The sequence below is a fragment of the Hippoglossus stenolepis genome, chromosome 20, assembly GCF_022539355.2.
Source record: "Hippoglossus stenolepis isolate QCI-W04-F060 chromosome 20, HSTE1.2, whole genome shotgun sequence".
NCBI lineage: Eukaryota > Metazoa > Chordata > Actinopteri > Pleuronectiformes > Pleuronectidae > Hippoglossus > Hippoglossus stenolepis.
Genome location: NC_061502.1, coordinates 10814665 through 10939487, shown reverse-complemented (window position 1 = coordinate 10939487; position 124823 = coordinate 10814665). Strand labels below are relative to the sequence as shown.

Genomic DNA, 124823 nt, shown 5'->3' with positions numbered 1-124823 from the left:
GCTTGTTGTGGGGTTGAAGCTGAGGTATAGGAGTGCACGTACAGACTGGAACACTACACCTGGGCTCAAATAGCCTCTCGGGGCCTGAGACGCTGTCTGTCTGGAACAAAGGGTTGAGATAATCAAGAAGCCTGTAATCTCCTTGTGCGGATACAGACTCTTTCTCACTAACAAGACGACTCACAAAAATTTGCTCAGGAGTGTAAATGATTGTTTTTGACTCGCTGTCAGTATAATTGACCTGTGTTTTCTCACCGTGTGTGGAGGAGTCCTAATTGGCCTCCGGTAATTTGTCATCTTAATCCAATTTGAGAACCACTCATTACACTGCCTCACTCAAAGCAAATAATTATTAAATAGATCAGTTGGTTTAATTAAGTCATTAAAAGTTCCCATGCTGTTTTATAATGAGGTCACCAATTATCTTTACGACTAGAGCCCCCTGGATTCCTTAGATCAGATGTTTGCATTTCTTTACTTGTTTCAGTTAGATAGATCGATATAATAGAGAATTGTCTGATTGTTTCAAGTTTTTAAGTAAGTTTTGGTTGAGTTTCATAGGAATAAAGGCAAAGTCAAAACAATTCTTAGGCCTAGTTAATAGTTACAAGATTAGGTAGAATTTAGAGTACAAACCTTCGCGAGGGCCCAACAGTGTGTGCCTGGTGTTTTCTTTCATCAAGATCTGTCAATTATTTCTTGGGCTTATCTCATAATGTTAAAGAAAGTGACAAATTATATCTGAATCTTCCCCTTTTGTCTGAGTCCACACTAAAAGGTTGTGAGTTCTCTTTTTTCCCCAAAGTCTTGTGGAAATATTCCTGATGACCATCATACTAAGTAACCACCAAACAAAACCTAGAAAAACATAACTTTCTTGGCTGAGTTAAGCGCAGATGACACGACTACCGGTAGGTTAAAGCCAAAGTTTTCCGCTTGCTGGATGCGCAATAAGATGAGCACGAAGTAGCTAAAGAGACAGACACCTTCAGGAGTTGGTGGAGACAAAACTTGAGCTAAAAGGAGGATAAATATCAGACTTATTCAACAGACGGACAGAAACACAACTCCAAAGCGAGCACTGAACTGTTTGCTATCAAACTTGCAACATCAGCTCAATACCCTTTTAGGCAATGGCTAAGAAAAATGATTAAGTGTTAAAAAATAAATTCAAACCAAAACCAGTGACCTATAATCCAGCTAAGACCCCCTTTCTTCATAAACACTGCAGCTTCTTACAAAATCTGCAAGCAAGGGGCTTTTCCCTAAATTAAATTTCCACATCGTGGTTTAAAAGCTATTTTCAGCTTCTGGATATGTTTAATATGTGTCCAGGAGCTGGTCCAAGTGTTCCTCCGACCCGATAAATCTGCCTCAATACTCCAGGGGTGTAATTGTGTGGTCAAGGCTAAATCCTTGTGGGTCTGCACTGCACCTTATCCCTCCAACAAAAACAGTCTGATTCAGCTCTTATTTCCGCACCATTAAAAATGTGTCATTGCTCGTGAGATGTTTCCGAGGAAATTGGTTGGTCGAGGAAAATTCTCACTTTGCAAAGTGTCAGAAACGAGGGAATTTTGTCATCACATCGTCTAAGTCGACATCCAAATGCATCAATTACTGCTTTTTCAACCTCCGGCATCTATTTATTTACTCTGTCTCTGCACTGCGGCGTTTTCTTCTTTGACAGTTTCATGCTTAAAGTCAATCTTTGCTGAGGTGCGATGTACCGAGACACTCCCACACAAAGACGCGGCCTGAGATGCAGTCTGGGACTCTCGCCAGTTCACCTTTCCGAGGTTCCAGTCAGCCAATCCTGCTTGAGCGTGCAGCTCGGCTCAGTCATGGTGAGAAGTGCCTCTCTGTGGTGTCACGTCTGTTATATTTCTGGAACAGAATAACACCTACATTTGGGAACATCAGAAGAAAAAGAACCTGTCGGGAAGACTAGAGATAGCATTTCAGTGAATGCATCTCAGGAGGAAAGCACTTGCATTGCATAGCATTACCCTAAAGCTGCTACTTATTTAAACTCCCATCATGACCTAATTCTGGCTCCAGGGCTGCGGCCACTGGTACAGTATGGTCTTCATGCCTCCGCGGCAGAGATAGCGCTTGATTTCATGCCTGTCAAGTAATTTTGTCATGCAAATGAGACGATCTGGGCATGAAATTAATAAAACAGTAAACTCCAGGGACAGCTGTTGGGCAGAACTGGAGTATACAAACCACACAAAGAACTTTTTGTTTTTCCTTTTCTGTGGAACAAAACTGTTTCTCGAATAAAAAAAAAAAAAAAGGAACGCTTCATGGCACTAAATTCATTATAATGGTCTCCAGAGCAGCAAAAAAAAACTAATCAAAAACCACCTTGATTACCCGCAGCATGTTAGAAAATGTATGGCCCCTTTGGCAGCTTTTCAGTCAAGAGGCGTTGTGGCTTTCAGCGGCAATAAGCCTCCATAAAGCTGGAGCTCATGCATGAAAATCTCAGGCTCAACAAAGTCGTTCATTACATGCCACTTCGGGCTATCTGGCTTGAGAGGGACACGGGGATCAGCGAGTGGGGGGGGTGTACACTGACGCTCACATGCACAAACCCATGACCCCCCGTGCTCATGTCTTCACACGTACACAAATCTGTGGGAGCCTGGACCCGAGCCCCAACTGTTTACACAAGTCCTTCTTGTTGAGTGTGCACATGCAGAACAAAGGCATCGGAGCAAAATTGACAAGAGGCTCATTCGAAGGGAGGAGGGGAAACACAAGATTCATGTCGTGTTCCAAAGATTAGAGGAATAGTTCTACATCTACATGTTATATCTATCTATAAACTACAGCCAGTGTCCTGTTCACTTAGAGACTGGAAACAGAGGGAAGCCTGGGTTTGGTTCATCTGTACAAAACTAAGTTGAAAATAACAAGAATGGAAATTGTCGTTTTATTTATTAATTTTTTACAGTTTTGCTGTTGTACTATCCTGTTTGCAAATACTTATATTAAGGGCCTTCTCATCTCATATTATATAATTATATTCCATATCTCAACTAATCTAATATTATTTTATCTCCTCTTATCTCATCTGTTATTTCATCTAATCTCATATCTCATTTAATCTCCTTGTATCTCATACCTCATCTAATCTCATACCTAATTTTATCTCTCATTTTATCTCATCTTATCAATTCTCATTTCGTCTCCTCTCATCTCACCTTTTGTTTATAAACCGATATGGTTTTGATGATCAGTGGCTGTAGCTTCATATTTAATGTAAAATCATTAATCTTCTCGCCAAAGTGTCTCAGAAAACCTCTCAAAGTCTTTACCAAAAAGTCAAAATATTCCTGGATATCTGTTAATGATGTTTCTGCCATCGCAGAGGAAACTAAAACAAAACTTGGGGAGCAGTGTGACATGGGGGATATACAAAGATAATCTGTTCAGACATTTTGTCAAAACCCCTCAACGCCGGGAAGAAGCTCATTAGTAACTCAAGGTGCTTTAGTCCCACAGTATCACTGATGGAGGAGATTGCTGGCTCAGTGGATCTAAGAGACTCCACTGCAGATAATCTCTGAGATCTTTCCATGGTTCAGTGAGCACTTTAACACATAGTGTGCTGATAACAGATTTCTCCTGTGCTCGGGTGACAGAAACGAAAAAACAAAGATCCATTGATAGAATTTAAAGCAGAACATGTCCACTCTCCTGATGGATTATTTATTTCCCGTACATTTGTACAAACAAATTAGCACTAACAACGACCCACTCAGGGTATCAGGTTCATCCAAAACCCGTTACAAAGGTACAGTTTGTTCCATTAGATTACAGGATTACTGACACACGATCAAGTCAACAGATCAAAGCAAACGGAGACAGAGGCCAACGTGTTGTGTTGGGAGGGAATGATGTTCGAGCAACACACATCAGCATCATTATCATCATTTCAGAGGTTGATATAAGACGTATCTGTTCTGTCTGCACTGCTGCTGCAAACATGTCAAGCTCTGATCAGATTGTATTACAGCAGATGGAGGAGCATCTCAAACCGTGAAACTCATTTTCCTAGTGCCTGGTCTGTGCATGAAAATAGCTGACTCGAATCTCATGTGCTTACATTTCAAATGCCCCCCCCCCCTAAATGTCCTTGTTATGAAAATTAGCATATGTCCGATGTTATATCCAATTATACAGCAAATACCAACATAGACTTATTACTTCCTGGCTGGAGCTCAACTATTAAAAAGGCAAAGCTCAGGATTTTGCAAGACATCCTTACTGGAAACCATCATGACTTCAGTCGCTCTAGTGCAATTTTATAGTCATCATGATCATTATATAGAACATACGATTTTCGTCATTCTGTAGAAATATGCGCCTCCCAAAATAATTGGTACTACTCGCTAAATCAATCTTGCATTGTGTATATAGTGTACAGTTTGAATAATAAGGCATCTTTTTAAAAGCACAAAACATTTAGATTAAGATCCGGGACAAATAATACTCACTGGAAGCATCATACAAAAAGTCTGTATGCAGGAGACATACGGTTAAATATGATATTGACTTGAAGATAGAAACCACCGAAGCAAACAATCAAAGAAAATGGAGAAATATATAAAGTAACAGGTAACAATAAAACTGATGAGGCTTAAAATGGACTGGACCGAGCTTGAGATTTAGTGTAAAAACTGCAGTTATTGTATTTAAAGTCACGCTGGCCAAAAGGTTTTAAAACAGAGAGGTTGCTGTATAGCTGCCATTTAGCATAGAGCCATAAACCTATATATGTACTAACTAAAGTCAAACTCCCTAAATGCATCAAGAGTTTCACTACTATCTAACATGGCCGACATGTTGGACTGATAGTGTTGTACAGGCTGTTTTGTGTTCAGGAGCCACTAGCAGAGCGAGAACCGGCGAGAATTAATGTTCATCTTCGTGACGCCGATGAGTCTCAGCGGGGCCGAGAGGCCGAGGCCCGGGGTCACCGGGCATTCGAACAGCAGGTCGGACAGCTCGTCCTGCTCCTCCATGCCGAAGGTGGCGTCGTTGAGCATCCTGCGGTGCAGGTGGCACGTCTGCTCGATCTTCAGCTTGTTGATGTCGTTGCGGAGCCGCATGAGCTGCCTGGCCAGCTGCTGGTCCTGCAAACGCATGTCAGTCTGCAGAAGAAAGAGGACAGAGAGGACGGGGGCACAATGACTCAAACATGTAATCAAACTAATTTATTGATTGGTCAATAAATAAACTAGAATAATAGAATGAAAATATTAGTGTGACAGATGCTAAATAATCTAAAATAGTCTAATTTATTTACTTTTTCCACAGCTTTCAATTGTCATGTAAATAGATAAGTTATCATCTTAATAATTTGGTCACTTGATAGCCGGTGATAACAACTCTGTCTATGGGGGAGTTCATGAGATGTGGAAGATCTTATTATAAGAGTTTTGTCAAGCTGATGTTTTCAAGATTTTAAACACTTCATTTGAACATTTGTTGTTATGTTTGATGATTAACAAATAATATTTATAGATTTTGACCAGCAGCACCTCTGAAGCTTGAATATTTTGAATGAACAAGATATAATGATTTTAAGAGCTTTTAGTTTTTATTTGTGCAAATCAGTGTGTATTGGTTTTTGGGGGGTTGTGATTTAATGTTCACAAATAAAAGTCCAAATTCTCCTATTTTCAGTTGCATGATATGTCGTTGGATCCTATATTTTGAGATGTGGATTAGTGAAGCAGCATTCTTCTGCACTTCTATATATACATATGCTTAACTGTTTTAATTATTGGTAATGTCCCCAAAACAGATTGAACACGATCTAAACGTTTTCGATTCACTGGAGGTCCTTGGCCTCTGTCCTTATTGTCTGACAAAATCTAAAAAGAAAACTCACAGTGGGGAATCCACAAACAACGTTCTCTCGGTTGTATCTCTTCCGTGCCCACTGTGTATGCGCAGACATTTTGGATGATCACAATCATCTCTCTTGTCCAGTGTCTTTGTGCAGAATGTTTGCGGCCACACACTGTGTGAATACGAGTCGGCCTCCTCTGCCAGTGCCTCTTTGCGTGCTCGGTCCAAGCTTCTGAAGCGCGGGCGAATGTGCAAACTAATTGAGCAGAGTAAAATGATTAGACTTGCGGAAACTTGTGTAAGAAACATCTGATGCTGCTGCCTGAGACCCAATCAATCTCTTTCACACATTTGAATGGGGCTCTTCTGGAGAGTAATTGGAAATTATGTGGATTGTTAAAGTCTAATTAGTTAAGTAGCAGGACGTTAGCGCAGGTTTCTCTCGGGCCCGTAACCGCAAAAACACACATTTGAATAATAGAATCTCAACAATGCGTCGGCCAAGATGTCTCACAAAAGCACATTAACGGAAAAAACATGAATGCCACAACACGGATCCAAACTACACACAACGGAAACACAATCACAATGGAAGTGAGTGAGAATGTATGTGGACCATGATGAGTTACTTGCCACAGTATATGGTGTGATCTTCCTTTTTGGATGCACCAATCACACCTCAAATAGACAAGCATGTCATTTTAAGCAGCGAGAAATAACTCTGCTCATTTCATGGTCAACATTCATTCTCACTCACTTCTGTTGTGGTTATGTTTTCCATTAATGCTCTTGTGTGAAACGTCTTGACCACAATACAACAATACTCTCCACAATATGCAAAGGCATTTATTTATATATATATATATGTGTGTGTGCACATGTGTGTTGTTTATGTATAGGAATGTCTCACCAGTTCTCTCCTGAGCCAACTGAGAGCCTCGTCAATATTCCCAAATCCTTTCAGAACACCGGAAGGCGGCTTGCACTGAATCACGTCAGGGTTCACCGCGCCCTCCTTGGGTGCAGCTGGTTTCCCTTCAGCTTCCTTCAGAATCGGGTTCTGCCCGGTTCCCGACTCTTTGAATCTGTCCGCCTCCAGCTGGGCTTTCCACTCCAGGTACGAAGGTCTCCTGGTCTCCAGTCTCAGCTTCTCCGTCAAGGCCTTCAGGGTCAGGAGATGGTCGTCTGCTGGCTGATCCTCATCGTCCCCACACTCCGAGACACCAACCCCGTCCACCGTGATCTGAGGTGGCGTGGGGACGTCCATCGTGAATGTGCCGAATAAAAGTTTCTCAAAAATGTGTCAAATTAAGAAAATAAAAATAGCTGGACTTTTTTTTCCTTCTTGCATCTGCTCTTTGTTCTTCAGAGGATTTTCAGCGGATCCATTGGTGTTTCAGAGGCAGATAATATTAGGAGCTGCAGGGGAGAGAAGAAGCAAATTATGAAACATTTGCTGACGATACCACTGAGAACCATCTTCAAATGATGAGCAGCAAACGTGACACGACGTCTGACAAAGCTACACCTCAGCTTTTGGCATGACAGGCTCAGTCACTGAATGACGATTATAACATTTTGTGATTCTGATCAGGATTGAGCATCTGGCTTCGCACGTGTCGAACATTAAAGGAGCAGCACTCGGAGGACACACCTCCGTTTCCATAGCTACAGCACAGGCACTGTCAATGAATCAGCAATTTCCAACATCCTGTCCTCAGGGATTATTGCCTGAGCCAACCTGAAGTGACATACGACAGGCAGTGGGACGTGACGGCTGGTAGTTTTGCTCTCTAACACAAACCTTTGTGTTAAAGCTCAGAAGTAGCACTGATTCACAGAATTATTCAATAACGTAGTTACTTTGACTCTTTTTGAACGTAGACTGTAAAGATGGACGACAGGCCTGCTTCCCGAAAAGTGAAGCCAAACTGTCTCTATCGCCACCTGAAATACAGGTCAAAAACCCTGCCTCATCCATGTAAGTGTATGGGACATGGACCAAACTAAAAAGTCAGAGTACACGTCAAATAAAGTTTTATCAAGATCAATATTGATAACACATGCAGATGTTGTGCAGGTATAATTTGTACAGTATATTCCATCTTTATTTAGCGTGTTAGCGTTCTTATCGTATAAGTACTGGACACAAGCTACACCTGAGGCTGATCATGGGACTATCCTTAGTTTTGCATGAATCGTCATGAACAAAGTGGAAATTTTGATCTGTCAAAGTCAGTGGATGACCACATGTTTTCTACATCCGTCCTATAAGAAGAAATTTAAGTTTGTGCAAAATTTCAAGGGAATATGTCCAATAGCTATAAAACGTTAACTACAAAACCGTAAAGAAAAGGCTGGCTGCTATAGCACGGCTTAAAAGTTATGTGACATTACAGTTTAACAAGGACCTGCGCTAAATCTTTAATGCAGCCTCTTAAATGATCTAGCAAACACACACTTACAGGCCAACAGAGCAGCCCCTCTGCCAAGCGTCTCCTTACAAACTCTTACAGCACTCAATAAGTGGTTAGCGCTCACTTATTCCATAATGGGTACAGCAGAGCCGCAGTGAAGTCATTGCCCTTGTATCTAATGATAGGCTTTGGCTGTTTTTGCAAGGTAAAATCAAAATAGACCTCATGTGCAGAGTAGCTGACTCATGAACGTGCAGGAGTGGATCCTCAGTGAGAGACCATATTGTGACAGGACACAGAGAAGGGAAATCCATGCATCCTTTTGAAGAGTCTGTATAGATCATGCATGTACAGCAAGGAAGTCCTTTGAATTGTAAAAAAAAAATAAAGGAGCCGCAGAGTTCAGAGGATTAAAAAGGTGGAAAGTGTGTGTAAGCAAATATCACATCATGATTTATGGTCCCTGTTATGAATAAATAAAGGGTTTAAGGTCTATTCAAAAGTGTCTGGGTTCAAGCAGCCACTTTTGAATAGACCAGCAGGAACTCTTCATCAAGCAAAGCCAAAATGTACTTCCTGAATATCAAATTCAGCCTGGGACAAGCAGAAACACTGAAGTGGTGAAAAGAAAAATGTATCCCAATAATCCAAATATCCAATAACTGGCATCCACAGCTTAGAGCATCACCTACACACACACAGTGGTTTCAAAGCTGCAGAGATTGAACATCCAGTTGTAGAGTTGTTGCACCAATGACATTTATTTTTGCCGTGTTGGAAATAAAAGTCACCAAAAAACCTCATCTGGCCGAAGAGCTTAGGAAGCCTGGCGCTCCGATCTGGAAAATGCAGGAATGTCTGCATAACAGACATGATCGCAGAGTAACGGATCGGCCTCTGGTGTGTGTGTGTATCTCTAAAATCTATAACATAACCCTGCGTGTGAGTCACTCCCATTCAGAAGTGCTGAGTTTCTCTCTGCCGGGGTCGATGCACAGTAACGTGAGAGAATATGAGCATCTTCCATAGAAATCATTGGCAGGATCAGAGGTTATAGCTCAAAGAGATGAATGGCCTACATTAACACAAAAGCTTTTCATACAGATATAAGCACCAAATTACCGTGGCATATTGGATTCCTGCATTATGGCAACAGAAACTTAATAACACAGTGTTTAGTTCACAGCGTACCACCTTTACGGGCTGAACCAATCACAACAGAGGGGGGGGACACAGAAAAAACATGTTGGGTATCTGTATCAACAGGTACTTTTTTTCTGATTGTAGAAAAGCAGGGATGAATTTAAATTAAACAAACACAAAATCACACAGATCTATGATACAGTATCATGTAACGTAATTCTTTCCGTCTTTGTTTCATTTCTTATTAGTATAATACAACCAGAAATCTTATGTCTGCTCAGTTTTGATGGAGCGGCTGTGGATCAGGAGATAGAGCTGGTTGTCCACTAACCAGAAGGTCAGTGGTTCGATCCCTGGATCCTTGTGCCGAAGTGACAAGACACTGTGCACCTAATTGCCCCTGACAGTGTGTGACAGAGAAAGGGCTGCACATAGATGCACTATGTCAATGTGAGTGTAAATGGGTGAGTGGTGAGAACTAGGTGGTAGTCATACATAACACAGGCACATTGTATAAAGAAAATAAAGCTCAGTCAGTTTTCAGTTTTCATTATTTATATAGATTTAAATATAACTTTAAATATTCATATGGACTAGTTATAAATTATTATAATAATAACTTTATTTATATGGAACTTTTCACTTTGCAACTTTGTTTTGAAATGTTCTATATAAATAAAGTTATTATTATAATAATTTATAACTAGTCCATATGAATATTTAGTTATATTTAAATCTATATAAATAATATGTCATATATACATAACAAATGCTTCTGTCATAACAACAATAAAAGATCAATTTAATATATTTTTATGATAATAATTTGACCTCATAAAGTTGTGACCACGTTTATTTATGAATGGATAATTTCATGCAGCACATTCACGTTGCCCCACATTTGGTCCTCACATATCCGACTCAAATAATTTGCGTTTGATTTAATTGAATTTACTCAATTAAATTAGGTGATGATACTTTGGGATATCGTATAATACACAAGTCCACGTTCACTTCAGCCTCCTCTGGTTTCCCTGCTGCAAGGTGAGAAAACAAAGCGGCACCGCGTGAAATACACGGAACACAAACTGCGTAAAGGCTCACTTACCTCGAGAAGAGTGTCTCAGTGGAAACATGTGCTCAGCCTCCCTGGATGAGTGCAGATAGTCTCCAGCTCTGAGCCTGACTAACCAGGGCTGCGCTGCTCCACGGTCCACTTGTTTTTGAGCAGGAGGAGGAGGGAGGAGGGGCGGGGATGGAGGTTGCGTCAGGTCGTGGTTGCTTGGAGACGCCCCAGGAATCTCTATCAAGACTCATGAATATCACTGCAAGTGCGCCACCACAGTCTGACGAGCAGCAGGCGGCAGTTTCCCATTTTTAAACCATCACTTATTTCCTTTCACGCAACAATACAACCAATTCAACTTTGTGTTGCTTGAAACATTTAATATCACTGGACAGAAAGTAGAAAACATGAAAAATTCAGAATATGAAAAGTGACGGACAAAGTTTTCATTACATGTTTCCCTCATGAAAACGACCATATAACAAAGAGCTCCTCGAAACTGAGAAAATACAAATACTAATTTTACACGTTGACTTTTAATCTTATAAATACAAAATTATATACTAAATAAACAGTTATATAAATAGAGCATGGTAGCTTCTCTTGATGGTTTGTATTAGTGCTGATTGTCTGCTCAGTGTAATACGGCCCTGGAACACACCAGGAATTAAGAGTATTCACTCCTATAAATAGGCCTAAAGAAAGCAATATCTTTTGAATGTGCTAGATTACACACAACCATTATGCCGATTATTCAACTATAATATATTTTCTGTAGGGTTAAGGACATTTTCCAACTAAAAATGCATATAAATAATTGTAATAACAGACATAAACTTGCAGGAAGTTACAAAAATAACCCATTTTGTGTGATTGTCAGATTTTTTCCAAAATAAGTCCACGTATAGTATGATTGACATATCGCTTGATGGTAAATTACTGAGTCTCAGAGAGAAACGAAAGTTAATGGAATAAATTTTGTTCCACAAATGTAACCACAAAAAATAAATAGATCTATAATTACACATGGGCACTACAAAATATGGCAAAGCGCTGAAATGTGAAACGTATTGAGACAATGTTTTTCCCAGTTTCACTGTCTGTACTTCTCATATTGGGTCTTTGTGTTTATTGGACAAGATGCAGGGATCGTGTGTGTGTGTGTGTGTGTGTGTGTGTGTGTGTGTGTGTGTGTGTGTGTGTGTGTGTGTGTGTGTGTGTGTGTGTGTGTGTGTTGTGGCTCTGCGGACTTTGTGTTTCTCAGATAAACTGAACTACAGCCAGTGACACACATCTTCAAATAAAACAAAAGTCTAAAAAGTGCAACTACAATTAAAACACATTTTCTGTACAACCACTTTCAATTACATATTTCCTACATGATGACAATTTTAAGACGAATAAAAAGCGGAAATATATTATCATGTATGTTGTCATATAGTACTTTTAACACTTTGCAGTTTCTTCCCTTCTATGTTTGGTTGTTTTTGTTGATAATGGTCCTCATTTAACAGACGTGGCGGCCGACTATGAGAACGACTACCTCTGGGCTAAATTACTTTCATAAAGTCAGTTCCTCTATGTCGTCATCGAATGAGGGGATGGCACGGATGGCAGGTCGGCTATCAGCTACATGTAGGATGCTTAAAGAGGACGCAGGAGGAGTGGAAGACCCTGAGTTGAAGCTGTGGAGTCTTTCCTTTCTTGAATGTACCCCATTGGTAGTTGGAGGACTACTAAGGACCCCCATTCTATTGGAGGCGCTCACACCGTCACCAGCGGGTGTGGCTATTGCTCCAAAGAGCTGCTGCATCAGACTAGACTTTCTATCCTTGCCCGTCCCTTTTTCTGTGTCCTTCTCTTTTTCTGTCTCCACCCCTCTGAGACTAAAAACACCTATTGCCTCTAAAGCAGAGTCCCTGTCCTCTCTGGATGGAGGTGGAGGGAAACCAAAAGACCCGCGGGAAGTTGAGAGCCCGAAAGATGGCGCGTAGGCTCCGAACGCCAAATCGTCACTGGAGATTTGAGGGCGTAGTGCTCTCCTCCCCACCCCTGTTGTCGCTGCTCCACCCTCTATACCTGCTATTCTCCTTCCACCTACTCCGCTTCCATCCCCAGCACCCAAACTGGCCGACTCCTCTGGTGCCGTGAGGCTGAAAATCGAAGAGTTATGGTTCCTCTGCTCAGGAGGACGAGGAGAAAAGTGGTCGCTTGAACTTTTGTTGGTCTCGGAAAGACTCGACTCAGCAAACATGGAGTCCTGGCCGCCCTGGTTTTGACGATCTATATCGCGCATCTTGGCCAGCAGCTGCTCTTTTTTCTCACGTGCTTCCTCTGCTGTATGCTGATTGGCCAGAACCTCTTGGTTCCACCTCTCCACCTCCTCCTGGACATGACCACGCTTCCTGTTGTTCTCATTCTCCTTCTGGTTCAACAGTGAACTTGTCTTCTTTCTGTCTTCTTCCTCAGATTCTTTCTCACCGCCTGTGAAGATAGTTGGTTATGAATTTAAATTAAAGTCATTTTCAGACAATAAGTACATGTTCTGTGTGGATACTCTTGTCTTTACCGTCTCTTAATCTCTTCGCCTTCTCTTCATGCGCATTCATCTCCTGCTTGAGTTGCTGCTTGTCTTGCTCTTTCTCCCTGTCTCTTTCCTTTTCCTTGTCACTCGTCTTCTGTCGCTCCCGGTTTTGATTCCTGTCTTCGGTCTTTGCCTGTCTGTCCCCTCCACCAAGCTCCTGTTGACAGAAAGCGTTACAACAGGTGAATGACAGACTGTGTGCTGTATCAAAAGATGAAATGTGGATGGTGAGAGAGGTGAGGAGGAGACACTCTGCCTTGAGTGATAGGTATTCATCAGGTCCCTGCTCACTGTAATCATTGGCATCGGTGATGGCAGGGGGGGGTGTGGGGAAACCCAGACTGGACACCATATCTTGAGTCTGCACTGCCTTGCTGCTGTTCCTGCTGGGGACTAGATGTGAAATAAAATCAGAATATATACCAGGGTAAACTTTGTTGTTAATGAGCACCGAACAACCAACCAGCACCAAAACAGAATAACGGGGATTATAATCACAGCTAAGTGTTACCTTTCCGCTTTGTGCAGCTGTCAGCATCTGTTCTACGTGAGGATTTCACCATGCGGTTGGCATAAATGTTTGTGGCGTCTAGTTCTCTCTCCTTCTCCTGATGAGAATGTAAAAATAAACAAAATGTAAATTTCATACGTGGACCATCTTGCTTTTTATGCACAATCCTAAAACATTTTGTTTCAGTTATTATTTTCAGTGTATTTCTGTGTATATGCACCTTAAGTCTGTTGGTCAGTCTCTCCAGCTCCTCCTGCAGGGTCCTGATCTCCTCCTGGGCACTGATGGTCTTCTTCCTCTCTGCAGCCAACTGCCTCTGGTAACTGCTGTTGCTCAGCTCCATGCTGCGCTCCAGCTCCTTCAGATACACACAGATTATAAAATGCAAAAAAGAGTCAAATCTCTAAACTGCACCTCAAGAAGGCATGGGAGAGCTCGTATTCAGAAATGAAGACGATTGATGGTTTTTCAAATTCAATCACAGCTGCTTTATAAGAAGTTATAGCCTGTAAATGTGTATTAATTGAATATCAACAAATAACCAGGTAAATAAATTAACGGAATAATGCATTTACCTTAATCTTGCGATCTGCCTCCTGGGCTCGTGTCTTTTCTTCCTCCAGCTTGCGGCTCAACTCGTCCCTGGCTCCTAACTCTCGCTGGTCGACCAGCTTCTTTAGCCGGATGATGGTCGCCTGACTTCTCTGCAGCTGCTCCTCGCTTTCTTTCAGCCTCCGCTCAGCCGCACGTTCGCGCTCTTGAGTGCGCCTGAGTCGTTCGCGCAGCACCTGGGTCTCGTTGGAGTGGCGCGACAACAACTGGGAAATCTCGCTTTCTGTGTCATCGTAGCGCTGCAGGGCTTTCTCTTGACGAAACTGAAGCTGCAGAGCAAAAAAGAAGACATTCTATCTTAGGATGCAACAGGTGTTGAAGACGAAGGAAAAAAGGAAACAAATACGATCTCATTCACTCAACCCCAATCAATCTAGAGAATCAGGCCTACCTGTCTGAGGATTCGGTTTTCTTTCCGCAGCTCATCAGTGCGCTGCTGCAGCTCAGCAAGAGTGTTGCGCAATTCATTGATCTTTAGCAGGCGGGCCGAAAGCATCCGCTTGGTCACAAGATCCAGGTCTTTTGGGGTTGTGGACTCGTTGCTTTGTGATCGCACTCCCTTCCGATGCTGCTGTGTCAGGGGTTGGCGACCTAAACGCTGTGGACGGGACAAACCCTTGCGCCCCACACCACCTATGAGACAGAAACACATGATGGAGAAATTAGATAAAAGTAAAGCAATAAAAACTGCTAATAAACATCTTATCCTCATTCATACAGAAGCCACAGAGTTAAATCTGCTGTACACTGTCATCCACTGGACAGTAAAGCAGTTAGTAATAAGTTTCATTGATTGATCATCCATACTTGATCACTTGCTCACTTTACCAACCTGTTTTGTAGAGGGGGCTGACAGAAATCCTCTTTGCCCGCACCCCTTTTTGAGGAGTAGGGGATGGTGGCGTCCGGGATCGGGAATGTGGTGAGAGCGAACGCTCTGAAGGAGACTCATTCTCATAGTCCTCTGAGTAAAAGGAGCCACTACTTCTCCGACCCTCACCATCTGATACCTGGTCCCGATCAGGATCTGAACGCCAGGTTCTAGTTTTGGATCTACTCTCAGCACAGGAATCGTTTTCATCCTTATCCTCGATATTATCCCGGGAATTGCTTTTGTGTTTTTGGATGGATGATGCTCGGGAATCTTTACTTCTACTCCGGAGGGACTGGCGACTTCCATCCTTGTTGTCTTCATATCGGTCAGTGGCATTTTCAGACTCCATGTTGTCACTTTGAGAGAAAAGGCAGTGTTCAATTTAAACACAAAAAGCGGGAAAGAAACAAATCAGACTTTAAGTCATATTAGGATTTTCAAGTTACAAGTTAACATTAACAAAGGCCTACTTTTACAAGATTTAACAGACTTAAATGAAAAATCAACTGTTAATATAAGCTCACTATTTGCATTGCATAACTGCTGCATAACTAAGCTGCAAATCCTCAAAATTCATCCTGAACTGTAATAAGAAGTTTGGCCAGTTGGTTTCTCTCGGGTTGTCTTCCTTGTGCGTCTTGGTCACTAAGCGACAATACAAATGAGGTGGAATTTTCCATGAGGCTGAATGATGTATTATATCACTATTCCACACGACCGTTGCTACGAAAGCAATACCAGCCTGCCCCTGTCTACCTGGTGACTTATTAAACAGACAGATTAGCATTACTGACTGCAGTAAAATGAGCTACAATACTACTAAAATTGACACAAATATATATTATCGTCCACTAAAAACATCTCCACTTTTTACTGTTAGATATCAAATAACCTCATTTATTTTAAAGAATAAATATGTTATTCAAACCTAATACTGGGGAGAGAGTATGCTCCTTAGTGTTTGTTTGATTTAACAGGATGTAAAGGTCATCCATTGATCTGGCCCCTTCATCAACTCGGACAATAATAGAATCACTTGATGGGCAAGTTGCCATGGCAACATCCACCCCACACATCTTCAGCAGCACCATAAATGGACAAGAGCATCATTATAGGTCAAGAAGGGAAGAAAGGTTGCACACCTGAAAACAAACCAATTTCTTGAACACAATGTTAAATTTAGTTGTATATCTTTTTTAAATGAGTTTATTTTTACATGAAGACTTAAGATCCTGACAGGAAAATGGTTCTTCTGCTGTTTTCCCTCTATAATTGATAAATATTAATATCATCTTAAATTATCTGTGGTTTGAATTGAATTGAATGAATATTTTAGCATCCTTATAAGTCAAGGAGGGCAGACAGGTCGTACACCTGAAAACAACCCTCCTATTTCTTAATTTCTATTTTTGAATTTTGTTGTATATCATTTTGAAATTAGAGTTTCTTTTACATGTATGATTAAAGACCAGGAACATGGTTCATCTGTAATTCTTCCACCTCTGTAATCACAGGGAATACACACACCCACACAAGACACAGAAAAAGCTCACCCACACATTAAGACTTTGATTTTAGATGATAAAAACCACGACTGATGATTAAAAAAAAGTGTGATCAATGTGTATAGACATTTTATTCTCATTAGGAACTCAAGCAGAAGCAGAAGAAAAGGAGGATAGATGTTAAATCTCACCACTTACATCACACCCCAGTCGCCTCTGTCTTCTAAACCATATTTGATCGTCTCCAGGCTGCTGTTGTGTTCTGGTGGCTGCTCGCAGTCTCTCTACGGTGAAAACAAATGCACAAACAGCTGCTGGTTACCAGAGGCTTACTACAGCGGAAGTGGCAGCTATACTTGACCGGCTCTCTCTGACACGGACAGATTGGATTAAAGAAGGCCGTGTGCTGCTGACAGGTGCTGTGCCACTGTCAAATAAGAGCATCAACACAACAGCACCTGAAGGCACCATCGGGCCCGTTACTCATAAACAGCACGATCAGACATGGGTAAACAAAACCAGAATTTTTTTTTAAAAAACAATGGGAGAGGATTGCAGGAGCATTTCAGTGTTAGCAAACATCACCATTTAAGTATTTCCACCAAGCTAACGGTGCTAGGTGAGCTACCTAACACTGCTAGCATCAACAGGTGGGATGGGGTTTAGCTCTACGGCTCACGATATGCTGCCGCCGACACGTACACGTTAACGCGACACGTTCAAACGAACAATTCAAGCGTTTGCAGGGTTTCCGGTCAACTTTAGCCTCCACTGGCTAATGTTAGCCACATAGCTTGGACTGTTAGCACGCTAACTAGCATGAACTTTAGCGAGCTCTGCAGTGGTTACATAAGAAGCAGATGCGTCTCCCCTTATCGTTTGGAAGAGAACCGTCATGTTGGTCATTTTGAAAAACGCACCGACCTGTAAATATCCCCAGTGAGACAGGAGGAAGTCTGTGGGTCAGAAACCGGTTTGTCTGTTCTCACTCCACGTCTGTAGGTTTGCTTCAATCCAGCGACTGACGCCGTACCATGGCAACCGCAGAGCTGCAGTTACACTACACCACCAGAGGGGCGCTCTAATCTCGCCCGCAAACACAGCTTCTATATATATATAACTAATACATTCTAATAATACAGTATTATACATTCTATCAGTTATTATGTAGTATATATATTATTATTTACATAATATACAATATAACACTTCAATATATAGAACTATTACATTCTACTATTATAGATACTATCAAGTTATTATGTAGTATATATATTACTATTATTAGTTACATATACAACATAACACTTCCATATATAGACTTAATACATTCCAATGATATACTATCAAGTTATTATGTGTTATATATATTATTATTATTATTTACATGTATATGCAATCCAACACTTCCATATATAGACCTGATACATTCTAGAAATATTATAGATACTATAAATTGATCATGTAGTATATATAGCTATTATATATTATATTAATGCAGTCTGTTCATACATATCGGTGGGTGGGTTAATTTATGTCACTCTCTCTCTTCTCTTGTGCATTTCTCAGACAAAAGGGTAGACTCCCACATCCCATGTTTGAACAACACAAGTGTAGTGTTGTGAATATATTAGTTATGTTGCCATGGTTCTGATGATAAGAATATTCTAAGCTCCAAGATGTTTTTCAGGTCCAAATCATAAACTGTATATAAAGAGGTCCAAGTGAAAGTGTTGGAGACATGATACAGCAGATAGGCAAATAGTGCCCTCTAGAGGACAGAGAAGAGGGTGATTCATTTAATGAGCCACAACAGTGATATTTTTGATTCTTGATTTGCATGGCACGACAACAACTCTGCATTTAAGGCCACCTGAAGTCGTTGTTGTTGAGGAGTCTCAATCTGTCTTCCCATTTAAATAGTCCAGTGCACTTTACTGTTAACATTCCTTGTCTTGGAAAACCTGCTTGTGTTTGACTTTCCCAAGGTTTGGCTGCACAGTTGAGTTTCTGTTCACAAAATGTCAAACACTTCTTTGTGTTTCCATCGAGGAAAATAAGTCTGCCTCAATAGCAGCTATAATAACCATAATAATAATTATGATTATTATATTAGTATTATTGTTGTTGTCATTATTAGTATTATTTGTAGTAGTAGTAGTCCTTTACACAAAAGGTCAAACAAATAAAATAAGAAAACAATTGATATTAAAGATGAAAATTGATTCTGACACTGTAGTTTGATACAAATACATAAATGGATGGAGTACTATGTCATCAACTAGCCCACACAGTGCCTGGTGTTTGAAATTGATGTTATGAAACATATACTCTCTTAGTATGATGATATGGTTTCTTACTTGTGCTGTGCAGCGCATATTGAAATATGGTTTTGTTTCCCACACAAATGACCCAAACAAACACATACATGCCATTTCTCTTATTGGGAGCAATAGGAGAAAAAAAGTACAAAATCACATACAAATTGAAAATCCATGACAATGACCTCTCCCAATGCTGCACAAAATTAATAAAAGATTGTGTTTGCAAAGAAAACGAGGATTGACATCATATAGGAGCTAAAATGTGGTTACAATATCACTCTCTTTCACTAAATCTGGGCCTTTTTATGGTTTTGGCCTACAGACAACATGTTTGTTGAGATTACTTTTTAAGGCTATATTTGATGACAGGAGAAATATTTTACAGGCCTTAGTTTGTGGGACCTATTGATGATATAGACAAGATTTGAACACAATCTGTACCATGACCTCCATCAATGCTGCACATCATCTAAATTAGGATAATATTTTAATCTGCATCTTAATCTCCATCTGGCTCCAAATCTGTACCAAAATGTGCACAGCAATCAACACTCACTGGATCACATAGCCAGATTTGTTATCTATATGATTGCAATAGTTTATGTAAAATGAGAAAATGATCAAAAACACATTAAATATTTGCAGAACTTGCACAAGACCACAAACACATGCTTCAATTCTCAATTCCTGAGATATGCTGCAAATGAAAATCTAATTCCACTGGACAGGAAACGACATGATCTGACTAGAAACTATAAGAACTACATTCCCCTCCTCACCCTGGTGCGCCCGCCTGAAAGTTTACCTGTGACAAGTTAATACTTTAGGAGGTAATAATATGGAGTCTGCACTTCCTGATTTTCACAATAAAAGCACGACGATATAATTTATGTAAAAAAAACAAAAGACAAAACAAAATAATACTCAATGTGTCCATTATCTGCGTGGATAAGCGCCCAACTGTGAACAATGAAGTGCCATGTTGACGCCACGTTGTTTGTTATTGTGAAAAGTAGTGAGCGGAAGTCCAGTGTTGTGTGTGTGTGTGCACAGTGAGCGTCAGTCTGGAGCTGCAGCAGCTGAGCGCCTTGTTTCCTACGCGGTCATGGTTCGGTCTGACTGTTGCAGACGCGTGTTTCCTCTCATCTGATGCGCAGCCTCTTCGCTCAAAGTCTCCAGCTTCAGTCCAGGGAACAAACGGAGGTCGCTGCCGCCTGCGGTCACATCGCCGAGGAACTGCATGACATATATTTGGGATTAAAATGGTCATCAAGGTTTACATCGCGTCCTCGAGTGGCTCTGTGGCGGTGAGTGCCCGTTGCGATCACTTCAGATGCGTGTGCTCCTTCAGCCTGTTGCATTTCAATGACAGGGTTGTGTTTAATATTCCACCTGGGGTTGCAGCCACCTCACCTGCACTACCTTTAAAAATACAGCAGCAAATAGCAAATCCTCGTAAAACCTTCCTTCTCCAATATGTGGAGAGCAAAGTACAGTGTTTGGTGTGAGAAGTCTCATTTACACTCCCCCAGGATGGAGACTAATGTATGTATATATCATCTATAACTTCATAAATCACAATAGAAACAAGCTTAGTCAAATTAGACGCAGTTTAAGCAAAAATCACAACTGTATTTGGAGCAGATTTGTGCTATATTGAACATGTTTTAGAGTAAGAAAACCCATGTGTTATTGTATTTAGTGTTCACTTTTACACTGGGACTGTCATCAGGAGCAGAAAGAGGACTAAATCCCTGGCTTTGGTCTTGAGGGATGTTCCAGTCAACTTGTTCAACCTCTGAGTAACGCAGCAAGTTTAAATCTCAACACACAAGTCTGATTTGTGTCAGTATCCCTGAATGGAGGCGACATACTTCTTTGATGCTTAAATTATCAAAAGACTATTTGATCAATTTAAAAGTTGCTATACCACAAGATCTACGTGAGGAAACTCAGGAGAAAGTGTGTTGACGTTTGCATGAATCAGATATGGGAACATTCTCTGGTGTCAGCTTCTCATACGTGTGGATCTGGTGCTTTTTCGTGTATTTATATCATGAATTAAATATGTTTGAGGTTTTGGAAAAAAAGACATTTAACAAGATAATTTTAGCTTCAAAGGCACTGCAATTTCTACCTGTCACTATTTTCTACATTTCACAGACTTAAAGAGTAATGGCTTCATTAAAAAAAAAAAATCCTTCAGCTCCATAGTTGCAGTGCAGAGCAACATCCACATTCCACAGAGAGGGCCCAGCTGATAGTGAGTTTGAGCAGAAAATCATCAAACAACACTCACGCTCGGATGCTCAGAGTCTTAGGTAATGGGACAAATGAGTAATATATTTATTTTATCATTTCGTTGGAAAAGGGCAGCGCAATCTTTGAACGTTTAGGGAAGAGTTATTTTTAAACCTATGACACATGCATTTAAAACATAGACACACACACACACACACACACACACATTCATACACGCTTGAAGAGCTTCACCATTTAGGTCAGTTATGTGAGTGTTGAGCTCATGTGAATGTAATTCACTGTGAATTGAGTTACAATAGATTGAATCAAGAAGAGTGGTGAGGCTGGATCCCTCAGCTGATTCAAACTGATGTGAGAAAAAAAAACACATTCACTGTGTGGGACGTAGAGATGGAGGAGGATAAAGCTGAATAAAGTGAGAGGGAATCTGGAAAACAAAATGAAAGATGTGTGAGCGGAAAAAAAGCAGACTCGAGGGAAAAGCATCAACAATGGAAAGACAATGGCGTCCCCATAAAATGAGCAGTGCACATATTTACAACGAGCGGATTAGTGGGGCGGAAATGATCAACACAGAATGAATGGAAGTGCAAATTAGGTTATCCCCCCCACTCCTCACTAGATGTGTGTCGGGTTCAGCCTCATCAGGTTTTACATTTTGTAATTCCTGTTGTCCTAATTTCTAATGTCCGGTTGTAATGATTATGATTAAACAGTCACAGCCATGTTTTTTTCACATAAATGGTGAAATTTCAGCATTATTGTTGTCGGCTGTTGTTCAACTGTAATTGATCCGTTTGGGTTTATTTGATATTGATTATCGCAAGTCCTCCCTTGCTGTCTGTCTCTTTCTGCCTGTGACTAAAGGATTACGTTCTCCCTCAACCTTAAACTAATCCCTGCATTTCAGAAAGGGCCCTCAAATAATCTACTCCCATATACTGTAATTTTTGTGTGTGTATGTCTTTAATCCAAGGTGCACGTACACACTCACGCCCACACAACAATCTGTACCATTCCCTCGATACACACACACACACACACACACTCACAACTTTTTCATTATTTAGAGCCATGCAGCCTTTCAGCTCAGAGGAAGACGCAGGTGATCACAAGCAATGTGCATTACACTATAGACTCACACTTTAAACTAATGGATCCTTATAAAGTTTTAACATCTGACACACATTTTTCTCTTCACAGACGCTCAGTATTCTTGCAGTAATTGATTAACTTTACTTGTGAGCCACAAAATGAAGCGGTTTGAAGGCCACGCACACAGAGAATCACAGTTTGAGAAACTCGTCTTGGTGTGTGTGTGTGTGTGTGTGTGTGTGTGTGTGTGTGTGTGTGTGTGTGTGTGTGTGTGTGTGTGTGTGTGTGTGTGTGTGTGTGTGTGTGTGTGTGTGCGTGCGTGCGTGTGTGTCCTTAACTGTCTGTCCAGAACAATCCCTTATTGTCTTAAAAGGTTAAACAATGGCTCCACTGGGGGTGATCAGGATCCGTAAACTAAAGGGCACACTGCAGACGCATCTATATAAATCCTTTGCACATAGGAAAGACCTAATTCTGTATTTTTCATCTCATACATCAAAGAAGACAATCAGAATTAAACAGTTTTCAGGATGCTGGATAATACACAACAAAATAAAAGCCCTTGTTTATATCGATTCACACTGTAACAGGGATGGATCCAAGCTTTTCGAAGTACACAATGTGCGCGTACACCATGTTTCTAAATATATTCAATGATGTGTGACGGATGTTGGACATGCAACTTGAACTGTGGATTTAGCGTGGGAGATTCTCTGCCTTTCTAAAATTATCCATGGATGGTTTTTCCACAGAATTCATAAACACTATCACACAATATTATTCTTGCACTCACGCACTCTCTCTCTCTCTCTCTCACCCACACACACACACACACACACACACACACACACACACACACACACACACACACACACACACACACACACACACACACACACACACACACACACACAGAACCATGTTATCCCAGAGTACATCAGGACAGCACCACAGCTGGGAGCTGTTACATCCATCTCATAGACTATAACTGGGAAAGTTGACTCTTCCTTTTGTCTGTTTGCTTCCGCTGGCTTTGTCATTTCTCTCAATTCTTTCAAATTTACATCTCTATCCTCCCTCCCCTGCCGTCATCCATCTTCTCCTTTCATTCCCTTTGTCGACCGCCGCAGGTGAAAAAGTATCAGCAGTCCGTCGTTGGTTTCCTGGAGGCCAACCGCATCAGCTTCCAGGAAATAGACATCACCATGCTGGAGGAGCGAAGGCTCTGGATGTACCGCAACATACCCCGGGACAAGCAGCCAGAGAAAGGCAACCCGCTGCCTCCGCAGATCTTCAGTGATGACTGCTACTGTGGGGTACGATGGGGCCATTCGATAATGTTTAGAATAGAGAGTGTTGAGATTTTGAAGATAACTATTTACAGATTTTATTATCCCACACTAAAATGCATTTTATATATATCATACCCATGGATTAAAAACATGTTAATTGCTTTTCCAATCTCATAGCATGTGCTTTATATAGATGATGGTTAAATTTAGAAAAAAAATGACAGAAAATGGTTCACATTAGTGGACGTTAGCACAAGGCTAAGCTATCTCTGTGCTGGTGAATGAGTTCGATCAGTCGGAGGTTGCCAGTTCCTGTCCTCTACCGGGATTGCACGCTCCCCTGTAATCCCGTCGTAATCCAGTTTCATGGACGAGGCAGATTATCTGCTCGGCCTGCCGTCCCTCTCACTGGCCAAGGTAATCCACCATTACTCTGCAATGTCATGGTCACTGAATTATATGCAAAGCAGCAGTGGCAGCATATGGAGCATTTAGCAGAGTTGTTTACGTCCACTTTTCAAACTTGTAGAGATTAGGTTACACTCAACATCCTTTTTTTTTTTTCTTCCTCCTCCCTCAGGACTACGAAGACTTCTTCCAAGCGAAGGAGAACAACACTGTGTTTTCATTCCTTGGCCTCAGTTCCAAACCCTCAGTGAAAGTGAGTGAACGTGCACACACAAAAACACACGCACACACACTGTCACTGTGCTGTGAGTCATACATCCCCCCCACCCAACTTCCTCAATAAACACTGCCCCCATCTTTCCACAATGCTGGGTCAGCAGCTCCAGATTCTGCACGATTTCTCTGAACTAAGCGGTTGATTGATGATATTAACGCTGTTTCATGCACATCAGCTTGTTGTGGGGAGAAAAAGAGAAGTCAGTATATCTTAATTCAGCAGCCTTGTCTCCTCACGTCAGTCTGTTTAACAAACATCATGATGTATCTGCTGAGATGAGAATCCTCTTAATCATACTTCCTGTGCAATCTCAGATGTTCCAGGGAAAATAGGGCCTCGTCTACTCTACTGTGGAAATTCTTTTGAACTGAGTTTTTCCCCTCCGTAACAAAAAAAATAATGTTCCAGATGAGAACTCAAAAATGACTACAAACACTTGAACAAGCATCCCGGGCCAGTAGGTGGCGGTAAAGTCTACATCCACGACCTCAAGAACGCGAGCATGCTCAGTGAGCAGTGAAAAAAACAGTATATAGCCGCCATTGTTATTGTTGTTTTACACATACGGAGGAATACACAGAAACTGGAGTTTTTTGAAAATCTGCACTTTAGAAGGCATTGACAAAAATCTCAGTTTTAGTGACTTAAAACGCTGTTTGCGTGCGGACGAGACCGAATGCCGGATGCAAAATATCCGTATCAGCGTGGACAGGACCCAAAAGTATCTATAGCTGGAACTACAGTGCTGCTTTTGGGAAAAATACAGGGGGCTTTTTGATGAAGCAACTGTCAAACAGTGAAGAAGCTTGCAGGAGCGTTTATTAGATTTTCCAACAGTCACATCCTGTCTCTCCCTATTTCTTCTCGAGGTCCATTAGATAACTCAGTTAGAGAAGATAAGATTATGTGTTAACCAGCAGCATAGCTGGAAATGTTCCTGAGTGTGATGTTTAGCAGGGATGCTCTGATCTTGCTATATCATATATTACCTTTGGTCTTAAAGAATCTTTGAGGACTTAAAGTTTGATTTCATGAAATGCAGATACAGTAATTCCATTTTAACTGTTGTGCTCTTTTTCCCCCTCAATGTTTCCAGGATTCAGAGTCATAGATCCAACTGCTGGTGGTGTCACGTCCAGGTGACCTTCAAAGATGAGGACACAAACCGCATCGCTCCCTGTGTTGCATCACGTCCTTCGCCGTGATCCTCTTGATACGACGCCAGCATTTTGCCAAACCTCACCACCCCCTGGGATCTTTTCCTCCCTGTATGACCCCTCCTGACTTTAAAAAACTGTCTAAACAACATTCCACCATCAGTGAAGTCCCAGAGACGTGTCTGACTCCCAAGATGCCACTAAGACTTTACCACAGAAGAAGAGTAACCTTAGGATGGAGGCGTTTGTGTGTCCTACTCGTCTTTAACGTACTGTCATGGTAAAATGCAGTAGCATGAATTCGGTGCAAACTAGACGACAACGCAGCAGTTCTTCAATGATCAGGTGCAGCAGTGCAGCACGAGCCACCTGAACACACTCCTGTATTGTGTGTGCATGCCTTAATGTGTGTGTGTGTGTGTGTGTGTGTGTGTGTGTGTGTGTGTGTGTGTGTGTGTGTGTGTGTGTGTGTGTGTGTGTGTGTGTGTGTGTGTGTGTGTGTGTGTGTGTTTTTCTGTCTCCATCAGCAGCTGTTAATGAAGGCTGTGTTAAGTGAGGGAGCTGAGATGTAGCACTTCATGCAACCTGAAACAACCCGAGGCCGAGCATCTATATCTCTGTGTGTGTGTGTGTGTGTGTGTGTGTGTGTGTGTGTGTGTGTGTGTGTGTGTGTGTGTGTGTGTGTGTGTGTGTGTGTGTGTGTGTGTGTGTGTGTGTGTGTGTGTCAGGATGCCTCCCCAGAGGTGACAGTGACACTGCAGCTTAACACAAAGCAGATGAGACCATCCTTTAATTCTGATTATACATCATACCGTTGCCAGCGTCTATGTTGACTGTGTAGTTACTGCCATCAAATAAACACACAACTTGTTTTTTTATCATTCCACTGCCGGCTTGATTAAAGTACGCTGGCCGAGACGTATTACACAAACAAAAGCACATATGCAAAAGCCACAACACAACTGCAAAAGCCGCACAACGATCACTGTATTTTGTTTTAGCAAACATGACTCACACAGGGGTAAACAGCACGTTCGTAGGGATTAATTTTAGCTGCAGATTATCACACATTTGGGGTCTATTACTGAGCGTTCTCGGCAACAGAATGGTGATTGTGGGATTGACTGAAAATAAAAGACAGTGCCCAGGTTTCTGATAATGAAGGAACATGTCACTCAGAGCAACAGTGCGGCTCACTAATCCATATCAGGCTTTGAAAAACGCAGACAGGGATTTGTTGATAACATGAAAAATATGTTGTTGCAATGTCTTCAGGCTCCAATCCAAACAACTATAGACTAAGTGTAATAGATTACTCCAAGTGTTGCGATGGAGGAACTAAGAGGTTGTTGTTGCTTTGAGGTCATTGAGAGGCAAAGCTCCCAGCCTCTGATCTCCTCTTCTGCGCCTCCACTTCTCTCTCCAGATATTTCCGATGTCTGAGTAGATCGATGCAGAAACATGAGCAAACTAGCACCCTCCCTCCAGCCCTGTCCTCTGTATCCTGTGTCTTTCTTTAATGTCAACACGTAGCGTTGTCTCCTCATGGCTCTCTCCCCTATTAAATCGTCATGGTCGGGTGCTGTTGGGTGCAAACAAGCAGAAAAAACACTCCCACAAACCATTTCTCCTGAATGTTGTGCCATCTGAAAAAGCAGGATATGCCCTTTTTAATTAACTCCAAGTCAAACGGGACATCACATTGTTGCCGTCGATCCTGACAGCATTCCTATTTTTTACTATTGCCAGATCATGACTTGAATTTCTTGCAGTTTTTGTGAGGCGATATTAACATCTGTCACACCTCTGTCTGCGACTGTGGCATTTCTTTTTGTTTCATGAGAGCATCACACTCACTGACACCTCACCGTGTGGGTTATTTTGCACAACAAAGCCAATTAAAATACTTTTGAGTATTATTTGCCTCAGTATTTTTTTTTATGTGCGTCTAATTGTTTACACAGTGTTATTTCTTTGCATGTTTGATTAGTCCGTCTAAACTGCTGCAAAATTAAAAGCTACATCCTGTCGATCTAAGAGGTGGAGATCATGTGTCATTAGCTCACTGCAGAAGGCTGACTTTCGCGACAAGTGATGCGGACACGAGCCAACAGCAAGGTGGCCCTGAAGTGCTAATCACTACAACAAATGGGAAAATGACCACAGCAATTCAAAACACGACAGCAGCAAACCACAAAACACAAGAACAAATCACAAAATACAGTGGATTTATTCAGCGAATATTCAGGCCAAGACTTCGGACTACTTTCTTTAATCGCATGAGTTGAAAGTTTCTCCGCACAAAACACCAACAGCGATAGTTTTTAAAGGTGTTTTGGGTCCAGACGACATTTTGGCTAATCTATATTAACAACTATCTGCATATAAGTGCGGTTAAATTAAAACGCTGTTAGCCGGTGCATTTTTGTCAATGTGTTCCACTTCTATTGCTCTCGACACGGACCGTTTACCTGCAGGCAACCAAAGCCTGCTCTAATGTGATTGGTCAAACTAGAAACAGAAACCAAAAACCCTCTGGACTTAAAAATCTTGTCCCTCGCATTCAGATTCTGCAAATTCACATCACGAATCTGTTTAAAGAGAATACAAGACTGAAGATAAGTGTGCATAGTGATAGCTGCACCAAAATAATTTCTGATAATCATAAATGTCAAATCATAGAAAGCAGCATTCCCTTCCTGTTAAAATGACGGACAGTAAATTCGTCTAATCGGTGACGACCCTTGGTAACGAACAGCAGGTACTGTCCTTTTCTCTCAGGGGTCAATGTCGCTGTGTTTTGTGATTTCATTTGCTTTGTGATTTGCGATGGTGTTTTCCCATTTGTTGTTGGGATTTGCGCTTCAGGAATGGTTGACAATAAAAAAAAAATGAAAAAAAGGAAGAACTACAAAACTACTACAAAGAGGAGAGTTTCATCTATACCTGTTTACACTTGCAATTAAACATGTGAGACAGTTATCTTGTTTGCGACATGATCGTCTTGCGGCCCTTGCCCTGTGGTGTAATGTCATTTCCCATCAGACAATCATGCATATCTTTGTGTCTGTAATGATTTACCCAGACATCAATATGTGTTTAACCCACTGTCCTCTCCAAACCTCAGTGATCTGTTCTACTATGTCTCTTTTCAGTGTTAGAGCCTCTGTTGTTTATAAGAGGCGGGTGGCTCGAGTAAGGTTTTAAAAGCAGATTTCTGTCTGACTGAACTGTAAAGCTGGAAAAAAAGATAAGTTTCAATTAGCATCATAAGTGTAACTTAAAGTGTTGATAGACTGGTCCCGAAAGGATTTAGTTTATCGTTCGAGTTAGCAGGTATGCATGTGGGTAACGTTTATACTATGGACAGTGTTTATCATGTTAATATCACCATGCTAATTATTTTAGAAAAGACAACCTCATTCAATTTTTAAATGGGAGTCATGCTCTTAAAGGTTCAGTGTGTAGGATTTAGTGCTCTCTAGTGGTAAAGTTGCATATCGCAGCCAACTGAGTATATATAGACTGTATATAGAAATACAGTCTGAGTCCAGAAAGTGAAGCCAGTGCAGAAGTGTCTGAAAACTGTATTTGAGTCAAAATAGACACTAAACCACAGTATGCAACGGGGCATGGATACCGTGTGACTTTTAGGCTCCTCCCCTTCCTCCTCCAAATATGGTTACTTCTTGTTTCAAAACAGCCAAAATGGTGTTGGCCAAAATACAAAACTTGAGTTCACCAACCAATGGGGGGGACGTCACAGTGGGTTGCCGCTTGGTAAAAACACAAAAGGCCTCCGTACAAGATCGAGATATTAAAGGCTCGTTCTAAGGTAACACAAACCTGATTCCTATAGCTTCAGGTGATTATACACAAATGGAAACATCACTATAACATATCATATTACATTCAGTTTTTGCTCATAGAACACCCTAAATCCTAAACACTAGTCTGTTAAAATAAAGATATTTATATGTGGTTGATTAAAATATATAATCATTATAATTAAAAATATATATAAGGCCTAATTGTCAGTTAATTAAAAAGAAAACAAAGTACTTCAGTCAGATGTGCATATATAAATCAGTGAGTATCAAAGAAAAACGAGGATTTGCTGTTTTCAAAGGTAATGTGACGCACACGGCATCAAGGGAAGTGTGCGTCACATTACCTTTGAAAACAGCAAAGTGTTTTTGTGAGGAAGTGGTGATGTGCATCTGGGGCATGTTAAGGAAAGTCATCAAACAGGCAAACAGATGGCCAAACCGGGCAACTCAAATTGCTGAATAGACAAGTCAGTTATGCAACATCATGGAGCCCGGAAATTTCCAAGTCATCAGACATAATTTTTTTTCCGAACAATCAAAAGAATTAACCAAGCTGACTTTAATCCACTTTTTTCATTGTTGTTGTTTATTTGACAGAGATAGTGTTTATTGATAAAATATATATCTTTTAAAGTCATGTGCATAACTTTATTAGTTCACCAATTCCACAGTAAAATGCATTGGTAAAACACCATATATTGTTATCAGCTGGTAAACAGTTGTTAACAGGTGATAAAGGATACCAATAGATTCCGAGAAAAGATGAAAACATTACTTTATATCTTTTATTTTGCATTCGATTGCTCCACGTTTCCTTTTCTCTCAGCATCAACCGCGGCTCCAAAGATGCAGAAGAAGTAACATAAGCAAATTCTGGTGGCTCCCATCAGAAAACTATGTATCTTGAGACCCCTGACAAGAACTGAAGGAATACAAAAAAAAAACTACCTCACTGTTGCTCAGAGCTTTGCAAGGGGAAGTCATGCTTCATTCCCACTGCCACTGAAACAAGGTGTGGCACAAGAGCTGGATGTGTCAGTTTGTGAGACAAGAGATCAATGTCACTCTGATGAGCACAAAACTGTCAACTCAGTTTTTTAAGGTAAGAACATTAAAGTTATTTTAAATTATGATATTTTAGTGGTTTGGGTCAATAATTAATAATAATTTTAATCTTGAAATTTGGTGCATCTTTATAGGATAGGATCTTATTCCTGATGGAAATTATTGACAATAAAGGCCTGGATTACTTTGCAGGACACTAAGTAATTCTTAACTTTACATATAAAGCAAAGGGATCACATTGTGAGAACTAAATGTAAGATTTACATTAATCAGGAGGACCATTTAAGGGCACGCTAGAATTTAATTTTGTTTAATTCTAATGCTTTTTCAGTGTCAAGTCATCTCCATTGTTTTGCAAACCAAAGCTCATATTAACAGTACAATGCAATGTACTGTAATGTGGAGATCATTGTGCCTTGATAATTTTTTCAGATTGGAACTACAAAAGTGAGGCGGAATTCTGTGAATCCAAAATCTGTTATCAGCTTGTTTATATGTATTGTATTAAGACTATAACTTTTCCGAATTAAAAAAAATGAGGAAATGGCCGTGCTGCAAAGCCAACATACAAAGGTACAAAATAATAACCAGAAGTGGGTGAGTGGGTTGGGGGGGGGGCAGCGTTAGGAGTCAGTGGTCAAGTTCACCTCTTGCCATTCGCTCATAACAACTCCCCTTTTGATCCGTGTTACCCTTTTTGTTTTGCTGCAGCTTATCTTCTGCCTCGTCCTTAAATCACGATTATTATTAAACCATTATATGAAAGCTATTGCCTGTGTTATGTTAAACGTGGGAGTGTCTTCCTGATGAATATGTCTCCAAATGTAGATACTGTGTAAAAACTAAATGAAATCTCCTTCTGATCCTCCGCCTTTAATGATTGATCAAAATGTCAACAAGCATCCAGTTTGCAGTCCAAGTCCAGGCAGTTCCCTCTTTACTCAATTACTGGAAGTGTACATGGGGACTTCTATCCTCTGGAAGTTTCAAATGTGATTTATTTTTGAATTGTGAGTTCGTTTGTAAGAGCTGCCAACACTGGTTATATATATATTTTTTTTTTAAGGTAAGGCTTGCTACTTAATTAAGTTAAAAGAAAAAGTTATGATTTTGCTATACTAAAAAAAGTTATGCAATACGACACACATTTAACAATCCTTTTTTTTTTTTTTTCTATTCTGCCATGACAGCATTTGATCTACTCCGAAGACACAAAATGGTCTTCATTTCCACTGACAAGCTCCATTTTGTTCTTTATTTGTCCAGCGGTAAGTCTTTATGTCATTAATCTGTTGTCGGGTTGTTTGGTGGGTTGCGTACCTTCAAAACCACGAGATAAACAGAAGTGAAAGCCGGAGAATCTGTATGAGATGATTTTTTTCTCTCTGATCATTGTGTAAAACGTTGATGTTGAACGATTGTGAGTCACTTGTTTCGTGCCATCTTGAAAATGCAATTGTGGATCTCACAGGGGCTCCTCCTGATAAATATGACAGATTACAGCACTGGCTGTTATGTAGGATATTTAGAGCATAATACTACTTAAAATGTCAGTGACTGTCTCTGTCTGTATTTCTACTGTAGCTCTCCTGAGTCTTCTGCCACTTTCAGGTCAGTCAGTTTAACTTTGTCACGCCTTAAAACCCTCGTCATATTGTTTAGATGTTTATATTTCTGCACCACGATAGAATAAAATTGCCTTTTTCTTGTTTTTAAACTCGTGATGAGGCAGCTTCTGGTTTTTTGTGCTTTCATATTTCCGATTTCCAGAATGTGGTCAAATTAGGCTGGTCGGGCCCACACGCTGCTCTGGCAGACTGGAGGTCCTCCACCAAGACAAATGGGGAACAGTGTGCGACGATCACTGGAGCATTATCAATGCCCTCGTGGTCTGTCGAGAGTTAGATTGTGGGACGGCTCTTGAGGCCAAAAAAGGCGCCTTCTTCGGACAGGGGAAGGAGGAAATTTGGTTGGATGATGTGCAGTGCGTCGGCCATGAGAGTTCCATCCTAACATGCAACCACAGGCAACTCGGAGAAAGTAACTGTGGCCACAATGAAGACGTTGGGATTGTCTGCTCAGGTGAGACTAAGTCCATTCGTGCATCTCAGTAATGTTTGCTTCACTTGACCCACTTTTACTTTATCAAACAAAACACTTAAAATTTACAAAAGCAATAGTTGGACGGTTGCTTTCACGTGAAAAGCTGAAAAGACTGAAGACTCTCGTGTCTGTCTTGTGTCTTTTTGTACAAACTAAAACACAAACAAAATATTGTGTAAGTATGGAAGACCAATGCTGCCAGTGAAAGAAAACAAAAGATTCTAAATCAAAACTAAGAGATTAAAAGAAATTATGGAATCTTTGCATTTTATTTACATTTTCTGACCACATTGTTTCGCAGATAATGTGAGGGTGTTGAATGGAAGCAATCGTTGTAATGGCAGAGTGGAGGTCCACCATGACGGACACTGGAGTCGAGTGTGCAGCAGTGACTGGGGCGAGAACGAAGCTGACACTCTGTGCAAAGAGATAAACTGCGGAGTTCCTGTCACTCCATCTGTAGTGCCACATTTTGAAGAGGCACATGACAGGAGTGGCATCAAAACCTCCTGTTTCGGAAATGAGAGCACTATTGCACAGTGCAAACTTCAAGAACTAGAGGGGGCCTGTGAAGATGCTACTGTTTTATGTTCAGGTAAGTTATCCTTGTGTTCAGACTATTCATCCACCAGACCAAGACAAACAACGGACAACCCACACACACATTCATATGTATAGGGATATTTGGAGCTGCCAATTCTGACCTGCATGCCTTTGGACTGCGGGAGGGAATCGGTGGCACAACGAAAAACTTCTGTGGTGAAATCTAACATTCTGACTCCCCCCCCACACCTAACAGACAGTAAACCAATTCGACTGATGAATGGGACTCATAGGTGCTCTGGTCGAGTGGAAGTCTACAATGAAGGACAGTGGGGAACAGTTTGCGATGACAGATGGGGGATAGACGAGGCCTTCGTTGTATGCCGAGAGATGGGCTGTGGGAATCCCCTCGGGGTCAAGTACAAGGCGTTCTACGGGAGTGGCCAGGATCCGATATGGATGGATGATGTCGAGTGCACCGGTCTTGAGAAGTCGCTCTCTGAGTGCACTCACAAACAATTTGGAGAAAATGACTGCTCCCACATTGAAGATGCTGGTGTTGAATGCTTAGGTAACACACTATGCTTTTCTTAGATCAGTCAAAACACAGGTGACACCCCAATTTTGAATGATAAAGGGAAATAATAGGTTGTACCTCCCGTGCCTTAAATTGATACTGAAATGGAAATCCTACAGATATTCCATTATTTACAAAGTCCAAAGCCATTGTTGGAAAATGTGAATGCTAGTTTTCCTATGCCAAGATGTATGCATGTAAACATATACAGCAGTAATATAATGTCTAAACTAAACAGTAGTCTGTTCTCTTTGCCACAAAGCCTATGATCCCAAAGAGCAAATGAAAATGTGCCATTGCTTAAACAACATTTTTTCCCCTAACATTTCAAATATAATACCTCTTCTTTTAACAACTTACTTTCTAGAGAAACTCAGATTGGTCAATGGGATGGACCAATGCTCCGGCCGAGTGGAGGTCTTCCACAGTGGCCGATGGGGGCCAATTTGTAATAATAACTGGGGCGTCAGAGAAGCTACGATGGTGTGCAAGGAACTTCAGTGTGGAGCTCCCAAGAAATCCCAAGAAGACAATTTTGGTCAGAGTGGAATGACAGGGTTCACAAGTTCATGCTCTGGAAATGTGAGCTCTATCGCCCAGTGCGACCTTCGTGAGTCGGGGACATGTGATGGTGTTTCTCTTTCATGCGCAGGTAAGACACAAGAAATAGATATATGTGGCAGCACTGCACTAGAATAGCAAAGGTCGCATGGTAATTGAAAGATTGGAAAATGTGCATTAAATTTGGCAATATTCGAGATATCAGGTTTAGAAAACACTTCTGTCATCTCTTGATACTACAAGTATGGCAAAATATTTATGTGAGAAATTTTAAATTGTTGTGCTGCAAACGCCCAATACTTTTAGCAAGGTAAACCACAATATTTAATATGTGAGTTGAAGTTGTGAATATTTCTAACATGAGCGGACCCGTCCACAGGTAATGGACAATACAGGCTTGTCAATGGCAGTAACCGATGCTCTGGCAGAGTTGAGATTCTGCAAAATGGCGCGTGGGGAACAGTGTGCGATGACGAGTGGGACCTCAGAAATGCTCAGGTGGTGTGCAGAGCCATGGACTGTGGAACAGCTCTGACCGCCAAAACTAGTGCCTACTTTGGTCCAGGCCATGGAGAAATCTGGCTGGATGATGTCAAGTGTATTGGGAATGAGACGTCCCTTTTCCACTGTCAACATGCCAGCGTAGGAGAAAATAACTGTGGCCATGAGGAAGATGCTGGTGTGATTTGTTCAGGTATCATCTTGGTTATTATTCCACTGTGTTGTTCACACAGTTACTTCCTTTCACACAGTGGCCTGGATTTATCTGTCCCCTCTTAAACCTCAGATGAATATTTTGTTTATTATTGTTAAGGATTCAACAGCTATATCACATGTATTTCCATTACAGTGTTTCCATCAGAATATCTCATCCAGTGTGCATCAACATTGCTTTCCAATGTGTCCAAATACCAACTGACTAATTGCTGATTCTCTCTGCATTGCTTCACAGCTACCATTAGACTGATCAATGGGACTGACCAGTGCTCAGGCAGGGTGGAGTTCAGCCATGGTGAACATTGGGCTCCAGCATATAACCTTAACTGGGGAATGAATGAAGCTACAGTGGTGTGCAGAGAGATGAATTGTGGAGATCCTGTCAGGGCCACGGGGTCATTTGGTCAAGGCGCCGATATGAGAGGGTATAAGATCAGCTGTGGTGGTCAAGAGACCTCTATCACACAGTGCTCGCAGAGAGAATATGTCAGGACGACCCACGAACGCATTGAAGAGGCAGCTGTCCAATGTACAGGTGAGACTTGAAGTGGAACTGAAAATTATGTTTTGGGTAAACAGAGAATGGAGCAATGTTACAAACTATATTTTATTACCTGCAGTCATTACATTGGGCCAATCAAATTACAGAACTCACATCGACGTAGACACAGCAATGCAGACAAACGTCCAAAAAACTAGAGCCAAACAAAAGTGTCCATAATCCCAACACCATCATGGCAGAAAAGTTTATAAAGCTTGAATTTCTTCTTTTAAGTTACGACTTAAGTCAAGATAAATAGCAAGCATATGTACAGCATGATACATATTTTTGCCTAAATGAATTGTAATTTCAGTTAGACCTTCAAACACCTAGAGTTGGATTGAATGCACATTAATATGAAAACTCTCCTTTCCAGGCAGTGTCAAATTGACCGGTGGGACCACTCGTTGTGTTGGAAAAGTGGAATTTTACTACAAAGGCCAGTGGGGGACTGTGTGTGGTGAGTCTTGGGACTTGCTTGATGCTGCCGTGGTGTGCAGGCAGCTGAACTGTGGTGGGGTTCATAAGATTTCCACCATCACTGAATATGGACACAGCACTGGACACACCTGGACCGATCAAATTGGATGCAATGGACAGGAGTCTACCCTGAATCAGTGCTCACAAACCCCATTAACGCTCAAACCCTGCAACATCACCTCAGTTGCCAGTGTTGTATGCACAGGTGAGACTAAGCATTTGCAATAAAATGACCTGAATCACTCTTCAAGGACCTGACATGTTTTACAGAGCTCTCAGTATGACATTTAGTTTCCTTTTCTGACTTCATAACTGTTGAGTCCATCATGAAGTGCAAAAGAAAAAAAAAAGACTCAATATGTTTGACTTCACAGGAAGTTTGGAGGTCCGGTTGACCAACGCCAAGGACCAGTGCTCTGGCAGGGTAGAGGTCCGTCATGGGGCTGAGTGGCAAACCGTGTGCGACGCAGACTGGACCCTGAATAAAGCCGAGGTGGTGTGTGAGCTGCTGGAGTGCGGACGTGCCGTGAACATACACGGTGCTGCCCATTTTGGCCAAGGCAAAGGACCAGTCGTGGAGGCCAGCGATGTGTGTTTTGACAATGTGACATCTCTTCGGCAGTGCTCAAACAATGGTTTCAGAGCAGCAACATGTGGGCATGAGCATGATGCTGGCGCTATTTGTGCAGGTAGGTGTTCAAAATCAGTTGGACAATTGATCCCAGGTAAAAGCAAGGGAGCGGGAAATTATTTTATTTAATTTTTTCAATAAATGTGCCACTCACACAAATCCATAAGTTGAATTTGAAACTAGAGCCAAGAGGCGGTTGTAGTGGGACAGTGTGTAATATGCATTTACATTGAGTTTCTTTATGTGTATGGATGCACTCACATAAAAATAGGTTTCAAATCTAAATATTTAGTCAGAATTGTATGTAAAGTATGTCTCCAGGATTTTCTTGTCTCTCCATTTCTGTTTTCATATGCAGCACTGCTTCGTCTGGTCGGTGGCATGGGTGAATGCTCGGGTCGAGTAGAGATTCTCTATAAAGGCCAATGGGGAACAGTGTGTGATGATGAATGGGAACTGGCCAATGCCGATGTGGTGTGTCGACAGCTTGGCTGCGGTCACGCAATTTCTGGTCCAGGAAGTGCTCACTTCGGTAGAGGCTCTGGTCCAATATGGCTGGATAACGTGGAGTGTACAGGCACAGAGACGGCTCTGACACACTGTACACATCTTGGGTTTGGAGAAAATAACTGTGGGCACGGTGAAGATGCTGGTGTCATATGTTTAGGTAAGAGGGTCATTGTAAAGGTGCTTTGGCTGTGGCCATAGACTCTATATAAAAGTGCACAACTTGAAAGCACCCAAAAGTGAAGCCTAAACATCTCAGTTACCCCCTGGTGGTTGGCTGCAGTATAGGTCATAAACCCTGCCTCGTCCTTGTTACCATAAAAGAAATTCAAAACTCATGCCAAACTTTGTTTTTCCAAAGACGGTTTCTGTCATTTTACGTAGTTCTTATCTCACTGATGTATGATCAATTGTGCATGTTTCTGGTATGTTTGGTTTAATTAGTTATTTGAGGATATAAAAACAGGGTGAAATATCATGATTGGCAGCTGAGAGTGACTCTCGATTGGTTGACCACATGTATAGACGGGACCTTTCTACCGCTGCTCCATCCCCTGATCACCACTGTGCAGACTCTCTCTCCAAATGTCGTCACCACTGCAAGATATTTTGGCTTCATTATTGTACAGTGGGAGGAAGTGGAGATACACGGCATTCATATTTATATCCAGTCATTTGTTATGACACACCAAACTAATTACAATTTATTATCAATTTCAGGAGCTCTACAGAAACCCCAAATCTCCATAAGTCCTGTGTCAGAGGTAAACTGGGGTGACAGAGTCGAAATCACCTGCACGGTGGTAACAGAACACATGGGTGGGACATTCATCCTGAAGATGATTCAAGGATCGTTTAAAATGGAAAGATTCTCCGAAAATGAAGCGGCAACCTTTGCCTTCCCCGCGGTGGACTTCAGCCAGAAGGGGTCATACTTCTGTGAATATCAGAAGAAACTGGCCTCTCAAGTCATCTATTATCCTCAAGGAAATACTGCAGAGCTCTCTGTTACCGGTCAGTCATTTTTCCCTCTGAACATTATTGTGTGAAGTAGGGCTGTCAGTTTTTTTCAGTTTCAGCGAATTGGACATAGCGTCCTCCATTTTCACTGCAAAACAATGTAACATTACTGGTTTACTTTACTGACAGCTCAAGATGGCATTCAACAGGTATAGCTGACAATGATCGCCCTCTGCTGGATCAGGAGACAAACTGCTTCAGACATTTCGATTCGCTTATAGACTGAATATTTTAAATTCGAACGGCTCATTGCAGGCTGAATACTAACTCCCCCCGCCCCGCCCAGAATAAAAAGTGACAGCCCTATAGTGTGATATGTGTGTAGTGTGAGATTGTAAAATTGTGTCTCTGTTCTTTAGTGAAACTGGAGACACCTTCCATCTCGCTGACTTCCCCTCATGCGATGGTGATCTACAGCCCTGTCAAAATATCGGTCAACCGAGGCAGCGACTTCTCCATCACTTGCTCTATTCATTCCAAATATCCCGAAGGTGTCTTCTCCCTGGAAAAGTCCAACGGGAATACCACTGAGATGAAGCCAGCATTTGGCCACTCTGTCTTCTACCTGGCATACTTTGAATTTCCCGCAATAGATTTTATAAACCAAGGAGACTATAGCTGTGTCTACTCTGTTAACCTCTCGTCTATGTCCTTCATTTCCACGCCATCAAAGTCCATTCAAGTTACTGTTCTTGGTAAGAATTGATTAGTGTTTAAACAGCAACTGGAGCCACGTTTCTCCCTAGCTATCACTACTAAATGATCCATTCCTGCCTACAGCATCTTCATCATCATCGGTTGTCACAGGAGTTGTGGTCAGTCTAGTGGTGTTGCTAATTCTGCTGGTTATAGGCTACCTGGTCTGGAGAAGGAGATGGCGCGGAGCTGGTAAGAGGCAAACTTTTATATCACAAAACTACTGCAATGCCACCTTTGTTTTGATGTGTGTATACCTTGTTTAAAGCTGCAACAATCAATGTTTGCAATCCCAAAAATGGAAAAAAGTGACCTGATGTCAAATACCATGATTAGTTTAATTCAGTTGAGCTCTGTGGAGCTTTTACTGTGGCTGTTTCTACTGTATAGACATGGATGACATGACAGCTCCCAAAATTGAAGTCAAAACATCTTGATTGCCCCCTGGTGGTTGGTTGCAGTATAAATCATGAACATCGCCTCCACCATGTTAGCAGATGGGACACGGCACAAGTCGATACACCAATGTTTTTTTCCCCTGATAGATGGTTTATGTATGCCCCTGTATTTGTGTTTCTGATAAGTTTGGTTTTAATGGCTTAGTTGATGCTATCAAATGGGCCCAAAAAATCTATACATTCTGTCTTTAATTCATGTCAAACCAGATTGACAGCCTGTGTCATGTTACACTCACTTTTCAGGTACCATGGTTCAGTTTAGTAACAGGTTTGGTGGAGCGATAAAACAAGATGCAGAAGACAGAAGCAACGGAGCACTCAGTGGCAGGTGAGGAAAGTGCCAAAACATACACAGTCGGCTACATTTTATTTGAGATCTAACAACCATTGCGACCCTCCCTGTCTCTGCCAGGGGCCACAATACCCTGGTGAATGATGAACCTGCTGCACGCGCTCACAGCTCGGAGGACAAGAGTGTGGATGTGGATTTTGATAACTCTGTGGAAAGAGTCCCTGAAGACCTGGCTGGGAGAGTGTGTTACGAGCTTGAACCACTCGTTAGCTCATTATAACAAAATGACTCGAGGGGAAAACCTGCGCCGTGTGGTTTCGATAGATTTGAACACGCAACGTCGTTCTAAAAAAAGCAGTGTTACTCTGTGCAGGTTACACTTCTGTTGCACCTGTAACCAGAGCTAACAGTGATGTTACAGTGTACTGATACACTCTGGGGTACACGTCTACATCACAGCTGCAAAATTTAGATTTTGAAGTGTTAGCACTCAGAAAAAAAACAATCAGCTGGTGTTATGTTGCTCTTACAGCCAGACCATAGGAACATTAAGGACCTGGGTTAATTGTGTTTTTAATCCTCTTTTTATGTTAACAAATGATTTAGAAATGTACCAACTTCATATTTCCTCAAATACATGCTTTCTTCTTCAAATGTAGTTTCCCTATAATACATATTTTCATCCTCTTGAGGCGATTTTAATTTTTCCGGTAGATGCTGCCAATCACAAACCAGTTTCATGTCTTTTTCACTGCATGGAAATTCTCCCTCTGTATTATTATTTGTTTTGGTGTAAATGCTGATCAATAAATGTATATTTCATACAACACTTTCTCCTTTTCATTTGCCGAGTTTTTGATCCAGGTCACACACGACGATTACATCGTCCTGGATAGGAGCGAAGAATGTGTTTATTATTTTTCACCCTAAGGTATAGGGTGAAATATTGTAAACATTCCAAAATATTTGGATATTCCAAATATCCAAAAGCTACAACTTAAAGTATACATCTTCTCAGAATAATGTAAGAACAATTAAGACACTATAACAATATTCTTCATACATTTATTTTGAAAAAATGTCCTCCCTTTTTTAAATTCCTGTTTTGTGTAGTGCACTGTTGTTGTTGTTGTTGTTTGTTTGTTTATGTCCTGTCAATTCTAAAATAAAAATTGTTGATCGCAAAAAAAGGGTCCCAATAAGTCCTGACAGTGTAACAGTGAGCCAGTATGAACAATTTTATCATCCACATGCGTTTTCCTCATGTTCTGAAATGCCAGTCACTATAAAGGTTTATGTAGTGGAGAGAGAAGATAATTTATTTGCGACACTAAAGAAGAACAAACAGGATATCGTCATGTCAAGTACAAAGTGCACTAAATTACTTTCCACCACTTGTATGTGAATGTCTGTAATTTCACAATCGTTGCAGTTGGACAAGCTGCGACTGGAATGGTAGGTCAGACGAGTGGGTGTGCCCAATGCAGGTAAGACAGGTAAGGTGTCCCAACCTGCTTACCTTGTCTGCTGCTGCAGCAACAAACCAGCAGCACATACCTCCACTTGAACATTCTCCGTCTCCTCTTCTCGCTGCACCTCTCTCTGACTGTGTCTCTTTACAAACCCGTTGTGTCGACATTAAGGTGTTACCGTTCTTAGCAGATATGCCTGTCAAATTGTTTTTTACCAGCGTGAGCAGCAACTTGGAGGTACAGTAACTTGCTTCCTTCTTTTACTTGAGGCCATATACTTGAGACATTAAGCAAAATCTCATGAGGCATGTTGAACATCATATTCTTTGTTAATCCGTGTGCACCTTTTGTTTCTGCTCATTGTGAACAGTTGTTATTGCTCGACAGCACTTGGTTTGAATGTGTATGCCAAGGTGATATGCATGAATTTAACACTGATCGAAAAACTGTTTTCTCCAGATAAAGAAACATCAGCAGAAAATCGAAATGATCTTGGACTCCCTGAAGATCCCTTATGAAAATGTTGACATTTCTCAAAAAGAGGAAAATAAGGTGGAAATGAGGAGGATTGCAGGGAACCCGGTCGCACTGCCACCTCAAATATGCAACGGTGACATCTACTGTGGAGTAAGTCTCCAACAATAACCATCATTCACACGCTTTACTTTTTACGGAAAAAACAACCTGTGGTAGTCAAGGCGTAGACACGGAGAGAGAATAATTATTTACAGTATATTATGCGACCCACAGGCTCGCACACACACACACACACACACACACACACACACACACACACACACACACACACACACACACACACACACACACACACACTGTCACAGCCTAACTATAACCACTAGGCCTTCATCTAATACTAAGCCTTATCATCACCTTAACTCAACTAACTAACTAACTAAATCGCTAACTAACTAACTTTAGCACTGTGTTCTGACGTACAATCAGCATTTGGCTCAGACTTTGCTGCTACGGAAAAGTTGCTCTGGGTTTTCTTTTAGCGCCACCTAGAGGTTGACTGTTCTTGTTCAAAGACAAATACCTTGATAGTTATTTAATGGACTGAGCCAACACTCAGTACAGACCTTCATCAACTTTCCTGAAGAATGAATTTAAATATCTTTTCAGATCAAACTATTCTTCTCACTCTATTTTATCACCAAATAGCTTGAATAATAAAACATTCCCATCAGCTTCTGCTACATTTTGTTTAAATTATATATATATATATATATAATATGTGCATGTGAATTATTACATCAAATGCCTGTACGAGCCTCGACACAGGACACAAGCTGTTAGGAGATTGTAAACCATGCACAGCAGGCACTCTCTATAACATATTAGAAAATATCTAGAGATTAATTATTTCTCTCTTTTCTTCTCTCTCTGTCCCACCCACTTGTTCTTTCTCTCAGGACTTCAAGGCTTTTGAAGAAGCAGTGGAGAGTGAAGAACTACATAAATTTCTTAAAGTGTGACGGATATGGGATCAACCACATCACCTTGCACACCGAAATATCTACCGATCAATTTGAAGAAACATAAAATATGACCCATAAAGTCATATATTCACATTTATATGAGGACAGATGTTGTGTTTGGTCTGAACTATGAGTTCAAGAATATGTAAATGAAAAATGCATTTTTAATTTGGGTGATTAAATTAAATCTCGGAATCTGCCTTTGTCTGTTCTTATTTTTGTGAAAGTTTGGTGTCTATCTACATGTTTAACAGAGAGGAGGTCAGCACAACCTTTAAAATGTTATATTCTAGACTTGTAACACAGTCATGTAAATACATTACCTCAGAAATAATAAGGTCAGTAACAGACTCAACATGGAGCTTGATTATCAGAACAAGAATATTGCAACACACACATATGAAAGGTTTCTCTAAACAATGTAATCTCATGAAACGGTTCTTATGATATGATATGAAAAGTAATGCACATATTCTCGCGTATAATCCTGCGAAAATGTTCAGCATTACAAACAATCAGTGTGCATGGGAAAACCTGAGTTCATATTCTTGGAGGAAAATGTCATATTTTAAGAAAGTTTTTGAATTAAAAAAGGTTCTGATGATTTATGGTGATTTTCGGACTAAAATAAAATAAAATATAATACCGGTGTAGAAATGTCCTAACTTGGTGCTTGCTAGGAGTGGTTTGAAGCAATCTACCCATCTGTTAAAGTTCAAATTCAACGTTTTTTAATTAGTCATACTATGATGATTACAATAATAAGCATTTATCAAAGTACATAAAAAAGCACAAGTACTTTAGGTGAAATACAGCATTGTGGTTATTTCTATTTATTTGTTTTGTAAATGTATTGTGTGCCAGTGTTGTTGTCCTTTGTATGTTTGTGTTTTAAGATCTAAAGTAAAAATTGTTGATGACAAAAAAATACACAAAAACACATCGACCGTCCGAGACAATCCTGTATCAGTTACAGTTTCACATGTATATTGATAGATTAAAAAAAAGGTTAATAGTGGGTAGCACTATTAAGCTCTTATAGTCTGTTGTCGTGAAATAAATTAAGTGAATAAAGTTAGTTTCATCCCTATAAAGCCAAATATTGCAGCACTATTGTACACTTTAGATGTTCATAAATTACCCAAAATTGTGTGCATGTTTGAAAAAATAATGGGGGGAGGTTAACAAAAAATATTTTGCCTGTAAGCAAAAGACAGATTGTGAAGTGTGAGTCTTGTGTGTGATCGACCTCACTTCACACACAGTTTATCAACCAAACTCTGCACAACCACGCAAACGGTATCAGGCAGCGCGCCGGACGCCACCAGGGGCCTGCTGCCGATAAAGCCATGTCGCGCACCGATGACGTCCTCTTTACACCGCTGCCCGAGAGGAGGATCGGGTGCGTTTCCTCCGTCCGCGGCTCAATCTGCCGGATTAATCAAACATCTCAGTGTATAAAGTCATCGCGGTGACACGTGCGACATGAATAATGACTCTCCTCTCATCTCTGTTCTTCATTGCAGAACTTTCAGTCCCCCATCCATCGAAATTCTACAATGGCCGAGGAAGGGTGAGCATGACGCCAATGTCCGCCATAATGTTTTAATGCGAACCAGATACTCGGCAGGAAAACGTGTAAACCGTAACTTACGTTGTCTTTGGACGGCTCGATTTGTTTGTGATAAGTTTCAGTTATTTATCCGTGAACCCGCGCAACTTCATCTCACGTGAGCTAAGCGGTTAGCCGAGCTGCCGGCTGATTGTTGTAGCTAGCATCTTAGTGCACATGTGAGCGGTTCCATCTTTCACACACACATGTACACAGTCTAATGCTGTGGAGTTAAGCTCTTGTTAGCTTGTTCTGCTCGTAAACATCAAGAGAAGTGGCCTCAAATACATAATTTCACTCGCAAAGTCAACGTTAGCTAAAGTTTAAAAAGACTCGGAGGGGAAAGTATCTGATGGTTCCCGGCATGTCTGATCTTAAACACTGAATGGGCCGGTTTCCTGTTTGATTCAACTGTGAATGTAGCACAAGTAAAGTTTAGATGCATGCTTTTGCAATTTGATGATGATATAAAAGTGCATCGTGTAGATTCTTGCTAAAGTGATGTCAGGTGTAGCAGGTCACTTGTTTGAAAACATGTCCTAATGTAACTGTCACACTCAAGATGCCCGCTTCATTAAATCTGACTTGTAATTGTGTTTATCACTGTCTGCTAATCCTTATTGTGTTTTGACTTGTGTGATTATGAGTGTTTGGGTGTTTTTTGCATCATTGCCTGGTCCTGTATTGCCCAAAGTCAATGTGAGTGTAATTGCAGGTTACCGAGGGAGTTTGAGGTACCTGGAGGTAGTGACCTTGCAGGGAAAGGGTAAAATATATTCAAAAATATGTATTTTGGCTAATTGGGATGGTGGGAATCATTTAAAACCATTGAATGTTCTGTATTGATAAGAGGCCCAGTTGTGGTCTGAAATGTTGTTTAGTGTTGCTTTATTTACAGATGTAAAGCAAGAATGAAACCTCTTCCATAAGAATACAAGTTTAAATTTGAAAGTTAATTCCAAACCTGTCCTCTAAATGAGCTTTCTGTCGCTTGAATGATGACTTTACATTCTTTGTCGGATACCCCTTCACTCTTCAATGAGTGAGATCCCCAGTCTGACGCGCTGGAAGCTCAAATGGAATACGCTTGAATTCACGGTGCCATTTTCTGCCAAATAAGCTGATTTATCTTTGTCCTCAACCCTTTTTCCATAGCGTTGCTGCTGGAGGTGTGATGGATGTTAACACCGCTCTCCCTGAAGTGCTTAAGACCGCACTAATCCACGATGGCCTCGCCCGTGGTATCCGTGAAGCCGCCAAGGCTCTGGATAAGTACGTATTTTAACGTTATTTCACTTGATAAACACTTTCTCATTGATGGGGTGGATCACTGATGATATTTTGGCTCCCTCTACTGAACTCCATGTAGAAGACTGCCATTGTTACCCAATTTTCGTGCCTTAACATTCTTTTTCCCAAAAACAAAAATGTTGTATAGCCCTTGAATTAATGAGTGTTGTCCCGCAGGCGTCAGGCCCATCTGTGCGTCCTTGCAGCAAACTGCGACGAGCCCATGTACGTCAAGCTGGTGGAGGCCCTCTGCGCTGAGCATCAGATCAACCTGATCAAGGTAACCAGCTTCCTGAATCTGGGCATTGCACCAGTCTGTGTTAACAAAAATCCTTAGACACGACATAATATTTTCGAATAGTTGTGGGGTTGAAGGTGTCGTGCAATGTGCTGCTGTATCGCTGAGGATAATTTGGCTCCCTCTTCTGAAAACCATGAGGAGATTGCCACTGTTACCAATTTCGGTCTTAGATGCAGCCAACAGTCCTCGCATGGCTACCTTCTAATTTCACTGAAACAAACTGAATAGGAAAGCATTGCACTATATTTATCCTATCACAATTGTGATTATTGAGCCTTATGTTAATGTTTCAAAAAATATGGTTCACCTATTACTTTTCCCAGGTTATCAACATTTTAACTGTCTGAAACGACGTTAAGCAGAAGTTCAAATTGTCATTTGTCTGAATTTTAGGTTGATGACAACAAGAAGCTCGGCGAGTGGGTTGGTCTATGCAAGATCGACCGTGAGGGCAAACCCCGCAAGGTGGTGGGCTGCAGCTGCGTCGTGGTCAAGGTAAATTTAGCTCTTTTTTAAAAGTTTTCCATACTTTTTTTTTTTATATGTAACAAGTCCAAACTTGCTGTTCAATAGATTAGACCTTCTTTGCCAGACAAGTCCAGCTGCTGTGCCTTGTGCCATGCAGCTGTTTTTAACTCCTGGCTAAATGACAGCCTGGGTACGAGCCCCTTCATCTCTCTGTGGTGTCTGGGGTCCCTGAAAATGGCTACATGCATAACATGGTAGCGCTTGCCATTATTTATTACTAGGGCATCCTGTGACTAACCTTTTATAATCCACATAACATTGCTTTGGAGTGTACTTCTAGAAGGTAATTGAGGAAAACATCAATCAATTTTAATGGTTCAGTCATTAAAACATGCTGTGGTACTGACGCACGATGCAACAAGTTTCAAATTAAAGAACATGAGAACATCCAGTTTGAGGATAATTGTGTTTATACAATGTACTGGCTAGCATCAGTGTTTCAATGTGAATCAGTCTGACACCAATGTTGCGTTAGAATATGTTTTTACATTCAAATGTGTTTCAAAGATGTGAGGAAGTTGTGTGCACGGTTGAAACAATCCATTCTTTGTGTCTGTCTTCAGGACTATGGCAAGGAGTCTCAAGCCAAGGATGTGATTGAGGAATACTTCAAAGCCAAGAAATGAGCCGTTAATAAACGTTTGAAACGAAGCTGTTGTCTCGGTGTCCTTTTTATAAATCATTTTACATATTAAAGTGACCACTAAGACGTTGGTCAAACTAAAGTAATTGACTGAGGTCTTAATTCTGTTCAGATAGAGATCCCATCACAAGTGGTCGGTGCCAAGTTGGTTTGTTCACACCTAAATGTGTCTCCTGGTATGACTTGTGTATCGGATCTCGTCTCCGCTTGATGCTTAAAACATGTATTTGATTCAAAGCCGTCATTTACACCATTACACCTGCTGTTCTCCAAGTTACTGCTGGAGGTGTACATGACGCTGTTTAAAGTTGAATTTGAATGTTGGGGCTTACGTACACTTTGATGAAACTAGTATGGAAGTATTTTTTGGTTTTTGTTTGAAGATGTCACCGGTTAATTCAAATGTTTTGGATTTGGCTTCAACTCTGTTTACCCCCAAGACTCTGAAAGTGTTTTGTCTGCACACTGTCAGTCAAGTTTCAGAAGATTTTACTGTAGAATTTCTGAGAACTAAAAGTAAATTAGGCTACATTTTCATTATGGCACTCATTACATGCTCATATTATTTTTTTAAATCCTTGTGTGATGACACAGATTGCACCTCACTCTTATTCATAGTGACCCCCCCACTGTCTGTATGGAAGTAATGGCAAAGTTGGCTACATTTTCATTATAGCACTCATTACTTACATTGTTAGTCTTTATTTAAAAAATATCGTAAAGAGGTGACACAGATATTTCACCTCACTCTTGTTCATGGAGACCCCCACTGTCATGTTTCAGAACATTTGACTAGAATCAGAAAAAATTAAAACAAAGTTGGCTACTTTTCATTATGGCACTAGTAACTTGCTCATAGTAAATATATATTTTTAATCCTTGAGAGGTGACAGATATTTCACCTCACTCTTGTTCATGGAGACCCCGCTGTCACTCATGTTTCATAAGTTTTACTGTAGAACCTCTGAAAAAATGAGCGAAGTTGGTTACTTATAACTTGTTAATATCAAATATGTATATATTTTTAAATCCTTGAAACTGACAGAAAAAGGAGCGGCTCGCTTCCGGACTGGGTGTGTTTCATGCAGGTGGAGAGACTGGATTTTTCTGCGGGATCTCACAAAAACACGATTGTGTGTTTACAGTAATCAGAAAAACGCACTGGATTCAGCATTATGCAGTACTGCATGCGTGTAATCGGTGTTAGATTTCATTAGGGAAGACAAGATGCATATAGGTCATTTGGATAACGTTTCTCCTTTATATCTACATACATAGACATTTGTGAATAAAGAAAAGACATTCAAACACATTAAGGCACAACACATCATTACGCACATTCTCAGTTTCTCAAAAAAGAAGGAAAAATTACAAAAAATCCAGAGGCAAAAAAAAAAAAAAACAAGACCCCAAAACATAAAATTTATTTTCCATGACAAAAGCATCCACCACTGCCCTTTAAGTTTTAAAGTTAATAATTTACACAAGTTTTCTTGCACAGACTGCATTGTTGTGTTGTGATTATACCACCAGGAAAAAAAAAAAATCACAAAGCAGTTATCCCTGCACACAAACTGCTGCCTGTATAGAGACGCCCTCATCGAGTGAGGATGGTTTAACCCCAGGTGGCCACGACAGTCCTGAAACTAGCCTGGGTTGTCAGGAACAAGCCAAACATCCTCCCAGGCCAGGGGAGGTCTTCAGCCTGTGCACACGGAGGTCCGTCCTCAGCTTCAGGGCCGGAGGAGGGGTTCCAGCTGAGACTTCTCTTAACCCCACTGTCCTCTCATTAACCTCCGTTCTCCTCTGCTTTGCTTCTTAAGACCGTTCAGAGTTTGTAAATCCAGATGTTCAAAAAAAAACAAAAAAATCACAACAGTTGCAGTGTATTGTTTGTTCTTAAATAGTTATACAAAAGAAGGGGGGGGAAGGGGGGGTTGCTGCCTGGCTGACCAATGTCCATGATGACATTGCTTGAGTCCATATTGCTTATAATAGCTACAGGTACTCAAACTCCAGTGCTTGGTGTAACGCCAGCAGGTCAGAGTGACTGGATATCCTCCAGAAAGGCATGTTGTGCTGCGGAGAGACACACACACACACACACGTCATTAAAAACCAGCAGCACCGTCGTTACAATTCAACGCACACCACCACCTGATATCATGCAAGCTACACTACAGTAGCTTGTAGCTGCTTGCTTTGCAGAAGCACTGCAGACAAAATCCATGCAATCCTAAAGGCGTAAAGGAACGGCTCGGCATTTGTCAGAAAAACGCTCATTCGCTTTCCTGCTAGTCGTCCAACTCTGTGCAAGAAAGCGATTAAGAGTATTTCCAGGAATGTCAAACTATTCCTTTAACAGTCCCAGCACCCAACATTATGAATGAAACACAAAGCTGGAGAAGAAATAGGATTTATATTCAACATCTCCCAGTATATCACTGCTTGTAATCTGCTTTCTTGTGATATAACTTTTCACCCACATGAACTACAATACCCAGACTCCACACACAGCTGGATTACAACCAGCGTGATAGCTCTAAACCAATGAGATTGCTCAGAGCTTAATCGCTGTGTACATTTGGGCGTCCATTCATTTTTGGCTTCAATCAAGCATGACGACAATCAAACTGATTTTAGAAACACAGAATGCAAATTGATTCATTTAGATTTTCTTTTCTCGTAAATCTTCCGGTGCAAAATGTACAGTTTAAGCCAGGATTCAATCTCACATTTTCACTTTTAACACTTGCGATCAAAAGTTTTCCGAAAGAAAGTAAACGATCAAACAACAAAACTGCTACAGCAAAGAAAGGCAGGCTTCGTCCAATCAGAGCTCACACTGTGAGGAGAAGGCGGAGGGGGGTTCACGGTGAGGTTGCGGGTCCATTACCTTTTTGGCCGCCTGCTCCTCTTCCACACCGTCCCCAATAACAACATACACTACTTTCCTGCCAAACCTTTGCATTATGCGTTCAAAGCAACTCTCTTTTCCTGCAAAAAAACAAATAAACAAGGGGGGAGGAAGGAGGGGGGGGGGTCACATGGTCAGAGGGGTCAGAGTTCAGGAAGTGGTTTGTTTACCTGGCTGGCTGCATGCTCTTCGTCCTTCCCATCGCCAATCACAACATATGTAATGTTAGTGCCAAAGCGGGAGACTATACGCTCAAAACAGCTCTCTTTGCCTGGAGACAAACAAATGGCTTTCACAGGTTTTTTTTTCTTTTTTTCTCTTTGTTGTTTGGATGGAAATGAAACACAGGAAGAGGCAGAGCTGCGTGCAACACATGAAAAAAACACAACAACACCAGTTTCCCACAACACATCGATCACTTTGATTACTCCTGACTGTGCTGCATCCCCAGTTTCATCCCAGGTAAATATAATCAGCCTGGTTGCCATGACAACACGAGGAGAGGATGGGCCTGTGAGTGATGTCAGTGACCTTCCCTCCCCCCCAACACAAATACACATGATATCGAATGCAGATAAAGTAACTCCATATGCAAAGTGATGCTTCCAGGAATGTGAGGGATACGGCATCTGTGTCTTAAACCCCAGGTGGTTGTCATGGCAACCACAGCGCTACGTCTGTTTGAATCAAGGCAGCGTGCGGTTGAATTGGGTGTAACATAAGTGTTTAAACACATACACACACACACACACACACACACACTTGGCTTGAGTTTTTCTTCCCTAAATGTTTTGGCTCTGTACAGCCCCTGATCCAAAGTTGTTTTGTTTCCTGTGTTCAGACTTGATGCTCAGTTATAATATAATTTAACGCTGGCCGCAACTGCGGTACATTGGCGTAACCGGCTGAGGTTCGGACTCACAGAGTGCGTTCGGAACGTGGGCGTCCGGCCTTCACGGCCCCATGGGTGTCAAAGAGTTGTTCAAGGACAGATCAGGATTATGTGAGGTGAGCACGGATATAATGTTGAGGTTTGAGTGCGAGCTACAATAATTAAATCTGGGATCAGACGAAGCAGATTCAAAATGGCCTCAAACCCTGAGTGCTCATTTGCAAGGTCGACAACAGCAGTATTTTTATATTCATGCATTAATTCCACTTATTTTGTCCAATCACTACTTTATTAAAACGAGTGCAGTGTCTGTTCTAAACCTCCGTCTTTCTAATGCTCTGTTCTCTTGTCCTGTGTTGATGCTCCTGAGCTACTTCAGAATTATTCCTTGTCATTAGTAAGTCGTCCTCAAACTGTTCTACAATATACCTTTTATTGTTTGTGTGCAGAGTGAAGTCAGAAAATTTAGTGTTCATCCTACCTGGTTTATCTGCGATGAAGATTTTATAGTCAAAAGTCAATTTTTTTTATTACTTTATTACATGTGTTCGAGCAATACGATATAAATAAATCATTGTGAATTTTCCTAAACTCAAATCTGAAAATCTACACTGCATAGTCTAAGTGTGGTCAAAGATTTGCTTTCCCCTTTCTTCACACACACACACACACACACACACACACACACACACACACACACACACACACACACACACACACACACACGTACTATAACTCGAAACATCCCCGACCAACCGCTCAGTGAACCTGAGCCAAACTAAAGCCATAAGTTAAATATCTGGACGGGGAACAGGATATCAGTCACACATGGAGTAGATGAAGAAACATCAAAATAATGCATAACCAACAAAACACATATGACTTTAGAAGCGTTAACATATCATACAATCAAATATATACACACAGTTACAATCTAATTAGCTCCTTTCCACATTATAACTCTATTATTTTCACTGATGGATGGAATGTATATTTATACATTCGATTATTGGTTTATGATTGATGGTGTGGTTGTGCGTTATAGTCTTACCTATTTTGGTTGCGCTGTAAATATTCTCGATAGGGAAAACAGATCCCAGACTATATAAGAGAACTTTAGCCAGAGCTGGTATGAGCTGCGTCGTGGTCACCAACACGTTTACACAGTTACTCCTGCGGGACAGAGATGAACAGAGGGAACGGACCGCGTAAAGAAAAGGATAGATAACGGATAAATGGATCATTAATCAATGTCCGGTGCTGATGGATAGCTTCACACTCTCTGTACAGTTGCACAGTTGAAAGAATACAGCAAATGCAACACGAAGTGGCACCTGGAGCTGATGATGGACAAGGACTTGAGTGCGTGGGTGAGCCAGGAGTCGGTCAGAGCCTCCACCTCCGCTCTGAGCTGCAGCCAGGCGTCTCTCTTGGCGGGGCCGAGCAGCCCTGAAACACAGCACAGACTCATTTAGTCCCTGGAGCAACACGAATGAAAGCACACAAAGCAGAACAGAAGAGCTCAGGACATTATCAACAGTTATGTCCTCACCTGTCCTATAACTGGAATACACTAGGGTAAGACCTACATGAAGACTTTGTGATGAGAGTCAATTGACTTTGGTGTTTTCTATCACACAGTTTCATTGTGCCTTCAAATTCCTGCAGTCAATTTAAAGTTTCCACGAAGAATTACTCCCATTTTAGTACAAATAAATCACTTGAGGAAACAAAAAATACATATTGATTTAAAAAAAATTCATGAAATTGGTCGAATTAAACCTTAAATATTTGGTTATTTTGGGTCAAAAGCAGCTTTGTTGCACAGACACATTGTTTATTGTTACTACAAAGTTTACCTTCCCCATTAATAGGTACATTTGTATGTATATAATGTACATACTATGTATTTGATATTATGAATTGTGTTATAACCAGGGTTTTATCTGGGCTCCTAAAAAGTCTAAAATTCAACTATCTGAATTTTAGGCCTTAGAAAGTCTTAAATACGTTAAAATATTACGCCTTGAATAGGAGGCTGTAAATTATATTCATTTAACGCTACTTCTGTCATACTTAGATTAGTCTTTGTGTTGTAGTTCTTTCTCAATGATACAGATATTAGCACGCTGTAATAAAACTACAAACTAGACCAACGTGGAACTGATAGCACCTCGGTCAGAAGTGTCTCAGTACTCTCAGCTGGTCTGTGGGAAAGACTATAGACACCTACTGTTTGAGAGATAATGTGATGTTTAGCTGTTTATTCTCGACTCTGCTATACTTCACTTTATCTTCAATTATGGGGAAGTGTAAGTAATTCTGGGACTCTGGGATATTTCTTCATATCGGTAGTGCTTGACAGATTTCATTCATTTTGGTCTTTAAACTTAACTTAACCTGCAGAAACCCTGTTAACCAAAGCAGCTGTAGTGAGCATCAACTGAATAAAAACGCATATATTCGGCACTCGCTCTCTTTTATCAGCCGCTACATAAACAAACATGGTATCCAGTGAACTCCCGTCTGACTGGCTTACCCCCCACATTGTTTTTGTACGAGCTATACATCTCTTTGACCCGTCGGTAGCGGAAGGCCAGTTTCCTCATCCAGTCGACCCCGCCGCGGACGCCCGTAGCCAGGCACAGGTTAGCGCTGGTTGCAGCTGCATGGAAGCCATCAGTTGCAAAACTGTAAGTACTGTCAATAATAATGATATGTTTTATTTGAAAAATCTGCTCTGATAGAACCAAAAAGATCAAATTGTAATTTTTTTATGATTCAGTATTATAAAACCACAACTTCTGAATGCATTCCACTTTGAAGGCTACAGTAAAATATTCACATTTTAATTGAATTAATTGATTTAATATTACTTTAACAAAAATAAGACTTGCAAATAATAAAAAACAGAGAAATAAAGTCATTTGTAAGTTTATAATAATAATAATACATTGCATTTATATAGCGGTTTTCAAAGTTCTCAATGACGCTTTACATAGTGAAGGATAATATAAGGAAACAATCAATATACTCTTTAAAACAGTATATGAGGTATACTAAGAAAAATAAAAAAACTATAAATAAACATTATCAGCTGTTCATATTGTATAAAGATTCTCACCCTAAGTCCTGGCCATTGTCATCTGATGACACATCATCAATATGTACCTGATCACATTCCTGTTTACACAAACAAGACACAAATTAAACATATGATGGATGGATTTATTGATCAGTTGAGCACATATAATAATAATAATGATGATAATAATAACGTACTTAAATGTAAATATAAACAGTACCAAGTTTTTCTTTGAATAAAATGTTTTATATAAATAATATTGCCATTGCCATTACAGTATGTGGGTGTTACCACATTCACACCACTAGAGGGCAGCAGTAGTGTTTCACTGAATGACAGCGTGTTTTAAGGAACTGGTGTTGTTGTTGTTTGTGGCAAAATTGAACCATTTAAGCCTTGAGTTTTTCTAAATGTGTGTTTTCGTGTGTGTCTGCTGACGTCTGCTCTCTCACCTCCAGGTCATTGAAGAATAAGTGTGTGTCGGCCAAGTTGAAGATCATCTCTTCCATCCTCAAACCCAACGTGACAGCCATGGGAGGGTCCTGTCCGAGGAAGAAGATATCATCAGCATGACGTTACCGTGACAACCATTTATCACCATATCTTTTGACCCTCTTCCATCCAGACTTAATTGTTTTCTTAAATACGAAAATAACATCAAAATCATTTTGGGTCTTCCCAATTCAACTTCCCGATCCTTGTGTGCCCCCCCTCACTTGCAGAGTTGGTACGCTCCACTCATCACAGCAGATGCTGACAGACAGGTTGCACTTGTTCTGTCCCATCAACATTCCTCATGCTTGGTAGGGGGTTGTGTTTGTGGGGGAGTGTCTGTCTTCATTTGTGTGTATTGCAGAAAGTAGGTACCCTCCAAGGGACTGATATGTGGTATGTGAATGGTTAGTGTGTGTGTGTGTGTGTGTGTGTGTGTGTGTGTGTGTGTGTGTGTGTGTGCGTGTGTTTGGGAGAACGTGGCCTATTCTGCCAGCCCCGGGGCTCAGCTGCAAAAACCATCATCTGTGATAGGTCAGCGAGGGTCGACAGCTCGCCCCGCGATTCGCTGACGCAGTCAGACGACCAGAATAGAAAGACACTAACAGGAAGGAGAGTGAAAGTGAGTGAAGAGGGCACACACACACACACACACAGACAGACACACACACAGAAAGAGAGGGGGAGAAAGAGATGATCGGCATTCCTGAGTGTGAGAAAGTGCCAAAAAAAAGTGATTGCTCCATAAAGTTGAAAGCTGTGAAGTGCGTACGGCTCTCCACAAGTTAACAGCCGCTAATAGTGACAGGAGCAATTGTGACTGTAGTTCATTCCCTGCTTTTTCTGTCAGTCACACAGACAAGAGGCACTTAGCTTTGTCTCTCAGGTAATGATTACGCTGGCTGCCGGCCAGAGGAGAGTTACGGACAAATCCACGTTTGTCAAAACACTTGCAGCTGAAATGTGTTCGTTCCCTCAGCACGGTTGAATTTGGCCGCGCTCGGGGCTCCAGAAAGGCTGAGGTGGCTTTTAACTGCAACACTTTGCCAGACAAGTTAAATCAATCAGGGAGAGTTGAAAATATTACTTTGGTCTGGCGAGGGTCGCCCTGAAAAACAATTCCTCTCTCCACCTCAGCTATTATCAGCCGAGCTCTGGAAACTCGACACTTCGCGATGAAGTGAACATTATCGCGAATGGTTATAACAACTCCGGTAGTTTGTGTCTCTAGAAAATACGTCCATATGTGTATTCACGAAGAACATCTCGTAGAAGAGACATGTCCTCAGATAGCTCCTCGTGGTTGCTATGTCAACAGTGTAAACACTATTTTTGGAGAGGTGTGAACAGACACAGCTGCTACTCCACTTCTTCAGGGCAGCGGCAGCAAATGAGGTGAAAAAAATGCTCCAACATATATTTTAAGGAATGAAAACAACTTATTTATAATTAGTTTGCAAGTAAAAAGAAACGCACAACTTATGGCGTATAGTACTACACACACACACACACACACACACACACACACACACACACACACACACACACACACACACACACACACACTCACACAGAGTTGTGTCGACATGTCTTCAGGGGTCAAAGCTTATCCTAACCTAACACTAAACCTAAACTTAACCTAAACCTAATCTCAACCTAACCTTAAAACATGTCTTCACCTACGTTATAAGGACCATTACCTGACACACACACACACACACACACACACACACACACACACACACACACACACACACACACACACACACACACACACACACACACACACACAGTTTTACAACACACCAGGGCCTTTATAAAACCCATTAAATCCGAATAGCCAAACATTAAATTCCCCAAGTGCAAAGTAACTCAGTTGTGCATCAGTGTCCACAAGCCCTTTCTGTGAAAAAGCCTATGTTCCGATGGTGCTATTGTGTGTGTGTGTGTGTGTGTGTGTGCTGGGCCAGTTTTCATTCCTCTGCCAAAACAACATGTCAGAACGGACGCAAAAGCCCGCACAGGCAGAATGGTGGCGATGCCGGGGCCCACAGGAAACGACGTCACCCAATAAAAATCTGAAGCGCCGGCCACAGACGATGATCCCAGATCAGCGCCAAGAGCCATTAAAATAAAGGAAACTATAAACAGTGTTGATGTTATGAGCGAAGGTGAGACCAGCTAATAAGTCCAAAGTGAAGTTTGAAATAAAAACCAGTCCAGGTAGAAAAATGTGCACGTTAAAATGGGATTGACTTAAGGGAAGCATGATCGAAATATTAATGGACTTAATAATTCTGTTCTTAATAAGTAGTACATTTTAAGACTCATTAATTTTATGATGTATGTGGTCATCGTCATGAATTGATCATAACCTTCCCGAAGTAGGTGATGTAATGTTAATAATGTACCAAGGAAAAGGAAGCTTTTTGTGAGGGGTGATTTATAAAAGCCTGAATAACAGGAAGAGTTTAAAACAAAATAAAAAGAGGTGCGTGTTTGTGTGTTTGTGTGTGCGGGGTGGGGGTGGGGGGGTTAAAATCTGCCCGCTCTGATTGGATCTTTGGACCAATTCCCCTGTTTACTTACTTAAAAATATAATGCATCGTAAAATGTAGTGGAGTAGAAATTACAGATATTTGCTGATATATGCACTGGAGTAAAAGTGACAAGTACCTTAAAAAACATCTACTTAAGTACTGATACATGAAAAATGTATCTAAATACAGTAATGAAGTAAATGTGCTCTCATAATAATGGTATTTGAACTCGTAAACATGAGTTCTATTCGATCCTGTAGAAATTACTGTATTATTAATGTACTCTGTTTAAAATCATATTTAGTTCATTGGTGGATGATCTTGTTTCGGTATCTTAAGGAAACTTTTATAAATATGACTGAGGTTACAAAAAAAACATCTGAAAAATGTGAACAGGACGTGGAAATACTTCTTAAAGCCCTGAGTAATGTTTGCACCTCTTCCTGCAGGCGAGCGATATGCAGCCTGTGAGGCAAAGCCTGGGGCTAAAAACAGTCCACAGGTCACTCTCTGCAGGAGTGATTGTGAGGCTCATAGCTGTGAGCTCATGGCAATAACTGGAGGCGAGCAAGACGAGTGCATCAGCAATATTCTCATCTGCTCCCCTCTTGTCTTGTTTGGACTTTGGCAGCTGGACAGACAGAGAGCTGTTTAAAGAACGAAATTAAACCCAAACTGTAAAAGTGAAAGGAGAGAACGCCTGCCCCCTTCACTCCTAATTCCCGGTGAGAAATATGCCCTCGTCTCAAAATGCTCTCTTGGGCCGGTCAGTAACAGGATGATGCATCACCTCTCCCAGCGCCAGCAGAGCGGCAGTTACGGCCTTTTGGGCTTTTGAAAACTGGATGCTTTACTTATAAAACAACGGTTTTGCCACTCGGATAAAGATTCATCAAGCTTCATTTAATCCCCATTATACCAGTAACCTGGGATTCAACGTCTGACAGGAAGATGGATCGACGGATTGGAGACGGCGTTGGGTAGATTCCACAGTAAACACAGACAGACGGCGAAGGCACGCTGATGATCTTACCTTTCCATATTTCTGTGCGTAGGAGCCGGTGAGCAGAGAGTGGAAGACAATGATGGTCTCGTCCAGATCCCACACAAACACCCTCTTAGAGAGCAAAAACAAGAAAAGCAGACGCATTAAAGGAGGCTTTTTTTCTGAAATGATACATCCATATGCACATGTGAGTTCTAGAGGACAGTGACATGGGTGGTCCCGCTCTTTATCAGCCTCTCCCCTCTTGTATTTTGAGACTTAGTGAGCAGAGGGGACGAGGACCAGAGGGAATACCACATATCCACCGAGAATGAATGGAATAGTTGGTCAGTAATGTAAGTGACGCTCTGTCAGCGGGTGTTGTTTTACCTCCAGGTCACTATCAGGGGGAGGGGACGGATTGTTCTTGCGGCCCCTGCCCCGGGACTTGGACCCCCCACTCCGGCAGGCCCGGTCGTCCAGCTCTTTGATGGGCGTCGAGGGGCTCTGCACCGTCTCAAAGTCCCCTGAGAGGGAACGCAAACACATACGGGACATTTAAAAACATTTAAAATTTACAAATCTGTCTTGGGGCATGCGAGCGGTCACAAACTATACTTGGATTCGCTGCATTAAAGCGACAGTAATGATGTGGTCTGTGCTGCTGATCCCGCAGGTGCTCGGGAGTTGTATCCACTTCAGGAAAAAGCAATAACTCAGACTTTGTACACTAATAAGCCATCTTGTCAGGTTGAATAACTCAAGGTAATTGGCAGCACAGATCAACGTAAAGACAGACAAGAGAGAGCACGAACAAAGGCCCTACCGCTGTTCTGAGTGATTCACGTGCACATGTGCGGATTTAACGGAGGAAGCGAAAGACAGAACTGTGCGGTAATTCACAAAAAGTGAGGTAATCCGACGCTTCTCGCAAAAGATACCGTACCTACGAAATTCTGCCAGAGCACACACACACACACACACACACACACACACACACACACACACACACACACACACACACACACACACACACACACACACACACACACACCCTCGTACTAATGCCATATGCTCCCACTGCTGTGTGGTAACTAGAACCAGACTCTAAGCTTCAGCTCTCATATTGTTATGTCTCAATCAGGGAAAGAGGGAGGTGGAGAAACGGGGAGGGAGGTGGGCTAAAGACACAGAAAGACACAGGGAGCATGTGAGCGACCAAAAGAGAGAGATACCGGGCGTAAAACAAAAAAAAAATACCCCAAAAAAAAAGAGAGAGAAAGAGAAAAAGTGAGAAAGGCAGAGAGAGGCAGAGCGCCAGTGACAGGAAGAATGATAAGCTCCTTTAATCAGGCTTCCTGAATTACAGCCAAGACAAACCAAAGAAAAATGTGAAAAAATATGAAGCCATATTTCTGCACATATGGGTGCACTTTAGCTCTTTATTATTTTCTCTTTTCTCCACTTTCTCCGACTTGTCTATAAAAGTGCAATATTTAACATAACTGGGCTCTAATCAAAAACCTCTCCGGCTAATGTAAACACACGCCGATTCTCCAATTAGCGAGCGTGATGCCAGGTAACTATGGCTACGGCCTGGAGTTACTTCCTGTGCTTCATCATAGGCGTGGAAAAGAGGGTGTTGAACTCAGTTACCGAGAAACTGTGGTGTTTATTTCCAAGATGATGGAGCCACAGTGCGAGCGGTGAGAAAAGCTGACAATTTTGTTTGCTTATTTCGGGCGGAAGAGTTGTTAGTCCTGAACGAATGTGTTTCTGTTTAGCACAAACCTGGGTGAAGTTCAGCGGCCTGTCCGGTCATGGCGGGGGCGGGATCCTGCAGCTGGTAGGCCGCCGTGGAGCCTGTGCCATCCACGCTGTTGGAGCTCATATATGTCCCGTAAGTGGAGGCGGAATAATACTGGGCGTACTGGTTTTGGCCGAACGTCGTATATGAGGGGTAATCCTGCAGAGAATAACATCAGTTATAAGCAAAGAAGGAAAGAAACAGGGAAACTGAGATGTTTCACTTTTCTGGAAAGGTTCAGACTGACTTTTGAAGATTTTACAAGTGTTCCCTCGCATTTCTCTAATCTTTTATTCCCTCCATTCTGTATTTTATATCTTTTTATACAACAATTAAATCCTTGTGTTGCTGCTTTTTACAGACCCAGTGGAGATGGACGCTTTTACGAGCCAGCTCTCTAAACCTGTCACTACGTCCATCTGTACGAGTCCTTAAAGTCCATAAACTGGAGCACACCACATGAATGCACAAACACACACACAGACACAAACACACACACACACACACACACACACACACACACACACACACACACACACACACACACACACACACACACACACACACAAACAGTTGGTGTGTAGTCAGCAAAGTGTGTATGCAAACGTGCATATTCAAACAAACTGTACACATACTTGCTTTAAATCAGTCGCTCAAAGTTTCTGTCACGCTTGCTTTCTCTTTTTCTGTTAAACTCATACACTTGCACACACACACACACACACACACACACACACACACACACACACACACACACACACACACACACACACACACACACACACACACACACACACACACACACACACACACACGTCCTATTCCCCTTAATCCACCCACACGGGCCAAAGCTTTACTTTCTTCCTGTAAACAGCCACATCTATCATGGTGGGACACTGAAATCCCCCTATAAGCATTTTACTACCACAATACAATTCATCATAAAGACGAAGAGAAATATTCAGAACAAAACGCTCTTTCACAAAGACTAATTCTCTGTTTCTCTCCTTAGTTTTTCCCCTGTTGCGACGTCACAGTGTAATTACATTTCATTTCTTAAAGCCGCCGCGAGCGAGGAAAGTTGTGTGGGTTTTGTGCAACTGCAAAACCACTTCTGGTCTCGAAATGCTATCGCAACTGCTTCGGCACAAAATCCCCGGTCTTTTGTGTGAGCCGGCGTAATGAGGAAAATGACGTCCGCTTGACCACTCAGACCAAACATGTGACGTGGTTGATCCGCTATGGCAAGAGCTCCCTTAGGAAATGAGCTGCTCTTATTGGCCTGGGAAAGTGAACGCTGAGGGTTTAAGCTGATGGACTAGCCTGCGTGCACGCAAACTGACACACGCACACACACACGCACACACATGTACCTGCTGTGTGGCAGTGTAGTTGGCGGGGTTGGACACTGAGTTGTTGGTGGTGTAGAGGCCTGAGGAGGGGGTGAAACTGGAACCTGGAGCGGGATAAGAGAGTAAAAGTCACAGCACAATAAAAGTTCAGATTGTTTTTCATCAGGATTTCAAAACTTGGACGATTCCCCCAATTTCTTTATTAACATCAGAAGAACTCCATGATTTTCGCATGTGTTTTCTGAGTTGAGGTGACAAGTGATGCAGGTTTGTTGCTGCCGACAGACCTGGCATCTGATAGGGTGAGTATGCCGTCTGTCCAGGCTGAGGCGTGGTGAAGCCGGGGCTGTAGCTGAGGCCTGTCTGCAGAGGAGACTGACTCTGGGCCAGGCCGCTCTCCGTCTTGATGCCCGGCAGCATCACCCCAAGGTCTATGACGAGACAGAGACATTGAATATTGTACAAAAAATTAAATATACAATTAATATGAGAGGAGGGTATGTTTTTGTCTTTAGATGTAAATAAAAGATGTAAATAGTTTTTGTCTGCATAAGAAAAAACATTTAAAGTCTCTGTTATTGTATTAAGTTGTTTAAAAAAAGACATACTTACACTTTAAATATTTGTCTATTTTACATAGATTAAAAAAACGAGATGTATTTCTAAAATGGATTAGTTCAGCTATATCACTTTGAGTCAGTGTGTGTGTGTGTTTGTTGGTACCGTAGCTGGACAGTCCATAGGCCTGGCCTGTCTGGGAGTAAGCGGTGTAGACGGAGGACTGCTGCATGCTGCTGAACTGGGGTTGGCCGGCGTACGTCGGCATAGGAGGGGCCGCAGGCGTGGAGAGGATGTGAGGGTAGGGCCTGGGAAAGACGGAGAGACAGAGAGGTGATGAAGGTGCTGGGCAGATTATAGCATACAGGAGCTTTACTGGGTGAATGGGTGAAATTTGAATCTAGATATCTGATAAGGATTCTCGGAAAGCAGCCTCCGTTGTATGTAAGTCAGACTTACTTTGACGGGTAAAGGGGAGGCGAGTACTGATGGGCTGAGCGAGGGCTGTATCCGCTGCTGGTGATTACTAAAAACAGCAGAATAATCAGAAACAACAAGGCGAAAACAAAGTTACGGATGGTGTCGACTCAAATCTTCTGTTTTCTTTCACATTTCACAAAAACCACTCCTGAACAGCACAATTCAAGGCCCTCGGCTCGCCGGGGCTGAAACTCTGTTCCAGTAAACACAATTTGAATCATTTTGAATGGCGGGGAGCCAAGTTATTTCTCTTTAGAGAGCACTGTAGTGCATGAAACCCTCAGAGTGGGCCTCATGGTAAAACACAATGTCTGTTTGTGGTCATTGAGATGTCAGAGCTCAACACTGACAAACACCCCGCTGCTTCCTAACCCTCGCTGTGTGTTTCTTAATGGTTTTTGCGGATCAGTGTCTGCGTGTGTGTGTGTGTGCGTGTCTCGCAGGGGAAAGGATCACGGGGTCGTGTGTGAGTCTATAAAAAAACGACAAGTGTAAAATTGTCCCTCCCGCTCCCTCATCCCTCTGCCAGCCTTTGATGACGCAATCCAAGGACAGGCAATGCTTCATGGGATTAAAGCTTTCAGCGGGCCGACCGCTGAGCCGCAACGGATGGTGGTGTTTGTGTGTGTTTGCGTGACTGAGAAAACAGAGCGAGAAAGCCCTGAGACGAGAGGTCTGACACGTGGAAATCTCTTTGTGTGTATGCAGCAAATAGGTTTATATGTGTGTTACCTGAGCCGGCGTATGTGTCCAGTGCTGTGTCGCCTGTTGTGGTGACTGTATCGTTGTTGTTCATAGGCTCTGTTTTCACTTAAGGAAGAGGGAAAGGATCGGTGTTAGGGGAGGCCGGTAAGGAAGTACCATCACACACAAAGAAAGCCTTATTGAGTCCAGAGCAGGAAACTACCATGCAGTTCAAGTACGGGTGCAAATATTGTCTGCAGGGTTCCCACAGTTTTTCAAATGACTTTCTGTAACCAAGTCCAAACATCACAATCACAAAAGGTTTTATTGTTTTTGTCTCTTTTTATCCCAGGAAAGATTAGAAAATTAAAGTTTTAAAAATGTAATCATGCAAGGTAACACTTTGTTGACATCCCCAGCTAATTTGTCAAATTCCCTCCAATGTGTTGACTGGTGGGAACCCTGCGAAAATCTATAAAAAAAACTCCATTGTGATGAATTCACACTGTAATCCAAAGACAATAGAACACTGCACAGCAAATGAAAGAAATCACAGCAATTCTGACACAAGAACGTCCCGTGTATGACGAGCCTAAACTGTATGAACCCATCACTTTTTGCATTCAGCTTATATGACTTCTGCCCTGGGATTTACACACACATGCTCCTCTGTACCATAGTCCTTGGAGCCCGGGACGGGGGGCGGGCTGCTGCAGCCCAACAGCCAATCAGCCGTGTTTAGAACGGTCATACTTTCACCTAAAGGGGTGCAAGGTGGGAAGGTTGTGAGGATACGACACACCGAGAACCTGGCGTGTCTCAGGTAAATGTGACATGGTGATCATTTTCAACAGTCGTAGTATATTTGTATCGTGAAAGGTGTTTTTAACTGAATAGTTAAAAATTTTGGAAAATACACTTATTCGCTTTTTTACTAAAGGTCGGATGAGAAGCTAAATATGACAATGCACCTCGGAAGGTCATGAATTTAAGCATCATTAACATGAGGAACTAGCAGATACTTAAGAAAGTCACTATACCTAACCTTGAAATATAAAAAACACTACTTGCTGTATTTTTGCATTGGTTTTCCATAACAACAAAACAAAGTAGGCTATAGAGTGTTAGTTCACAAGCTTAGAAATGCCTATGGACTGATTTTGTTTTAACCCGCTTGCTGTTTTCCCCCCATTTCCACTCTGGCTAAAGTGTCACATTTAAAGTTGGATCAACTACATTTTTTTGTCCAATTGGGGGCAACAGAAAGAATCTGAAAACACCTTGGAAAGTAGAAACTGGAAAATCCCGTTCTTTAGCGGCTAATAGCTTTGCTATGTTCACCAGCTGGTCGCTAACTTGTTTGCTCAAAACAACAGCTTGATGCTGCTGAACCTATGCCGACCGAGTAGTGAGAGGGAACTTTAGCAGGGAGGTTACGGGCCAGAAAATAAGATGATAATTGCCTGTCGGTTAGTAACATAAACTGTATACAAAGATGGACGACACGTCTCCACTTCCTCTGACGATGCCAAAATATCCCAGATACGAGCGCTGCCATTTTGCACATTTGGAGCCAGAGTCTGTGCAGTAGCAAAAGGGGGATGGAGCCGCGGTAGTGAGGTCCCACTCATACACAAGCTTGATCAATCCTTAGTCAGTCTCAGCTTATTCAATTGTCAATCATCATGCCCCCTGTTTTTATAGCCTCAAATAACTAATTACAACCAAACCTACCAGATATATGAGCAGTCGGACAAACATCGGTGTGATAAAAACTTACTAAAATTACTTTTTAGGTGGCATCTATAACCTATACTGCATCCATCCACCAGGGGTTGATCAAGACACTTTGGCTTCACTTTTGAGGAGCTGTCATGTCGTCCATCTTTACATACAATCTATGGTCAGTGACTTCAAGTGACATAATAAGCTTAGAAGTAGTCAAGTGATCTACTGTAAATATAGAAATACAGTTATAAAAGTGATATCAAACTTCTCATCCAAATGAAGTGAATAAGAGTATTTGCAAAAACGTCAAACTAGTCCTTTAAATAAAAGTTATCTCTCATCACACGAGCACATCTGTCGACCACCTTTAACATCCAACATCTGATTTCATTTTCTCGTCACTCTCTGCACATGATAAAGACTCGTCATTACACGATCTGAGGGCGCTGTTTAATTCGGGACGACTTCATTAATCCCCCCGGGGAGCAATACAACCCGTCAGACGAGCCCTAATGAAGACAAATGAGTTGCTATGGAGATGGCCCACTGGCTGGAGTGCCGGCTGATGTCAGGTGAGGGGAATGTTGGGTATGTAGTTTGTTTTGGCTGCGAGCTTGTAGATCCAGCGCTGTCTGCTTAAACCATTAACTGTGAGCTCATCAAAAAATGATTTAACATGCTCTAATATGGTCTGAATGCACCGTTAACTCCTCTCTGAGCGCGGCTATTTCTGTGTGCGACTCTGTTTTGACAAATCAAGTTGACCGAATGCAGCATCTCACTTTTTCCATTACATTACTATTAAAAGTGGCCCCCGTAGCCCGTTAAATCAGCAGTAGATCAAAGCCCTGCCCTCAACAAAAGCACTTACATCCTGCGCTGTTACATCAAACCGCCCCATCAAGAACAATCCCACCGTACAGAGAATGAGAGAGGGGCACATCAAGGGTGACAGGAGGGGGGGGGGAGATGAGAAGAAGGAAAGAGACAGACGGACGGAGAAAAAAAAGGAGAAACGGAGAGAGAGAGAGTCGGACAAAGGGAAGAAAAAGAGAGGAGAGGGATTGCTGGTGTTGACATCTAAGAGAGCGGTGAGGCTTTAATGCTCTTGTAGAGGAAATAGTTTCCAGTGGGATTTTAGGCTTGCACCCAAACATATATACAGATACACACACATACACACACACACAGTTTGCAAGCGGTTAGCGGAGGAGAGCTCCACTGTGTGTTTGCACACATTCTCCAGTGGTTAACTCGAGTGTTCATGCCAGCGCACGTGTGTGTAAGTGTGTGCATTTGCATGTGCAAAGTTCTTATCTCTGCATGTTGGAAAAGTTCTGGCTGATGATTTTGCAACTGATTTCATTTCATTACATTACACTCATCTAATACTTTGCCCAAAGTGATTTGTCTTTTCAGATGAAGACGTGGATTTGTCCAAATAACACTTGCAGAGAGCTGAATGATAAGTGGGACACTGCTCTCATGTCTGTGTGCGTGAGACTGGAAGTTTGGAAGAGATGTAATTGAGTTCTGTCCAACAAAATCCGCTTTCTAGCAGCTAACTAATCGACGAGTAAAATAAAATGTTGAATATGACAAGTTGCTGTTTACAACTCTATATAAAGATTGAACACTGCCATCTTGCACATTTAAAGCCAGAGTCTGTGCAGAAGCGACGGGGGTGGGGGGGTGGAGCCCCAGAGGTCCCGCCGAAAAAACACGCGCTCGACCAATCGTGAGTCAGTCTCAGCTGTCAATCAGGACATTTTACAAACATCAGTGTGATGAGAACTTCCTTAAAAAAAGACAGAAACCATCTATTTGACCTGTGCTTTGTCTTTTTAGTTTGGTCCATGTCCCACCCACTAACATGGAGGAAGCTGATTTTATGACCTACACTGCAATAAGCCACCAGGGGGCTATCAGGATGATTTGGCTTCACTTTCGTGGAGCCTCCATGTCTTCCATCTTTGTATACACTCTGCTTGTTTGAGGACGGTTATGTGCCAAACTATTTCTTATCTGTGTCCTGTGACTTCACGGTGGCTCTGCTGGGTCCCACTCCAGAAATAACAACTATCGTCAACTAAAACCGCAACTTATTTTAAATTCTTTCGCTATGTGTATTGTTGCTCTCTGGGGTTTCATATTTACACAGACAGGAAAGTGGCATAAATCTTTTAATGTATCTGTTGATAAGAAACTCAATAAGCTTTGTGTAATGAATGCAACCTTATTCAGTGGTTGACTTTCATTGACTCACCCCAATAACCCCAACTAAATACTGTAAGTTTAAAGGATCAACATGACGGTAAAACTTTATTTTGAACTGTAAAACTAAACAACTGCATTAATGTAGCACCCAAACACGTCCTGCCTTCTCACCTCCTGTTCCATTGCTGGTGATGGAAGGGCTGCCGAGGCTGTTCTTGTCGAGCTTGGAGCCAGTCGAATCCACAGCTCCCACACGGTTATGAGGACTGGCTAGGTCCTGCATTTCCATAGACCTACAGGAGGGAGGAAGAGGAGGAGAAGATGGGATGAACTGTGATTTTTGAATGGATAACAGATCAACAGCGATACGCTCACACAGCTGGGAATGTCCCACCTCCATTTATTACGTGAGGATGTCAGTGAACACATTCGGTGACATGCGGTGACACAGGGACACACACACACTGAGTCATAAACTTCAAGCTTCTCCGTACCACTTAGCTTACATGGGCATGTGCTCAGGGGCGCTAGACATTGTCTGCGGGCCTGCTCTCTCTTTTATAGAGTGTGTGTCTGTATATGTATACGTGTGTGTGTGTGTGTGTGTGTGTGTGTGTGTGTGTGTGTGTGTGTGTGTGTGTGTGTGTGCACACTTCTGGGCTCCAATACAAACCCACAGCCTGCCAGCATGCTTTACTTTTACAATGTGTTCCACATGCATGACTGGGACCAACCAGCACACAAGGTGGTAATGATAAAGTGAGAGTGAGTGTGTAATAACCTGAGTGTGTGTGTGTAATTGGCTGCAAATCAAAGTAAATATAGTGAGGAACAGGATGAAGGTACGTGTTTAAAGTTTTCATGTAGTACTCTACCTTTTCATTTATCTATGTTTATTGTTGATTAGATCCCTCTTGGTTATTACCGTGGCAACAACTAACGGCCAGCGAGGGTCCGTAACGGCCAGTGAGAGGTGTGAATGTTTTCATTACATTTTCATGCATGCGCACAGGAAAAAAAGATCAACATAAAACACTCGCTCATGACTCTTCATCACTGCTGCCACAAACCCACACACTGACGTGTTCTTGGTGAAAGACAGTTTAATGTTGAGTCAGTGTGTGTGTGTGTGTGTGTATGAACAGTGCCTAGTGTGTGTGTGTGTGTGTTTGTGTGTAAGAGCCCTGACTCAGGCTGCCCACAGGTTGGTCACACTCTTGCTCTTGTGTGAGACATCAAAGCGAGAAATGACAGAGATGGAGGGAGAATTAAACAAATGCGGGCTGCCGGTCTACCACTGTGTGCGTGTACACATGTGTTTGTGTGTGTGTGTGTGTGTGTGTGTGTGTGTGTGTGTGTGTGTGTGTACGAAAAGAGAGAGTGCACATCTGTGTGGCGGTCTGGAAGCGGTCCATCTCAATGCTATGGGCAGATAGCATCGCCACACATGACTGCAACCCACAGTCAGACTGACAGGTATAAACATATAGCTTTCAGCGGACGAGAGAGAGACGCGGCGAGAGGGCGCAAAAGACGGAACGCACAAAAGATAAACACTATAAATCAACTCTCTCTGTGCACTCTTTTTTTTCTATTTACAGCTAAACATCCATTGTGCTCGGCTGTAGACTAAAAACACAGATCACTGTTTTAATATCAACAGCGCTTTATTGAGATTATCAAGCCAAGCCCTATAACTTCAAACATGATGTCCTAAAATATCCCTGCCGTCCATGGCAATAAAAGTTAAGAACTTTTACAGATTATGCCTCCACTCTTTTTATTCCTCTCTTGCGCTCGAGTGCTTCAACACTCGTCTTCCATCCTTTTCTTTTTCATCAGTCAACAGCAGGAAATGATTCTGTCTCCACTGCTTGTCTATTTTTTTCCCCCTCTTTGCTCTCTCACTCCTCTTGGGAGGCGATGGCAGGAGTTGGTGTTTCATAAACTCGTCTCTGGTTTTCACATCATGTCTGCTCATTGAAAAAATATGCGGCACCCCATTAGAATTTACTATGGATCATGTATGAATAAATTGTTATGCACCTGTAAATAAGCCTTATTGTCAATACTGGTTAATCTGTGTCAATTAATCAATACATCTTTTGGCATATGAAATGTCAAATAAAAAGTATCCAAAACCCGAAGATAATCATTTTACAGTCGCGTACTGTAAAACTACAAATCATCTGATTTCAGAGGCTGGAACCTATTTATTATTTATTAATAATTGAAAGTATTAATAATTATTAATTTGTACTATTCTTTCTTAAAATAAATATAATAAAATAGCTGCAGGTTATATTTCTCTGATGATCAATTTATCAATTCAGCTGTAAATAATCGATATAAATGAATTACTGCATGTGCTCCATACTCCCTCATCTTGTCCTTATATTGGATCAATATATATTTGTGTGTGTGTGTGTGTGTGTGTGTGTGTGTGTGTGTGTGTGTGTGTGTGTGTGTGTGTGTGTGTGGGCACTGAAGTCTTGGGAAAGTGTTGGTGACCTCATCACTGCTCGCAACTGCAGTGAAACCTCACCTCTCTGCACCATGAGCAGAGAGAGCTGGTACACACACACACACACACACACACACACACACACACACACACACACACACACACACACACACACACACACACACACACACACACACACATATTGTGCGTCCACACACAGATGACTTTCTAAAACCCCCTGATATTGTCATATTACGTAAACAACCACATGTGAGCGTACCTGGCGTCTGAAGGGTCTGGAACATGAGATTCACTGTGTGATTTCTTCACCTGCAGAGAAACCAGAGCAGAGGAAATGTTACGAAACATGCACACACACACACACACATACACGCACACCACCCCACATATTACATACACACAATAACATGCAGGGTTAGTGTGTCATACACTGGCCTCATAAAACAAGCAATATCTTGATGCAAACACTTCTAAGATAGAAGGAGAATAAATGGATCAAACTAAAATCTGATCTTAAATCAACTCAAAGTAAAGAAAACAGTAGTAAAATGCAAAACGCACCACAACTCAGGGCCCACCGCTGCAGCCACCGCGGTGACACAAGTGCTAACGGGCATCTAAACGACAGATATTAACTTTCCCTTGTTCACCTGTGACCCTGCTCCACCCCGAGCTCCAGCCCCCTTCCTCAACCCTTAAAGAGTCGGGAGGTCACGGCGGGGTCACGTCAGGTCACCGAGCTCACTCTTCACCCTTAAACGGGTCAACGTCGACACTAAATCGAGCCTCGACTTTGGGGGGTAACCGAGACATTTGGTCGTGTCAATCACTCGAGCGCTGGGGCTTTTCATCCATCACACACACGAGAAAAAAAAAAGAATTGAGAAAACACACTTCAGCCTTCAGCCTCGGTGCCTCACCACCCCGGAGTGCGCTCGCCACACTGACACACAGGCTTCTTTTTTTTAACCTTTAGTGTGTGTTGCTGCATGCGAGGGTACGCGGAGCGAGACAACGGACCAGCGGTTCTCTATTAAAATTCCTCTCTCTTATTTGGAACAGGAACTAATTAGAACAGTAAATGCAGGGCGGAGCGAGGGCCAATGTGTACCAGCTGCCCCGTAATCACTGTGTCAACACACTGTCGAGGTGTAGGGCACGCGCGAGGTGCCAAACACACACACACCACACATGAAAACTCACATACAAACACACACACACACACACACACACACACACACACGGTCCAATTCACCCAGGCAGCATATATTCAAGCCATTTACACATTATCGCAATCACAGGTAAGTATACAGAGAAAGTGCACGGCCAAGCAGACACTTAACTCCAGGTTTGTGGAAACTAGGACATTTTTGTATGAGTGTGTGTGTGTGTCTGTGCGCGTGCATATGTGTGTGTGTGTGTGTATAGAGTTATGGTTCTGATTAGAGGATCCTGCTGAGAGCGAATAAGAAGCAGCACTTAGCTGTTTAAGACAGGGTTCAAAGGTTAGTCGGTGCCCTTGTATGGATCACTTTACACGCACACACACACGTACACGTACACACACACACAAAGTCACAGACCCACACACAAGCCACTTTCATGTCATGTTTCATGCTTTACCGAAATTTAACAAGGCTGTCAGTCACGGCATCAACAGCATGGCCGTGAGAAACTGCAATCCACATGTGACGCGCACACAGAGCTGCGTACAAAACGCATGTGTGTGCGCAGCCCGCATGTTCGCACACACACACACACGGAAACACACATGCCCGGCTGTTTCTGTCTCAACATGCTCTGTGAAAACACAAGCACACGCAGGCTTTGATCCTGAAAAGCTTTTATCATTGTGCTTCATCCTTTGCACACTTTCTCTCCCTGACAACATCTCGGAGCGTCTCACCTCTTTTATCTCTATCAGAAATACTTGTTCCGCATTTTCAAAAAGAGAATATATACATTTAATTCATTTAACCGTTTTTATTGCTTGAGAATTTCTGTGTAACATATTATTTAAAAAAAACAAAAATTCTGTCATGCACCTAAACCTGTTTTTTCATTTCATTAGACAATACTTTTACTTTATCCGCTACATTATGTTTATGATCCAGTTGGGACCCGTTCAAACTGCACCACACGAACTGAGCTACAGGAAAAACCTGTCGGCCAATGATAAAGCTACAAAAATCCAACTCTTCCAACTGGACCTTTAGAAAAGAAGGAGCTCTGCATTCATATGCTCAGCGTTATGCTTCCTCTTTCCGTATCTCGCAGTAAAACAAGCGCAATTTCATCTCCAACAACAAAATTAAGGGCCTCTTAGTACGCTCTGAGGTGGCCACAATGCCTGAAGTACCCACTTGTGTCACCCGAGCCATTTAAATAGGCGACCTTTGACCTGGTTGGCCGGGTGACCGGACTAGAACACAGCCCGCCTGCCACAGGGACTCCCTGAGGGATAAATACAGGTACCCGCGGTAATTAGCACTAATAACAATGATTTATTTAAGGGAACTACACACTGATATGTTTGTGTTGTTACTTGCTAATGACATTTATCATCTAATGGCTGTTGAAATAATGTGACCTTAAAAGGCAGTGGAGAAACAGTAGGTGTGGGTCAGAGATAAGTAAAAGCAGTTCTAGCTCTAGGTTCCTTGTTGTCCCCTTTGTTTTGTTTTTAGTAAGTTCACTCGCGGAAATAAAAAAGGTGCATCGACACGGTTTGTGTTATTGTTTCAGGCAAACTGCGAAAAGTGCGATGTGTTTCTGGTAATAACCCAACCCATCTGCAACGGGACATCTGATACCACGCATAGAGTTGCACACACACAAAGAAATAGAGAGAGAGAGAGAGAGAGACGCACACACAATTGATATATGTCGGCTTGAAGACAATCTGTTGTATTAGTTTCACTCTGCTTGTTTCATAACCAAATCATTTTTTTCTCCAAATAATCTCCTTGAGTTCAAAATAAAAACTACCGTCATTTCAAATCCTCGCGCTTTGACATGAATTGTGAACTAATTTACGCGATCATGAAAAAAAGTGAAAAAATAAAAGACGCCAGATGAATGAGACACGTTCCTATAATCCTACATAACTTCAAAAATTCGGCAAACGTAAATTGAGAATATGAATTAATTACAAATATCTCATAATAATAATAATAATAAAAGCAATGTATAGTATTCAGAACCTTACCTCTATCGTATAATGGTAGATCGAAAGCAAAACAAATATATATTCTTTTAAATATAGTTATAGTGTTAATTAATTTAACTTGAATTAATAGTAGAGTTAGTTAATAGTAATGACAGTGCTGTCACCATAATCTACTAAACCAATTTTTTCCAAAATAATATTATATCAGATATCAAGAACATTATCTGTCTTTCTTTGCATATAGAAGTATTTATTCAGTCAGGTAGTGTGGCATAAAAATAGAATATTAAATACACTAATAGTACAGAAAACACTACAAATGCCTTATTTAAAAATACAATGAGTTTGAGTATAAAACCCATTCACACACACTATCTCTCTCTCTTTCTCTCTCCCACACACACACACACACACACACACACACACACACACACACACACACACACACACACACACACACACACACACACACACACACACACAGAGAGAGTTAAAGATCCATTCTTACCTCAGGGTGTAATCAGGTCAATTAGGAGTCCTATACTTCCACAAAGCATTACAGAGCTGTACGATCCCACCAGCTTCCCGTCACACACAGTCCCCCTGGTCTCACACACACACACGCGCGCGCCTCCAACACAAACACACCTCAGCTCCTCTCTATCTACCTGCCTCTCACTTTGCACTTAAAGTGCCACGTTTCTCTTGTTTTGTTTTGTTTTTGCTCTAGAGGAGAATGAGCATTCTTTTCTCTCTGTCTCCTTCACTCTGAACAAAAATGCGGGGTTTAGGAGAAAGAGAGAGAGACGGCGTATTAACTACACTCCTCCTCTGCGTCTAATTCTCTGCCTCTGAGGTCAATCTACACACAGCTCCTGTCTTCTTCGAGTAATGGGGAACATTTCACTCGTCCTGTTTCCTTCCACCTCTGCCTCCTCCCCTTCTTTTTCTCTTCTCCTCCTCCCCTCTCTCTCTCTCTCTCTCTCTCTCTCTCTCTCTCTCTCTCGGCTGTCACTCACTACACACTCACTCAAGCTAAAACCAAAGAACTGTTTAAATATGTAAAATGTGAGTCATTGTGTTGTGTGTTTGTGTGAGTCAACCCTCAAATAGACACAAATAAACTCCACTCCACTTTGTGATTGTAGCTTGTGTATGAAAATAAAACAATGATGAATTTTACATGTAAGACTGAAACAAGCTGGAGCCCCTGAAATCAAAAACACGCGTGTGTACGGTGCTCTCGCGTGGTTACTTCCACTGAGTTTGAACGGTAAACAGCCACGTGGGGAGGATGTAATGTTGACGTCTTGCTGTGCAGTAGAAAGTACATGCCACACCATAAACTTCACACCATGCAACTGACCCCCCCCCCCTACACACACAAACACACACACACACACACACCCTCAAGTCATCGCACACGTACACCTTAACATACACATCCAATCTGTGTTAATTGGAACCACACGGGCTGCACGTGTGTGTCATATGGGAAGTTTAGCCGTGTCGGAGGGACGGGTGGTGGTGGAAGTGTGAAGGGGGTGCAGCGTCAACTAGGTGCACAAACACACTCAATTTTCCCAGCTGACTCGGTCTGAAGATGGCACTCTTTCACTATCGCTGTCGACGTGTTATCAGGGGAGGTAAAAGCTCAAACACACACACATAAGTTAGCACAGCTATGCTTATTAGGACTTTGCATTGACTTCCATTTATTTTGGACAGCCTGTAGGTATTTTTGGTTATAACCAAAACCTTATCTATAACCTTAACCATGAAGAATTCCCTAACCCTAACTTTAACCTAACCACAATTCACAGCTGACCCCTAAACTTAACCAGAGCAATAGAAAAGATGTTTTTCTTCATTATGATCAGACTTTTGAGGTCAACTGGTCCTGGAAAAGGTACTTAAGTAGACACACACACACACACACACACACACACACACACACACACACACACACACACACACACACACACACACACACACACACACACACACACACACACACACACACACACACAAACACGCACACACACTATGGGAAATGACGTGAAACAACCACACACTTATGCGCCAAATTCTGACTCCTCTTCACCAGAACTTAACCTTCACATTCCAAAGGGTCAGTTGGCTCATCTTGCCGTGCCATTAATTCAGACGGAACATTTCTGCCCCCACCCAATACACGAGTAGTGATGAGTTCATTTTCACTTGTTGTACCCATACATTTAAAAGTTAGCATTAAAAGTAATGAGCAGCAACAAGTCTTAACAGAAATAGTCCGAGTTAATCAAGTTAATCCACAGAGCTCACTATGAACAGTTGTCACTGGAGCTACCTCCCGCCTGTGAAAACTGTTTTCAGTCAGACTTTCACACATGCATTATACCATTGCGTAACATAGCATTTGTATTGTGTCTTTATATGGTGGGTGGCTCATAATTTAACAGAGAATCCCCCAGTGTACGGTTAGGGTCTTACATCTGACTCTACTCTACGATTTTCTGATTTTAAATGTACATTAGAGTAAAAATTGTACGTGTTATTCAGCAAATCTTTGCTTGACAGTGCTTCATAGTCTACTAAGCTTAGTTTATTGTATCGTGTTAAATGCACCACTCATATACCTTTGGTCCAACTTGGTTGTCTCTATACTACTAAGTGGCTGTGGTAATGCCACTGAGTTGAACTTATTCATTTTTTAAAGTTAAAATGTTCCTTTACTGACAGGACAGTAAGAAATGGAGAGAGATGCAGAAAAGGGCCGGCTGCGAGCAGAACCCGTGGTAGCTGCAGGACGACTCACGCCTCTGATGATTTAAATCTTATCCAACTGCCGTGTGTCAATCAGATAAAAAGTCACGTATAATACGTGTAGAGGAAAATATGGGTTTAGGGTTTAAAACATCAATTTCCTTGCATCTTAAAATACACTAAATATGTGTGAATGAATTTTAACAGACAGCAGGGGCTGTGCAGCTATAATTTACAGCCTCTACTCACAAAACTGTAATTAGGCGAGGATTTTAATTTGGGTGAAGTGACCCTTTAATGTTACTGTACATGTACAAGGCAACAGAAAACAGCTGAGAGGGGTGACAAATGAAAACAGGCTCGGAGACCAATTTGGAACAGGGCCACTGTCTCCAACTGTGAACCGGCCACCTTTAGCTCGGTCACCATGGCGACAGCATGCGGCCCCGCCCCACCGCATGTATCCCCCAAACCCTCAATAAACACGTTGATTGATAGGCTGCCTGCGGACCTGCGCACACATCTATCTGTTGCTGTACGTGCATGTCCACATGCGTCCGTGTGCGTGCGCCGGACGTCTGGGTGCACGCGCAGGACGAGCTGTCAGAACAGATTAGGGTGTTGCCGAAGCGCTTGACAACTCAAGCACTTTATTATTAGCCAGGCAGGACCCCGTCGGGAGGGGGTCGTCCAAAAACATCCCCCGATGAAATATTTTCACAGCAAGCGGAGACGGGGAGCAAGGGAGGCGTCCCGAAAAACGCCTGATGAAATACACAAAAAAAAAAAAAGAAGGGGAGAAAAGAAAAACAAAACAGTAGCGTGGTATGGGCACAGCAGAGCAGTGAACCGTGCCAAGAAAGCAGGTAGTATATTAGACAGCCAAATGACAGGAGTTGGCTTTGGTTTTTGTTGACTTTAGGAGTGTTTTTAAAAGTGTCTGACAGAGGTGCCTCGCTCCCTTTTAAGAGGCCCTCGAGAACAACTTTGTTCTTTAACAGCAACAACAGCACTTTGTCTTCCCGTCAATGGACAGCGGGACCCACTCTGATCCACTTCATCTCATCTGTCATGGCGGCGGTGGTTGGCCTCATGTGGTTTGAATGTATTTCATTTCATTCTTTAAGTGCAAATAGAATTTTGAAAATGAAGCTAAAAAACGATTGTTTCTTGTTGAGAGATAAGTGACATTAAAAGCTACTATTTAAAGCCTGTATCAGCAACTCGTCTGCTAAAAACCTGAGATGGCGTCCATGGGAATTTTTCTCAATCAGGAACTCCTTTTTAAGATTATTTCGACGCCATATGGACGCAAAATCATGTCTACATTAGGAAATACGATGCTCGAGTATGAGGCTCTTCACACTCACTAATTTCAAAGTTTTTTATGTCTAGATAATTCAAGATTCTTCCATGTATTATGCTAAGCTAAGTAGCTGCTGGCTGTGGCTTCAAGTCTGATCATACACGAGAGTGTTAATGATCTTTCGTCATTAAAAAACAAATTTCAAAAAATGTTAAACTATAAAAAAATCAAAGGTGTAGCCACATACACAAACCACACACACACATACATACATACTCACACACACACCTGTGCAATGTGATCATCCAGCCCCCCCCCCTTCCGGCCACTGACATCGGCTGCTGTGTGTCGACCACAGAACACACTCATGAAGGATGTTACTCACCACACAAACACATCCTCCATCTCTATCTCTCCTCCACATTCTCTCATTTTTTTCTCTCTCTCTCTTTCTCTCTCTCACACACACACACACACGCACCTAGTCTCACCCGATTACCTGCGTCCCCCCCCCTGTTCAAAGCTCTCCTCTCTACCCATTTGTATGAGTGGTTATCGGTGCAGTAACTCAATCCCCTTCCTTTCATGTAAAATACATTGTGCTGAGCCTCCTCCCACCCTCCACCACTCCTCCTCCACCTCCACCCCGGCCCCCCACCCAGCCCGGGGAGGTGTAAAACTATCCCTCTCTTTATGCCTCCAAAAATGCCCCTTTTTCAGGTGTAGTAGGAAGCTATAAAAGAAAGGGAAAAAAAAGAAGAAGTGAGGGAGTGAAAGGGAAGAACAGGGTGAGTCTGTGGAGCAGGGAAGAGGTGGGGGAGGAGAGGGAGGAGGGAGGTGTTTGGTTGAAAAGGTACTCTCCAAAAACATCTACCCCTCTCTCTCTCTCTCCTGCTCTCACTCTTTTTCTAGGTGTATCTCTACCTATACTCACATGAAATTGCCAAGAGCGAGACTTGTTGTTGCTCATGATTTGGTGATGCAGAAATGAAAGTTTCTGTACCTCAGGTATCACGTGGATTTGAACCTTCGCCCAGGGAGGGGGGGGGATAAAGAAACAGGACGAAAATAGAGCAAAAACGAGACGCTGCGCCTCTACGTTGAACCCCTGAGACAATATGAACAATGTGAGAAGTGAGGGAACAACATGCAGCGCTCCGAGCCATACAGCACAGAGATGTTATGCCATTCAATAAAGGCTTATTGGGAACGTGAGCTCATGCAGCTTAAAAACAGGACCACGTTTTTTCCGGTTCACACGGAATGCGACGAAAAGAAAAACGTTACACAGATTTTTCAACCTAAAAACAACTTTGAGATCATCTCAAAAGTTTAAAGCTGCGGAACTGTGAATAAATCTACATTTAAACTGCAGTGAAGATCAATTTAAAGATATCTCTCAACATTCTCCAATCACACTCAATGAGTTAGAGGTGGAGTGACTGGGGATGGAACTGCCAAGAAATAGACATATTTAAATAGACATACAAAACCCCCAACTGTCATTTTTGCATTTCATAATTTGCATTTGATTAACTGTTTCCTCTTTTTTTCCAGTGTTTGTGCCCATGCACAATCCCCTGTACAGAAAAGACAATGGTTTCTCATTTGACCTTACTTGTAAACTCTTGTGTAACAATCTTTGCAAAGCATGTAGCCCTGTAAGAGGCTTTGTCAAGAGAGCGATCTATGTTACATTTATAGATAAGAACAGATCATTTATAGGCTACATACAAACTGAGACTTTAGGGGAAAAAAGAAAGTAAAAAGCCTGATGCCTCTGCTCCATGCAATCAATTTAACTTTCCAATATTATTCATGAATCTCCCTGTTTCTATCACATTCTTAGCAACTTGCTGATGACCATTGCTGAGCAAGTTACTCTGTACACTGTAATCAATTACACATTAGTCATACAAAAAAGTAATTAGGCCTATATTATTCCACTAATCACTCATTACACTACTTCACCCTGAAAAAATAATCATATTACTCTAATGCATCAATGAGGAATGCGTTGCTTCCCCGCACTGCCGACACAAGACAGACTAATAACAATGTGTGGGCTGCCTACACTGGACCAATGGTGAGCCACTATCCTACATATGCTACTATGGTAACTACAGAATATTTTTCCTGGATGAATTTCCAAATTCACCTGTTTCTGATTTGCATTACGTGATGAATTTCCTCTGGTGAAATTACAAGCTCGTAAATAGTGATGACAGTGATAAAGTAAAACACAGCAGGGGTGGTCAGTGCACCTTAGCCCCAAAGGATTTTTTTTCTATTTTTTATTTAACGGACATGCTGTGAATACACGTTCAGGGAGGAGAAGCAGTAAAGGAGAACAGTAAGTAAAAGCCTCCTCTCCATCCTGGTGGTCTTCATAGCTGCCATTTAAATTGGCTCCTCATTGTCTAGAAGAGTGAGGGGATCACAGACATGATTTAATGCAGCTTTACTCCGAGGAGACAAATGAAAAGTCACTGATGGATGTGTGTGTGTGTGTGTGTGTGTGTGTGTGTGTGTGTGTGTGTGTGTGTGTGTGTGTACGTGCGCGTGCATGCGTGCGGGCCGGTTCTGCACTGTTAATTGTGAAGCGTTTGGCCTCGACTGCCCCTGCTCAGCTAATCTGATGAGAGTGATTAAAAAAACAACTGGGGGAAACCTAAACCAGTCCACGGCTGACCAGACACACACACACACACGCACGCACGCACACACACACACTGGCCATCACTCAGTTGTACAGAAACACACTCAAGAACACACAACGTGAGATGTCCAAAGACACAATGCACATGAGTAGAACGTCTGGGGGTAGATGGCTACAGAGTAACCCCTAACCCTAACCCAGAGTGCACGAGTGTACAACTGAAATAATAAGTTGATTAAATGTTCATATTCTTTCTAGAAAAAATAATTAATCAATGACCTCAGCTGCACTTAATAATTGATCTGAATGACTCAATGCACAGGTCAATAGATGACTCCATGTTGCATGTGTATGAGTCACAGCCGTCAGGGCAGGGATTAGTCTCAAAGGTAGAAGCTGTCACAGTCTAAAGGATATAACCTTACATATACATCCTCATTCTATTGACTTATACCTGTTTTGCAACAGTGGTAATTTAAGTTAAGGTGTTTTTTTCCGATATGCTCACCTTTATTGACAGGTTAGTGCGACAATTGAGGGGAGACACGCAGAAAACCTGCCACCGCTGCCGGAGGACTCATGCCTCAGTTTGTTCAGTGGCACCCACAAGCTCACCTGGTAGCGCCGGTGGCCCCAGAACAAATCTATCTTGAATCTATTTTAAAGTACAACAAGCAGCTCACTGAGGTGTGAGTAAGTACAAACTCTCGCTGTGAAGCCAAACTTTATTTCTAATAGTAGCGCAGCTCACGAGGGTTGCAAATAAAGATGTCAGACTGAATTCTGGGGAAATTGATATAAAATGATATATAAGACATATAAGAGGTTTTATATTTGATAAAATGATGAAATGTTGCAGCCACAAAAATGAAAAAAGATGGGGCAAGAAGCTAGTGTTAGAAATCTTACAGCTATTTAAAGGGGAAATAAAGGGGGAAAGAATGATGTTATACTTTTTAGTGAAACTTTTAAAAGAAGGCTAAACATGTTTTCTGGCCTGTGTCTTAATCATCTGACCCAGCAACAAAAGACTTGGGACACTATGGCTCTCAGTGGAGGACATACTGTACCTCCGCCAAAGGCCCAACAGTCCCCTTATGAAACCACATTTAAATTCACCAGATCTGTATTTAGATTTGGATTTGCACATATGGCACTCATAAATATCAGTCCCCTTAACATAGTTGAATTTTTTCATCCTAGATCCATAAATTACAAAAATAAATCAGGGGAAATGTTCTCGCAATGTCAAAGGAAGTGAAATTCCTGAATCCGCCCACTGATCCGGATCCACACAAAAATTGTATCGGTTATCGGATTTCCGATTTAGGATGTTTTGTATCTTTTCAGGCCATTAATGTCTTCTGCTCTATATATAACTTTAGGAATTGCAGTCTGTCTACACGGGGGCCAAATCCCCCCAAAACACTACCATGAGCTTCATTTTATTTTATCTATTAATCACCGGACAAGGACAAATTCTGAAGGTGAATTAAAACAGGATGTTGAAGGGTTAAGCAAGAACTTACAGTGAAACAGAAGGGTTTTGAAATACATCCACTGGTATTCATGTGGACTCCATGTCCTCTTACTAGAACAGTGAGAGCTCCTCTCTCTGCTGCTGTGTGAGACCTGAAGAAACACAACACCGTCCTCCTGCAGCCCCCCGCCCCCACCCCACCCTGTCCCCGTCCCGAACCCGACCGCAGCTACCGCACCCCACCCACCCCCCCACACCCCGGCTCGGTCCCCCATCCATACCGCAGCCTTCCCCCTCTGAATGCACCGACCCCTGGGCACCTCTACATCCCATCGTGGAGAGAAATCAATGAGGTGTGTGTGCCTGTGTGTGTGTTAGTGTGTGTGTGTGTGCATCAGGAAAAGAATCATGTAAGAGAGCAAAGGACTAAAAAGCAAAAAGTGCACTTGCGAGCGTTTCGTGTGTTAAGATCGGGTCTAAGAAAGTCTGAGTGTACATGGTGGTCAAAACTTGTGTGTGTGTGTGGGTGTGTGTGTTTGTGAGCCTGTGTGTGTAAGTGCGTGTCTATGGCAGCAGCAGCAGCATCAATAATTAAAGCTAATCTCATTAGGGCCTCAGATCCCTTTCAGACGCTTTTAATTAAATGATGAATGGCCTCCCAGCTGCCTGTTAAATAATGCTGCTCATGACATCACAGAGTGTGTGTGTGTGTGTGCATGTGAGGGCTACAACATACGGTAGATGTCCTTAAGACAAAACACATGGGGAGACACATTAAGACAGAGACAGAGAGGTACGCTCTCCCATCACACACATGCCATCTGCTCTCAGATCCAATATGCAGCCGATTATTAGAAGTTACCGCTGCCCCGCGCGCCGACGAGAGCAGGCAGGAGTTGAGTGTCTGAGAAGTCACAAGCTGTTCCGTCATACCAGGCCCCGAAACACTTCATATCGTCTTCCTAATAAAATCACTCACAATACCATATGTCTGCGAAGAGGGAGAGCAGCGCGAGGAGCGAGTGCAGTGGCAAAGAAAGGAGAGGCAAGGGGCGCGGGAGTCCATGACGGGACAGTGAAGAGCTCGGGGCTGTGAGAGAGATAAAGATAAAGGACAAAGACAAAGAGAGGGAGACCATGGGCCAAATTCGAGAATGAGAGCAACAGGTAAAGCAGAGGACAGGTAAAGGGTGCCAAAGCGCCCCGGGCCTCCAGACAGTGTGGACCTGGCTATGAGAAAACTCCCTTCTGTTTCTCACTCCCCCCTCCCTCCTCTCTGCTCTCCCTGTCCCTCCATCCCTCCCTCCCTCCTCCCTGCTCTCGGGCCTGGCTCTGTATCGGATTGCCGACTTCACAATAGGCCCTGAATCATCACTCCAGCCAGAGACGCGCAGGGAGAGACGACGAGGCGGGCGGGGCCGGCGGAGAAGGAGAAGAAGGTGGGGACGGGCAGACAGAGAGACAGGGAGACGGACAAAAAGAAAGAATCAGGGACAGGGAAGGTAGAATGTGTCTCGCTGGACATCGATGCTGGCTAGATCCAGTTCAAACATGGTCACAAGGACAAAGGTGATTCATGAGGAAATCATGAAAACATGAAAACATAAATCCAGCAAGTCCTAATTAACTAAAAAGCTTTAATATGTTGTTCTCTCTGTGACACCTCATGCTGTCCTGTAGATTGTAGCTTTTTACCAACTACTGTTCCACCTGTGAGATGCTAGCACTATGCAGAACGTTGGTATACTGCTAATCAGTATAAACTAATCAGAGACATATCATGCATTGATTTGAGTTGACTCTTCATCCTTTTGGTTACAGTTGTAAAATCAAGCCAGATACAAACCACAGCAGAGCATTGAAATAAAAATAAAATGTCTTCCTCCCTTTCATTGCTTAACTGTCCTACAGACTTAATCCCAAAATAATCATCAATAAACGATTCAGCAATTTCTTCGTAAGGGTCTAATGATTTGTTCTAAAGCCAGGGTTGGTAATCCCGGAGAAGAGAAGGCTGAACTTTGAAAATATGCAACTGATACATCCCACCCCCTCCCGTCCCCTCTGAGCAAAACTATGCCCCCAAAACAGACTGAACAGAAACCGGTCTTTCTTTTCTTGCTTTGTTTTGCAGTGGGAGTCATTGTCTATAGGGGAACTGGGAGTTTTGGCTGCACAAATAATTGCAAAAAATTGGTTGTGTTTATTTATCTCAGTCCTGAGACGCCTGCAGACACAGTTTTGTTCAGTTTTATTGTATTTTTAAACAACTTTATATATTGATGGCTTTTGGGATGTGCAGAGGATTTCAGCAAACAAGATTAAAACTAATGAACAACCCTATACCTTTAAGGGTTAATGTTACATGTCAGATTAGCAATGCATTGATCTGATTTACAGGATACAATGGACCATATAATGGCTCCTCTTTTTGGTACCACAGCAGTCCAATATGTAAATATAAAGATTTAAAATTTGGGGAGAAGAGAGCATTGGGATCAGATGCTATCATAAATTGATGTTTCTATAGTAAGAATAACAGTTGGACTGGTGCATCAACAAAGCAGATTCGTGACAAATTCAACCAAGTCATTTCTTCGGTAGTGAGATTTTATGCAGGTCTACGGTACTAATTTGTAAATTAATCAATTCAATTTGAGACAAAACAAGGAATTTAATTGAAATTCGGTCATTTCATCATCCAGAAGAAAATTTTGCTTGACAAAGCAAATACATACGTACATTTAAAAAAATTAAGTATATGTATGTAGAACAGAGATAATTAAAAGCTAAAATTAGTTTAACACTGATGGTATTAAGTCAGTCGGTACAGAGACCCCGGTTACACCCCATCTGGCCTCAGCGACCCCTTCGCTACCTCTCTGATCCGACGCTGCCGAGAGAGAAATCCAATCTCCCAGCACAGCGGCAGAGGAAGTTCTCGCGGCAGGCGTAGCAGGCAGGTTCCTCCGTAACCAAAGCACAATTGTTGCAATTTCATTTCCTTCCCAGCAAAATGAGGAAATATGCTCCTTTTTTTGGTAACCACTGGCAGATGAGCAGAGCGAGTGAACAAAAGGTGGGCTGTGCTATCAGGGGCTCTATTAGTGGAAGTTACTGGGAACGACAGAATAAAATGTTTTTTTACGAGCAACAACTTCTGCTCATCTAATTTTTGGAAGCGTCGGAAATCAGTGTCATCACGTTCTTTAGGAATCGACTTCATCGTGTTAAAGCCGAGAGAAGCGGAACATCTGGCAATAATGTGATCAATAAAGCTAGGAATGTTGGCGTGGAACGATGAGCTCTGATTGGCTGCCATTAAACAAGCGGGGTCACAATATGAGACAACCTGCACTCTCCACTCAGATGACCTCAGCTGTCCCACACCACAGAAAGTATATGTGTAAAACAGAGCAAGAAACACCTACACACACACAAACACACACACACACACACACACACACACACACACATATACTCTCACACAAACACACACCGCAGACACTCAAGCACACATATCATGTGGTTTCCTGTCTGGTGCGTTCCTCTAGAAAGCCCACGCCGGTTGCTCTGGGTTTCTAGATGGATTCTCCAGTCTGTTTGGGGGGGTTTTTGACTCTGTCAGACGGTGATCGGCTCACAGGCCGTCTGTGACCCGCTGACCTCACACCTAGCTGGCTTTCCCAGGCCGACCAGACTCGCTCTGAACTCTGAAATATGAGTTATAGATGACCTGAACCAAGACGAGACTGGATAGTTCCCAGTGAAAGACAGATGTTTCAGTTGTTTCATGCACCTTCAATAAAAGTAATGTCAAAATAAAGGATTTTCATGAAAGTGGGATTATTTATCTATGGTATTCACCTGGGCTGTCACAAAACTCAAACATTCACCAGTTCCCTACGTGGGTGAAAATAATACTTTTAAAAATTCCAATAAACCAGGGAACATACACTGTAATATTAGAAATATTGAAGAAATAATTGATCAAGTTGGGAAATGCGTTTAAAAGCTGTACTAATGAATGTTATAGAAAGTTTGGTACCACAATCAGTAGCTGATTAGCTTAGCTTAGGATAAAGAGCAGAAGCATGGGGAAACTTTTAGCCACTTGATCTATCCAAAGGTAATAAATCCTCCGACCACCACCTCTATAGCTTTTTAATTGAGTTACTATAGCCTCTGCCAAGAGATAGTCTAGCGAATAAAAACAAATGTAGTTTAGTGCTGAGGTTTAGAGGTATGATAAGTGGTGGATTTGTTATTTTGACAGAACCATGCTAGCTGTTCGACCCTGATTTTATTCTTCATGCTAAGCTAAAACTTGGTGAAAGGATGCGGTATGATTTAGGGAAGAACCGATTTAAATTTTATTGCGAATCTGGATCAGGGGACGGATCTTCACTTTCTTTAACATGGCGATCAGGGTGTTTTTCAACATTTCCACCCTTTATCTCCGGGAATCAAAATCAGGCACATTTAGGGAACTGATATAAGGTGACAATTGGGCCTTGCTGGTGGGATGTGCTCACCTGAGGGCTATTCTAGTTTGTCTGCTTGTTTGTCAGCAGGTTTACTCAAAAAACTACTGAACAAATTTCTACGAACCTTGGTGGAAGGATGAGATATGGGCCAAGAAAAACCCAGATGAATTTTGGCACGGATTAAGACCCACAAATTGATGAATCCAGGAATTTTCTTTAACATTATGAGATAGATCGAGTGTGTGCAGTTTGGTGCAGCTTGACTGAATTTGAGGGGACTGTTGGACCTCATTCATTCCTATTGAGATAGTTGTTTCGATCTTATCCTCTAAGTGGGAGTGGTGGCTCAGTGATGTGAAAGGGTTACTGAAAGGTTCTGCCCCGCACCAACTCTGACTTCTCGTCTTCTCCATCCTCAAAAACAAACGCAGCATCCTGTCAACATCAGCTCCAGTCTTGACAGCAGAAGACATCAGCATTTATTTTTCTATATGATTTGATTAAATATGACATATACTGTAAATAAGTTCAGAACAAACAGTATAAATACAGTGGGAGATCTGCATGAACAGCTGTCTATGGAGATTATGCTCCTCTGAGTATGTCAGAGAAAAAAAATGTGAATCTTAGGATAAACAGTTTTTAAAAACTCCTCTTCTCTTTTTTTTCACGCTTCTCTTTGACTTTATCTCCTGCTTTGCCGCGTAATGAAATCAAGAATCGTGGCTTTTATTTCATGACAATATTAAATGTCCTATATATTTCCTTCCCCGGTGCGGCTCAGACGGAGGTGACCAGGAGTCTGAACGTCAGACCCTCCCAGCAACGCTCAGCTGTCAACTAAACATAAATCTTAAAAGAATCACTGTACACTAAGCTGAAATTGAAGTGCGCCTCGGTGCCACAACCAGGATGCCAGCCTACTAGAGGGGATGCCAGTGGGTAGCTGTTACACTCCACACTCCTGTGATCCGTGCACATGCCTTGTCGCCGGGCAGACTGTCCATGACGCCAATGCAATCTTGGCAATCGGGGTTGGGCTGTGCTCGTATTTAGCTACTGCTGCTGCATGTAACTTTGTGTGAATGTGTCTGTATGGGGTTGTAGGGGTGAAAGAGGGGTGCAACCCGACCCCTTTTCCTCCTCTAACTCTCCCTCTCTCTCTCTTTCTGTCATACTCACACACACACACACACATACACACACATGCACGCACACACACACTGGGACAGCTGCCATACTCAGGGCCTCTCCCAGTGCACCAGAGGAAAAAGGCTACGGCTAAAAGGGCCTTTTTTCCCTCTTTTTTCATCATATCACCCCCCTTCCTTCATCTCTCGCTCTTTTTTTTTTTCTTCTGGTGGTCATACGTTTAAATCCTGCAAGGCTCCCCGGGGTCAACACACACCGCCGCTGCCTCCCCCCCCCCATCTTTCACTGCTTCCTCCACAAGCCAACAGACTGGAGACTTCAATCAGGCCTCTGTCGGATCAAGAGTCATTGAGGGACCGTGTGTGGAGTTCGTGGGTATTTGGACTTCTGCTGGTCTATGTTTCTTCTAATGGAAATTAATACCAATGATTTCCAATAAATTCATAATAAAACATTTGATCCAAGCTGAATCACTCTCGTCTGAACCCTCTGAGCATCACCCCAATACAACGACGTCAACAAAACAGTTATCACTTTTCCTCCGAAGCTAAACAAGTATGTGACAACAGGTGGAGTGAGACACTTAAAGGGGCTAAAAGTAGCATTACAGGGTTAACCACCGTTGGCCCGCCCTGGGCTTCTTCCAAGCGCTCCCCGAGGACCCCAGACGGCAGGCTGGCCTTCGGCAAGCAGGCGGCCAGATAGGACGCCTGACCGTAACCCAGATGATGTGCGACGGACGGGGTGGGGAAAAGGGCGGGGTGGAGGAAGTAAAGGGACGGGGTTGACTATAAAGGGTAGAGGGGAGGGGTGGGGGGGTATCAGGTATCAACAGACAACTCCCCGAAACTTTGTGTGTGAGGTCTGCGCTGTTTTCTCAGTCACTCGAGACACGCCTGCTTCAATGAAGTGGCAGAGAATGGACCACTTTCAGTTTAAATATTTAACAAGAGGGAAACACTGAAAGGAAATTAATTGAAACCGCTGAAATTCATTTACAAATTAAAACATTCATTTTCAGTTGAGGTGGAATTAAATGAGTGAAAGCTTCCATATAATTCCTTTTGACTATTGACTGTCAACTACTCTGATATAGTTAATCAGTTAAAGTCGATTTTGGAGCTCAGATGCTACGACTCTTGACATCTCTGTGTTTTGGAGTGTCAATGGGACAAGGCAAGACATTTCAATATGTCAGCTCAGGCTTGGGGAATGAGTTATGTGCATGTTTTACTACTGTCTGACGATTCTGCAAATTGATTATCGAAATTGTTAGATGCAGCCTTACATAGCAGCTGTCAACATGTCTACTTTATTACCTCGGCCAAGGAGTTTTCTCCCCTGTCTGTTTGTATGTATGTTTGTTTGTCAGCTGGTTTGTTTATAGATTGTGCAAAAACGACTGGACGGATTACCACGAACCTTGGTGGAGCTTGGTGGAAGGATGCAGTAATGGTCAGGGATCAAGCTATTTATTTTTTCACTTTTCTTTAACATTGTGAGATAGGGTGTTTTTCATTGTTTCTCTTTTTTGTGGATTTCTCAGAGAATAATTCATGGATGTTGATGAATAATATTTATGAGCGTTTGCAATTTGGTGCAGGTCTAAACTTAAATCTGGATATAGTGAATTTAAATGTAGTTTCTTACTGTTGGGTCTTGGCACTGTTTGGCCATTCTAGTTTTCTTATACATTGCATCTCCCTGCTTCACATCAATTTACAAACAATTATGTCCTCCCCAGTGTTTACATTGTGGATTTGTTTATTATTGAAACATATCTTAGTATCATTCTAAAACAACTTTTTAGAATGACTTGAAAATTACTTTTTCTTACTCTTGTACTTGACACTCAGAGTACCTATTCAACTGGAAACTGTGGGTTGATTGTACTGATGATACTGATTTAAAGATAAATTCACAACAATTAATCAAATTCAACCGACTAAATATCAGCGTTATGTAGTAAATTTGAATATTTTGACCAAAAAGAAATCTCAGCTCTATCGGCCTGTGTGGTATATGATTAAAATCTGCCCTTGCTCTGAGGTCTCATTTCCAACCTGAACAATTAATCAATGTCTTTGAGCCGCAGCTCAGATTCACATTATAAATGATATCACTGCCCTATTTAAAGCAGGTGAAGTAATTGTGGAATATGGACATCAATATTTGATCTGTGGATGGCAGCAGGACAAGATGGATGCTCCTCTCCTCATCTTCTTTCTCTCCGGCTTTGTGTCTTAATAATTCACTGGGTGTTTGCGTTGCCGCGCTCGTGCGCTGTACAGTTCGTGTGAGTGACAGTTCTCCACCGGGGTCAGCTCGTAATCCAACCCGGGGCGAGTCTGACAGAGCAACACAAAAAAAGTGGGAGAAAAACAACATACTTCATGTGCTCTGTCCCACTTCGTGCTATTATTACTGTCGAGGCTGGCAGGTCAGAGAGAGCGAGAGAGAGGGAGGGAGGGAGAGAGAGAGAGAACCAGGCTTGATGGAGGAGGAGGAGGAGGAGGAGGAGATGAAATTACACCTGTTCTGGTGGCTGACTAACGACTTTGAAATGCGAGTGGACCTCGCTCGCCGCCAAAATCATTTTCCCAACAATACGGCCTGATCTTTAAACAAGCAGAACTGGGACGCTGTGCTGACGCAGAGACGGCGTGCTGAGCCGAGACACTAACCAAGCCTCGGGCCATGTGTGTTTGTTTGCATGTGTGTGTGTGTATGATTGAGTTTTAAAAGATATGGGAGTGACACAAAATAAACCCAACTTTTTAAAATGTTGTAATCATGAATTGTCTTGAATTACACGCGCACGTTTGTGCACGCTCACCCAAGGTCCCTAAATTGATGTATATGTCCGAGTCTCATTCACACCGACTGCTGCCATATGGTTACTGTGGCCTCGGTGAACCACATCTGCTGTTTGTTAGCACACACACACACACACACACACACACACACACACACACACACACACACACACACACACACACACACACACACACACACCCGGACAGACATGCATCCTCCACTGCACCCATTCCTCAGACTTGTGTGGCCGATACAAGGTAAACTCAACCACCCCCACCTCACCCACCCACCCCACCCACCCCACCCACCCACACTCACATGCATACAGTAGCCTTTAACTCACCATCTGTTCGTTGAGGTCCTGTGAGGCCTCCATGGCTTCTTGGGTTGTGATCCACTGCAGACTTGAGGGGCAGAGGAGAAGAAATGTAATGTGGGTCAGTGGACAGAAATCACAAATGATCCATTTTATTTACTGATGCACACGTCTACGAGCACCTGTACTAGCTGTTCTGCAGGGATTCTGGTGAAAAGAGGATTTTAAAAACAACCGTCTGGGTCTCACTGTCAGATTTGGTCACTCATCCTCCCATTTTGGATGGAAAACCCATCATACTGCATTAATTTTGTTTTCATGTCTGTGAGCATCTGTCGGTCCGGCCGTCTGTCAGTGTGTTTATGTGTGAGCAACAGGAGACTGGAGGAGGGAAGCAGCAGCTATAACTTCAGCATATCATCTTCGGCCGAGGGTGAAGTGGAGAGATAATTGCAGAAGTAAATATCAACAATGAAAATGGAGAAGTGTAAACGATACGGCTGCTTGGCTGGCTCAGAACCACAGACACAGTGGCTGGTTAGTGTACGAAGACAGCGGGTGACCCTATTAATACTAGACAACAGACAGGTTGGTGCCTGAGTCTGGAGCGACCCAGGGGCCGAGGTGATCGTCTTCTGCTTGAATGAGATGTTGCGATGAGAAAAAAATGCAGAAGTGACATTGTGATGTTGCGACAAAAGGCTGAAAACAATGGGAAAACAATCATCCCAACAGGACGGCACAAAATGGCTCCTCTCGGCTTTTTATCGCGCAAGGGCCGCTAGGAGCATTTGACGGTCAAACAAAAGAGTGGGCTGCAAAGACACGCACTCGCATGAAAACACAAAAGTCCTTCCCTGTCATTAGAGCTGCATTTCCCACAAAGTGTGGTAAGAGCGTGACTGAACCATTTCCACTTTTTCCCCCCACGAAAACCACATTTTTATGCATTTGATCTATTTCACCTCAGCTAAAGTGAATAAATATTTTTTCTGCACCTGCACTTTCAGAGACTGCAAAGTGTTATTGAGGATTTATGCTATAAAGTGTGGTCAGCGAGTGCAAGTATAATGAAACTATATATCATACACTTCAAACCGGTGCGTATGTGTATGATGTTGCATTCACACTAAAGGAACATAAGGGATAAAGGAATGTTTTACTCTTTAATAATCACTGGTCAGGTTGGTTTGTCCCAAAAAACATAGGTTACAAACATTAAATCCGAGGATTATATGACTTTTTTCAGTTACTTCAGTGTGTGTGTGTGTGCGCGCGCGCGTGTGTGTGTGTGCGCCTGTGTGGACTTTTCTGGCTCGATCCTTTAAACTCACTGGCATCCTTTTAATTTTTCATAGCGTTCAGCTCCTCCTCGCCTGAAACCGAAGACAATAATGCGTCTCTCAGGTGAATTGATTTGTGCCCAAGCCTCCCTTGACCCCCCACCTCACCCCCTCCCTCCTCTTCCTCCTCTCCCTCTCCATCCCTCTCTCTCTCACCTTTGTGGAGGGCAGAATCAGCTCTCTATCTGGTCGCCTTTCACTCTCCCCTTATATTCTTCTGGAGCGGGTAGTGAACCGTGAGCGCACGTAAACCACCCAGAGGAACATTAAAGTGTTTAACTTATACAGGCTACTATAAATTTATATAGCAAGTTTAATTCACATACTATAAATTAAATGTAACACTCATGGGGCGTATAAGGATTGTGCAGATTATGATTGCCCTTCTTAAAAATACACGTATATCATAGCTGGTGCTTTTAAAAAATGAACTAGCGTGAATTGCTGACAGCCTACATGGTTTGATGCCCACCACCTTGTATAAGTGCATGTGTCCCACTGCACACGAATGCCTCACACGGCCCTGTACAAAACCAGCCAGCAGTTACCTGACACTGCACAGGGAATCAATAATGCCTGCCATTTCCTTCTGGGTCCCAGCAGAGAGAATTATATTTCTCACTATGGTTATTGACAGCGACTTAAGAGACACGCAATGGGGAGTGCGCAGGAGCAGAGGGTGGACTGTGATGTTCTGCACTGGAACAGGCCTGTACTGCGGTAATTTCACGCTGTAAAAGCCGAGGAGAGGCGCATGCAGGACAGACCGCAGACTGCTGCCGGCTGCACGGACAGGTTGGAGTGGAAAGTCAGCCACGTATCACGTTCGACTCAAAGTTTATTGACTTCCTCGCTTTTTACGCACCAATCCCTTTTTTTTTTTTTAAATATGGCACGGTCACAGGAATTATCAACACAAATGTCTTTACAGTTAACACGAAGGATGTAGACACACTTCTTCACTCATATCTTTAATTAGATAGAGTTGTGGGCGTAATTGTGCCTGTCGTTAAAAAAGATATGTCTTATTAGTAGGTTACTACAGGAAAACTATAAAATGCCAGAAACATGGCAAAGGAAATCAAGAGACATTTTTTAAAAAATTGGTTAAATGCAGCCTTAATGCGCCGTAGAGTCAAATTCTACAGAGATGTTTTTCCAAGTCTTATATTGAAATTATTTTAAATGAATGAAGTGGAGGTGTTTCACTGCGAGAATAAAATAATATAAATAAATAACAAAAAGAAGCAAATAAAGTATAAAATAAATATGGCATAGAGACAAATGATTTTGGATCAAAAAATCATCAACTTATATAATTGTTTTCGAACATTTTTTAATATTTTCCAATAGGACAGTCATCAGTTGTTTTTTTCCAGCTACATCATGATGCAAAAATTACGCACAGTTTCTTGTTTAAACTTTATACTAAATGGTAATTCAATTTAAATAAAAAAACGGCCTGATATTCAGTTATTTTTTTGGGCTCTATGTCTGCAGGACTTTTAGGATTTTCCGCAAATCTCCACCTCTCCTCCTCTCACGCATTATTGCGCGTTGATTAAGTATGAGTCCTTAATGTGAAACCCGACCTGTGTGGATTACGGCGCAGCAGGCCCTATCAGATTTTGAGTCGACGCGTAACTTGTCATGTTGTTAGGGACCGGCCAATGGCCAGAGGCAACTCAAGCCCCCGAGAGCCAAGTAGGTATAAGATTCCTATTTCCCACATATCAAATATAAACACAAACTCCACGTGGGAGCAGAGGTGCACGGGGATGATGGGGAGAAAAGACCCAGTGTGACGAGTGAAGACCTCCATCAGCCCTCTGATGAAATCTGGACAAGATGATGACGCAGTGACACTGACCTTCATGTGGAAAATAATTATCATATTAAAAAGCTATTTTATTTTTTTATCAAAGGATTTTAACATTTTAACATTTTATTCCTTATAATAAAAGTTTCTCCAGGTGCAATGAAGTTAATACAATGCTGATTAATGTACTGTTAATGTCAAAAAAGTTGTATTTGAAATTTAAAGTTATATATCACCTGAAGTGTGTTTAACCTGGATGAAGCAGGCTACAGACATCCTATTGACTCCATTAAATAATACATCCTTTGATTTATTAGTAGGTATGTCACTTTATTACAACAACAACTCACCTAAAGAAATACATGATATCGTAATTATTGTGAAAGTTAAACTATTTGTAATTCGTTGTTTGGACACAAGTATTTTTTTTATTCTATGCCATATTTATATATTTTAATATAAGAGCCATATTATTCAAAAATATATACTGAATGGATCAGAGGCAATACCTGTGTCAGCTGTCAAGTTATCATCCACAAAGCTCAGACACGGACCTGATATGTGTCCGAGTAGAACTACAGGAGTATAAATTAATAATTAAAGAGAAAATAAATTAAAAAAAGAAGTGACTGTACCTGTATCAAAATGACGTCCGTCCCAGCGAGAAACCAGCTCCCAGATTTCTTTCACTTCTTGGACGCTCTCATGATCAAATGCAGCGTGTGTGTGTGTGTGTGTGTGTGTGTGTGTGTGTGTGTGTGTGTGTGTGTGTGTGTGTGTGTGTGTGTGTGTGTCTGTGTGTGTGCGTGTGTGTGTGCGCGCACAGCTCTCCCTGCTGTCTGCAGCCTGTCACTGACTGGACCGAGGCGCCTCACGCACTGCTGCCCATGACCAGCCAGACACAAACACACTCAAATATGTATAAAAACACACACACTCACGAGCCGGAGCAGCAACTCGAACTTGTCTAAACAAAACAAAAATTACAAAGTCAATACGCGCACGTCCCGGGGCTCGGTGTCGGTGAACCGAGATCCGCGCACTACTGCGGGGAACACCATTATTTTCAGTCCGCGTCCAAGTTGGAGCAGCAGGCTGTTCACAGGCATTACACTCAGCTTCATTACTGGAGACCGGAGGCGCTGCGCATGCGCACAGCTGCCATGTGGACGCTATTGGGCAAGTGACCAAAGGATGGGAAGGGGTGGAGGGAGGGTGATCTATCTATCTTCCTATCTATCTATCTATCTATCTATCTATCTATCTATCTATCTATCTTTCTATCTTTCTATCTATCTATCGTTTATTTCTATGTACATGCAATTGTTTTTGTTGGGTATAATACACACTGGAGCGTACCACATTGATATAAGTGGTATAGACAAGATATGGGCAAGATAAGCATGTTGCTTTTTCCTACTCCCATACTCACAAAGTAATGTTTAAGTTAATGTCAATTAAGAGTCTATAGATTCATTCTTTAGAGGCATGTGTATGTATGTATATGTATTTATGGATTGTGTATGAATATCAGCATATATACATGCCTATATAAACGTTTTTACTTTATTCATTTTCTTATGTTCGAATAAAGTTTGATTTAAATATTTGATTCAATTTAGTTTAGGTTTTTCCTATGAATGGCCTATTAAAGATGAAAATCAAATCAAAAATCAAATCAGTTTATTTTTAAGAGAAGACGGTAAAAATAATATTTTTAGGTTATATTATATCTGATATAGAAAATATATATACAGTCCATAGATGTTTAATAAACATGTAGGGTTTGTGTCCTACTTGTACAACACTGCACTGTGGTGGATGCAGACCATAGACTGTATACAAGGATGGAGGACATGACAGCTCCCCAAGAGTGAAGCCAAATCGTCTCAATCTCCCCCTGGTGGCCGGCTGCATCGCAGGTTATAAACCCTGCCTCCTCCATGTTAGTGGATGGAACCAAACTAAAAAGTCAGACGGTTTTAGGTAGTTCTTTATCACGCTTCTGTTTGTCCAAGTGTTCATTTTTCAAGTAAGCTTGGTCTTATTTTGTTATTTGATGCTGTAAAAACAGGGGGAAATGTCATGATTGACAGCCGAGACTGATTCTGATTGGTCAAGCGTATGTTTCAACAGGATGTCGCTACTGTGGCTTCATCCCTATGGACTCTATGTTAGCGTTCAAATCCATAATATTTAAGCTTCATGTCTGGATAATGTGAGGAAGTGGAGACGTGTCGTCCATCTTTATGTACAGCTTATGACACAGGCAGCTTCTGAGTTGAAGGGTTGAGAAAAGCCACTGAAAGACTCAATATAAGGGCAGACATGACAGTCCCACAGACAGAGAGAGAACATATAGATAATATGTATACAGATTAAACAGGAAACAATTACACACAGGCAAGCCAGAAAACATGCTGACTGTACAAAACAGATATAAATAAATCTTCTGAGGGGAAGATCAGACATCACTGCTCCTCCGTGTCACCCCCTCCAAAAAACAGATGACAGGTTTGGCCTCAGAGTTAAGTTTATTTGAAAAATTGTATGTTTGTTATGGCTTGTGGATTCTGTGACTTTCGGATCCCACTGGCCTCGGCCCAGCGCTCTTTCACCATGCTGTCATTTATTTGGGATGATGATGTCAGCAGTGTCTCTGACTGATCCGCGATTGTTGTTTTATAGATGCTGCTGACACACACACACACACACACACACACACACACACACACACACACACACACACACACACACACACACACACACACACACACACACACACACACACACACACACACAAGTACATTTCTCTGTCTCTCTCATGCACACAAATGCAATTTATTTGTTTATGCAAAGCATTTTAAATGTAATATTGTGGAGAATGAAAAGAGCTTAAGTTTCCCTGGCATCGTCCCCTGTACACAAACACGGAGAAAAAAGACTAATGTTCTTTGTGGCATTGGCTGGCAGGCCTAGAGAGAGAAATAGAAAGTCACTCGCATTGCATTTCCAAAGCAAAATAAAAACAGAGGGAGCAGAGAGAAGAGGAAGCTGACATGTTCATTTTCTGTTTATCCTCACCATTTTTCATCCTTTCATCCCTTCATTTTCCTTTTCCATTTGTCTGTTTCACTGGTCCCTGGAGCTGATCCCGGCAGCAGGCCGCAGGAGAGCATGGATTCAGTATTAGCGACGTGACCCACACGTTAATGGTTGAAAACCCAGCTACGGATTAATCCCTCTTCACTGTCTTCTCAATTATGAGAAGGGAATAAATTCCACTGTGGTTGGATCTCCTCCATATGAAACAATAAAATACCTCGTTAGTCCATGCTGTCTATAGGACTATGCATAGAGGATGTTTCTGGTACAACACCTCTGTACATCAGGCAGACATCATGAGTCCATGCCCGTCCAAACCACTGTTGGAGAATAAATCAATTTTATGAAGTGACAATGCTATGAAACGACTTGGTTGTGTTAAGGGAAAGATCATGCTTTGGTTAGAATAATTACTTTGTTAAGGTCAGGGAAACATTGTGGTTTGGGTTAAAAAGACTTTGTTTAAGTTATAGTCGGGCTTCGTCATCATGGTTGCAATTAAATGAATACGTGGTTGAGTTCCAGGGTTGATTGTGGTCACGCTTTAAAAAAGAGAAGTATTGACTGTCGGGTGGAAACGGAAAAGGGAACAGAGGTCTCTCGCGTTCAAGTGCAATGTTTCTCGAAAGAGTGCAGTGACCAGGGTATAATCCCAAACTGGCTTCCCACCCCATTGGAAGTAAGTTTCTCTTGACTTTGGGTTTGTAGGGACACAAAGTGTTCAGGAATCCATGACATCCAGGTGAACGTTGATCTGTAATGATCAACCTCAAGATGAACAACTTTCCATTACGAAAATCATGGCATCTATTTTCCAATGCAACATATCGCTCTAACCATAAACGGTATATTAAGATGGAGCACGTGTCTCCACTTCCTTCCACTATCCAGAAATAAACCAAAATGTCCCGGATAGGAACACAGCCATCTTGCACATTAGGAGCCAGAGTCTGCGCCGTAGCGATCAGGGGATGGAGCCACGGTATAGTGATCTCGCCAATGCACACAGTCATTGGTCAGTGTCAGCTGTCAATAATGACGTTTCACCCTGTTTTAATAGCATCAAATAACTCATCACGACCAAACTTATTAAGAACATGGACATACTTCAGTGTAATAGGAACTACCTTGGAGTTTTCTTTTCACTTTCTTTAATATGGTGAGATAGAGCAATAGCATTGGCAGAGGTGTGTCACATTACGCCATGTCAACTCTGGGGAGGCGCCTAAATGGCAAACAGTCGCCTGATGCTTAAAGAAGGGGAATAATGGTCATTATTATTAAGCATTGCATATGGTAAAATGGCCTCAGATGCTCATTGTGCATATATATGTGTCCATACTAACAGATATATTTAGGAACATATGAAACAAAGACCAAAAAGTTCTCCATTCTCTGCAGTCCTTTAACTCCTAGACTCAATACACATCTATATGCACTTAATGTCTTACCTCTGGCAACCTATTGGCACTTGATTTTACATGCACAGTGAAATGCATGTAACTTAAACCGTCTTTGCAGTAAATCTGCTGTCTTAGTCTGTGTCTGTTTTGGAATATATGTAGTATAAATAGTGTTTTTATAGTATATACAGTATATCTCCCTGTGCCGTTAGTCTGTTTTTAGGGCTGCAGACACATGATACCTCAGTCATTACTTTTCTCCTGCAATTACATTGATGAGCTTCCCTAGAAAAACACAACATGGAATACACCTCGCTCCACAGGTGCCCCATCCAAATAGTAGGTAGAGCAAGAACAGTGTTAAGCACAAGATCCTTCTCGGGCTTCCCACCTTATTTAAAATAACTCATTTCTTGCTTGTGAATGTATACAGTAAACCAAAAACCTTATGACATTTTGTGTATGTGTGTGTTGAGTGTGGGCATGGTGAGTAAGGGTTGGAATGATATGATATTAATATCAGTTTAATCCTTCAGTAAAAGTAAGGCCCCTGGTGTCTGCCTCCTCCTCCTCCTCCTCCTCCTCCTCCCTCCTCCTCCTCCTCCTCCTCCTCCTCCTCCTCCTCCTCCTCCTTCCCCGCAGCAGACTCAGGCCTGAACCCTGCTCAGTGATCGACACATTCTGGCAGAATAAATTAAAACCTCAAGCTCTGACAGAGCCCAAAATAGCAGGAAGCTGTCGCTGACCTGCAGTCTCTAGTGCCACATGTCAGCGAGCTTAAAAAACTTGGCAGAACATTCTGCACAAAGGAAGCACGTACAGGTGTGTGTGTGTGTGTTTTTCTGGCGTGTGCATTTGTGTGTGTGCATATTTATACGAGTCGACCAGCTCTGTTGTATGGTAATGCTTTAACTACATCTATTGCAACAACTCCATCCTACATGTGTTTTTTTTAACAGATCCACATGCATTAATGTTTATTACTTCTTACTAGATCAAGTGAAAACCAGATTCTACTTGTTTAATTACACTGAAACCACTTTGGAATTTGAAGACAGTGGCAGATGGATCTATTTTTTTGTCCAGCTGTTCTCCGGAGGGTGAAGCTTGGGTGGGTGGGGGGGCTTAGCCCCAAGATGTTTAGTGGCGTAGGACTGCGGGACCCTTTGCCAAGTCACAGAGCTCCTGGTTCTTGCCAAGCTGGGGGTGGGTGAGAGAAAATGCCATTTAGCTGGCTGGTATTTATAGATATGCAAGGAACTTGTGCTCAGGCCGAGCTGAGGTGCTGACGAAGTAAAACGAGAGGACGCTTCCAGAAGTCGAGTGTCAGGGCACACAGATAAAAATACCCGGTGAAAGATGGGGCTGGTCATTAGTGGCGCAGTCTGGCATGTGACATGGCAGCATTTCAGAGGTGATTTATGATTATTACTACAGCTAACCTATACATCTCCCTTTCCTGCCCCCACCCTCCATCCTAAATTGGTTTTCTAAATGGAATGGTGCATGGGGTTTATTTCAGGGGGCCGAGTACACAGGGGGGAAAAAAACTGCTGGCATTTTAGACTTTGGCAAAGTGCCACAGTTGGATTTCAGATTTGACCAAGATATTGAAAGAAAAACAGACGCAATATTGAATGAATATGAAGATGGTGGTGCGGGAGACAAATGCATGTTGGTTTAATGTTTCTGACAGTGTGACAAAGATGCGAGTGAAAGCTTTATTCTTTATGAACATGAAAACATGATGCAGATTGGCTGGAAATACATAATGACTTATTGCAGGAGGTGTCAATCAATCAATCAATCAATTACTTCCACTCAAAAAGGATGTTAGATGAGTGGGAGGAAGAGAACGAGGGGTGAAGGCATGTAATGAGCTCATCGCAGGCCGCTGCCTTCCATAATTGCCGGCGCGAGCTGCCACGGGGAGGAACAAAGGAAACATTTAACACATCGTAAATTCCTGTAATGTTCGGCCATGACGCTTACGCTTGGTCTACATCTTGTTTTATTTTTCACCCTCTCTTTACGAGTGTCCAGTCACAAACAGAGACACACTTCGCGCGGTAAAAGAAAACAAGATATCAATTCAGCTCGTTCTGCAAAAGTTTAATTGTGTGTGTGGCCTCCTGTAAACAATTCCTTTTTCAATTCGCATCATAGCAGCAGATGGTCTCACGTGCTTTTAACTTTCATATGGCAGGAAAAGCAGTTTCAATCTTAAATGAAGACATATAACATTTAAATTTTGACATATGCCCTCACAGAATGATTGCTGGTATTAACATGCAGCTCCAGCCATAATTGGAACTACATATTATCTTAAGGACATGACTAATGTCTTCTTCTCTTCATTCGAAAATAGTGTACATTGAATATCAAGTCCAGATTTAGACGTGTATAGTGTTACACAGACAGGAAAGCTGCGTGGGTGAATACTGTTAATACACACAAATATGGCACTTCTCTCCAAGAGTCTGCCGAGCAGCGCTGCAGCGTCTCGCTGAATTCCTTCCCGGTCTTTTATCCCTCAAGGCAAATGATGGAGCATATGTCTAACTCGGCGAGATGGTGATCAAAAGTGTGTTTGAGAGCGGTGGAGGGGAAAGATGGAAAGAGCCAGAGAGACAGAGAGAGAGAGAGAGAGTGTGTGTGCGATTTTGTCCCACTTCGAGATTCCTAAGAGAGAGTATAATACAATACAGAGTGTGTGTGCCAAATAAATGTGTACACCGTGTGTAAGAATGCAACATGCACTGTGTGTGTGTGTGTGTGTGTGTGTGTGTGTGTGTGTGTGTGTGTGTGTGTGTGTGTGTGTGTGTGTGTGTGAGGGGGGGGGTAACAAAATTAGTTTACCATCAGCTGTGCTCTTGGTCCCAGCCTCTGTCCAGTAATTCTTCCAGCTCCCTCCACCTAATGGCAGCTCGGGGCGGTTTTTACTGCACCACCCTGGGGAAGCTACTGTGGCCAGATCCAGAACACTTGGCTTTATGTGGATTGAATGTTTTATGGTTATAGACATAATATTAAGTATAGGAACAGTCTCGCAAGAATCCACCCCCGCGCCACTATCCTCAGGCCTAATAATTACACCAGCCGAGGAGAGGCAGTGGGAAAAGTGCATATGGCCGTGTGAGAGACATTATCGCGAGGTTATGTAACCGAACGCACACTATTCACTGTTTCCTCTGTGAGAAATATGGATGGGCTGATCACTGACCCCTATACTGACGGTGGAGGTTTTCATACAGTGACAAATCATATCAAACCAAACTGAAGCAAAAATGACTGAGGCAGACGTTTGGCAACATACAGTTAAAGCGTTTGGCCAAAAACCACTATAATATTTTTATAGTTTTTAATTTACTTCAAGACCACAAGTCTGAAAAAGGACAACTTTGTAGAAAAACTGCAAAGGGTTTTGCTCTCTCAAGGTAAATATCATGGAATACTAGTATTTATTCAGCCAACAGTTGTATCCTAATCTGTCAAAATATGTTGCATGAAACTGGAGAAACAGTTGATCCAGATTTAACAGCTTAACTAAGTCTGGTTTAGAAAAAGAAAGGGTGAGAGAGAGAGAGAGAGAGAGAGAGAGAGAGAGAGAGAGAGAGAGAGAGAGAGAGAGAGAGAGAGAGACAGAGAGAGAGAGAGCTGGCCACATGTGTCCTGTCATGTTAAAACAGTTAGCCTTTGATAGCTATTGCTGCAGCGGTCAAGGGGCAAATCGTTTGTGATTTTCACTGCTGAGAATCTGATGCACGGAGCTTGTGTGCACATGTGCTAGAGAGAGAGAGGGAGAGAGAGAGAGAGAGAGAGAGAGAGAGAGAGAGAGAGAGAGAGAGAGAGAGAGAGAGAGAGAGAGGGAGAGAGATAGTTGTTATTCTGGTGGCATTCATTAATAACAAAGACAACTACATGGAAAAATTATTTTTATGTATATTCCATCAGTTACAATGATACAATACTCACCACATTACTAACATCTTCATCTGCCATGTATTTTCAAAGTCCTGATAATTATGATAGTATGGTGCTGATCAGCCAAAAGATTATGAATTACAACGTTATGCTTGTAATATATCGATTTTATTCCTGTTAAAATTACAAGTCTGTTCTTGCGAAATTACACCTTTTCTTTCTTGTAATATTACAACTTCCGACATTATTCTTGTAATATTAAGACTTCAATTTGGTACTTTTGTAAATTTACAACTCTTTTCCTTGGAATTTTACAGTTTATGACGGAATTGTTGTACAATTACAATTTTTTTCTTGAAAAATCACGACTTAATTCTTGTAAAATTATAACTTTATTTTTATAAAAATACAACTGTTTTTTTTTGTCATTATTACAACTTAAGACTTTATTTTGGTAAATTTGAAACTATTTTTGTAAAATTACAACTTTTGACTTAATTCTTGTAAAGTACGACTTTATTCTCTATATCTCAGATTTTTATACTTTTAAGTAGCCCTGACAAATTCTCGAAATTCGAATGTAAAATAAAATCTTCCTCCTCCCATTGTTTTTTAATGAGTGGCACTGCTAGTCTTCCATACCGATAGTCTTCCATACCGATAGTCTTCCATACTGGGAAGAGTGAGAGGAAGTCAGCGTCTTGAAGCTTCTCTCTCTTTCTGGAGAAATCAAGGAATTTGACGCGCATGTATGTAAGTTGTATGTAAAGTTTAGAGTTCATGGGAGATTATTGATATTAATCTGAGCCCTGGCTGAACTAATAGAAGTGAAAACGAAAGTAAAGTGCCTGAGAGTGCGCACCAGAAAGGAAAGTGACAGACAGAGTAAATATGGCTGCTAACGTATCACAGTCTGAGGAGGCTTGCACTTGCCCGGTGTGCTGTGACATATTCCAAGACCCCGTGGTCCTGCTGTGTGGACACAGCTTCTGTGAGCCCTGTCTTCAGGAGTGGTGGAGACAGAGCGTGGTCCAGAGATGTCCGGTCTGCATGGAGATCTTGACGATGGCTCGGCCCACGCGTAACTTGGCGCTGAGGGACCTGTCAGACATCGTGAGGCAGGAGGCGAGTCAGAGAGCAACGTCAGGAGCTCCGGATCTGTGCGAGCTGCACAACGAGAAACTCAAGCTCTTCTGTCGGGACGATCAGCAGCTCATCTGTCTGGTTTGTAGAGATGCACAAAAACACGAGAAGCACAACTTTGCCCCCATCAATGAAGCAGCAGAGGAGCACAGGGTGAGCACCGCTGTGTATTGTTTGATTTGTTGTTTTAAAAGTGTGAACTTAAACGTGTGAATCCCAATATAATTTTGTTATAATGTTATGCATTGTGCTGGCAACTAGTGTACAAAACACTACAAAACTAGTGTAGTGCTCATTCTAAACGTCCCTGTGTGGAATGGGCTGTTTGCTTGGCTTGTGGTAATGCTGCTTTCAGACATGCACTGAACTCCGGATAATCTCCTGACATTATCCAGAGTGTGAGAGCGCAACTGTCCAAGTTAGAGGCTGCGAACAATGTGCCTGAATTCAAATTTGAAACAACTTTATTTGTTCCCGAAGAGCAATTCTAAGGCACAAAGTCAAAACGCAAGTAAAAACAAGAATGAAAACAACGATGACATCAGTGCAATGTTCACGGACAGTTAAAAATCAGTGCAGTATGCAAAAATTATAAATAAGACTAGTGTATATATGACTCAAAAAAGGACAGTGAACAGGATAATGACTGTGAAAACCGATTGTAAGAACGTAGATAAATACTGAGTGACCCCATATAAGAAAACAGCAGGAGATCCTCCGGATGATGACGTTTCTAAAACTTGTCTGAATGTGCAGATGTTCTCCAGAGCTCAAATCTGAAAATGGCTTTTCTGTGAAAGTGACCTGCAGTAATGCAAGTTCAGACCGGCTTCAGGTCCACAGAACGCTGAAGCCACCGCTGCTGCATAAAGAGCTGAATTGTGATATTTACTGGACTGATGTGAACATTTTTATCTTGATATAATATTTGGCCATATGGTCCAGCCCTAGCCTTATATTTGACACAGCGAATAAAAGTGTTGTCGAACTGAGCCACTGATTACCATGTAAAGTAATACGTTTCACTTTTGTTTTTAGATCAATATCAGGACTCAGCTGATGCATTTAAATTCCAAGCTGGGATCATTGAAAGCACATCAGTTCAACTGTAATAAAATGGCCAGCCACATCAAGGTAAGGTACAGACATAGAGTTCATAACAGAGCCCGATATCAGCCGATATGAGCCTGTCACACTTATATTGGTATCGGCGTTTATGCTGATTCGAAATTTTTAGATTTTAAGGAATAAAAAACACGGCAGAAAAGATGTGTATGAATGTTTACATTTATCGTTCATAAAAAAAAAAGTTTTACCCAAGATAGTTTTTTTTTGGTTTAACTGTAAAATATCAAGCCTCAATTTCTCATGGTCGACATCTGCCCCCATGAATCCATATCGGTCGGGCTCTAGGTCATAGAGATAACATATGGCATTGTCTGCTTTCGTCAGAAAAATGTATTTTTCCTCAGCTCCAGGCTCGGCAGACGGAGACGACAATCAAAGAGGAGTTTCAGAAGCTTTACGAGTTCCTGAGGACGAAGGAGGCTGCCAGGATTGATGCACTGAGGAAGGAGGCGGCGCTCAAAAGTGACACACTGAACAACAGGATTGTTAATGTGAATGAAGAGATCGCTTTGCTCACAGACAGGATTGAAACTATAAATCAGGAGCTTACAGCTGAGGACCTGGCATTCATGCTGGTACTTAGTGATCACATGTGTCTCTTGTGATTGTAATATTGAACATCTAACAAATTTATGGGTATTGATGTGTTGTCTTTTTTTTCTTTTTGACAGAATGTCAAGTCCACTTTGGAGCGGTAAGTGGCTTCTTTGTCTATTTCAGCCTTTTCACTCCACACTAGACAGTAGGGATGTGGCGGTTAACTGATTTTATGATAACCGCGGTTTCATAATGTCACGGTTTCATAACCGTAAGAATTGTAAAAACTACGATATCTTACTATGGTGTCCTGCCTCTCGTGAGTCACGTGATTTGGGTGTGTGTGTGCGGTGAAACGTAAGTTGTGAAGAGGGAACTGAAGTAACAGCCTTATTTCCACCAACGCTGGACAAAAAAGTCCGTCAGAGGAGTTCACAGTGAGGGGAGAAATCCTTGTTTACTAGCAGGATTACACAAAAACTACTGAACTGATTTCCATGCAATATTACATTTTGAGGTTGATCCGAATAAATAGGCGGATGCAAGCTAAGGTGGTAGCGGGGGTGCACGCGCACAGAGGTCGCTCTTGTACATAACAGAGTCAGAGTGACAGGTACGCAAACTCAAGAGTGATGGAGAAGTTCTTGTGTGAGAAATCTTAACATGGCGGCCACCACAGATTTTAAATTGGAAGGTATGTGCTCTCCCTTCTAGTTAATGATTGTCACAGGGTTAAAGTCTTGTCCATTCCAAAAAATACAGAGCAGAACTGATGCATGATGGGAAAATGAATCCAAGTTTGAGCTTTGTCATAAGCTAAGTTATCGATTTATTTATTCCTTGCTGACATCTTTTGTCGTTGTTTCATAAGTACATTGCTCCAAACCAAATGTGTGGGTGTACACACAAAATACTATATTATTTCAGAATATTTCACCGGTTATTCTCCGGCTGCCTAATTTTCTTTCAGATCACAGTGCAACGTGCAAGAGCCAGAGACTCCACCAGGAGGCCTGATCGATGAGGTCCAACATGTCAGGAACCTGCTGTTCAATGTGTGGGACCAGATGAAGAAAATAATCAAATACAGTAAGCAATGCCTTGTTGTTTCTGGCACACCATATTTTGAGGTTTTAAACTATTGAGAAACAAATGCCTTAAAATCCGTCCCATAAACGTCCGTATTCATGTTTCCATCCAGCCCCTGTAACTCTGGACCCAAACACCAGTGGCACACAACTGATTTTATCAGAGAATCTGACTCATTCGTCAGAAAGTAAGACGACTCAGCAGCTTCCCGACAACCCAGAGAGAAAAGGCCCTTGCATTGTTCTCGGCTTTGAAGGATTTAGTGGTGGGAGACAATGCTGGAATGTGGAGGTGAATGGTTTTTGGGCTGTTGGTGTGGCTGCTAAAACCAAGCATGCAACCCTTGCACCAATCTTTGGCATTTATACATATGGTCCTGAAGGACCATTGTTTGAACTTATTACTGACAAAAGAATATATTCCTTTTCAACAGATGTATTACCCAAAAATATCAAAGTGCAGCTAGATTTTGACCAAGGAACACTTTCATTTTTCGACCTTGATAGGAAAACATTGATATACGTCATCAAAAACTCTTTCAAAGGGACGGTTTTTCCATATTTTCGAGGGGCTGTGAAAATCCTTCCAGGTAAGGTGAGGACAACCCTGTGGATGGATGCCTTTTTTACAAGATCATACAGTGATGCCAAATACACTCCCATATTTGTATCAATAAGAAAGTGATGTATGTATGTATTGATAACACGTATTTACTGCATTTTAACGCAATTGTCCAGTCAGCCAAGTGGCAGCAGTGCAGTGCATAATATTCTGCAATCAGAAGCTTCAGTTTATGTTCACAGCAAACATCAGAAAAAATGTGATCTCAGTGAGTTTGACTGTGGGATGATTGTTGGTGCCAGACAGGCTGCATGTTTGAGTATTTCCAAAACCTATCTCCTTGGACTTTCACACGCGTGTTGGGTTTACTCAGAAAAGTGCGAAAAACTAAAAACCTCCAGCGATGATGTTCCACCCAGCGGTTCTGTGGAAGGAAACACCTTGTTGATGAGAGAGGTGAATGATGGTCGGACTGGTTGGAGCTGACAGAGGAGGCTATGGTACCTCAGAGAACCACTCTTTACGTGTGTGGTGCGGAGGAAAGCATCTCAAACTGTTGAACCTTGAGGTGGACTGGCTACAGCAGAAGAAGACCATGTTGGGGCAGTGGGTTCACGCTCACCAAAACCTGAATAGCATAGCTCGGTCTGATGAATCTGGATTTCTGCGGAGGCAAAGCATGAACCCAAGGACCCAAAGTGAGTCAGTCTAGAATGGTGCTGCTGGTGACGGTGACTCTCTGACACCTGAAGTAACCGTATTTGGAGCAGCGAAAGGACACCAACAAGCTGTCAGTCACACAGTATCCATGCTCCAATGCATACTTTGATTTATCGCCTATTTGACTCTAAAAGGGGACAGTAATTTACTGAATGAACATCGTGCTGCATGTAGAGGACATGAAGATAGCAATTGTACGGTGGCGGAGAGGTCCTAACCCATAAAAATACAGAAAGGCATTTGATTAGTGACGTTATTAAAGTCTGCTACTGGTGGTGATGGAACTTCACAAAGCTTTGAACTACAGCCAGGTTCATCACTTTTTTTGGTCCCCTGGAAACATCTCCGGTGTCGTTTTAGCTATTTGCTCATTTGGCATAGACCGTGATTTCCTTATGAAAACGTTTACTGACGCTATATATCAAGAGAGAAGTATAGTCATTTTCTCATAGACTTCTTTAGAAACACTTCGTTTTGTGCAACCAGTCGAGTCGCCCTCTGCTGGAAAAGTTTCAGGCTCTTGCATGCTGGCTCCCCTTTCTGGACACAGAGTCTACATCCATTTAAATGTACAGTCAATGTTTCCAACATGATGCATGTCACAAAGCAGAAGTCGCTTCAAACCCGTTTCATGAACATGAGTGATGAAAACGGCTAAATATATTGATCTGCTTGAGGTTTGAACGTTTGAGTTTTTGAAGTAACCTTTGGTTTACATTTATTATGATGGTCTGAAGGCTAATGCAATGACTTATATCATGTACATGTCTCATTTACTTTGGGTGTTCCTGCCCCATTTGTTGTATATCTGTTGGAAATAAAATACACTTAAAAATATTGAATAGGTTTAAGCAAGAGAAAACAAACAAATAAACAATATGCTGCTCTGAGCCAGTCTGAATGTCTTCTTTGGGATCTCCCACTATCCCCATAAGGTCCCAGTGTGTCTGCCTGTATACATGCACAAATAGTATGATGATGAATCATTATGAGGCAATACCTAATGTCTCTAGTGCACTGCCATCTTTCTCTCTCTCTCTCTCTCTCGCAGTGTGTGTGTGTGTGTGTGTGTGTCTGAATCTCCACACTGATACTGAATCTCGGTGGTATTACAGCTGGAATGCCTGCTATGTTTTTTCTACTAATGAAAGAATGAAGGAAAACAAACAGAGGGGCCAAATTAAAAGAGAAAAAAGGGTCAAGAGAAGAAAACACTGAAGGAGAAGAGGAAATCGAGGGAACATGCATGGGGCCTCATACGGCCTCTCATTCAATATGTGTGCCTCTGCATGTTTTACATGATGAGTGTTTCTCAGGCCAGTTTTCTCAGGGCTAATGAAGGTTGGAGATCAGGGCTTGACTGACACAACATCTGCTCAAATGTGGTCTTAAGGGGATTTTCTTTCTCCGCCAGATTACCCAAGATAAATTTCAAACTTCATAAGTCTGTCTTAGGAGGAAGCTGGAAGAGAAGAAGTGTCACTTTGAGTGATTACTCTCCCATTCATTTAATTAGGCAAAGTGTATTTTTCCAATTTCACATTTAGAATTGCACTTTCTTTTCATTCCTTTACCCAGAATTTAATTCTAGAACATATAGGGAGAATTTGGCTGCCTGACATATACATTATTTTATAAGTAGGCATCTTTAATGGGTTCTATAAATGTGGAAACTTGAGTTCAACTGAGCAACCATCTGTCAGATTTCAGGTTGTAGAATAAAAGCTTTTCCCCTGTTTTATTTATTTACCCCTCTGCCTGCATATCATCATTCTTTCCTGTATAAACTGTTGCTTTATCGGAAAGGAATGACAGCAAACCAGTGTATCCAACCCAATCCCCTTTGAATGATCCATCATGGGCTGTTGACCACAGAGCACCAGAGAGCCACTGAGGTGGATATGTCAGATGTTATTTTAACTTTTCCTAAGTGCCATTTTTCTACCAATCGGCTGAAATAAACACGTTATTTCTGAGGAATTTCAAAGAGCTGGGCGTTGTTTTTGCTGCCGTGCGGGAAATTAGTTTTGTCCGAAAACATTACAAAGATAATCAATCACATGGAACATGAATTATTTTACTTCAATGAACTAAAAGTCCAAAAACAAAAGCAAACTGTGTGTGTATATATCTTCTTTACATGGGGGCATTGTGTGTGTGTGTGAGTGTGTGTGTGTGTGTGTGTGTGTGTGTGTGTGTGTGTGTGGGTGTGGGTGTGTGTGTGTGTGTGTGTGTGTGTGTGTGTGAGCGTGAAACTCATAAATCATGCGTGTGCAACATGAAGGAGGGGACAGATTGAATCATGACAAGGGAGATCAAAAGCGGAGGAGAATGACAACACGGTTCTGAACTGGAGCCAGAACAGTAGGATGATATCAAGTTAGAAATGAAAGAAAACAAGACACAAACAGAAGGAAGGGGAGATGTGCCAATCGCCTGAAGGTTTCAGACAGAAGACATACGTTTACTCTGTCCAGCACCTATGACTTGGCTCTGCTTCTGAGGAGAAGTGTGTGTGTGTGTGTGTCAGTGTTAATGTGTGTGTTAGTGTAGAGGAGTAATTTGCAAATGCAGACGCAGAGACTGGATAGATATGTCGAAGGATCGAGGGGAAAAAAGCAAACACGTAAATGTGAATGAATAATGAGCATAACAGATTGTAGACGAGGCCGCTAAATTTTTTTGCCAAATCAGTGCCGTCAGTGTACACAGCGTAATGTATAGATACAAGAGAGCACGCACTGAGACACACACACACACACACACCCACACACACGTGCACTTTAATGTGGTTGTTTTTCCATCTGCTCCTTGTTTTCTGGTCCCTTTGGTCAGTTTTTGCTCATGTTATTGAGGTCTGGATATCTTCAAGAAACAGGACTCCATGGGTATGATGCTGTCATCTCTCTCTCTCTCTCTCTCTCTCTCTCTCTCTCTCTCTCTCTCTCTCTCTCTCTCTCATTCTCTCATTCTCTCTTTCTCATTCTCTCTCTCTCTTTATTATTTTGTTTGGCATTTATGTTTCGTTTGGAGGCAATCATTGAAGAATTTGAGGAACACGTGTCCTCAGCAATCATAATCAAGAAATCCCTCCTGGTCTCTCTCTCTCTCTCTCTCTTCTCTCTCTACACACACACGCACGCACGCACGCACCAGCACGCACGCACGCACGCACGCACGCACACACACACACACACACACACACACACAGAGGCCTGATTACCACTCAGTCTGGTCTTTATAAAGTTATAGATGCAGATTGGACGTGTCAGTCAGGACCTCACAGGAGGATGCTGGGATATTGGGAGAAATGATGAAGGAAGGAAGGATGGATGAGGAAAGAAAAGACGGAAAAAAGGAAATGTGTTTCTTAGAAATGAATGAAACGCACGCCGTTAAAAATTTGAAAAATTAAGCTGAACTTGAAAGATTGGTTTCACACGTAAGGCCCGTTTTTGTTTTCGACAAAATATCTACACATAACAAAGCAGTTACAGCTCCCTCTTCCTCTACACACACACATACACACACACACACACACACACACACACAGAACACACACACACACACATCCTCGATGGTCAGGTGCTGTGATAAAGTGCTGTCTGGTGTTCTCTCACTCGCTAAGCCCCCTGAGAGTAGATCAATACTCACTCAGCATCAGGTTACCTCTAATGTCTTCATGTTTTTAACCAGGCAGTGTGTATCTGTGTGTGTGTGTGTGAGTGTGTGCGTGCATATGCCCCTGGTGTGACCCAAGTTATAATTATCATTAAATGTCAATGAAGGCAATAGGAAGAGCTGGACTCTGCAGATAAGTCCCAAAGCCCTGACTCACAGCGCCCCCTAAGGACACCTGTTAGAAACTGAAGCTGCAGTGAAGTGAAGGAAGGATTTACTTCAGCCAGAGAAGAGATATCATATTGAAGATGGTGTTACTGAAAAGCAATGCATGCGTAAATCACTGGCTTTTGACTTAATTATTTACAAGAGGCACTTTACCACATACATCCCCCTCTTCCATTATCTGCCTGTGCTGTGTTTCAATTATACAGTTATATGCTTATTTAAAAAGGGTAGTTAACAAAAGGTATCCTGACCCCACAGGTATACACTGACTGTAACTACATCTTGCCTTGGACGGTTAGGATTCATTTTGCTCATCGATGTTAAAGCTGAGATCTGGGATAAAGTTATTGGAGGGGAATACACACAAGCAGTGTCACACCAAATCAATGGTTCAGCCTGATTATTTAAACTACTTTCATCGGTGGAAAGACCAAATCTAAGCATAATGAAAATGGTGGGGATGCAATATTCCTTAATTAAATGACATGTCAATGTTGAACTACAACAATCCTGTCGGCTAAGAATTACATTCTGGAGGAACTGCTGCCCAGATTATGTTCGTAGGGAGTTTGTAGTGGAGGGACGCTATCGAGGAGGATGGAGGACAGACAAAGTCCTAATGACTTTGTAGACGCAGGGATTTAGGCCTTTTTAATGATACTGTAAAAGTAAACATGTTTTTATCTCAAACTTCTAGCCAGTACCCACAAGTTAAGGCCTAATCATGAACTTAAAAACACTGGTGCCTATGTGAGTGGCACAGATGCAGTGGTGGATCTAAGATTTTTCTAAATCAGGGGCCAATTTTATGTCCAACATCCATGCACAATTCCAGACTCAGTAAGGTGCACATTCAAGTCATTCCTTGTTTACTGTTGGCTCTTTAGCTTTGAGAAATTCAAATGAGCTTAGAAAAGTCGTCACATTTATTGTTAGTAATTGAGAAAATGACAGCTGACAGGACAGAAGCACTCTAGGGGCCAATCACATTTCAGCCGGGGCTAGTGCCCTCCCCAGCCCTGCTCCTGGATCCGCCCCTGCACCGAGTCTCCTTTACCCCGATTGTTAGATATCCACCGAAAGGGCTGTTTCAATTAAAATGTGTAAAACAGATGTAGATGTCTGAGATAAACATCATTTAAGGAGACAGGGTTGACCACAAATAGCATCTGCAAACTGTGAATGAGGTTTACAGTGGACACTTTTGGGAATAGATTCAACATGGCTACTTGGACCGTCTGAATTATTGGGTTTCATTTCTTGTCTGACTTTGGTGTAGCCGCATAGCTACATTCTCAGGTCTCAGCAAATCCTTTAGCGAGCGCATTGTAAATCTTATTGATAGAAATGAAACCACAGCAATAAGACTCATGTTGTATGAAACTGAAATTTCCCTTAAATAGACTAGAAGAGGAAGAGGGGGAGGAGGCAGGTGTAACTGTTGCTAAAAAGCTGAATACAAGAGTGTGATAATTAGAAAAAGAGAAGAAAGTGTTTTCCCCTGCTCCACCCTGCCCTCTCTCACCTCCACCTCTCTTTATCCATTCCCTCATCTCTCCATCCCAATCAATCTCTCCCTCCCCCCCCCGCTAATGCACTCTTTCATGTGCTCTCCTATTTCTCCCTCTCTCCCCGCCGCCCTCTCTCCCTCACCCTGATGTCTCATGGCCCTTTTGTAGGCCCTCTACATTTTTGGGGGTAATGTGATCGCCCCCATTTCTCCCCAGGGTGGTCCGCTCCTCTCATTCAAACAACAAGCTCGAGCTGAATGGAGCTGGCAGGGAGAGGGGAGGCCGAGAGAGAGAGAACAAGACTGAGGGAGAGGATGGAGAGGAGGTAATGTGTATGTATAGCAGCCATTAAATCTCATCCCCGTCCATTCATATCTCCCACAAATAGGTAAGGTGTGCATATGTGATGCATTTCATCAGCCAAGTGGTGTGTGTCTGTGTGTGTGTGCGTGTAGTACTATACCTGTGCCATCTGTTTGGCTACATCCAGCAGCTGTTTCCGACTTAGTGTTGCCCCAAAGCAACATTTCCATTCAAATTTACTTCACTTTTTAATTTCAAAACTTCTAATTGTGTATTAAAAGGTATTAGAAGAGGTATTTTTAAATAACTTTTTTTTAACAAAGTGCATTAAAAGAAGTAGTCACTTCATTCATTTCGTACTTTAATTTCATTATGGTTTTAATACCAGCAAAATGAACGTCCTTGTCATGCAAGCATTTTATTGTCGGAGCTGAAGACTCGTCAAAGTCAAAATCAACTTTATTGTCAATTCTGCCACATGTAGAGGACATAGCCCTGTTTCTCCCTGATCCCCGGTGTAAACATAAAAGTTGACCGAACATAGACAGAAATTCTGTGAGCTGCTTCTGCTTTTTCTTCTTCTATTGTTTGACGCTGTCTCAACTTTCTGCCACTAATACGAAAGTCTGAACAACATCCAAACAATTGTTGTCACACCAAAACTGATCCACCATGGTTTGTTTGATCTGGGTCTAGACCAGGGGTCGTCAACGTTTTTCAGGCCAAGGACCCCCAAACTGATGGAGAGATGGAGCAGGGACCCCCTACTATATATATATGTGTGCATTGCTGACTGAAAGATAACGTCTTCATGATAACGATTCATGTTAATGTGTATTTAAAGACATTTAAATTTGTGGGGAAAAAATTTTAATAAAAAAAAAAAATTCTAGGGGTCGCAGACCCCCTGTTGAAGACCTCTGGTCTAGACCACCTAGTTTGGTCGAAATAACTTTTCCAAACCGTGGTCCGAGGCACCGTTCACACTTGTTACTTTGGTTCTATTAAACTGAAAAGTCCAAAGGTCCGGACCAGACAACGTAGATGTGAAAGTAACTGATGTTTCTGGCAATTTTAGTTTCCTTTTATATCTGTTTTTGGTCCCCACCAACTCCGATGTGCCTCTTCAGCTGCTCGATGCTTTCTGCTCTCCAGCTCCTGCCGAGCTCTGTCTTTCTTCTGTGTGGTGCTGGGCAGCTACAACATGTGGCAGGTTCCTCTGTTTTTCCACTGAAAACAGCTGCTCACTGCTGTTTTGAAATGAGATTGATGAAAGTGGTAAGAGAAATTGGACTAGTGGGCAGCAAAAACCAAAACAATGTGCTGAAAGAAAGCTACGGCTGAGGGAAACTGCAGTCAGGTGATAATGCTGAGGGTCAATCACTTTGAAAAACGTATTTCATACTACACCCAGTCATTTTAACCATTGTTATAATAATAGTTATGATTATTGCAGCTTAAAAGTTATATATAGTTGTATTAAGTTTATTTTTATGGACACTTTTCCAAGATCATATGCTTTGAATATCAGTTTTCTTGAAACAACTCAAATTATCCTCACAAAGAAATCAATGTGTGTATATGAAGTAAGTTGGTTTCTTTGGCTCGTAAGCTGCCAAATGAAAAAAAGAAATCTTCACCTTGGCAGCTGGAGCACGCGGAGGTCAGAAAATACACGTTCCGCATTTCTGTGAACAGTTTGAATTGGCTCTCTTTATAATGGCTCAGAATATTTAATAGCATTTTAGAGAAGCTGGTGCTCTGGTCGTATCCAGCAACCTTTCCTACCGTGAATTCGTTTTGACATCTGCAAAGCGCACACATGTACAGAGGGACTAGAACACTGTCTTACTGAAGTCTGGAGTTTGTGTTTTCCTATTTCTTTTTATCAGCTTCTCTGTTTCCATCTCATCTTTTCTCTATTTGACACATCATGCTATTGTTCCTCCTCTCTAACCTTCTTAATCTCCCTCCCCATCATCTCCTCACTCTTTAGTGCCCTCGGTTACACAACACACACACACACACACACACACACACACACACACACACACACACACCTATACATACCACTGCGGTGCCCCAGACAGCCCTCCACAATGTGGATGCCCCAAGGGAGCTTGAGTAACTCAGTCCCCTCTATCTGCCAACTGCTGTGTCACAAAGGGGCTCACGTTACACACACACACACACACACACACACACACACACACACACACACACACACACACACACACACACACACATGCACAAACAAATGCACTCATTCACATAATTAAACACATAGGCCCATACAGATACACACGCTCGATATTTAGGCATGCAAATACACACGCTCATATGATACACACACGTACACACTGACACACACACTCAGCAGATATTAAGCCAAGTCTCTTCATTGCCGTCTCCAAATTGAGAGAGAGGATTAAGCGAAGGGGGGAAAAAGTGAAACTGAGCTAATGTCCACCAAAGCTGCAAGGCCTCACACACATCCACTGCTCGCACAACCCCAAAACACACACTCACGCTTGCCAACAATGCTCCCTGACAAAGTTATTTCAAGGACGCAGTAATTTTGTCACCCTGGATTAAGTGACCTTTTCATCAGAAAAACCGTGCGTTCAAATGAAAATCATTTTATCCTCACTTGTCACCTCTCTCAGTGCAAATGTGTTTAACCATGTCTTCGTGTGTGTGTACCCACGATGTGCTTGAGTTAGAGGAGGTTGTTGTTATTGGCTGCGGGACTCCAGTTCAGCTCCAGTTTGGCTACGAGCTACAAACCTCAGACGCACACACACACACACACACACACACTCATACGTATGTACACACAGTGGTTTGTTGAAGTGCATGGAGGGAATGCTGTGGTCACACCTGGGAATGCTCTTTCAGCTGACCTGCCTAACATTTTCGCTCTCTTCATCATTTCCTTTCTCTAGAGGTGGAAAGTAACAAATTACCTTTAGTTTACTCTGTGTTTACTTTAAGGCAGAGTTTGGCTTCAGGAATGAACAAACCGAGTGAGACCTGTCATTTCGGAGTAAGTTGATTTTTAAATAAATTGACTTGTCAAAAACCATGATTGCAAACTTTGACAGCTTTTTGATAGAATTCAAAACTAGTAATTCCCCCCCCCCCAAAATACCGTTTAAACAATTACAGTTTTCGATAAAGGCATCGTAATAATAATAGATATAGATACATCCCAGCTTGACCTGAGCCTTTATGTGTGGAAATTGCATTCTCTTCCCTTCTCTGGGTTTTGCGTTGAGTTAAATGGAGACTCTAAAGTGTCAGAAGTTGTGAATGTGAGAGTGAACGGTTGTTTGTCTCTTTGTGTGATACACTGGTGACCTGTCCCGTTTGTACCCCTCGTCTCTGGGATTGGCTCCAGCTACCCCCCGCGACCCTCAAAGGATAATCGTTACAGATAATGAATGGAAGGACATACATAAAATATGCCTGTGACAGCTTTAGATGAAATTTCACTTCAGTAAAAACTTACTCAAATAAAACCATGTACATAATTTGATTCTCATTATAAGCTCAACAGTTTTTTTTGAAAGTTTTTGACTTTCTTGCCAAGAGTTTGATGAGAAGATTGACACCACCAAGTCAGTACAGTAAATATTAACCTGCAGCCAACAGCTGGTTAGCAGCTACTCTGGCTCTGTCCAAAGGTAACAAGATCCTGGCTACCAGCACGTCTAAAGCTCACAAATTAACACATTATATTTGGTTTGTTTAATCAGCTTAAATACAGTTAAATGCTGTTTTAGGGGTGGGGGCGTTGTGGAGGCTTTCACACTCACAACGGCCCCGGACGCAATTTTCTTTCTGAACCATACTGATTCAAAGAAAAACTAACCAATCACAGCACATTGCAGCATAAAAAAACAAACAAGTAGACAGCCCAGCCAACGTGTCTTTATGCTAAACTAATGTTAGCATATCTTCATATCTAACTGAAAGATATAGTAAATGGTCAATGGTAAAGCATAGTGCTTTTCTAGTCTTACTGACCATTCAAAACACTTTAAAGTACAAATCGCATTCACTCAATCACACTAGATTGTGGCTCGGGCTGCAATTTTCTATCTGAACTCGACCAAGCCTAAGAAAAAACTAACCGAGCCCAACACAAACCTGACAGTCTGTTTTGTTGGTGTCTGAACCCGACCAGTTCCTGAGGTTTTCCATGATTACAGGCACATGCAGTGTAAAAAGTTAAGTGGATAACCCAGCCAAAGTGACCGAACCTGACCCGAACATTATTTAAATTCTTTGTCCGAACCCAGTCCGACCCCGACAGGATTGGGTTGAGTAATTCAAACACACAGTCTTACAACACTCAGCTTCTTTCCATCACACACCAGACTGTTGCGCAGCTGCCAGAGGCAGTTTGGGGGTTAAGCATCTTGCCCAAGGGCACTTTGGATTGTGGACAGGAGGATTCGGAGATTGAACCACTGAACCCCTGGTGAATAGATGACCCTCTCTTCCCCCTGAACCACAGCTGAGTCCAGTGAGCGAATACTGTATTATGTACAGAGATGAATACATCTAGCCTAAGTTTTAACTCACTCACTCATCACTCTTCTGTCCCTCCTCCCTGCTACTACTAAAGGGAAGATCCCTTTATTGGTAATACTATCGTTTCTATTAAGAGTACTCAGTAATACCCCTCTTCCCTCAGTTAACGGGGCTAGACACAGCAGGCTGCCATCACAATGTGTAGGATGCACATAGTCTCACAGTGTGAATTTTAATTCTGATTTGATTAGAATTAAAGTGGTTTTAAGCCAGAGTTAATGGGTTTAGACTGGCTCTAATCCTGGTTTAATGAAGGCCTTGGTGGGCTGCTTGCCTCTTTCATCGTCCTGGACTTCGGCCCATCATAATCCAAGTGGTGAATTAATCAACCACTTTAGGATAAGTGGAGGGTGTGTGTGTAGGGAGGTGCTCTGTGTGTGTGTTTGTATGTTTTGAAAAGCATGTGGCAAATAACATACAATACATGATATAGCAAGGTTGTCTGTATCATTTTTCGGACAAATCTGGTCTTATGGCAACGCGGGGGTCATTCTTGACTTTCTTAGTTGCGTCCATAGTGTGTATATGTGTGTGTGTGTGTGTGTGTGTGTGTGCATTCTTAGCTGTGCTCACCCCGGGTACATGCTCGCTGGCTCACTCTTCTCTCCATCCCTATGTAACCAGAGCCAGCCCTCCCCTGTCAAAAATAAAAATCATTTGTCCGCTGCACGAGTGTGTCCATTAAAAATGCATGGTGGAGGGAACTGGGGGCCGCGGGGGGAAGAAAGCCGATCCGCGTCTCTCTCCGGAAGGGCATCGGAGTACCAAGGTGGACAAATGGCATCTAGAGAAGAAGGGACGGGATGGAGAGGCTGAGCGAGGGTGAGGTGAATGGGTGAACATGGTGGGTGAGGCCTGCCCACCCAGAGAACTCACTCTAAACTTGCCGAGGAAACGCTCAACTTTTGGGGTCCAGTGAAAGTGCGTCTTTCTCTTTTCCCGATGACGCACGGACACGGATAAATTCAAACCCTAAAACGAAAGATGCATCACAGTGTGAATTAAAGGCACAGATAATAGAGGAAGTGTCACACTGTGCTACTTTATTTAGTTAGGAATCCCCTTTGGGTTGTTTCTCTCTCATAAAACAAAAGCTCCTTCACATTTGGAAATAGATGGAGTCATGGAGTTCATTGTATTAAGCTTGTTTTTTCCCCTGCTATCTCACCAATGAGTTGTCCTCTTAGTCGTGGTCACAACAGATAAGGACACGTAAGGATTTTTGCATGATTTTTCATCATTTTAATCAATAGAGAATCATTAAAGGGGAGAAATGTATTCTGGCTGTACAGCAATATATCTATCCATCAGGTTTTCCATTAGCTGCACTGCTTATCCTCTGAGGGTTGCCGGGAGTTATCGGGGCCGACATACAGAGACAAAGAATCAACCATTCACCATCACATTCACACTCACCGACTGAATTTAGGGTCTTCAATAAACCTCACCACAAGTCCACGGAAAACCCACAGACACACGGGGAGAACAAGTCATTTCCACACATTATGGCACAGAGCAAGCAGGGCTAAACTTTTTCTATTCATTTTTTTTTTTTCCAGATAGTTTATTATGATCACAGAGATTATGCAAAAACGTATTTCTAACATGATTTAATACTCTCTACAAACCACTGAATTAACTGACTTGACGTTACTTGGCAGAAATGTGCAGATTTGAGTTCACCAAGGTGGAACTCGACGTGTCATGTGACTAGTGAATCTGCTATTTCCTTGACAGATTTCGATATTACCACCAATTTTGCTGTTTTGTATGATGGCGTGCACGAGCCTTTAGTCTGAGCCAGGTCAACAAAAAATATTTGTAATGACTGTTTGCCACTGCAGGTCGACTGTTCTCAAAGCCAAGAACCTGGCTGATATTCGGTCATACTCTGCATCCGCTATAGGAGCAGGCAAGGGAGTCGGTGGGCAGCTATAAATATCGGGGAATATGGGAAACATAAGGTTTGAGTTGAACTAAATTCAACTGGACTTAAATCCCTCTGCTCTCCATCGAACATGCACTCTTTTCAGGCCTTACTGCTGTGTGGTCTGTGTTATTTCCCCATTTTAAAGCAGGAGACCCAAAGATTTGAGTCGTTCCTACTCTCTGTACCTGTCAGTCTGTCTGTGTGCAGCAGTTTCCACCTCTCAGAGCTGTCAGTGCCGGATGAGAACTGCGTCACTTTGCTCACCAATTACACCTGTCAAAATACAAGTGTGTGTGTGTGTGTTTGTGCTGGTGTGTGCAACTCATTAAGATAGTGGGTGCTCATACTGTGAAACTCTCGCATTCACATATTTTCCTCTATCAGGTTGAAACCTAAAAACACTTTATCTTCTCTCTCATATCCATTATTTTCTGAGGCTGACTCTTTCAATATTTCACCCTCTCTCTTCCTCTCTTTTGGGACCCACTGTTTTCTTTACTCGGTCCCGTCCATCTGCTTCTTATAACACCGAGGCAGTCCGATCTGGTTTGCAGAAACCCCCTCTGAAAAATCAGGGCATTTATTCACCTACAACCAAGATAGTCCCTTTTCTTCATCAAAATAACCCTGCTTAAAAAAAAAAACCTGTCCGAGCACCATTTCAATAGGGTGGTCAAATCTGGTCCCAATTAAAATGGGGACCCCCTAAATTTCCTTCACACCCAGCTTGAGGAAGACCCCAGATTAGAGGAATATTTTCCTTATTGCCGACTTTACTTTTTTGCGGAATTCCATCGGCTAATAATTGAACCCATGTGTGCTTGGTATTCCGGGGTGTTCCCATTCTGGTGGATAAAAATGGCATGTTGTTACAGCCATTGGGGCAGGCGCAGTTTTTTTTCAAATCCATTTTTTTCTTCCTCCTTCTCCTCCTCCTCTTCTCCTCCTCCTCTTCTTCTTCACCGCAACCCTTGGATCGTTGCTTGGAATTAATAGAAGAGGGGGATTTTTCCCTTTTTTAAGTCTTGGTCAGATTTCCATGTGGGAAGAGGCGGAGGCCTAATTGAGATCAAATAAACAAAAAGTCACCTGTGAATGATTTCAGCTTATAATGAGACGCATGCTCGCTTGATGGAACATGCGCACGAGGCCCCCACTTGCCCATGCACACACACACTCACACACACACACACACACACACACACACACACACACACACACACACACACACACACACACACACACACACACACACACACACACACTCAACAAACTCAACCGGCCCAATTCGATAAGCACTAAAGCAGGTGTTCTTATCACTCCCATACTCACACACACACACACACACACCAAGGATTAGCTATGGCTTCTCATAAACTCCAGGACTCAACAGTGAGAGCTTGTGTTCTGCTCCCCTATGCAGTGACCCATCATCGTCCTGCTCCCTCTGGCTTTGTGAGTGCTCGGCTCCAACCAGGAATGAATGGCCACTTGTTAAATAAACCCAGGACGCTGCTGGGGTATCACAGTTGTCTGCGCAGTATTATTTTAAGTGGTAATATTAAGAAAAAGGCATCGGGAAGCCGTCTGCCTCTCAGCTGTTCCGCAGACGGTTTCTCTCTTTACCTGTGAGTGGTCTGTGGAGGACTGCGGGAGCTGGACTTTGATTCATGTCTTCCTAATTGTAATAGACCTGAATCCTCTAAAAACAACACGAGGATAATTCTTGTACACACACAGACACACACACACACACTTACACACAGGTACTGAGGCCTTTTGGGCACGCACGCTCGGAAACACACATACTCCACACGTAGGTAATTGTGCCCACCTGGGAAAACATCATTTAGTCAGGCGCCCCTTCCTTCTACTAACACTGCTCTTACAGCATGGATACATGTATGTGTGTGTGTGTGAGAGACCTCCTTTGCCCTCTTCTTGTTTTTTAATCCCAAATTGCATTTGACTATTAACACCCCCTAAGCCCCAAACCATCCAATTACAATGCTATATTTTATAAGCCTACCAGTCTCAGGCTTTCAAGGAATTTACTGTTTTTCTTTATGCAGCTCCAACAACCAACCAGGCAGCTGCAATAAAAATCAACCATCCATCCTTAGTCTCCCAGACATCAGATAAAAACGTCTTCTCCTTCTCGTCCGACCCCCGGGACTCTAAGTGCAATCTCAGAGTCCATAGATATTGATTTTATTTATTGTAACATAATCGCCACGGCCCGGGCTGACAGCCACCATGTTGGGGTCAAATTCCTTCACAGTCTGCTGAATGTAAAGTACTGTAAGCGACATAAATCTGTGTGTGGACTTCAAGGCAAGAGACACAAACGCCTCTTTGAGCTTGTGTTTGGGTTTCGCACGTGAAATTTATTGTTTTTCACTCATGTGTGGTGTATTGGCTCAAGAGGAGGAGGATGGTTAAAAGCACCCGAGCAGGGTGGAGTGAGTATTCATCTGTTCTACTTGTCTGCCTGACAGATATGTGTTTGTGAGTCGTGTTGTCTGAGCTTTGATGTGTCTGTGATGAGAGACGGGCTGTGACATCACTTTTACACATTTAGGGGTTGCAGTAATTTACTGCTGCTTTCATGCACTGAAGTCTGCACATTTTCTTTTAACTGTCTGGAGTGGCTGTATATGAGAACACAAATGTCTGAGTCAGTTGCTCCGGCCATTTTCCGTAACTTTTCCTGCCATCCCCCTGGTAAAATGTCCGTAAAATGTCCAGCAGGACACGTGTCAGATGCAAAACTGAAAAACAAAACAAAGAAACAAATATCTCAGTAGAGTAGGAGCAGAGTAGAAGACGCAGACGAATGCTTCAACTTGGAAAGACATACGGTATTCAAGAGCTTTTGGTGATGAGGACAGATGCTGGTGTCGCACAAAACATGTCCTGCCTCCTGATGCTCTACCCAGACGCCACCCCTCGCCTGACAGTTCCTGACAGTTTCCTGTTGTTGTGAACATGTGACTTGGACAATTTCCTGCTGCATTTTTCATACGTGAAAGGCAAACTCCGTAAAATGTCCAGAAATTTGTGGGCGGACATTTTCTGGATTTCATGTCTGGAAACGCCTTGTTTAAAAAAGGTAACGTTCGATGGCTTTTGAGATGAATTTCCACAAAAATCTGCGAATATATGTGGCAAGTTTACACGATTAAAGGAATCTTTTTTTCATTAGAAGATTGATAAAACTGTAATGTCTGTATGATGCCATTGGATTTATTAAGGTAAAAAGAAACTCACATCTTTAATTCAAGCTACACAAAATCCATTAGTTCATTCATTCAACCTTTATTATAACTTGGGAATACAAGAGGCCTCATTTACAATATAGCACAGTACAGAAAATAAACAAAACATTTCAATACAGCATGAAAAAACGAATAGGAAACAGTAAAATAAGCAAAATGGTAAAAACAGGAGCAAAAGTAAAAGCCTTGGGAAAAAATATACGACATAAACTTTTACTTCAAGCAAATAAATCTACTAATATTTAACGAATCAACTAAAAAAAGAACAGCTAGAGGTAAAATATGGTGAGATTAAAAACTTAAATTGGAGGATTAGATTGTTCTGCTATTCCGTGCTGCAGGTGCATAATGAAAAAACTGGATTTGCCAAGTTTAGTAAAAAACAGTTGGCACCAAAATCCAAATCTTGCCATCTTAACGTCAAGGGAGACAAGTGAGTGGCAGATGAAGACATAGACTTGGCCCCAGAGACGTCCCCTGCATTGAGGTAAAGGCCAGGGGTCTCGTGGCAGGCACCTGCTGCTGCTCCTTTTAATAATCACTAACTGATGCCAACGATGACACACGCACACAGGAGTGCGGGCATGCCAACAAACATGGGTAGGTGATCTGAACAGGCCCCAGCTATCTTTGGCATCTCCCCTGCCCCGCCGGCCGCCGTGCCAGGCTGCCCAGGCGGCGATGCCACCTGACACGGGCTGACACCACCACCAGCTGCTGCCCAACCTCAGTCACGTTAGCGTGTCTGCCAGTTGTTTAAATGCATGATGGACATTTACATAATTTAAAGCAGCCCACTGGCGTCCAGCACCGACTGTGTCTAATCTTTTAAAAAGCACCAGGGACAAATTGGTCACGGCGGTCGGCTGTCTTTCACCAAATCATTTACACAAATTTAGTGTTTCAGACATTTCTCCGCTGTGATCCGTCATCATCTTACATCTAACATGCATTTTTATTTATTATTCACTTGTGTTCTCACTTAACCCTGAATATGACCCTCTACTTTTTGGCCTAACTGCTTTTCTTGACACACACACATCTTCTCATCATAGCGGATCCTTTTCTGCCATCTACTGGTTTAAATAGATACTAAAGATGACTAAACAGTAAGTGATGGGTATAGCTCTGTGACATCTGGGATTGTGTATCACTGCATAACCATTGAATATTTGAATAGTTGGTGAAAACACAAGTAAAGGCTGTGGTTGAGGAGAAGCTGGTGGTGATACCCGTTTATGTTTGATTACCTCCATTTATCCACCTCATCCGTCTCCTGCCATAAAAAATATGATGGACTGGTTTTGTAAGGCTGCCACCTTCAGGTCTAAACATGCAACGTTATGATTTCAGTGTCATATGAAATGATATGGATATTCTCCTCGACATATATATAACACAGATGTTTGGTTGCCCTGTTAAGTGTTTGGCTGACTTTGAGTACTGCAGCACGTGTTTTCCATGCACTGTTTACTTAAACAGTACAATCTGGTATAAAGTTGGACAAGGAGAGATGATGGACATGGACAGGAATCCCAAAGGTTGATAAAACCAAATAGAATTTTTCAACTACAAATTGAAGTATTTGCACATATCATCCTCACACTGACGTCTTCTTGATACTGATCAAATATGAAAATAGAATAAACCCCACTTTTGCTAAGAGATCTTAGAGAGGGATTCAGGTAAGAGCACTAATGACAGTATTGCAGACATGAAAACAAAATGAAAGCAGCTGGCAGTGAGTTTTATTTATTAATTTTGTAATAAAATAATCAGATTAAAATTAAAAGTACAGGAAACTCTATGTCTAAATATCAGTGGGGCCTTTGCCTGCATGTAACAGCCACCGGTACTGTCGGATATCCTGAGGAATATCTGGAATTGGCTCAAATGACCTTATGTAACAGCCTGTTGTTGATAATACCTTTGTGCCATGTCACCTGTATACAGTAAACACACATGCTGCTGCTCTCATGACGTCAGCTGTATAGTTTACTTATAAAAGGAACCAAGCCACATGCATCTCCATTTTAAACTAAAGAGACATCAATAGACAGCATAATGAGAGCAGCTTCAGTTTTGCTGTTCTCGTGGCTCTGCCCGTTGGCCTCATGGGCTGTTGGGGTGGAAATAATTGTTGGAAGGGACCAGACCGAGTCCGACATCAGGACAGAGGTGAGGAGTCTCAGACAGATGGTGGTGGAGCAGCAGGTGGAGCTGAGGAACATGCAGGCCAGGCTGAAGCAGGCAGAGCTACAGGCAGGTGAGCAGGAGTTGGGCCTTCTCCAAACTAAAAACCGCTTGGAGAAGGTGAGGCTGGATCAACAACACAGTGGAGCTTTCTACCACACAAGCCAGAGTGACGGTGAACAGAAACGACCTGCAGCTCCTACAACGCAGGTTGGACGACTCACACACTCAGAACACAGACCAAGGTTTTGACGTTTCATCTTTACTGGACTTCTAATCAAAGACAATGCAAAGGTGGCCTTTTATGCTGCTTTGACGGACTCAGAAATCGTGGGGCCTCACAGTTCTCCAACAGTTCTGAAGTTCAGCAAGGTCTTCACCAATGTCGGCAAAGCCTACAGCGCGACCACTGGTCTCTTCACGGCACCGGTGAAAGGAGTGTACGTTTTTAGATTCACCATCTGTGGCTACATGAAGGAGGGCGTCACAATGGGAGTGCGACTAATCCACAACGAGAAGTCCATTGTGTATAATTTACAGACCTGGTCTCATGAGCGTTATGGTTTTGAACATTTGCAGTACCTGTCCAATGCCGTTATCCTAGAGCTGAACGTCGGTGATGAGATACACTTAGTTCTGCCAGAAAACGAGACCGTCTATGATAATTACAACAGTCACAGCACATTCAGCGGCTTCTTGCTTTTCAGTATGTGATGTCAATTCAATACATACATACATCCACACATTTTTTTCCAGAAGATAAGACACACACATAAAAGAATGAAAAATAAATCCAGATCAATGAACACAATTTTAGGACACATAATGAAAATCAAATGATGATTTTAACAAGTGCTGAAATTATCTGGTAAGAGAATGTAAAATATGAACAATGAATGTTTATAATCATCCAAATAAAAACACTTTCATTACCTGTTATCTGAGAATATTATTATTTCACTTCTTTATTTTTCAAGTGTTTTATACGGTGGCCGTGAGGGTCAAAACCCAATGACATTTACAGAAAACACAACAAGTAATTTTGTTTTAAGTGTTTTTCAGAGTCATTCGACGAACACTCCCATGAGTGAATGGTTGACAGGCAGGGCTGAAGATGTTTCCAAAAACACTTTCATATTTGATCCAGTAGGTGGCAGTCTGAGGACGCCATTGGCTACATGCACAGATAGCTGCATCAAGGAGAATAGGGAGAGGCCTGGAGGGAGTAAAATGACATGTGAAGTATAAAGTGATGT

The 124823-nt window shown here is 42.1% G+C and overlaps 9 protein-coding genes and 3 non-coding genes across 23 annotated transcripts; 9 read left to right on the top strand and 3 right to left on the bottom strand.

Moving 5' to 3' along the window:
- Positions 1 to 3678: 3678 nt before the first annotated feature.
- Positions 3679 to 10665, bottom strand: fam167ab (family with sequence similarity 167 member Ab). The gene is made up of 3 exons (XM_035143417.2): positions 10537 to 10665; positions 6779 to 7287; positions 3679 to 5165 (listed from the first exon to the last, which is right to left on the bottom strand). The coding sequence occupies exons 2-3, from the start codon at positions 7133 to 7135 to the stop codon at positions 4902 to 4904; spliced, it is 621 nt and encodes a 206-aa protein (XP_034999308.1). The 5' UTR covers positions 7136 to 7287; positions 10537 to 10665; the 3' UTR covers positions 3679 to 4901.
- A 188-nt stretch (positions 10666 to 10853) lies between these two features.
- On the bottom strand, positions 10854 to 17641 carry lca5 (lebercilin LCA5). The gene is made up of 10 exons (XM_035144530.2): positions 17505 to 17641; positions 16779 to 16864; positions 15034 to 15431; positions 14593 to 14834; positions 14165 to 14470; positions 13810 to 13947; positions 13590 to 13686; positions 13335 to 13471; positions 13064 to 13235; positions 10854 to 12978 (listed from the first exon to the last, which is right to left on the bottom strand). Exons 3-10 carry the CDS (start codon positions 15422 to 15424, stop codon positions 12056 to 12058), a joined length of 2406 nt encoding a protein of 801 aa, XP_035000421.2. The 5' UTR covers positions 15425 to 15431; positions 16779 to 16864; positions 17505 to 17641; the 3' UTR covers positions 10854 to 12055.
- A 2321-nt stretch (positions 17642 to 19962) lies between these two features.
- sh3bgrl2 (SH3 domain binding glutamate-rich protein like 2) lies at positions 19963 to 27314 on the top strand. The gene is made up of 4 exons (XM_035144531.2): positions 19963 to 20211; positions 23392 to 23577; positions 24134 to 24214; positions 25335 to 27314. Exons 1-4 carry the CDS (start codon positions 20167 to 20169, stop codon positions 25347 to 25349), a joined length of 327 nt encoding a protein of 108 aa, XP_035000422.1. The 5' UTR covers positions 19963 to 20166; the 3' UTR covers positions 25350 to 27314.
- A 2885-nt stretch (positions 27315 to 30199) lies between these two features.
- LOC118099917 (scavenger receptor cysteine-rich type 1 protein M130) lies at positions 30200 to 40245 on the top strand. Of its 2 annotated transcripts, none has more exons than XM_035144722.2 (17): positions 30200 to 30327; positions 31481 to 31558; positions 31875 to 31901; positions 32061 to 32372; positions 32695 to 32988; positions 33193 to 33507; positions 33881 to 34165; positions 34454 to 34768; positions 35027 to 35326; positions 35709 to 36017; positions 36187 to 36501; positions 36802 to 37110; positions 37671 to 37964; positions 38330 to 38665; positions 38751 to 38858; positions 39368 to 39452; positions 39537 to 40245. In XM_035144722.2, exons 2-17 carry the CDS (start codon positions 31507 to 31509, stop codon positions 39694 to 39696), a joined length of 3816 nt encoding a protein of 1271 aa, XP_035000613.1. In that variant the 5' UTR covers positions 30200 to 30327; positions 31481 to 31506; the 3' UTR covers positions 39697 to 40245. The 2 variants fall into 2 exon arrangements, with proteins under 2 accessions (XP_035000613.1, XP_035000614.1); XM_035144723.2 differs by lacking the exon at positions 30200 to 30327 and adding an exon at positions 31232 to 31356.
- Positions 40246 to 40933: 688 nt separating this feature from the next.
- On the top strand, positions 40934 to 42582 carry zgc:153284 (uncharacterized protein LOC751696 homolog). The gene is made up of 3 exons (XM_035144162.2): positions 40934 to 41125; positions 41348 to 41515; positions 42322 to 42582. The coding sequence occupies exons 1-3, from the start codon at positions 41081 to 41083 to the stop codon at positions 42382 to 42384; spliced, it is 276 nt and encodes a 91-aa protein (XP_035000053.1). The 5' UTR covers positions 40934 to 41080; the 3' UTR covers positions 42385 to 42582.
- A 1120-nt stretch (positions 42583 to 43702) lies between these two features.
- On the top strand, positions 43703 to 46769 carry rps12 (ribosomal protein S12). 2 transcript variants are annotated; one of them, XM_035144443.1, is made up of 7 exons: positions 43719 to 43789; positions 43914 to 43960; positions 44715 to 44765; positions 45155 to 45271; positions 45467 to 45569; positions 45984 to 46085; positions 46682 to 46769. In XM_035144443.1, exons 2-7 carry the CDS (start codon positions 43947 to 43949, stop codon positions 46742 to 46744), a joined length of 450 nt encoding a protein of 149 aa, XP_035000334.1. In that variant the 5' UTR covers positions 43719 to 43789; positions 43914 to 43946; the 3' UTR covers positions 46745 to 46769. The 2 variants fall into 2 exon arrangements, with proteins under 2 accessions (XP_035000335.1, XP_035000334.1); XM_035144444.1 differs by lacking the exon at positions 44715 to 44765 and having other exon boundaries at positions 43703 to 43789.
- Positions 44989 to 45064, top strand: LOC118099959. Its single transcript, XR_004694391.1, has one exon. It is a non-coding gene; the product is annotated as a small nucleolar RNA SNORD101 (small nucleolar RNA).
- On the top strand, positions 45323 to 45409 carry LOC118099962. Its single transcript, XR_004694394.1, has one exon. It is a non-coding gene; the product is annotated as a small nucleolar RNA SNORD100 (small nucleolar RNA).
- Positions 45684 to 45765, top strand: LOC118099961. Its single transcript, XR_004694393.1, has one exon. It is a non-coding gene; the product is annotated as a small nucleolar RNA SNORD100 (small nucleolar RNA).
- Positions 46770 to 47999: 1230 nt separating the features above from the next.
- On the bottom strand, positions 48000 to 93414 carry eya4 (EYA transcriptional coactivator and phosphatase 4). 7 transcript variants are annotated; one of them, XM_047338127.1, is made up of 20 exons: positions 92930 to 93414; positions 89160 to 89220; positions 69243 to 69292; positions 66670 to 66791; positions 63229 to 63312; positions 62602 to 62679; positions 61849 to 61915; positions 61555 to 61697; positions 61119 to 61262; positions 60853 to 60935; positions 59464 to 59638; positions 58063 to 58199; positions 57721 to 57804; positions 54108 to 54197; positions 53695 to 53753; positions 53110 to 53270; positions 51905 to 52019; positions 51622 to 51743; positions 49658 to 49758; positions 48000 to 48840 (listed from the first exon to the last, which is right to left on the bottom strand). In XM_047338127.1, exons 2-20 carry the CDS (start codon positions 89190 to 89192, stop codon positions 48760 to 48762), a joined length of 1929 nt encoding a protein of 642 aa, XP_047194083.1. In that variant the 5' UTR covers positions 89193 to 89220; positions 92930 to 93414; the 3' UTR covers positions 48000 to 48759. The 7 variants fall into 7 exon arrangements, with proteins under 7 accessions (XP_047194083.1, XP_035000329.1, XP_035000328.1 ...); XM_035144438.2 differs by lacking the exons at positions 49658 to 49758; positions 89160 to 89220; positions 92930 to 93414 and adding exons at positions 49849 to 49949; positions 80410 to 80495; XM_035144437.2 differs by lacking the exons at positions 89160 to 89220; positions 92930 to 93414 and adding an exon at positions 80410 to 80492.
- A 7963-nt stretch (positions 93415 to 101377) lies between these two features.
- On the top strand, positions 101378 to 106794 carry LOC118099531 (zinc-binding protein A33). 4 transcript variants are annotated; one of them, XM_035144193.2, is made up of 7 exons: positions 101378 to 102022; positions 102908 to 103003; positions 103342 to 103572; positions 103669 to 103691; positions 104505 to 104623; positions 104736 to 104914; positions 105057 to 105233. In XM_035144193.2, exons 1-7 carry the CDS (start codon positions 101618 to 101620, stop codon positions 105087 to 105089), a joined length of 1086 nt encoding a protein of 361 aa, XP_035000084.1. In that variant the 5' UTR covers positions 101378 to 101617; the 3' UTR covers positions 105090 to 105233. The 4 variants fall into 4 exon arrangements, with proteins under 4 accessions (XP_035000084.1, XP_035000082.1, XP_035000083.1 ...); XM_035144191.2 differs by having other exon boundaries at positions 103348 to 103572; positions 104736 to 106794; XM_035144192.2 differs by having other exon boundaries at positions 103342 to 103488; positions 104736 to 106794.
- A 16644-nt stretch (positions 106795 to 123438) lies between these two features.
- LOC118099841 (complement C1q-like protein 4) lies at positions 123439 to 124477 on the top strand. Its single transcript, XM_035144619.2, has 2 exons — positions 123439 to 123687; positions 123832 to 124477. The coding sequence occupies exons 1-2, from the start codon at positions 123439 to 123441 to the stop codon at positions 124279 to 124281; spliced, it is 699 nt and encodes a 232-aa protein (XP_035000510.2). The 3' UTR covers positions 124282 to 124477.
- Positions 124478 to 124823: the final 346 nt, after the last annotated feature.

What these genes read in the sequence shown, in the direction of transcription:
- rps12 (XM_035144443.1), top strand. An exon ending in AGTGACCTTGCAGGGAAAGG is followed by an intron (nt 44,766 to 45,154) that starts GTAAAATATATT and finishes CTTTTTCCATAG; the next exon opens with CGTTGCTGCTGGAGGTGTGA. An exon ending in ATCAGATCAACCTGATCAAG is followed by an intron (nt 45,570 to 45,983) that starts GTAACCAGCTTC and finishes TCTGAATTTTAG; the next exon opens with GTTGATGACAACAAGAAGCT.
- lca5 (XM_035144530.2), bottom strand. Translation starts at nt 15,424, where the DNA reads ATGGAGTCTGAAAATGCCACTGACCGATATGAAGACAACAAGGATGGA. An exon ending in CAGCCCCCTCTACAAAACAG is followed by an intron (nt 14,835 to 15,033) that starts GTTGGTAAAGTG and finishes TCTGTCTCATAG; the next exon opens with GTGGTGTGGGGCGCAAGGGT. An exon ending in AAAACCGAATCCTCAGACAG is followed by an intron (nt 14,471 to 14,592) that starts GTAGGCCTGATT and finishes TTTGCTCTGCAG; the next exon opens with CTTCAGTTTCGTCAAGAGAA.
- LOC118099917 (XM_035144722.2), top strand. Translation starts at nt 31,507, where the DNA reads ATGGTCTTCATTTCCACTGACAAGCTCCATTTTGTTCTTTATTTGTCC. An exon ending in TGTTTCTCTTTCATGCGCAG is followed by an intron (nt 34,166 to 34,453) that starts GTAAGACACAAG and finishes ACCCGTCCACAG; the next exon opens with GTAATGGACAATACAGGCTT. An exon ending in GGCAGCTGTCCAATGTACAG is followed by an intron (nt 35,327 to 35,708) that starts GTGAGACTTGAA and finishes TCTCCTTTCCAG; the next exon opens with GCAGTGTCAAATTGACCGGT.
- LOC118099531 (XM_035144190.2), top strand. Translation starts at nt 101,618, where the DNA reads ATGGCTGCTAACGTATCACAGTCTGAGGAGGCTTGCACTTGCCCGGTG. An exon ending in AAATGGCCAGCCACATCAAG is followed by an intron (nt 103,004 to 103,341) that starts GTAAGGTACAGA and finishes ATTTTTCCTCAG; the next exon opens with CTCCAGGCTCGGCAGACGGA. An exon ending in GAAGAAAATAATCAAATACA is followed by an intron (nt 104,624 to 104,735) that starts GTAAGCAATGCC and finishes GTTTCCATCCAG; the next exon opens with CCCCTGTAACTCTGGACCCA.
- fam167ab (XM_035143417.2), bottom strand. Translation starts at nt 7,135, where the DNA reads ATGGACGTCCCCACGCCACCTCAGATCACGGTGGACGGGGTTGGTGTC. An exon ending in GTTGGCTCAGGAGAGAACTG is followed by an intron (nt 5,166 to 6,778) that starts GTGAGACATTCC and finishes TTTCTTCTGCAG; the next exon opens with ACTGACATGCGTTTGCAGGA.
- LOC118099841 (XM_035144619.2), top strand. Translation starts at nt 123,439, where the DNA reads ATGAGAGCAGCTTCAGTTTTGCTGTTCTCGTGGCTCTGCCCGTTGGCC. An exon ending in CTAAAAACCGCTTGGAGAAG is followed by an intron (nt 123,688 to 123,831) that starts GTGAGGCTGGAT and finishes CGTTTCATCTTT; the next exon opens with ACTGGACTTCTAATCAAAGA.
- zgc:153284 (XM_035144162.2), top strand. Translation starts at nt 41,081, where the DNA reads ATGCCTGTCAAATTGTTTTTTACCAGCGTGAGCAGCAACTTGGAG. An exon ending in GCGTGAGCAGCAACTTGGAG is followed by an intron (nt 41,126 to 41,347) that starts GTACAGTAACTT and finishes TGTTTTCTCCAG; the next exon opens with ATAAAGAAACATCAGCAGAA. An exon ending in ACGGTGACATCTACTGTGGA is followed by an intron (nt 41,516 to 42,321) that starts GTAAGTCTCCAA and finishes TCTTTCTCTCAG; the next exon opens with GACTTCAAGGCTTTTGAAGA.
- eya4 (XM_035144438.2), bottom strand. Translation starts at nt 80,451, where the DNA reads ATGAATACCAGTGGATGTATTTCAAAACCCTTCTGTTTCACT. An exon ending in CCCCTGATAGTGACCTGGAG is followed by an intron (nt 57,805 to 58,062) that starts GTAAAACAACAC and finishes TTGCTCTCTAAG; the next exon opens with AGGGTGTTTGTGTGGGATCT. An exon ending in GACAATGGCCAGGACTTAGG is followed by an intron (nt 53,271 to 53,694) that starts GTGAGAATCTTT and finishes TATTATTGACAG; the next exon opens with TACTTACAGTTTTGCAACTG.
- sh3bgrl2 (XM_035144531.2), top strand. Translation starts at nt 20,167, where the DNA reads ATGGTCATCAAGGTTTACATCGCGTCCTCGAGTGGCTCTGTGGCG. An exon ending in CCTCGAGTGGCTCTGTGGCG is followed by an intron (nt 20,212 to 23,391) that starts GTGAGTGCCCGT and finishes CGACCGCCGCAG; the next exon opens with GTGAAAAAGTATCAGCAGTC. An exon ending in GTGATGACTGCTACTGTGGG is followed by an intron (nt 23,578 to 24,133) that starts GTACGATGGGGC and finishes CTCCTCCCTCAG; the next exon opens with GACTACGAAGACTTCTTCCA.